Genomic DNA, 136,462 nt, shown 5'->3' with positions numbered 1-136,462 from the left:
GTGACAACTTACAAGGTAACTCCTGCCACATTCACATGATCGGGGTCAGAATTTGTCTTGAAGGGCTTGTCTCCTCGTTACAGATGGCAACTCTTACTGTGCCACGCTTCCCTGTATTTATCTTGAAGACTAGTTTATCTGATGTCTCAACAATCAGGATCCTTGCAGATTGTTGGTTGTGGGTTTTTTTACTTGTGGTTTTGAGGGAAACCATTCTGGAATTCAGTTTTACAGGGTCTGCACTACATTAGGTAGCCACCAGAAAACACCATTAAAATATTTCACGCTTTAGAATTGAGAAGACTGTAGATTGGCATCTGCGTAAGCCAAACATGACGTGCTTCTCTTACCTTCAGCCTCTCTAGGTTTAAGGAAAGCTGTCTGTATTAAAATTTTATACCCGTAGTTATAAGCCACTTTTCAGTTTTTGAAACTTGGAAGAAAGTTAATTTGTGCACTTCCACTTCTGTGGAAGTTGAGTGTTGCCGATTGTCTATTTCTAAAAAGCTTTGCATTAGAAGCAGCATTTTATCCTTTTAAGAAGAAATATATTTTAAAAATAGACACTTTAGCAGAAACTGGAATATAATAGTACTTTTGAAATCTAAATTGGAAGTATTTAGTGTGGGGGCTACCACTACCAATTTTCTTAGAAAAGTTTTATTTCTTTTTCATTTTGGACAGGGTTTAGTTTTAAGGAAAACACACTGATTTACTAGTCACGCTAAAATCTAATTTGCAAAGGGAAGGAGGAGTAGGCAGCAGAGGCTAATCAGGAATGAATTTTTTCTTTCCCAAGGCATGAACCGGTTCTATATACCTCCCTTATTATGCGCATGTGCATCTGTGCAGAGAGCCAACCTGTGTCCCTTCGTGTTATTTTGCTTCAGCTTTGTCAGAGCGGTACCTTGTGACAACAAAATGCTCCTTGCCTGATCACCAGGCAGCCACTGTCAGCTGGCGTGTCGCTTGCTCCTTCAGATCACCAGCAAGTACTGTAGCTTTAATGAAAACCTTCTCTCTGAGAAAACTCACCATCCTTAACCTGATTGGTTTGTTACAAGCTTGTCATTTGGAGGGAAGTGTAAGTACCAGATGATCATTATTAGCCAAGTCTAACAAGTAATAAAACTATATACAGGGTACACACTTACTGTGCATGTGTATATATTTTTGTACGTTTTTACAGTTATTTCCTACTCTTGATTTTATTATGTTCAGAAGAGATGCGTCTGAATCTGGTTAAAAACATGAAACTATGAAGAGAACCAAACCCTGTCACCTACTGTAGTTTCTACTAAGAACTGTGCCCAAATACACAGATTTACAGTGCTATGCAAATATTACTTTGTAAGTTGTCTCTCAAATTTTGCTTGAGTAGCTCACGCTGTTTTTACTGGGCTTTCAGAAAATGATTAATGCAAAAGACTCATCTTGTGAAATAAAATAGCTTTGGCTGTGTGACAGTACTGCATATTAGAATCTCATTCACACTTTCAGTTGCTTATTTAAACTGTGATTTTTGTACGTAATATGCTGGCGTATAGAGCTTTTTAACTGTGCTTGAATGAAAAAGGGTGAGTGCCCAGTATCTGGTTTTTTGCACTGTTACTAAGTAGCCGGTAATGTAACTGGGTAATGTGCATCCTTTTCCTATTTGCCAGTCTGTTTTTTGTAACTAAACCTGCACTAAGGGCTATTCTTGCTTTGGTTGGTTTTATTTCCATTTATGGTTTTTGGTCTCAGTTCTGCAAACTGATCCATGCGAGGGCAATGTGCCTGCAGCAATGGTCTGGGTGGATCGTTTTGGGGGGCTGGGAGTAAAGAACAAGCTGAATCTTATGGCCATTCCCTGCACTAAACCAGTTTTTGAGAGCTGTGGAGGGATGATGCATTACTGTAGCATTTATAGAAGCAATATATTAAGTTTTGCATGGCTCCTCCAAATGACCAGGATGGGTGGAAGGGATGTTCCTTTCCTGAAGAAGCCTCCAAAGTAAACCCAAAGCTACATGACCTGAGAAGTTGAGACTGCAGCGGGGTAAGATGGCTACATGGATAGATGCTGTAGATTACACCAATTTTTCAAGTCTGCCATCTTTTAAGTTTCTATTTTTACTGGAAGAGAAAGACCTTCCCCCTTCTGTAGCTGTACACCAACGTCATACACTCTCACCTGAAAGCAAACCAATACCCACTGGAAGATCACTTGGCATTTTTACTCCCTTCCCCAGGTTTTTATCAGAAGGCTGCCCAACAGAAAAGGATGTCTACAAGTTCTACTCTAGTGTATTCCTGACCTGCCTCTGTACCTGCTCAGCTCCCTAAGACATAAGCTCTTCTTTAGGATATTTGTGCCTCTAAGAAGTGACTGGCATGTGATAAAATCGTGTTCCTCTGTCACCTTTTCACTAGACTACAAGCACTGAGATCTTGGTTTCTCTTGTAGGTTTTCCCTTCCCTGATCCTTTGCTCCTTTAAATATTCCGGGTTGTGCTGAGCTGCCTTAAAATGACACAGCAGTTGCACCATGTCTCACCATATGGGCAGACTTTTTTTGTGGAGAGGATGGGTTCTGATTTTAAGAGTATGCAAGCAGAAACTTGTGTTACTTTTCTAGTTTGCACAAGTACAACTTTTCTTATCTCTGTGCCTCCATTGAATCTCCTCAGATGCATAATTAGTTTTTAAAGGCTGATGATTTTGATCTGGAACTTTTAAGGCTCTGTTCCAGGACTATTTTTTTCAGATTCAGGGTGAAAACTGTGGGTTGAAGTTTTTATCAGTACAATGTAATAAAGAATTAATTTGATTAAGAGGGTATGATTCTTAGTACAAGCACGCAAAAGCTAAGCCATGAAAAGCAAAGCCCATCTGATGGCAGAGGTCTGTTCCTTGATGTCTTTTGTATTCCCACATGCTACAGAAGAGACATCACCATTATTAATTATTGTCGTCAAAGGTACCTGTCTTCCCTCATTGCCTATCTGCCTGCCCTGCTGCAAGCCCTCTTTCCTGAGCTGCTTTCTCTTGTTGAACCAGCCAGTGTCAGAGATCACAACAACAGGTCCTGGAGAAGCAGCAGCAGTGGGGTGTATAGACAAGGATAGGTTAGGGGGGCTGTGTGTAACCACCGTGTTTGATACGCAGTGCTGTGTAAGGGAGCTGTGGAAATGGCAGAAAACATTTCGTCCTTGAAAGAAGGCGCAGGGGACATTGTTGGGTGGTTTGCTGTTTGCTTCTGTAGTAAGCAGTCCACATCACAGTGACGTTTAGGTTGTGGGAGCTTCTTACACATTCTCTATTTACATTGCAAACACAATAGTTTGTGCTGGTGGAACTTTCTGGGTGCAGCTCTTCTAGATTCCTTAATGTCACTTATTCTATCCTTTTTCTTCCAATACTGCATTAATATATTTGGAAAAACAGCCTGCAATTCCATAAAAGCAATGCTGTGTCAACACCAGACACTATCAGCGGCTGCATTGGGAGCGAGTTCCTGTTTCAGATGTGCTAATACACTCCTGATTGCAGCGACATGGGGCAGAGGAGGGCTTTTTGGGGGGAGGAACAGCTGAATGCGTTTTCTACATACTTCTAAAACTGGAATCTGTTCCTGAGAGGCTTGACAGACTGAGTGCATCTGTGAAACAAAACTTTATTTAAGTATAACAGATTTTATTGGGCAGATCTAAACTTAATAACTGTGGTATGGGTTAATGAAATATTCTTCTGCATTTTGCCACCTTATGGATTCACATCTATGAACCTATAATATACATATATGTCAGAGTTCAATACTCTCTGAGACCAGGTTCTTTTAGATATCCCACATATGGAGGGTGTAACGTTTAATATCAAATGTAGATGTTTGAAGATAGTTGCCGTTACATGGGATTTCTGATTTAGCTGTATGATACAAATTATACTGAAAACACAACACGATACAAATGTAAATTACGCTCAGCAAAATACAGCAATTGCAATACACAGTTCAAGCACAACGCCAACGTGATCTCCATTACCAGTCTTGTAATATGTTCACTGTCATGATGTTGGGCGTCTCCCCTAAAGAATATATGAGTTGAAGTTGTCTCAAGTGCATTGCTCTCTTTGAAATTCTTCTGTTGCTTATTTAGTTTTTATACTCTGTGTGGGGCTGAGCTACATACTCATTCCCCCTATGCTGCTCTGCCTAACTCAGGGAGATGTTTACACCACTAGCTGATCCACTCAACTGTTGATAACTCTCTACGTGAAACAAAGGCCACTGTCTGGTCCCTTTTGTGATGAGCTGAAGTCAACTTGCTTTGCAAGGGCTGTGGTTGGTCATATCCTGCATTATTGCCTGAGCTTCATGGGTAAATTGCCCTTGCCCATCTCCACTGAGCCTTCTTCCCTTCTAGGGGTTTATTGGTCAGCCAGAATAGTATCATGTATGATATTGGTATATCATGTGATAGATGGTTTGATATCAAGATGTTGTATCATAGATAGATCCCCTATAATGCCAATGTCATTGTGTGCCTGCTGTGATACAGGTATGTGCCAAAGGGGCAGAATCGTGGTGAGCTACATGGTGACCCTGCTGGGGCTTGAGCTGGGCCACCTGAGGTGGCCTGGCTGGAGCAGGCATTCCTGCTCGCTGCTGGAAAGGCAAATCATGTTGCTTCCCAAGACATTTGCTAGAAAGCAGACGCCACTTTGCCACCTGTGTGAAATGCCTCTGCACAGGCACGTAACTGACAGGGTATAAGGGGCAGGGACTTATTGCAATGCATGCAATAAACAGCACAGTTGACTCTGCTGACAGGTCGTTTTCCTTTGCTGTGACTTGTGATGTGAACTGCCTTTATTTTTTATTTTGCTGATATAGGACAACATTTGCAAAAGTCCAATTCAGCAGTGGCCAAGTTGTCTTGTGACATCTCTGTTATTTACTTGTCCAGAAATGTAGCACCTACGCACTAGTGTTTGCTCCACTTATGAGGATAATCAGTGGAAGAGGGAAATTAGGCACAGGGTTTAAAAACATGTATAAACCTCCTCCTGCTTCAGCTGCAATGAAGTGCAAACTCTACAAGTATTTTCAGGAAAATGCTGTTTCTTGTATGATTCCCATTAGCCCAAAGTTCCTTGTCAAGATTAGGGCTGGAAGCTGCATCTTTTAATTGTAAACCTCTACTATGATCATACCCTGAAGTGCACTGTTGCAGGCTGCTTTTTCCAGTCTATGGAGAGAAAGCTCTCATGGCAGTAGTTCTTGCTCTCCCCTGGCATTCGGGTTTCCCTCCCTCGCACTGAGGAAGTGCAAGTCCTTTCATGGTGGTTCTCACCAGGGAGGACAACACTGCACCTTATTCCATCTGGCCAAAACTTTCTACTTTATCATCCAGCCAGGCAGGATATGTGGAGCAGAATATGGTCTCCGCAGCTTGTTTGGCTACCAAACATTTCCATTTTCACGGTGATGCTTAAGATCATAGAACAGAATAGTCTGGGTAGGAAGGGACCTTTAAAGGTCATCTAGTCCAACCCCCATGCAGTGAGCAGGGACATCTTCAGCTAGATCAGGTTAATCTAATTGGTTGTTCTTGACTGATACTATTCAACTTCTTTGACCATGTCTGTCTGTGTCTTTGTCTCTGTCATTGGTGTTTACACCCTCTTTGCAAGGAGGCTGACCAATCTGGGCTTCACCCAATGTTGAGTTTGAGCTATATCCTCTTCAGACCATTGTGGTGATGGGGTTGCATATAATTGTCTCCTTGGGGATTAGCAGCCAGAAAATAGCCCTATAGAGCTGATACAGCTACTCTTACCACTTCATAGGCAAGAGAGGACAGTAGATGTAGGACTGTAGACCTAACAACCACTCTCTTCTGTGCTTTGCCTGCAAAGCAGGTTTTCTGTGCTCTGCTTCTGTACAGCACAGCAGGTTTGCAGGTTGTACAAGTGGGGTCCCCTGAGCCTTCCCAGGGGAAAATCCTTCCCACCACAGTTACCCCTCTCTTCACGCAACTGCATCAAGTGTCATATTTGAGCTAACGAGGAGAACTCATTTTACACACAAGTGGACTTTCTTCTAGCTGTAAGGTGTTGCTTAAAGCCATTGCACAAAAACAAGGCATAAGGAAAATGGAATTGATGCCAAATGGGTGGACTAGGCTCTCCCTCTTCGTTCGTCCTTTTTTCCTGTTTTTGATGCATTCTATCTCCCGTGTTACACCAAGCACATTATCATGTAATTGCCATCATTTACAAAGATTTATTGCAAATCTCTGGTATTTCAAAGGTCTATGTTAACTTTTTTTTTTTCCTTTTTTTTAAGAAGTTGAAGGTTTTCATTTATTTGGATTATAAGGACGACCATGAGTCAGCACTGTGCCCTTGCGGCCAAGAAAGCCAATAGCATCCTGGGGGTGTGGTTAGTAGGTCAAGAGAGGTTCTCCTTCCCCTCTACTCTGCCCTGGTGAGACCTCATCTGGAATATTGTGTCCAGTTCTGGGCCACTCAGTTCAAGAAGGACAAGGAGCTGCTTGAGAGAGTCCAGCGCAGGGCAACGAAGATGATTAAGGGAGTGGAGCATCTCCCTTATGAGGAAAGGCTGAGGGAGCTGGGTCTCTTTAGCTTGGAGAAGAGGAGACTGAGGGGTGACCTCATTCATGTTTATAAATACATAAAGGGTGAGTGTCACGAGGATGGAGCCAGGCTCTTCTCGGTGACAACCAACAGTAAGACAAGGGGTAATGGGTTCAAGCTGGAACACAAGAGGTTCCATTTAAATTTGAGAAGAAACTTCTTCTCAGTGAGGGTGACGGAACACTGGAACAGGCTGCCCAGGGAGGTTGTGGAGTCTCCTTCTCTGGAGACATTCAAACCCGCCTGGACGCCTTCCTGTGTAACCTCATCTAGGCGTTCCTGCTCTGGCAGGGGGATTGGACTAGATGATCTTTCGAGGTCCCTTCCAATCCCTAACATTCTGTGATTCTATGATAATAGCAGAATCTGCCTCTTCTGCAGTACAGAAGGATGGGCAATCATTGCTTCCTATCTCTGCCAGCAGGTAGATCCAGAGCAAGACTCACTAACTGCACATGATAAAAGAGTTTGCCTAGCAAATTCCATATTTCTTATCTGATGAATTTAACGTTAATGGCTCACTGAAGGATGGAAAATACCTTCTCCACCTGCTGAGAAATTATTGCATGAAAGGGCTTTTGAATATTCTGCAGCTGTGAGGTGCAGACAGGACATAACCTGTACTTTCCGGGAAGGAAACTTGCTTAGATCAGGATTAATTCCCTGTTAGGTGGGAGCAAACAAATGACATTGCCCCACCGCCCAGAACCACAGCAAAATCGGAAACCTGCAAACTTGTTATTTCCTGAGACTATGCACTCTCTTGCTGGCAACCGTACAAGAAGGCAGTTGGCCTATCTAAATTAAGTACCGCACATAATGGAACATAAATTATTCCTGTTAACTCCGATGCAATAACGTGGTTAGGGAGAACAAATTGCACTGAAGGAACATTTTTTTTTCTTACTCTCAGAGGGATCTCTCAGCAGAACAACCTCTGGAGCTAATATTAGGTCTGGGAATTTCACAGGCACTAATAGGATTAGGCACGTGACCTCCCTTTTTGGTTTGATAGGAATCAAGTGTTTAATTCCCTTGGGCTTCTCTGAGATATCAGCACAGATTCAGAAGTGGCACTCAAACTATCAGTACAGGCAGATTTGCCTCTTTGGCCATGTCCCAGGCAACGAGAGATTTGCTAATCCGCCCATCAGAAAGGTAAATGGCCTTTCCAAGGAGGAGCCCTTGGTGTGCAACCTGTGACAAGACACTACTCACACCTGCTCAAGATTTAAAACAAAATGACATCACTTTGTATAGTACCTCTGCAAAAATTAAATAATAGAATTGTGTTCTTCCACTTGCAAGAGGAAACCTGTTCTTATTTACCAACAAATCATTCGGCGAGGGGCTTGAACCTTAGTCTTACTCAGCTTCAGTTTGGTGCTTAGGTCAAGGTTCAGGGTGCCTTTCCATCTTCAGGCACAGCTGAAAAATACCAACATAGGCTGTTAAAAGTAGTGAATGGTTGTTTGCAGTGCTGCTAGAGGACTCTAGATGTATGTAGCATCATCCGTTAGAAACTTTTAACTGCCTTGTTATTGGGGGGGCAGCGGTGGTCAGAGCAAGAATCAGTGAGAGATCTCATTGTTCTTTCTCGCACATCAGTGATATATTTTGTTTTACAATTGTCTTAGTAGCTTCATCACTAAGAACACCAAAGTCTAATAGGATCAAACCCTGAAATAGAAACCCGTGGCGCAAAAAGCCCGTGCTGCCAAGCTGTCTTTGTGATCTCAAAACTTGCACTACTATCGTGTTTCTGGTTGCTTAGTCTTCTTCCTTCTCTGTGAAGTCACATATGCTCTGAAATTAAGAGGCGGCAACTGTCAGTTTAACCCTCTGTGAGAGGTACTGTTACGATAATTAGGGTATCAGGCCTTTTCTTCAAAAGTGCAGGCTAGCGCTGACAGACCACCTTACCATTTGACGGTTTTGTAAGAAAAAAATTATCCTCTTAATGGGACTCACTCCTGTGAATGATTCAGCTACCAAAACCACGCTCCATCCCTTCTCCCATGCATGGAAACTCCTGATGTGTTCATAACTATGTTGCAGTGCACACATAAAAGCTGTCCTCTCTCCAGCCAGGCTACAGATGACAAGATTGATTTTACCTGTCATGTGACTGCAGAAAACAGTTCTATTGATCAAGAACAGGGGAAATTTTTTAAAAAAAAAAAAAGGACTCTAAAGTGGAGGATTCTTATCTGAATACTTACTTCTAGGCTTATCGTGATGACTTTCTGGGCCTCTTCTTCAGACTTCGTTATTCTTTTAGTACTTCCATTTTGTCACCAAGGGAGGACGTGCCTAAGGTAATCTTGCAAGGGAATCTCATTTCTAATTAATACTGTATTTTAATTTAATAACTAATAGCTTTTGGCATGCTAATTTTGAAATGAGCCTTCCCTTGGTAAATTCAGAGAAGAGTATTTAAATAATGGTGTAACTCACTTCAAGATTCCCTCTTTCCATCAATTTTTAATTATACCTTGGATGTGTAAGCTGCTCCCCAGGCTGGTGCGATGGACAGAGATCCTTATTGCCTAGAAAAATCAAATTAAAAATTTCATGGTCTAGCTCTTACCGACTTCACTTGTACTCTTCAGAAGGTAGTTCTACGCAGGAAGACAAAGAGGAGTAACAACCTACAACTACTCTGTTATGGTATGTTTGTGCAAAACCATAGTTAATTTGTAAAGGTTTATTTTATTAATGTTTTCCTTTAATGTGTTTTCTAGAGTGACTTCTAGAAATGACCACTCATCTATGTTTCTATAACTGTATTAAGTGAAAATTAACAAAGATTATACACTGGAGGAAAGGGTTGTCTTTTCCTGGTCTATACAGCCCCCAGCTGAGGGTGTACCTGTGCATAGACTGCAGTGTATAGCTGCTAAAGCAACTTAAGTAACAGCGATTTACTTCCTGAGCTGTGAGCGGGGAGCTCTCTGGCTGTGACGCAGGTTAAAGAACTCATGGTCTCTCTAAAGCCTCATCATCACAGGTTGCTCAAATCTGGCAATGCAGTCACCTTGCTAGCAGGGGACCAAAGCTCCTGTACTTGCGTTGTGTGTGGAAGCAGCCCAGGGTGGCACCATCTCACCTCCCCCTTCTCCAAAGTTTGGCCAGTGTTTGAATTTTTATCTTTCTATGCTTGTAATCCTTATCTCAGGATAGTATAACTTTCCAGACAGATAACCAAGAAATTATCCCTTTTCTTCTAAGGTTTTCAGTATCAAGAGGAAGCCCAAAACTGCCTTGAGGTGTGACTGCCCTGGGACTCGCCATGGACTCTCTCCCACCCATAGTCTTGGCATAAATGAGAATGAATCTTGTCATACAAACTTTTTCTCAGTTTTCATGCAGCAATAGCAATAGCTGACTACCTTGTAATAGCTCCTGTGGCTTCCCACTCGGCAGGGCTGGATAACATGAAAAAGGGGGATCAGGTTCAGAGGCAGGTGACAGAGAGAAGTAGCATCCATGAAATGCCGCAGAGAGTGCTGGATGCTATGGGTTTGGATCTTGACATTCCAGACAAGCTATTTATCCCTAGTGCCTTCCTGCTGGCAGCCGAAGTGTTTCTGTTTTGCAGCTCGGGTCCAGGATTGACATCCTGACAACACTCCGGAGCTACCGGGACTCCTGGGGTTTGAGGGCCTGTGTTGGCACCTGACCTTGTTCCTGCCCATGCTGGAAGTGTGCTGCTTGAAAAGTTGTTTGGGCTTCAGCAGAGCTGTAAGAGGCTCTACGATCACTGCACTATTACTAATTAGTTTCTAAATAAGTTTGAGTGACTCAGGAAACAGATATAAGCGGCCTGCTATGGGAGAAGAAAGGAGACAAGTGACGGCTCAGCTGCAAACATGACCGAGTTGAATTCCTCTGGTCTTCGGGATCAGCTTGGAGTAAGAGCCGTCGTGTATACTTTTCCCTCCTCTTCTTTTTGTTTTGTTCATGTGGTATATGGAGAGAAAGTGCAGTTGTTTGCACCATTAGGCACCTAATGTTGTCATCCTGATAATGATGTTCATACTTCCATACTCTACGTTCATACTCAAAATTTCATTCTTTGAACTTGTTCTTCTTTACCAAGGTGGATAAGTGTACTTGTAACATATGCAGCATTTGATCTGTGCGTTAAAATGCCTTTTTCCTCATGCCTGCAAGGTGAAGCTGCCTCTGGTAACTCAAACATGCTGCCTTTTTGTAGCATCTTCCTTGGATGAGTAGGATTTTGTCGAGAGCTATTCAAAGCAAGCTGTTTGGGAGAAGGGGGAAGTCTGCCTTAAGAAGTGCTAGAAAGAAAGGCGTTGCCAGGAAAGGAGGTTTCTTTGACTCCCAGAAGACAAAGACTGGTGTTGAAAAGATCATGAAGATTATGTTGAAGAAATAGTGTGCTACTGATCCTCCCTTCCAGGCGAGGTAGCGTCTCCCCCTCCTTGCTCCAGCTGCTCTGTCTTGGCTTGCTGGCCAGTTTTTTTCTGTAGACTCTCCTTCCTTAAATGATTTCTTTCCTCTCCACTTCCTCAGGCTGTTAGCTTTTCCTGACCCTTTTTGAAGGCCTTTCATCCCACATTTCGACCTTGTCCCTCTGGTTTGTCTTGGTGGTCATTTAGAGGTTTCCAAGCAAGGACACATGCAGCTCTTTAGCGAAGTTACTATCGCTTCTTCTGCATTCCACATATTTTCATAGCTCGGGTGATGGGGGAAGTTCACACAACGCAGCATTTTCTGCTGCAGAAACACAGACACATTTATGGATGGAATGAAAATGGTCTTGAATAGAGCTGCTATGGAAATGGATTCCCCATGCTGCTTTTGTTGCTATTAAATAAATTTCAGGCAATGATTCTTTCACAATGATGGGAGATAAAAAGCCAAAATTCTGATTATTATGTATTGCTAATGATTTGATACACTAATTTAAAAAGACAAAGTGGCTTTTAAAGTGTTCGTTTTGGAAAAAAAAAATCACTTTACAATATCATGAAAGAATTTTCCCAAACGTAAAAATCGTACTAATTTTTTTTCTGTGTTTCTGCAGGTGGCTGTGAATTCATGAAATTAATTAATTAAAACCAGAATTTCCTCTGGAAAACTCAGTTAAAAATAATCAACTGACTGCATGAAGAAGTGTTTTATTTCTTATGACCCAGCAATGACAAAAAGTTAAGTATGCCTCAGGCATTAATTTTTATTTGCTTTCATGCACATATTCATTGAGGGAATCCACCATATTGTTTTCTCTTATAACAAAATAAGGTGAAAAGCCATGGCTAAGCTGATACCAAATGATATCAATTACTTCTGATTTCAGTGTTGGAATCACCTTAAAATCTCAAAGTCTAGGCACTTTTTTCTTTACCCTTAAAGTGTAGAGAAATTACTTCAATTAATTATTTAATGGGGCAAACACATTGCGTCTCATTTTTGCAGTAGTTTGATGAACAGAAACTATCAGAAAATACATATAAAAATAATGTCTGTTGACACAGGTTTGTGTCCATGTGCCAGAGCACTGTTTGCTGATGGGCCACAAGCTGGCGGCACTGGACTACACTGGTTGGTGCCAGTTTTGTGACTGCTTTCCACAAATTGAAATGAAAACATCAACTATACATCTGTTTCTGCATTTGACTCCTCAAGTGATTCTTCCTTTGGGGTAAGGTTTCCTTTAGTACTTGTATAAAATTTGGTTACAGTTAATAAATAGATTTTTCAATCCCAAACACTGTATAGAGTGAATTATTATAGAAGAAAAACTGCAAGCATCTCACTGGAACTCCATGGACTTCAATAGCCATTTCTCCCAAAATACTAACAGCTAAATCTATTGGAGGAAAAGGCAAGAAATCCCTACAAGCAAGGACTGCTGTTCTAACCTGATCATTGGTAGAATTTCTTTGAACTTTTCTCACAGGGAGAAATTGATGCTCATCTTGAAGAAGGAGGGTTTCTATAGAAATTCCTTCTGATTTTTTCTTTCCAAACGTTGCTACTGTCTAGATAATAATAAATTTGGACATTCTAACAGTTGTTCTGCCTATGAAACTTCTGTTTTGTAACCTATTTCAGGTCAGACCGGATCTGAACATTTTGGTAAAATACCAGATGTGCAAGCTATCTCCTACTGTTTCATGGAAGCTCAAGAATTGTTCATCTGCCTACAGGCTACAGGGTATCTTTTAAATAGCGGTGATAATATATCAAAGTCAGAATATTGTTTCATGACTGTCTCTGCTGTAATCCTGCACCAAGCCATCTCAAGAAAACCAACCCAACCTGTTAAACCTCTGGTTGTTGTAACAAGAAAAGTCAGGCACAGTTTATCAGGTACCAATTTTTGTGCCTAAACTGAAAAGCTCTGGGAAGACATCTTTGAGACCCTGAAAGTTAGCATAATGATGATCTAAATGATTTAGATATTGCGCTGGGTCTGGGATGGAGTTAACTTTCTTCATAGGGGCTCATATGTCACTGTGTTTTGAGTTTGTGGCTACAACGGTGTTGCTAATACACTGAAGTTTTGGCTGTTGCTGAAGAGAGCTTGCACAGCATCAAAGCTTTCTCTTCTTCCCACTCCTCTCCTCCAGTGAGTAGGTTGGAGTGAAGAAGAGACTGGAAAGGGACATACCTAGGAAAGCTGACCCCAATTGGCCAAAGGGCTTTTCTGTACCATATAGTGCCATAACGTCACACTCAGCAGTAAAATCTGGAGTAGAGCAAGAAGGGAGATTTTTGGCTTCCAAGGGGGCTGCTGTTCGGAGACCAGCTGGGCACTGGGGATGGTGCTTGTGTGGCTGCCTGTCCAGGGTCATCCCACCACTTGAAACAGAAAGAGATGTTAAGAGTGTGGTTAGATGTAGAGAATAAAGGTAAGTTTTTTCTTGAAAAATCTTTATTTGAAGGTCACCAAATGGGAGCAGTGGGATATGTGGATTAGAGGGAACAAGGAATTGCACATTCATGACTGTTACTGCTAGCAAATCCTGGGGTTCTAGGAGCTACCATGATACTCCTGGGCCCTTGTTATTGTAAAGGACATCAGGGAATCAAATTACACTGTGGTCACTGCTGGTTTTGCTTCATCCCGATCAAAACCTACCATAGGCATTTTATTTTCCTCCTATCACTCTCTTGCCGGCTGGGGACCATTTCCTTTCCTCAACAGCATCATCTTTCTGTTTGTCTTCTGTTCTCTCTCTGCTCCCCCAAAATAGGACAGTTGATACAATCTTCAAATTCAGCAAGATTATCAAATGTGGATTTCCCCCTGTAATGGCCTTTCCATCAAAACTTAAGGCAATTAAGGATATAATTTAACTGCTTTCTTTCATTTTTCCTGCTTCTTAAATATTTGAAAGAATTTCAACAAGGGCTGTTCCAGTAGGAACATGAAGACTGACATCATATTTTAGGATTTAGTGTTATAACAATGAGCCAGGTTTTAATTAACCTTCTAGCCCTTTGGGAGACCTGAGACAGAGGATCCAGTCCCTCACAAAACCACTGCTGCTTCTCTTGCAGTTATTGAGCTCATTAATCTCTCTGATATTGTACTTAGGACTACAGCTATATTTTATTTTGGTCGAGGTAAAGTGCTAAATATTTTACAGATAAAATGAAATTCCTTGTCCTGCCTTGCAGAGAATATAATTTAAACAAACTGGTAACAGAATCGGTGAGGGAAAAAGGAGGACATGGAAATTCAGGAGCAGAAAAAGGTGTAGGATATGCTGACTTGTCCTGTTTGCCTGACACCTGTGCCATGTGTGTTTGTGCTTCAAAACATATATGATAGAAGGGGACGAGAAATTTAACCCTTTAATTGTCTACATGAACCACTGTACAATATACATGTATGGTACATCTGAAACCAGTTTCTTTCTCTGAAACAGTCCAAACATTTCAAGTCAGACTTCATTCCTCCACCAGGAGGGAGAGTTCCCAAAAGCCACAGAAACTGCCCATGAAACCAGCCAAACTCAAAACAAGCCATGTAATGTGATTCACATTACACTGATGGCACTGCCCCATGACAGTGACTAGTGGGTTATAAATCTCTAAGTTATCAATAAGAACAAACATTACAGCACAACATTAACAGCTGCAACCATGCAAAATTTTAATGGGAGAAAATTTCAAATTCTCTATGACACCTTATAAATCCTATTGTAGAGGTTAGTTGTGAAATGAGGGGAAAGTGGCCTGGCTGCAAGATCAGACTGCATATCCAACGTAAAAGCAGGAAGACTAAACACCAGCTATTGCTATTGAAATAGTTAACAAAGTGCAGTCAAATAAAAGTTATCACGAAAAGCCAAGCCTGCATTTCCAAAAGGAATGAGTGAGTTTGTGTGTCTTGTTTTGGGAGGGAGATAATCCATTTTTTTCCCAAGGTTGTTTTTCCTGCCAGTGTGTTCTCATGCACCCAGAGTGCTGTTCCAGGAGCTGACAGTGTGCACAGGAACCAGGCTGTGCAGTGAGGAGGAAAGGAGGAGCTGGTGCATGCTTCTGTCCACACCAATCTGAAATTTGGAGTAAGCTGAGGTGCGCACAGACTTGGAAACCAAAAATCTCCTCTTGCCCTAGTAACATACATGCAGTCTTTCCATCCAGTCACATGGATGCCTTCCCAGGTTAATCTGCTCCTTTATTCTACACCTCAAAGTCAAGATGCACCCCAGCGGTGACCTCCTTGGGCATGGAGTCTGTTGCTGTAACAGCAATGACGCCGCTGACACTGAGAAACATCCGCACAGGCTCTGGCCAGCTATAAACTGCCTCAAGTTCAGCTGCTTCCCTTTCACCGATTCCTCATCTAAAGTGCTCTGCTAATGTGACTACGGAAAAGTTTCAGGTACCTGATACCCAACAAACTGAAATGGCAAAGAGAATTTGCTAAATGCTTTGCTAAAGAGAATGTTTTGTACATGTGAATATAATCTTAAGGTTGGAAAATTGGAGAGAACTTTCACATCATGATGGCCTGGCATCCATAATATGATTGGGTTTTGTGGATACAAAATTAATGTTCACTTAAGACATGTATGATTTCCAGTATAGACAGATAGTATTTGAGACATTTCTCTATATAAAGAGGAAAAAGAAAATTCTAATTGTAATTCAAGTGATCCCTTTTTCCCCAAAAAAGAAAATTTCATCCATTCATTTCAAAATGCAAAGTAAAAGCACAATGTTGTCAAACTCTCAATTTCCAAATGCTTTAATTTTTCTCTGTGTACTTTGCTATAAAAGATCTACTTTTTCCATCAGAGACCAGTCAGCCAATTCACCTTCAAGCATTTTTTTGGCAATTAAACACCTGAAGAGCACAGTGAAAAGTTGTCTTCTTTAGTCTTCTAAATCTTCTTGCCTGTATTAATGTGTGTGCCTCTTTTGTCTGATTTTTTTTTTTGTAAGGGTGGAAGGTGGCACAGGAATAAACCACAAGCATGGGTGAATTTGCTTCACTTGATACGAAAAACAGGTAGCAAGGCTAGGACAGTGTTTCTTGTTTAATGGAAACAGCTATACTGCACCTACAAATAGTAGAGAGAGGAAGTTGAATATATATGACGTTCTGTGGCAATTAAAACTTTAATCCTAACAAACTATTGACCTCTGCTCTAATCTCTGAGAAAAAAGGACAAGCACTCTACGGTAGGGAGAGACTGTTGGAAGAGATTCCTTCTTATTTGACCTGGGTTTCCCTCTTTTCCTACCTCTGTTGTTTAGGACTGTGCAGGATGGACTATTTGACTGACGCATGAAGTAAGTTGTTTGGAGCCTACTAGAAGGAATTTATAATTTTTTCGACATGCATTTAACAGTGTTTTTATTTTCTGTTTCAGTAAATCACATACTTGTCACATACTTATTAAGGATACTGTAAAATGTCTTATTTTAAATACAATTGTGCCATGACACATATTGACTCTTGCAGCACACAAACGCAAAAAAATGAAAAAAAATGTTAGTGTCCAGCTGTTAACCTAAACCTGAGGATCAGATATAACATTTTATTGTGCTATGTAAGATTCTTAAAGTTCTGGCCTTGTAAAAATTTTTTCTGTTTGACTGTGCCAAGGAAACAAGTCTTGTTACAACTAAGGTGAAAGATGAGTTCTTGGTTAATGCTGATGAAAATATTCAAAGAATTGGAAACAACAATTAATCCCGGAGCAAAACAGCAAAGATAAAACTGGGAATATTCATCTGCAGTATGGGATGAAACATGTTGCAAGGACATTGTAATTATTTTTGGAACAACATTATAAGCCCAGGAAATAGGATTAAGGTTTTGCTTCTGAAAGAGAATCCTATACAAATTGACTTCTGGAAATACTTGCACAGAACACCCAAACCACCTTAGCACAACATCACTGTGCAATAAACAGTTATGATTAATACACAGATATTTATAGTCCTACCTTAGGTTACATTTGGTTTTACACGTGTATAGAGTGTTTTTCATTTTTGACCCTTTATGGTAGGCTACTCTGAGTACCCTCTTCTGTATTGTAATTACTTCTAATTCAGATAGTAAAGTCTAAATCCTGTAAGTTTAGGATTCTTGATTCTGAAGATATTTCACATGACCAAGATGAACAGCAGATTTATTAAAAACAAAATAAAAGGATCTCAGTCTACAGTAAAACAAGAACTGATTTTATGAGTATTGAAGGCTCATACAAACTAATCAGACCCAACAAAAGTATAATAGCATATTGTCGTAGTTGAGACGGATAAACGACATAGACCAAGTTCTTCTAGGATGAAAGTAGTAGATACCATTTATTGCCACAAGTGCATTTTTATACAGTTTTACCAATTCATGTGTCTCTTTGCTATTGGTTACAAGTTACAAGAGTAACATCTCATTGGCTAATTTTGCCACCATCAATATTACTCTTCTACTCCCTTCTCTCTCACGGGTACACCTTAATATTTCCGGATACTCCTTTACTCCCATCTTTCTCACGGGTAGGCCTTAATATCTTCAAGGCTGATCTCTGTTCCCATGCCCTCTGTCCGGGAATCCACGGACTCACCGTAGTCCCCCACAGCATATCATTTCCATGCACTTAAAAAGCTATGGTATAAATCCTTAAGTGCTAAGGGCCACATTCACTGATATACTCTAGCTGCTACAGAGTGCTCTGGAACTGAAAAATACTTTTGAGTGTGCCTATGTATGAGCCAGTTTTGCATGTGCATCTCTTTCACCTCCACTCACTCACCTGCCCACGCTGTGTACTCTTCTCTGTTCCCTATAACCCTCCCTCTGAGCTCACACTCCATACACACAAGCCCTACTCCTTTCTTCTGTGTGGTTTCCACACTCAAAGAATGCAACTAGTGAATTACAAGGCCAGCCATCTGTTGCCTGATTCACTAAGATCTGTAAAGCACATCTTCAAGATGGCCTGCAACAAAACTACTTAAAATAATTGAGGCCAGTGGGAAATATGATCCCTAATGCCCTTATTCCCATTGAACTAGCTGAGCTGTAGGCTCTAACAGCCATGGGAATGACCCTAGCTCTGAAGCATGTAACAAGTGACAGGACGTGAGGAGATGGCCTCAAGTTGCTCCAGAGAAGGTTCAGATTGGATATTGGGAAAAATTTCTCCCCAGAAAGGGTTGTTGGGCATTGGAACAGGCTGCCAAGGGCAGTGGTGGAGTCACCGCCCCTGGAAGGGTTGAACAGACGTGTAGATGAGGTTCTTAGGTACATGGTTTAGTGCCAGTGTTAGGTTATGGTTGGACTCAATGATCTTGAGAGTCTCTTCCAGCCGGAATGAATGATTCCATGTGCTACAGAGTCCTGTGAGTATCATCCTTTTCTTTTCTCTACCTGGGCACAAAAGAAGGCACAGTAGCTGCTCACGCTGCCACGGGGGATTATTCAAAGGTGGTGAGCAAAGCCTTAAATCCACTTGCGAAAATTGGCAATGCATCTGTCACACAGACCCCTGTTTCTTCCAGGCCCAGAGCCACCAGCCCTACCTGTCTGCCCTCGGGCGCAGGGACAGCCCAGCCGTGGCACTGCCTGGCAGGCCCCTCTCCCTGCCCAGCAGCCTTACAAAAGTCCTGGAGCAATATTTAAACAAAAGATTCGTGTCGCTCACGCCGGGTGTGAGTGAAGCGCGCAGGCCGAGGGGTTCCTTCCCACAGCCGCCTCAGAGCACCGGCCAGCGGCAGCCTCTCCCCTGGGCCCCGCGGTGGGAGGACAGGCAGCCCGGGGACGGCCGGGTAACCACCCCCCTCCTCCCCCGGCCACCTGTAGCTCGGGGCAGCGCAGGCCGGCCCGAGCGATCCCGCCCGCCAACGGCTGCCGCGACCCGCAGCGCGACACCGGCAGAGAAACCAGACCGGCCGCCCCTCCGCCGGCGCTCCCGGCCCCGCGCTTCCCCTTCATTTCACCCGTTTTCCGGGTGAGCCCCCGTGCAGCCGCGCTGGGCCCGGGCGGCGGCCGCCCCTCGCCGGCGGGCCGCGGCGCTCCCCGGAAGCGGTAATGCTCCGCCGGTGATCCAGGAAGCGGATGAGCTTCCCCCGCCTTCCCCTCCGGAGCGGCGCTGCGGGGACGCGGGGAAGGGGGTGGGGGGAGGCGGGGGGGAAGCACCAGCGAGGCCCCGAGGCGGAGCGGCACCGTCGCAGCCTCCCGGCGTGGTGGGGGGGGGGAGCGGCGGCGTTTCCATGGCGCCGAGCGGGCGGGGGAGCCGGGGCTGAGGACCCCGCCCGCTCATGGACCCCGCCGCGGCGGCGGCCGCCGAGGAGGAGGAGGGCAGGGAGAAGCCCCCGGTGATCTACACCATGGAGAACAAGCCCATCGTCACCTGTGAGTGCGCCTCGCGGCCCCGGACGGGCGTTAACGGTCGCCGCCGGGGCGGGGCAGCAATGGCCGTCCGGAGCGGTGCGGGGGGCCCCGGCCGGTGCCCCGCTCCGGGCTCGGGTGAAGGGCGGCCCGGGGCGGGGTCCGGCGGCGGCGGCGCTGGCGGCGGGCGGGCCCGCGGCGCTGGAGCCCGGGGGCTGTGCGGGCTCTGGTACGGTGGGGAGAGCAGGAGGGGGGCGAGGTGGGGAGCGGCCGGTCTGGGCGGGGCGGCGGCGGAGGTGCCGGGCTGCCCCCGGCTCTGTGTGCCGAGGGGCACGACGCCCACAAGGGGCTCTAGTGGCGGGTTTTGCCCCTTTGATGTTTCCCCCCCACCCCGCTTTTAATGGCAGTGGGCAAACTTAGGCTTGTTTTTGTATGTTGCTATAGTAAATAGCAAACCCGAATGTCATGTTCGCAGGTGCTTAGGGGAAGAGATTCAAACATGACAATAAGTCTTAAACCTCAAACTTCTTGCCAGCGAGCCGTGTGTAGTTTTGCTCTGGGTAGGAGAAGTCACAAGAAGTAAGACATCCTCCGTGGTGAGGAGAGATTCCCACTGACAGATTCCCACTGACATTATAATTTAATCTTTAACTACTGTGCTTCGGTTTCATCTGTAACACAATTTATTTAACAAACCAGATTGCATGGTGCCAGCAATGAATTAGTTCTTTCAGGTGTCAGAGGCAGGTGGCCGAGACATGTGTACTCTGGTCCTGTGTAAAACGTGAGCTCCTATGCTCGTACAGGTATAGAGGGTTGCACGCAAAGTTCACTTAAAACAAGCACGTGAATTAGACTGAACATTAGGAAGCACTTCTTTACCAATAGGGTGGTCAAACACTGGAACAGGCTTTGTAGAGAGGTGGTGAGTGTTTAAGAGGCATTTGGGCAACGCCCTTAATGGCATGCTTTAGCTTTTGGTCAGCCATGAAGTGGTCAGTCAATTGGACTAGACAATTGTTGCGGGTTCCTTCCAACTGAAATAGTCTATTCTAACTACATCTGTAATGCTCTTAATAAAAAAGTGAGGTGAATGAGATCAGCGTAGATAATTCTGCCTCTTTTTTTGTAAGAAAAGGTAACCAGTGGCTGTTCATTCTTACAAAAGTGTCTCTATTGATGACATAACAAACTACATATTTGCACTTTATCAGTAAAACACTGGGAATGCTTTATGTGCATGTGAAATAGAAACTATTTCACAGGTGTGTGTTGTCTTATGAAGGAAGCATTTATTGATGATTAAGGTCTTAGACGGATATTAGTATTTAGAAAAAATACCCAACTGTAACCTCATAACTATATGGAACTCTGTATGTATATATATTTTCTTCAGATTATTTTATAAATGTGCTTTTTTTCTTTCTTAAACTTCTTATTTTTTTGGATGCAGTTCATAAACTGGAGTCAGTGGTTTCTGTATTGAATCTTCTGTACTCACCTGCTTCAGGAGTTTTGAAATCCATTTGACTTCAGGCTTAAAGTCAGAAAAATGTACACATCAGAAACATCTGAAGGATATTGTTGTCTGCCTTGTTCATGTTAGCTGCTGTTCAGGCAGTGGTGGATTGCTTTCTAGATTTTCTGGCTTTATCCTATATTCAGAATTAGAGACTCTGTGTGTGTATGTGGGGAGGAAGCGGGGTGGTGGTGCGTGTCAGTCCTTGCTGTTCCTGTATGATTTGAATAAGTAACATATCTTGCAGTCTGTTGAAATACATGCAGTTTTACCTCAGGCTTGCTTTTTTGTTGGTAAATGTAGAAGAGGACTCTGGCCTCTTTTTGCAAGGAAGTTCTCAGAATTCCAAACATCAAATTTTATCAGATTTCAGTCAAGCCAAATTATCACATATTGAAAGGAATATTAATTTCAAATAGTGAGTTAGTGTACTTTAGGGTTGCAAAATGTTTTGGACTTATCACCATACAGTATGGTACCAGCATACTTATAAATGAGATATAAGGTGAATGTTATCCTGGACTAAATGAATCATGTCTGGGGCTGTGAACAAGTATGACAGTAGAGTCTTTACTAGTATGGACTAGAATGGCTTGGTCTGAGACAACCTAACTCAGAAAATAGGCTAATTGAGCAAAAGTGCTCAGAGGTGACCTCTCTGGCGAATGTAGTAAGAGGGACTTGCTACCATTTTTAAATGAAAACATTTGCTTTTAATGGGGAACGTGTTTCACGTCAGCTGTTTTAGTTTCCTTTTTTTCTCTGTCCAGAGAAGTGGAGTACTTAGAGACTGTAGTATTTCAAACAAATGCATTCAACAAAAAATGACTTACTTGGAGGAAAGCTCTTCTGAGCATTATATTGCCAGTAAAGAGGTGAAGCTTGGTCTTACAGGGAAAGAACTGTTTTCTTGGTATTGGTTTGCTGGAAAACACATTCAAAGCCATTATATTAGCAGCTGTTCAACAAATACAGTTTATCTTTTGTTTTGTGGTTCTGATTTCAGGCAGTTGGAGATGTCTGGGCTAACTGCCGCACCTAACAGGTGCACATGAGGGAAAACAGACCTGCAAGGGGATGGCCAGTTTTTGATTATACGAAGAGTGAAGGTTAAGTGAGGTTGTGTCTCGGAACATAAGTATTTCCTTTTGCTACAAGATTTAGGGTAATCTCCGTCAGCTAGACAGTTGTATCATGAAATATTCCTGTTAACTCTTAGGGTTTATTCTTAATAAGGGAGAACCGAAGGGAGTTTTGTTTGGAATTAAACTTATTTTCAACACTGTGCATACCAGAGATGTTTTGTAAACAAATATTGTTATCTACTTGAAATAAATTTGACAGTGCTCTGAAAGGAATATTTCTTTGGTAAAGAGAGTTATGTTTTCAAATCTGTGAGTTAGTCTGCATTGTAACAGTAGTTATTTGCTATGTTGGTGCAATCCTGAATTCAGCACTCTATGTGTAATGCCCTGGCTTGGGCATATAGAACAAAAATGGAAGATTCCACTTGGCTTGTATATTTTATGCCAATTGCAAATGCAGTTTTTGTCATTATTCTTTTCATGTTAGTACTGTAACTTAATAATTTTGTCCTCAGGATTTGTCTGTAGATGCATTAGCCTTGTATTTATAGTATTTGTATTACTGGCAGAATCCCATAGTTTTAATAGAGAGTTTAAATTAATAGGATTCAGCTAGGCAAACTGTCTAACCAAAAACTTCTAAAGACATTTTCTCCAGGCAAACAGGCAACCATATTTTGTAAGCGTGGAAGAAGTAGTATAGTCACAGGAAGATGCTGTTCCTCTATATTTTTTCCCTTTTCTCAAGATGGCAGCATGCCATTTAGTATTAAAACATTCTTGTCAGTTAGGCCTGAGTGCCGTTCTTGTCAATTAGGACTGAGTGCCTTGATGACTCCTTTCCAAATCAGTTTGAATCATGTTTTCATATTGTTGGTCTTACTAGATTGTAAACCCACTGGGGAGTTTCACTGTCCCGCGATCATTATGCTCGCTCTGGCAAATTACCTTGCCTGTTCTCAGTTCAAGTTTGTAGCAACTTTTCTTCATTGCTACCAGACTTTGTATGTTTACAAAGCATTTGGAGTCAGATTCTAGCTTTCTCACTGCTGTAGAAACACTGTTTTTAGCGTCATTAATTGTTTTTTATTTGAAGAGGCAAGTTCAGTGTTTCCATCGGACAGCTTGAACTTGGGTAGTTTCTTTACAGTCTTGGTTTGGCATAATATTTAAAGCAATTCAGCCATAATCTTTAACACAACGCAAATTACTTTCCTAGGAAACGTAAACCATGCTGCTTCCTTCTCATGAGTCCTGTTTGAAACTTTAATTTGAGAAAGTCTTTGGAACTTGAATATAGTGTTCTTGTACATATATATTAGCCAAGTGTTCTGATGACAGAGCTCGTCCCTTTGTAGCTGATTTGCACTTAAATTATTAGCTCTGTCTATCCATATGAAGAGGAAGTTGAAGACTGAAGATAATCCTGCTAAATCAAGTAATTAACAGGTTTTTCAGAGCTTTCCTACCAAGCTGTTATTTTGTAATTATCTCCATGCAGTTGTTGAATATTCCTTATCAGCTTATAGTATCTGTTTATGTATTGTGCGTGTGCATATTTGTTCTGTCAATACTCTGTCTTAGTACAATGAACTTTATATAATCTTTGGAGAGAATGAGAAGCATCACTTTCATCTGGTCCATGTTCAGAATGTGCTGTGATACAGTCTTTTGTTTCAGTTTTTAGACCTCTTTGGAACATGAATCTGGGTTGAGGTGGAGGGGGACCTTTAAAAGAAACAAATACAAAAACCCCACAAGCCTTCTAAAACTTCAGGTGATCCACTTATAATAGGCTAGTGAATTATGAAAAAATATTCACAGCAGAACTTTTAACCAGTGGAAAAATAAGTGGGACCAGAAAGTTTAGCTGTGAGTGATATTTGAGCATAAGAACTAAATAAAACCACACCAAAGTGTAGTCTTGGTACTGAGCTCTTTTAAAGGTATTTGAAGCCTTTTATCTCAGTTGACTGAGTTTGTCATTGGTATTAAAGAAAAATATTTGTCTACTTTAGTCATCTGACCTCAGGAGTTTTCATTTTACACTGCCCGTGTAGTTAGTGGGTTGCGATAATTGTCTCTAGTGGAAAAAAAAATTGTGGGATATTCATATGCTGCAGTGACAAAGCCTATAAGCATCTTAGAAATTTGGAAAGTGTTAGAAAAAATAGATTATTGGTAATGATGGTGTTTTTTAGGCAGGCATCAAACTAAAAAATATCAATATTTTATGGTTCTTTTGTATCGGACAGCTGCCACGAAGAGTGCAGGTTCCTCTTGGAAGCCTTGGTAAGGTGGTCGTTCTGGTTCTCATATTGTTCCCATAGAACTTTGCAGCAGAACAGGTGTCCTAGACAAGGGTAAAAGGAAGAGAGGATGGCTATGTTGTCTTGATCTACCAAAATGTCAGGGAGAAAGACAAGGAGGAAAGAACAGAAAAAAGAAAAATATGGGACCAATAGCATAAAATTTTGAAAATGAGTAGTTTGAACATTCTTGTTTTCTTCTGGATCTGTATTGACGAAGATACTCAGTCACCTTTGCATTATGCTATAATCTGAGCAAAGGGTTCTTTGGCATTAGCTGTCCATTTCAGTTATTGGCTAATGCAATATTGAGAATTTTTCCCCAGGATTAGGTTTATGGTTCTGAGCTGCTATATAGAGATACAGCCTGTTCTTGAGCAAAAGATACAGACATTCTTTACTTAGTTTATGTAACAAATTTTTGCAGCCATGTTCAGAGGCAAAGAGCAATTGAGAAAATTTTGTTCCTCTCTTGCCTGACCTGGCCATCTTAATATTTTGGATGTCAAGTTGATGGATGTCAAGTCTTTGAAGTTCATAGAAATGTTTTTAACTTAGACTGTCTAATTAGGTGTTTGATTTAGGTGTATCGTAAAACCCTTTTAAGGTTCTTCTCCTTTATTTGCATTTGACATCTGGACAGATACCTCTTTGTCTTAATTTGTTTGTGAACTGTTTAAATAAGTAGGCAAAGGGCATGGCTTCTGGACTTTGTAATGTGGAAACAAAGGGAACATGTGCTTTCTCCTTTCTTCCCTCTCTCCAGAAGTATTTTTAAATGTATATCATTTGAATATTACTGCTTTCTATATTTGTTAGTTAAAATAAGTGCTACCGCTTCACATACAAAATTACTTCATACTTAAAGTGGTATCACTTAAAGAATTCCTTTGTTTTTTTCTATATTTAGTGTGTGTGTTAACATCCAGTAGGTTAATTCAGACTTACATGACATAAAACCTGATAGGTGCTCCAGAGGCTATGGATTGGCAGTTTTTTTTTTTTCTATTCTAAAAAATAACATCAAGTATTAAAATAAAACAATAAAAGACATTGATTAGATTTATTATATAAATTAGAGAAGTTGTAAAATATATTTTTAAAATAGTACAAATATATATATAAATTTGAAATATTGCAAATCTATTACATCTAATTAGATTAATGTTATTTATGAAATAATTATATTAGACAAACTTAATAAATCAAAATATGTACACTTCTTATTATGTTTTAAGTGGTAAAGGATGACTCTTTAAGGTTACTTCCTAGTTGTCAACTCTATTGAATATTTAGGTTTTATTTAATTCTGTCAATTCTAAAAGAAGAAAACCTTTCTCTAGAAGGCTGCTCGGTTTTAGTCATGATAGGATTCCAGAATTACTTTTCTTTCCCATATATGCACATCCTTCCTTTGCCTTTTCAGCTGTATCTCATCATCTTTTACATTTTGGCTAGGGGCCACTTTCCTTCATTACTGAGAATCCTTTGAGTGAGGGCTTAGTGTTGAGACCTATCACAATGGATTGAGAGCAGCCCTGTGGGGAAGCACTTGGGGATGTTGGTTGATGAGAAGCTCAACATGAGCTGGCAATGTGCACTTGCAGCCTAGAAAACCAACTGTATCCTGGGCTGCATCAAAAGGAGCATGGCCAGTGGGTCAAGGGAGGTGATTCTGCCCCTCTGCTCTGCTCTGATGAGACCCCACCTGGAGTTCTGTGTCCAGCTCTGGAGCCCCCAACATGAGAAAGGCACGGACTTGTTGGAGAGGGTCCAGAGGAGGGGCGTGAAGATGATGAGAGGGCTGCAGCACCTCTCCTATGAAGACAGGCTGACACAGCTGGAGTTGTTCAGTCTGGAGAAGAGACCTTATAGCAGTCTTCCAGTACCTAAAGGGCACCTACAAGAAAGCTGGAGAGGGCCTTTTAACAAGGGCATGTAGTGATAGGACAAGGGTTAATGGCTTTAAAGTGAAAGAGGGTAGATTTACATTAGACATAAGGAAGAAATTCTTCACCATGAGGGTGGTGAAGCACTGGAACAGGTTGCCCAGAGAAGCTGTGGATGCCCCATCATGGGAAGTGTTCAAGGCCAGGTTGGACGGGGCTCTGAGTGACCTTTTCTAGTTGAAGATGTCCCCTGCCCATGGCCGGGGGGTTGAACTAGATGATCTTTAAGGTCCCTTCCAACCCAAACTATGCTGTGATTCTATGATCCACTGAAATGAATTTGCTGTAAAACAGTTTTGCTTAGGTATCTGGCCACATTATTCTGTCTTTTTTTCTTTAAAAACAAGACAACAAACAACTAAACTCACGGAAACAAAACAGCAAAACCAACCAACAAACCAAAACACCCCCTTTCTTCTCCTCCCCAAAAACAAAATTAAAAAATCTCCACAAAAAACCTACAAGAAAACTGTTGAAGTAATTCTCAGACTTCTGTGCAGACTTCTGGGATTTGCTGTAAGTTTGACTTCCAGGCTTACTTATGTTTTTGAAATGTGTCATTCAAAATTCGTAGAATTCAGTCAGATACAAGCAAAAATTCCTGTAGTGGTGTTTGGGTTTGTTTTTTGTTTTTTGTTTTTTTTTTGTTGTTGTCGTTGTTTTTGTTGTTGTTTTTAAATAGTATTTTGGAAAGTACGTCATGGAGGCAGGAACTACTGATGCTTCAGAGGCATATATACACAACAGAATGAGACTGCCATGCTTAAGGTCTCTTGAGTCATAGGAATCTTGCACGTCATAATTTCAAAACTAGAGTGATCTTTCAGGTGTTTGTTTGTGGGTGTGGTTTTTGTTGTCGTTGTTTTGTTTTGTTTGTTATTTGGGAATATTGTGCTCTTACTGTTTAGTTTCTGAGAGTTGCTCCCCTCACTCCTTGCAGTCCCGTAGCAAGCGGTTCACAATTTAATGTGCCTCTTGCCAGTCTGATGGCCCTTACAAGTGCTTACTACCAATCATTCTTGGTGTTTGTCCTGTGTCAGTGCTGTGCAAGTTTGGACTGCTTATAACTTATTTTGTAATGTTCTTGACTTGAGCAGCTCAAATGTGCTTATTATAACAGATGCAGAGTCTAGTTGAGCAGAACCTGAGATGTGATTGTCCTTTGGGTGTTTGTAATACATGGTAGCAGTGTGTGGTCTGTATTCGAAACATAGCTGATGTATTTTGCATCAGATCTGTTCTCCTTTTTCTTCTAATCCTAGAGGACAGTCTTGCATTGGTCATAAAATACATATACCCTCAAAACCAATGCAGGAGTAAAAATTTTCTAGTTTTAGAGCAAATATACCATTCTTAAGCTGATAATGTGATGTGGTTGTCTGGAATAGCAGGGTGCTTAAACATTATCGTTTAGTAGTTCCTCTGTGTTTTGGAATAATCCTTTGGAATAATCCTTTTTACTCAAGATGCTGAATTCTGAAACTTTTTTGTGGCATATGTTGGATTTTTAGGTGCAGTACAGGAAGAGCACTTTGTTATGCTTCAGAGGTAAAATACATGGTTCGTTCTTTCAGGCTCCAGCTTGATGGGCTATCATTTTGATGTGGTCATCATGCTCTTGCTAAATCACTAAGCCATGTTTCACTTTCTGTGGGCAGTAATGAGTTGCAAATCAATAGACTGTTCTCCATGAGGTAGCTCAGAGAGATGATGTAACTTGGTATAAGACAGCATTAACAATATGACTAACATTTGCTTCGATATTAATTGTAGACATTTGTTTATAGTCTTAAATAAGATTTTGTGTGATACACTTAGTTCAGACAGAGTGAAGGTGAACTATCATGAATAAAGTGGTTATTTGCTTTCTGGAGACTTAAAGCTAAAGTTCGCCTTTTTGGCCACCTGGGCACGCTACTGGCTCGTGTTCAGCCAGCTGTCAATCAACACCCCCAGGTCCTTTTCCACCAGGCTACTTTCCAGCCACTCTTTCCTGGGCCCGTAGCGCTGCCTGGGGTTGTTAGGACACAAATGCAGGACCCAGCACTTGGCCTTGTTGAACCTCATACGGTTGGCCTTGGCCCGTTGACCCAGCCTGTCCAGATCCCTCTGTGTGGCTGTCCTGCCCTTGTCCAGATCATTGATAAAGAGATTAAACAGAACCGGCCCCAATACTGAGCCCTGGGGAACACCACTCCTGATTAGCAGCCAACTGGATTTGACTCCATTCACCACAACTCTTCAGGGCCGGCCAGCCAGCCAGTTTTTCACCAGCAAAGAGCGTGCCTATCAAAGCCATGAGCAGCCAGCTTCTCCAGGAGAATGCTATGGGAGACTGTGTCAAAGGCTTTACTGAAGTCCAGGCAGACAGCATCCACAACCTTTCCCTCATCCACTAAGCAGGAATGCAATTGTTCAAAGCCCCAGTGATTAAAGCCTAACCACAGGTCCCTGTGTCAGTGCAAGGGCAGCTCCAGGGGAGCTGCACTGTGTTAACAGACCTGATGTTTCTGATGGCAGCAAGGAGAGCATGGTGGGCAGGGAGATGCTTTGTGTTACAAAATCACAGAATGTTTGCGGTTGGAAGGGTCCTCTGGAGATCATCTAGTCCAACCCACCTGCTAAAGCAGGTTCGCCTGGAGTAGATTGCACAGGAATGTGTCCAGGCGGGTTCTGAATGTCTCCAGAGAAGGAGACTCCACAACCTCTTTGGGCAGCCCAGAATAATGGGGAGACAGGATTCAAACCTAGTAAAGCACAGAACATGTGCTAATGCTCATTTTCTCATAGTAGGCCCAGCTACAGAAGGGATGTGAACCACTGTCTAACCAGTCTTCTGGTTTGTGAAGGTTAAATTCTGAGGATTTTTAAATATGCTTTGTTTAGCCAATGACTCTGGCTAAGTACCTTGTTTAGTTTTCAGAGTTGGACAAGCTATATGGATGATACTCTCTTTGGTATATGGATTATGTAGCTATGTAGAAAATTGTCACAGGAAGTTGTAACAGCATATGTATTATGTGCCTTCTTAAAAGTGTTGTATTAGGTTGTGAGAACATGTGATTTAATACATTTACAAAAGTGCTAGACTATGGTGTCCACATAGCAGACAAGATTACATTTTTTTACTGAAAAAAACCCAAACCATTAATAGTATAGCTTATTAATGTTTTCTGTAATTTGCACATAATAATAAATTAATGCCTTTCACTTTTAGGTGCTGGAGATCAGAATTTATTTACTTCCTTATATCCTACACTTTCTCAGCAGCTTCCTAGAGAACCCATGGAATGGAGGAGGTAAACTTATATTTTATTCTGTCATACTGTTTCAGTGTGTGGTTTTAGACTTGGGAAAGTGTGAGGTTTTTTGGACTCTGAGAAGCTCTTACCATAACTTGAGTTGAATGTAGCAACTGATGTGACGAAAGGAGAACTTAGATAATCAAGGTAAATGCTGTGTGCTTCAGGATGATGATTTCCGTACTTCACCTGTTGAACTTCACCTAAAGAAAAATGGTAGTAATGCTATGTTTCTCTTTTTGGTTTTGTGGTTTGTGGCTTTATCTTTGTATGTGCTTTGATGTGCTTTGGCAGCAATGTTCTCGAAGTGACATGCTTTCTTCTTGATGAGAATATAAGTAGAATTTATGTGTAATTAGATGTATTTTCCTGCAAAAAGTTTGGTATCGCACACTGTTTTCTGACTGGAAAAAAACAATTTTGGGCATTGTCTTGTTTGGAATCTTTTACGAGGTCCTAAAGACACAGAAAATCTTTTAATGAAAGCTGAAAAGCTTCTATCTCCTGTTCTTGCAAAAAGGAGGAACTATTTCATTTCAAGTGATACGAAATTTTAGTTAACTTTATATGAACTGCAGTAAGTGTGGTTTGTGGGTTTTCTGTATCAGAGTATTTCTCCCCCAAAATACATGTTCATTTTTGTATTCTGCTATGTATGTCTTGTTGACTAATTTCAGTTTCTAAACTTTGTAGGTCTTATGGCCGTGCTCCGAAGATGATTCATCTAGAATCCAACTTTGTTCAGTTCAAAGAGGAGCTACTACCCAAAGAAGGGAATAAAGCCCTTTTGACTTTTCCCTTTCTCCATATTTATTGGACAGAATGTTGTGTAAGTATTAGGAAAACATCATGAAAAACTGAGTACTCAGATTTAAAAATGAAGTTGTTTTGACTTTCCGCTTGTCTTCTCTGTTATTTTTCTTTTGCTTTCCATGCTTATTTTTACAATAAGTCTGCGTTGCATAAGCATGCATACCCAATGTATTGGAAGTGAAACTTAGTCAGCTTGAGTACTTTTTACAAAGAAATATGGCTTATGGTGATGTTGCTTGACACTAAGAGGACAGGCTTTTGAATAACTTGGATTTGGTACTTTGTCACAAAAAAGTACCAACATCTAACAGTGTTACTGTAGTAGCACAGCACACTTGCTTCGTAATACAGGAATGTGGCCAGATTATTTCAGGGATGATCTAATTATTCACAAGGTTAAGTCTTAAGATGTGTATTTTTTCTTCAGTTCATCTTCCGTATGTGTCAGGTATTAGTATATGTCAGCAGTCTAAAGTGGGCAAGACTTGGAATGTCTCAGTCCTGTTTATCTGCAGTTCACTGCTTTTTGATTGGCCTCTTATGAATTAATTATCCAGTTGAAGGACAAAGGTGATATCTGATCTATGACCAATCAAAAAGTATCCAGAACAGCCTTAAGAGTTGTGTGAACTGATCTGTGTAAAACTATCCCAGAAGCCAGAAAAGTGCCAGACTTCTGTGGTTTTTTTTTTCTTTTTATGAAAAAGCTTTTAAGCAGTTTAAGATTTGAGCAGTGTCAGAAGGCACAGATGTTGCACTTCTGGTACTATGTGAGAATAAAACTGTTCGGCTTTGTAATTTCAAGCATGTTTTTGTCTCGTTTGATTTCTTTCAGTAAATGAATTTATTGTCACTAAGATATGCCTTTCTGTTTGTCTTCTCTTAGAAGAAAGTTTGCCTTTTGAAATTGTTCAGAATGTCTGTTTGATTTGATGATTCACTGCTTCTCATCCCAGGACACAGAAGTGTACAAAACTACAGTCAAGGATGACATCACCAAGTGGCAGAACGTTCTCAAAGCTCACAACTCAGTGGACTGGCTAATTGTGGTAGTTGAGAGTGATGCTAAGAAAAAGAACAAAACAAATATCCTTCCCCGAACCTCTATAGTAGATAAAATAAGAAATGACTTCTGTAACAAACAAAGTGACAGGTAAGCATTCTTTTACTTGCAAACATGTTCATCTTTGACTAGAGTGCTGATTTAAAAACTCATCTCCCTGTGTAATGCGTTCCTTGCCCATTTAAGGATTTTCCTTGATGTCTAGCATTCATACTGATGGTATTGTAAGACCTGTGCTTTGAAGAAGCCTGACACCAGCAATAAAGGGAGAAGTTAATTTTCAGTTCTTCTTGGGTTTGTGGTGGCTTTGAAATGTGTCTCGGAAAGCTTTCCAGTATCTCCTCCTGGCTAAGAGAGGTTTAAGGGGAACAGTGTGGTAATAATAAGTTTTTAGAACTTCAGGATTTTTTGTTTGCTTAGCTGCTTGCAAAAATGTTACTGGAATTCTAGGTAGTGGGAGTGAGGTGAGAGGGGAATATGAAGTCAATAGGGCTTATTTTTTATCATTGTATTTTTCTGCCTTTCACTTGATCACCTTTCCGCTATGAGATAATTGACTTAAAACTAGTTTCCTCAGATGTTTTTATTCTAAGGAAAATAAATGTGAATATATGAAACTGTTCCTGCTTTTATTAAACTCAAAACACTACACGAATCTTAATTTGAAACCAACATTAATAGATACTGTCTTCCTTATTCTGAAACATTGAACTGGATCTATATTATTGCCTTTTTTTCTGTTAACCTCAAGAGTTAACTTTAAATGGGAGATTTTCCCCTGAAGAATGAGTGACAGGGTAAACATTTGAAGTTGAAATGGGTGGATGGAAGCACTTGTACCTTGGTGTGAACTGATGTTGCCTGGCAGGTCAGCATGTTATGACACGCTGTACGTTGATAGCACTTCCTTTGTGCCTAGACAGCATTTGGTATTTTACAGGATTGCTTGGACAAATAGTTTCAACAGCTCTGATTCAGCTTGCTTTTGGTTTCTAACTGATGGATTTGCTTAGTTTAATTGTTTTGCCATAGGATAAAATGACTTTTCTAATAAAAAATTGTGTATTACTTGGATGAGAGATCTTCTTGCGTTTAGATATATCAGTAGTTTTTTGAATGTTACTAAATTGTGATAGAAAAACTGAGGAAAGAAGATGCTCTCAAAAAGGATCATTTATTTGTGAATTAATGGGATCTGTTTGTTTATTTATATTCCAAGAAAAGCAGTTTTACCACATAGAATGTACAAAACCAAATTGAGATACTGTAAGTATGAATTATGGAGGATTATTTTAAGTGACTTAGGAAAGGCTAACTGTATGTGATCTAATGGATCTTGATTTGTATTTTGCATAATCCTTGCCAGGAGTAACTATAATTACTGTTCTGCTGATTGTATTGTGAAGCAGACTTTTTTTCTTGGATAGATACAGCACTACTTATGTTTAAGTAATTGGAATAATGTATCCATTATTTGCTTCAGAAAAAGTAAAGCTTTACAGTACTCATTTTGTGGAAAACACTGAGTTCTTCTCCGTAAACTATATCACAGCCTTAAACATACATGGAGAAGTACTAAAAAAGCCACCAAAACCCAAACAAACAAAAAAATCCCCAAACCCCAACGTACCCTCCCTTCCCTAAACAAACATAGATAACCCTCAGTCTTGTTTTTTTCCACTGATTAGAGTTGAATGAAAAACCAGATTTTGTTATTTTGAATCTGTCAGGTGTGCACAATATTGAACTCTGCATTTGTATGTGAATTTTACATTTACCTCCTCAAAAATACATTTCATCAATCTCTTTACAGATGTGTGGTACTTTCTGACCCTTTGAAAGACTCTTCCCGTTCTCAGGAATCTTGGAATGCCTTCCTGACCAAACTCAGGACATTGCTTCTCATGTCTTTTACCAAAAACCTAGGCAAGTTTGAAGATGACATGAGAACTTTGAGAGAGAAAAGGACTGAGCCAGGGTGGAGCTTCTGCGAGTATTTCATGGTCCAGGTAAGAGTCTCTTTTTATTGACAAAAGTACTTGGGTCCTAGTTTTAGTAACGGATTTTTTTGTTGTCATTGACTTTCTGGTACTTTTAATGTTCTGCTTATTCTTTGAGGGTTAGGCAGGACATATGAAGACTGCTACAAAAGCAGCATTTTTAGATCTTGTTTGCAGCAGGTTTGTATTATGTTGTAGTACAGTGTTGTTACAGAAGCAGAATATTTTCAGGCTTGTCGGAGTTACAGGAACCTTGAACGAAGCAAACAGGTTGCATCTAGAAAGTGTTTTAGTAGTCGCTTTTGACTTTTGGGTGAATGTCCCATTACTGTGCCTGTGCAAAGGCACCCAAACTTGTAATTTATATTTAATGGGGGCAGGCCGTAACACCAGACATGACTAATACCAGTAATGTGCTCCCCTGTATTGCTTGTGTGTCAAAAGGAAGAACTGGCTTTCGTCTTTGAGATGCTGCAGCAATTTGAGGATGCACTAGTGCAGTACGATGAACTGGATGCCTTGTTTTCTCAATACGTTGTCAACTTTGGGGCTGGGGGTAAGTGTCTTAAAATGTTAAATAAATGTTAAGCATATTAATTTTTTCACTATACTTCTGTTAAAACAACCCAATGCTTTGAGTGCCAAATGTGTTCATGGGAGAAAAAGATGGTACATTGCAATGAAGATGCCCTGGGCAGTTTGTGCTCTTGTTTTATGCTGTATGCAAACTCAAGTGTACATCAGCTATTCTATTGAAGTTTTCTTTTTCATCTCTGAGAGTTAGATGCAACATTTAATGAAAACTTGCTTTTTGCTCTTGTTCAAGGATCGTTACAAACAGAGTCCTGAAATCTTTGTAATTACCTAAGTATCGATCTGACTGTGATACAGTTGCTGTTTTCAGAGCTCGCTGCTAAGTTATTCAGTAAAGAGCTTCCTGGAAAAATGCATTCAGTTTTGCCTCGGATTACACGAGACATTTGGTAATCACTACAAAACTGAATAGAAATATGTGTTTAATCTGCACTACAGAAGATTTAACTTTCTCTTCAAGAAAATTACTGTGCAAGAAGTATCAAATAACTTTAAACTGTTTTAATGAGCTAAAGCATGTGGTGTTATATAACAGTTTTAATTGGGTTTGTGTTATGAATCTGGTAAAAAAATACAGCGCAGGAGTAATTGCAGTGAAATGTTTGTCCTGACTGAACCTGATGCTATACCTGAAAGTGGGGGCACATCTATCAATTATGGCTGAGTAAGAAATATTTAAGAAGATAAGTTTTGTTTTGAGCTTCAGGTGGGCTTAATTGCTGAGGAATATGTTGCAAATTGGCTGCCACTATACTAATAACAAATACGCAATTAAGACAAAATGCCCACAGGGTTTGAATGTTCTGAAATTCAGTTATTGAGTTAGCCGTGGAAGTTCTGCTGGTTTTTTTTGTTTTGTTTTTGAAGTTAAGACATTAAGTCATTTATCTATATGATAGACTTTAGAAGGAATAAACCAGCTCACGACCTCTGGAGGGAGGAAGAAGAGGTTTTGATAGAAAGCAGTGGTTGATTCTTGGATATTAACTTTATTTACTTAGATGGTGCAAACTGGCTGACATTTTTTTGCCAGCCAGTGAGGAGCTGGAATGGTTTAATTCTCCGAAAACCAATAGACATGGAGAAGAGAGAGCTAATTCAGAATCAAGAAGCTACTCTACTGGACTTGCGTAGTTACCTATTTTCTCGCCAGTGCACGTTATTAATCTTCCTGCAGAGGCCATGGGAGGTTTCCCAGCGAGCATTGGAGCTTCTTCACAACTGTGTGCAAGAACTCAAGCTATTAGAAGTGAGTCAGTGTCATATATTCCATTATGTAAATGATTTTATCCAATTATGGTCTAACAAGATTTTTGAAGTTCAGATGTCGGGGACCAGAATACAGTAAGCACTGGCTGTGAGATGTCAAAATGCTGCTGTAATAACAGATTGTAACAATGCTACAGCTGAATGTTTCTTCATGAGGATGTCTTTGGAAAGACATTTGGAGACATCACATCTGAAAACCAAACCTGTATTTAGTTAAAGTATTCTAATCTTCACCTGGAAAGTTAACTTCGTAAGATGGTAGGTAATTTGTCTGCTTCTTTCCTGGATTTATTACCAGTCTGTTGAACTATAGTTCCCATAATTTCAATCTATAAGAGTGTTGCATTGTAGAAAATGAGGCAGAGTGGTTAATATGCTGATATGCAGGCTAGTGGTCTGTATCAAAAAGCAGTTTCGAACTAGAAACAGTATCTACAGTAGGGCTTCTTATTACCATGCAAGTTGTATGCTGCTTTGATTGCCTTTTGTGGTTCTTACTTTGCAATTCCTTTTGGTGTCCAGCAATGCTCTTTTGTGTTATATCTCTGTCTCTGGCTGTCTCATCCAGTGACAGAAGAGGAGACAGAAAAAAAGTGACAGCACTTGAAGCTTTTTGTCGTGTTGCATGCCTGCATGCTTTACCTCTCCTTCCTCCATACTTTAGTTTCTACTGGTGTTTTTTATTCCTCTAAAGAGGCTTTATCAGAGATGTTGTATACTAATCATCCTCTATGTATGACCACAGATATCTATGAATTGAAATACATCTTTAAGTACAGTGTAGTGTGCATGAGAATATTTCTGGGTTTCACCTTGTAACTCATACATGTCCTTAATCCTGTGAGTGTCTGGTTCTCTGTTAGTTTTATCTGTGCTATTATAGCAGTAGCTGCTAACTTTTGCCTGTCTGACATTGTGGTAGTAAGTTCCATAAGTTCCATCTGTTCATCTGCATTTAATAACAGAAAATCTACTTTGGAGGTATTGCCGACACCTTCATATGTTCTAAAACTAACATGCAATTCCCATATATGGTATGTTTTATGTGTGTTTTGAGGCAGGTGTGTGGTTGTTTTTTTTTTTCTTTCCAAAATAAATACATCCAACCTTTTAAGTTCCCCTCTTGCTCCATCCCAAGCATGTCCTGTGCCTCCAATGTTTGGGGCTCTTCTCTGCACCGTCTCTTATTTCTGCTGTTTCTGTCTTGATGTGGTGATCCAAACTGAATGCAGGTGTTCAGGCTGTGAGGCAGTAACACTTATTTGTGCATACCATGCAGTTATCCCTGTTGTGATTCTTCTTCTTAATACTTGGCAAACCTCTTAATGTGACTTGATGTCACTGAGCACACAGTGGAAATATAAACTATTCTGTTCTTGCGATCTTTCTTTTCCTGAAAATTCTTTCAGAATGCAGACTTTTTTTTTTTTATTTACAAATGCGTTGGGCTTGCAGGTTGAACTTTCCTATTACATTAGTCAATTACGTAGTTTATTACGGGTTTCAAGACTTACATGGTCTTTCTAAAAGGAAAACTTTTGCATTGTTTATGAACAGGATTTTGGGACACCATTATCATGATTATATTCCAGATCTTTAGTTATGCTCATCTTTATCTTGATTCTTGAAGTATTCTAGTATCAAAGTCTTTTTTCTTATTATGTCTGGACTGATAATCTCCTGTTGGTCGTTTTTTTTTTTTTTTTTTCATTGTGTGTTTCTTTTTGTTCATTCACTTGTTTTTATCACCATTCTTTAATTATTTGTCCATAATAGATTTCTTATCCTTTGATTAACAAACTTATTATCGTGAAAGAGACTTTCTTTTTTCAGGTTTCTGAATCTACTTCTTAGTGTACTTTTAATTTCAGTCTCAGTCAGATCTTATGTCTCCTTAGGAAAGTAGTAGTATATATGCAGAATTTTTTTCCACATTCTGCTTTCATTAGGCTTAGTTTCCCAGTTTGGGGATTTTTTCCAAGTACTGGTACCTATTAGTCCTCTCTTCCTTCACTTTCATCTTGGTGAATGTATCAAATGTAGTTAATATGATCACTTTTTAGTTGCTTAGCTGTCCTTGTTTCATGAGCTAATATATACAAATTATTCAGTGGTTAATGAGAGTTGGCCTGTTTTTTGTGTATTCTTAGAGTAACCTCTTCTAAGAGGCTCTGCTACATTGTATCAAGAAAAGTTTTTGCTGAAGTGTTGTCTCATGTGACAAATGTTTATTTCCCAGTTAATTTTATCTGTTCATCTTCAGGTGTCTGTTCCTTCTGGAGCTTTGGATTGTTGGGTATTTTTGAGTTGTTTGGAAGTCTTACAAAGAATAGAAGGCTGCTGTGATAGGGCTCAAATAGAAGCAAATGTTTCCCACACAGTTGGCTTGTGGAGCTATGCCACTGAGAAGGTGAGCAAATGATGTGTTGCAGTTGTGGTGTTACAAACCTGAAGTAGACCATTTGTTTCCATGGAACAGATTTTGCACTTGTTATTGTAGACTTTAATAAGGGGTTCTGTATATTGTCTTGAGTCTAGTCTAGATGAGACATCCAAGTTTATATCCACTTTTTCTACTGTTAGATGAGGCCTGGGAATAACTAGGGTGTGTTTGCCTCTTTGTCTCTCCCTCCCTCACCACTGGCTAATTAAATTCCAGAGTGAGTTCAGTCCATGTTGACTGAGAGAAGGAGCATGAATTTCAGTTATAGCAGGAAAAGCTGCCCAGATTTGGATGTATTTACTGTTATAATTAGAGATGACAGCAGTCTGTTTACATAGTTCATTATTATGGTAGTAATAGACCCCTAACTTCACTTAAGGTGTAACCCTTGGTGGTCTGTGGAAGAGACAGATAAGTAATAATTTGCAATTTTTCAGTTACTGCCCCTTACCATAAGTTGTAAAGTGGCCTTTTCAGTTTGGTTAAGCCACTTCCCTAATTATATGAGTGCCTTTTCAAGTTCCACTTAACTCCGTTTCTATGAAACAGTTGGTGTCTAAGGCTGCTACTGCTTTTCACTGCTGCAAAACAGTTTAGAAAGGTGACAAACTCCAGAAACTACTGAAATGGTGTACTGTGATCCTTGCGGATGTTTTTGGAGACCAGCATAAGCTCATCCTCTTGTTTGTATAACCTGTAGAATATTTTCTATTTCTTTTAATTCATAGTTTGTTCATATTTCAGTAGACTTAGAAATCCTCTAACTGGCACTAGGGGGTTCTTGTTTTATTACAAAAGCATAGAAAAACAATTTCACCTTGAAGAGTTTCTGCTGTAAAAAAAAAAAAAGGAAAAAAAAAAAAGGAGGGGGGGAGAAGATGAGAATAAAGGAAACAAAGGGTTGTTTAAAGTGGTGATGGGTGCATCAGATTCTTCTGATGCTCCTTACATATTTCTCTGGAACGTATATACCTGGGTTGGAAATGTTCCTCCCATTCATGGCTCTTCTGACACAAAGGGTAAAGGGAAAAATTTTAGGGTAAAGAGTAGCAGTAGGGTGGAACAGACTGAATGACAACTAGTGACAAAAGTGGAATAAAAAACCCAAAGTTTTTGGCCATCCCCATTTTATATGGTATAGAGTAATATGACAAGCTGAGGCCTTTTTTTTTTTTTTTTTTTTCCTTTTTTAACCAAATAACTAGCAGAACTGAACTTCTTTAAGGCAGTATCCTTTGACTTCTGGGGATCAAGTGTAGCAGCTGCTGTCTGGAAGGGGTTTTATGGTAGTTGTGTGACACTGTTTTAATCCTGTTAGCTGGGCTAATCATGTCTTTTTCAATGCGGTTTTCACCTGAATACAAATACTTTGGGTAAATTTGCAAGCTTGTCTAATCAGTGTGCTGGAGACAGCCTGCATTTCTTGATTATATAGTTTTCAAAAATACAGTCACAGTTATTAGAAATTATCTCTGGCGATAACCGCCAAACATTTCAAGTTTGTCCATGTTTATAAGGAAAGCCAGAAGGATTTATTCTGATTAAATATTACACACGTGGGGATGTGTGTGTATATGTTATTTGAGTCAGTAACTTTTACGCAATTTAATTCTTAATAAAATTAATTTATACTCTGAGAATAATAGTAACTTTTCAACGGTTCCCTACTTTCTTTCCATGAACTTTAATACAGATCTTGTAAGCATAATATGACAGCAGTGGAAATGTATTTTAGGAAGGATGTGTTAGAATAAAAGGAGTTTTATATTAATTTTGTAGCCTACTGAAAGCAAGCATTTGGTTTCTCTTACAGTTAAAATCTCTGGGTTATCTGTGTGGACTTGTGTCAGAGAAGGGACCCAATTCAGAAGACCTTAACAGAACTGTCGATCTTTTAGCAGGGTTGGGAGCAGAACGCCCTGAAACAGGTATTACCAGGAATGTACGCATTCTTTCTAATAAGTGACATTGTCTTAAATGTATAGCATATAAATACATCAGTAATAATAATTTCCAAGTATCCCTACATATATATAAGATTGGTAGAACTCTATTATCTCTCTTATGAGTTATTTTAATGTGTGTCTACTACTTTAAATTATCAATGCATCTGCTGTTGCAAGTGTAAGTTTTTCCATTAATGCTCCATTTATCAACATTTAGGTAAATAGTCTTGAACTTTACCTATTTTGAGTAAAGCTTATAATACTTTCAGACAAGTATTAAAAATAAAATTACTGGAAAAAGAAATGGAACATCCTTGATCTGATGCAAATAGATAACCTGCAACCGAAGCTACAAAGTGATATTGAGTTGAAGTGATGTTATTTGAGTGGCTGAGCAATCACATTTATTTACTCCTTGTGGATTTTCTCACTCACAAAGATATTTCTGAAAGGAAGAAGCTTTCATATGTTAAATATGCTCGAGCAATTACTATCTTTGAAGTATTAGCCAGCAGGCAGATGATTTACTTGCTCTTGCAGGTATGATGATGTGCGATTCTTAATTCAGTGCAATGGTGCCTTTTGTATTTATACAAAACAAGGGCTTTTTTCTTCTGGAAATATTGACACATATTTGGTCTGGCAAGAGCTCTTAAATTGAGCAAGCTACTTCAGGAAAAAACTTGGTCTTGCTAACCATTTTCCTTTGAAGTACATTGTTTAAGGTAGTAAAATGTCTTTAAATTACAGCATACTTCTTCGTGCTGATTTCTAAATCCAGTGGGACAAATCCCCCAGTGGGGAACTGTGAGAATATTACTCTTGGCACAATATGATATTTAAGTACAATTGCATGTGTTTCCGAATTGAATGAATGTTATGAAATATCGTGTGGAGAATTTAGTACGGGTACTATATTGCTGCTTACCTTTACACTGCTACGCTGAACATTGCTCACGTGTGCACGCACACACACAGAGTTGTGAAACAGCCTTTCTTGATCTTTTTTTATAGTCTGGGGAAAAAAGCTCATGATCTGTCCCTAAGTGTTAGTGACATTTCCCATGTAAAATTAGTTTTCTCTTTGTTTTCTACTGAAGGAAAAAGCGGGGAGATGGTGTTAAAATAGGAATGTGTTTGTGACACCTCCTGTTCTGATTTTTTTTCTAAAGCCAATGCATCACAGAGCCCTTATAAAAAACTTAAGGAGGCCTTGTCATCTGTAGAAGCTTTTGAAAAACACTACTTAGTAAGTATGATTTTTGGTTATTTATATGAGTTTTGGATGTTTACATTATAGACTGAATAGGGTCCAAATATTCAAACCTGAGAAGGTAACACTGATAATGTAAATCTGTATTTTGGTATCAAAGGTTGTTGCCTGCACACTGAACACAACAAGGCTGATTTGTTTTACAACTGGAACCCTATATTGGCCCCAAGTTTCAAATATTAGAATTAACTTTAATATTTACAGTTATGAGTTGGAGGTTGTTCTCTGTAAGTATGTATACTTAGTTATTAAAAAAGGTAATGTCATGGCTATTATGTTCTGCTATCCTGAATTCAGAATTAATTGAATCTTTCCCAGAAGAATATTGATACGTGAATTCAGTTTCCTTTTGAATCATTTAGATTTGCACCTTGCAATGGGTGTTACATGTTTTAAGTTATACTGTTGAATTTTTTATAGAAACTGCAGGGCACCTGTGGATAATAGGGTTGGACCTGGCACAAATTAAAGCAGTAGAATTCTCATTATGCTTTAATATGCATGTGTATTTCCTGACAGCTCCCTTATTGCCTTATTGGGGAGCCATTGTAATGATCTTCTGGACATTTTTATAAAAGATTATTAAATAAAACAAACAACCCATGACAGTCACAGAAGTGTGTTTTGTTTTGGTTTTCTTTTCTTCCCCCTTCATTTTCCTATGAAATTTCTTATATTTGCGGTACTGCCTTCGAAGTTTTCTGGGGAAAAGTTGGAGGAAAATTAATTGAGCATTTTTTGAAATCTAAAAACTAGGTGGTACTTATTTTTGCCAAGTTGTGGCTGAAACAAAAAGTCTCAAAAGATTTCCAACTTGTACCTGAAGATCTCTGCTAAATTCAGCAGTATCTTCCTAAATTTAAGAAACTAAGTGGGATCTGCAGAGTTTGCCAATGAAGGAGTTGCCATTTCTGTTTGTATTTTTGACTGCACTTTTACGCAACAGAAATTCAGTTATCAGATACACTGTAAAATATTGTTTTCTATGTAGTTGTCACATAAATATATACAGTTTGTATATACCTATATTTTATCCATCTATTCAATGCAGAACAACGTAGAATTAGTTAGAATTTCAAGCCACCACTAAGATAATGTATTTGCATTTAAAATTTTAATGAGTCTGGAAAGTAAAATGCAGCTTTTCAGACATGTTGAAAGCAAGAAGCGATGAGCTTTTATTACCAGAAAAGGGTCTGTTCTCATCTCCTGAAACAACTTCAGGATCTTTTGTAAGACTGTCAAATCTTCTACAAGTATGTTGGCTGATACCTGAATCTGGGGGTAATGTAGCTTTGAATTTGTATGTTCGGCTGGCGTTGAAGGCCTCTGGTTATACTGATGTGTTAAGGAGTGGTCACTTAATGTGTTGTAGGGTATTATGAGTTCTTAACTGAAGGAAGAGATGTTTTGGTTTTTTTTCGTTTTTTTTTTTTTTAGGCTCTCCATAAGAAACATCAAAAACTGCCTCAGAAGGGCTTTGGGAACTTGTTTTAGGTCATTTTTCTGACCCATAGGAATAGATGCTTTCTGACAGATTCTCTGGTTGGAAGCTCTTAAGCAATTTGTTTTGAAGGGTAGAGTAGTTCTTAATACACTATGTGAAGGAGAATGAGCTGCTGTGGAAGAGGCTGTGGGTTTGTAAATACAGTGTGAAGGGTTTTTGTATATCTCCCCAGAGATTATTACATACTTGAGAAAAAGTTTGGAGGTGGTATACAGTGTGTGTTGTAACTGATAATTTTGTGACAAAGATTTGTCGTTGTTATTACAAGCTTGGGGCAAAGTGAGGAGGGTGACATGTAGGCAGTGTGGCTGCATTGGAAGTTGAGCTTAAAGATGACTGAGAAACTTCAATTTGAGATTGCCTAGCTTCAAGCAAAATTTCCTCAAGGCACACTTGCCAAAATATTTATTCAGATTGTAATTTAGCATTTTGCGTTTAATTGTATGTTTATGTACTGCAAACTTTCATATACTTAATGGTATTATGTGCAGCTTTAGTGAAAGAATCATGTACCATGTTCTGTATGTAGTTGATTTGGTTTTGAAGTATTAGTTGTGAGTCTCGGGGGCAAGCTCTAATATTGCTCTAAATATGTTATGCTGTGGTGTATCCTGGCATGATGCACTGCACAATCCTGCAATGACAGTCTAATGGGATGTAGTCACTGAGAAACAGGTGCTTTCAAAAAAAGACAGGAGGATTGAAGTGTAAAGAAGTGCTTGAAACTGCATCTGATCTATTATTTTGGTGGTTTCAAGTTGCCTCATCTAATTTTTAATAGGCTTTTTTCTTCTGCTGTTTATAACAAAGGTATGGGATAATGACCAATTGTAGAAAAAGGGAAGATGACCTGTTACAAACTGCTCTATATTGTGTGCTGAGGGCAAGGGGAAAAAGTGTCTCATTCTGGTCATTTTGTTGTAGTAACTTAGTTACTGTCTATAAATTTGTGTGAAATACATATAGCTACTAAAAATATATAAAGCTTATAATAGTTTCTTTTTCTTTTAAACAGGATCTGTCCCATGCCACCATTGAAATGTACACAAATATTGGAAGAATTCGGTCAGCTAAGCTTGTGGGAAAGGACTTGGCAGAGTTTTATATGTAAATGAATGTTTAAAATGTGTTAAATGCGTTGGCTTTCTAAAATTTGAATATAGTACTTGAGAAAAATGTGCTGTGTTTAGAAATGTATTTCTAAAAGCTCTTTTTTTTTTTTCATAAACATACCCTAAGTTTCAGGCTGTATTTTGGGGGAGGAAAAAAAAAAAAGAACGAACACTGGCAGTCTCTTTGCTTCAAACTCTAATTCTTACTTCATGATTTCATACTCTCACTTTTAACTGTTCCATGTTCTTTAGCTGGATCCTTTGTTCTCCTAGGGAGAAAACAGTATGGGATTAGGGGAGGAAAGAGAGAGCTTTGCATTTGCTATAGCCTGCTTTGTAACATGGCTTCTGACTTGTTGCAAAGTTTATCATTACCTTTACAAATGTGTAGGCATATGTATACCTTAAGAAGAGCCAGAAAACATGTTATTGGAAGGGCAATCAGTTTCATATTTGAGATTATGATTGCAAAATGGTTTTTTTCCCCCACTGAGAAATTTACAGTGATTTTATTCCTAATTTCCAAATATATTTATTTGTGTTTATCCCTGCCATTAAATTCCACGAAAGGAACATCCTGCATTGATTTTCTGTTACATTTTATTTTTCTTCTTTAGAAGAATTTGGGCGTCCTAAGTGTTTTTTTGAGAACACATGTTTAGGCATGCTTCTCACCTATGTTCACTAAATCAGTCTGATCTTCTAGTTGCGAAAGATTCTCGTAAATTAGTTTAAATTTCTACCTGAGGTAACAACGTCACATTTAAAGATTAGCATGGAACTGCTGTGTAGTGATAAAATGCTATTTTCATTGAAGCATTGTCCTGCTTTAAAATCATTGAGTAAGCGTATTTTTAGTGAAGTGTCAGAAGCTTGAGATGGCTTTTGATGCATTTGTGGGAGGTAGCTTCGCCTCACTTGCTCTGAGCCGGGACAGATCTGTACGTTCTGTCTTTCATGGACACTTAATTGCAGTTCTGCTTGCTTAAGTGAATCACATAAAGGTAGGCCAATATGTTGATCTGTTACCAGCAAAATAAAGAGCATAATGATTCTCTGCATCTTGTTCTGTACTCGTATGCAACGATCCTCTCCCATCCTCACTTTTTGAAAATGTGTAGAGAGTTTCATGGCTTTGAAGATTCTTAAATCACACTGTACTAACTTCTTTATTTTTAAAGGAGGAAGAAAGGTCCACAGAAGGCAGAAATCTATCTTCAAGGAGCACTGAAAACTTACCTTGCTGAGGGCTGGGCGTTGCTTGTCACACATACGAGAAAGCAGTTAGTTGAATGTCAGAAACACCTTGGGCAAATAGAAAAGTATCCTCTGAAAGGTGGAGCCAGAAAAATCAAGACTGGAGAAAATGATACTTCTGATTATTTTTCTCACATCTCTAACTTTTATTTAACAGTAGAGACTGCCAAACATCAGACAGCTGAGTTATTTCTTGTTTCCATTGTTGCCGTTCAGTTGGGGAGGGTCGGGTTATTTATTCTTGAATTTTTATTTTTTTAACATCTGGTTCACTTAAACTTTTGCCTGTGGTTGCTGCTCTCCATCTTAAACATGTTGAGGCTCTAGAGAGTGGTGCCATGTGGGTAGTGTGAAGTTTGTCATTAGTTCAGTAGATACCATAGAGGTTTTTTATGATTCTGCTTGTACTTGATCATTATGGAAGATTTTTTTGTAGTATTGGTTTTTAGTTTGGTAAATATAGTGTCTTCCTATATTAAAGAGCTTAATTTCCGGGGTTGCTTTCTGTAACTGCTACCACCTTTTTCCTGTATCTGACCTGGTGAGGACTCTTCTGGTATTTGTAATGCTGACTTTCCAGAAGTTAAAACACAGGCTTGGAAGATGAAAATCTTGTGGCTTTGGTGTGGTGTGTGGTGTTGCAATATTTTTTACTATTGTTTATTACTTACTTCTGGCTTTGATTGCTTCAGAAGGGGAGTGGGAGTTGTTTGCTTTTGTGTTAAAGCCCAGTCTTCAACATGTGAATGAAATCTTCTCTGTAAATGCCACATAAATGCTAAGTAATACTTTGAGAGAATTTGGCCCAATCCTAATATCTGACAGGCTTCAAGTTCTTCACTTTGATACTCTACTTTATTTTTACACAGCAACTCTGTACTCTGCAACTGTATTTATTTAAATCTCTGTGTTGCTGTAGTATTGCTACTTTCAAGATAGGAGGTGGGCGTTTGGGGGAAAGTCTACAGACTGGCCTTGGGTGTTTTGTTCTGATCTTTTTGGCATTGGAGACAGCACAAATAGAATTTTGCTTTTCATTTTAGCCTCATATGTCGTTGCCTAAATTTGGTAGCTAAATTAAGTAACTTGGTTCTAATCTGTTGTGCTGCATGCAAGATGTTATGTACTATAGCGAAATGGCAGGTTTTCATTATTTTATGGTGTTTCGGGGGAAGGGTACTGCTTTCGTTGGTGCCATAGTTATAAATAGAATTCCTATAGGTGTTCTGAACTGGGGTAGTGAGTTGAACAGAGTACTTTCTGCAGGACAGTTCTTGTGGAAATTGCAAGGAAAGCCAACTTTTTGGAATGGTCCTAGCTTTTTTTAAAAGTTGTTGGAATTTTTGTTGTTTTGGTTTTTTTCATTTGCCTAAAAAGCTCATGTTTTAGTCTCTAAGTGACAGTAATAGGAATCTTATTGTAGCCGAAAATCAGTTGAGCTAAATTCAAGTTTGTAGTGTATTTTGGGTTTTGTTCTTTTAATTTTCCTGCTTCAGTGCAAATGCTTTTAAAGAATCTGAGCCAGTAATATTGCAGTCTTAGCTAAATACTTAAATGACCATTTGTATCCCCAGCACTCAAAAGTATGAAGGATGTCTTATGACTTACTTATATTAAGTGATGCTGTAACAGCTGGCAGATTCTCAGCCAAGTAAATTGGAATATAATCCAATCCTCAAGTTACTTATTTCTAAATGTTGGGCAGTGTAATTCAACACACCAGGTCTTTAACTAGCATGCTGCATTTATCTCTTGTCAAATAATGACTTTTCTGTGCTCACTGATTTTTTTAGGTGGGGGAAGATTGCTCAGGTTAATAATGGATCGTATTTTAGTAAGTCTGCAAAAAGTAGAGGTTCTGCAATATTCTCAGTTGATAGTAAATCTTCCATTACTTCTGTTCTGATGGAGGAGTGTGGTGATAAAAGCAGGTCTTGTATTAAAAGATTAGAAAAGGTGTACTTGAACTGTCTTGTTTTCAGTCAAATTTCTGAATGTTGCAGGTTTCTGCCTTGTGTTTCCTTAACTTTGTTAGTTATCTTCAAACAAGCAGCCTTTTAGCTGGTGATAATCACTTAACAGAAGATGAACGCAAAGACTTTTGCCAAGAAATACTAGATTTTGCCAATCAGCAAGTGGAGAACCAAGGTAAGTCTGGTTCTTAAATACTTAAAATTTAAGCTGCTCTAATCTGATCTTTCCCTAAAAGTACTTGGAAGGCTTTTTCTGATTGTTTTCATTACCTTGTGTATAACATAGTTATTTTCTTGTCACCTCCAGAATATTTATAAAACTGCAATAATTAGGAATAGTCAAAGATGAAAGGGTAATTAACATTTTCATCTTCAATGCCAGAAAGTCTTTGTTTTCCTTCACATATCTGTTTCACTGCTTTGACAGCTCATAATTTATCTTACGGAAGTTTTTCTTGACAAATGGATATACAATAAGTAATCTAGTTATTTAGTATGTTATTTTAGACTTATGTGGTGGGTTGACCCTGGCTGGACACCAGGTACCACTAAAGCTGCTCTATCACTCTACACATCAGCTGGATAGGAGAGAGAAAATAAAATTAAAATCTCATGGGTTAAGATAAGGATGGGGAGAGATCACTCGCCAATTACCATCATGGGAAAAACAGACTCGACTTGGGGAAAATCAATGTGATTTATTAGTAATCAAATCAGAGTAGGATCATGAGAAAATAAAAACTAAATCTTGAAACACCTTCCCCCCACCCTTTCCTTCTTCCTGGGCTTAACTTCACTCCCAATTTCTCTGCCTCCTCCCTCGCGGCAGTGCAGGGGGATGGGGAATGGGAGTTGCAGTCAGTTCATCACACGTTGTCTCTGATGCTCCTTTCTCCACATGGGAAAACTCACACTCTTCCCCTGCTCCAGCACGGGGTCCCTCCCACAGGAGACAGTTCTCCATTAACTTCTCCAGTGTGAGTCCTTGCCATGGGCTGCAGTTCTTCATGAACAGCTCCAGTGTGGGTCCCTTCCATGGGTTGTAGCCCTTCAGGAACAGACTGCTCCAGTGTGGGCCCCCCACAGAGTCACAGGTCCTACCAGCAAACCTGCTCCAGCGTGGGCTCCTCTCTCCATGGGGCCACAGATCCTGCTGGGAGCATGCTCCAGCATGGGCTTCCCATGGGGTCACATCCTCTTTTGGGCATCCACCTGCTCTGGCATGGGATCCTCCACGGGCTGCAGGTGGGTATCTACTCCACCGTGGACCTCTGTGGGCTGCAGGGGCACAGCTGGCCTCACCATGGTCCGCACCACGAGCTCTAGGGGAATCTCTGTTCCAGGGCCTGGAGCAGCTTGTGCCCTCCTTCTTCACTGACCTTGGTGTTTGCAGGGCTGTTTCTTCACATATTCTCACTCCTCTCTTCAGCTGCAATTGCGCAGTTTCCCCCCCTCCTTCTTAAATATGTTATCCCAGAGGCATTACCACCGTCGCTGATGTGCTCGGCCTTGGCCAGCTGCGGGTCCATCCATCAGGCATGGGGGAAGGCTCTAACAGCTTCTCGCAGAAGTCACCCCTGTAGCCCCCCCACTACCAAAACCTTGCCATGCAAACCCAATACGACTTGCTTCTTAATAAAGTTCTGGTACTGCCTCAGTGTTGGTTTTTGGAGTCTAGAGAAGAGAATGAAAAACCCTTGTGTGGTAAAGCTGATGGCTCAAGACAGCAATCCAATGATTAGTTAGTTAAACTTGTATTTGCTCTTAATTTATGCACTCTGGGAAGTCTGTCACTTTATGCTACTGTGTTCATCTAGAACGCTTTACGTATTAGTGAAAGGCTAAACTTCTGCTTAGACGCTATCTCTTAGTTTAGTTGCCTTTAATAGCCTGAGTACTAAACTTCTAGTGGATGTAACCGTTAGAAAACAAATCTCAGCATCTTTAAGTCTTATGTCTGTGCAAGATAAAACTAAAATACGGAAGTATCGATTTGTGAAAAGTTGTTGATTCGTTTAATTCTAGGGGTTACATTTTTAAGAGAAAAGATTTGCTGATTATAAAATCAGCAAATTACAAAATCCCTGGTTTTTATCTTTCCAGGTCAAAAGGTTATACTGCCTATGCACTCCTTTGCACAGTTGAAAACTCTACATTTTGACCCTCCAAATGCTGTTGTCCATGTGGGTGGAAAGTTGTCTATTGAGTTGACTTTGCTGAGCCAAATGCCCATTCCTGTCCGAGTGGATCAGATTGCCATCCATGTTCACTTCAGCGTTGAAAAAAATAGTTACAGAAAAACAGCTGAGTGGCTCACGAAGCACAAAACTTCCAATGGCGTTATCAGCTTTCCAAATGAAGTTGCAGGCTTTCCTTTCTCAAGAAACAACTTGCCAGCACTGGAACTGTATGAAATGTATGAACGGAGTCCCTCAGATAACTCTCTGAACACAGCAGGAATTATCTGCAAGAATGTGCACATGCTACTACGAAGGCAAGAGAGCAGCAGTTCGCTGGACATGCCCTCAGGAGTGACTTTAGAAGATGGGGCTCATGTGTTGAAATGCAACAACTTGATACTGGAACCAGGGGTCAACAAAATAACATTCAATACTCAGGTATGTTTTTATAGTTGAGTGAATGTAGCACTCGTGAAAGAAGAACTAAAAGCACTGGCTGAGGAAGAGCATGGTGCTGGCAAGTGGTACCCACATTGCTTCCTGTTACAGCTTGGGTGATGCCATTCCCCTTGTGGCTGTATTTTCATTCTTTTAAACCTTATTTTCCCTTGAAAGAAGGCTGTCGTGTTTCTGCTAAAATGTACAGGTGACTCTCCTATTTGCAATCATTTGAGTCAGCCTTTCCAGAACTTATTTTAGACATCTTGGTTATTGCTGCCAAAAATTAAACTGATAAATTCAGATACAAGATTATGTACTGCTCATGAAGTCTGCCTTCACTGTTGAGCTCATGCAGAATAATGCTTAAAAATTTTGATGGGGAATGCATTTTCTAGCCCTTAGTAAGTGACTGTGTGGTTAAATTTGGTTGGTAGCCTGTTCTTCACTGTGGAGGGTGTTAGAATATTTTTTTCACTTGGTGCATGTAGTAAATTTACCTGCAAGAAGTATGACAAAGTTAAGCTCAGCTTCAAATATTTGAATTTAGAAGATGTCAGCATTAAGATCGCCTGCATTATTCATCTTAACCACATAAGGCACGAAAGGACAAGAACTTAAGAATTCTCTGCTACAGAAAGACTGAATTTGCATGAGCAAGCACCTGTGAAAATAGTGTCACCATCTAAATGCCACCTTCAGGAAATGAATTACAGTCCTGCTTCTGACGTGTAGTGTTGTATATGAACCTACCTCAATTCCCCACATGTACTCTAAGCTTAATACTTGGAGTAATCCTTTTTTCCCCTCCACATCTTCCTCCAGGAAGCTCCCAGTAATTGCTGAAATATTTAAGGACAGTAGTGCTCATCACTTCTGTTTACATTGCATTACCACTAGATGCATAGTAATGGGAAATCAGCAGGCTTTGAGCACCAATCCTGTTGGGTTGTTGTGGTGATAGAGTTTGTGGGGTTTTTTTTGTGTATTGTGTTGGGTGTGTGTTTGTTTGTTGTTGCTTTTTTTGTTTTTGTTTGTTGTGGGGTTTTTTTAAACTACCACTCGTTCTGTGGCCTTGGACTTTGCTGATCTGCGGTTTGTTTGCTTGTTTTAATGAAATGGGGAAAGGCATTTACCTGCCGACTTAGTCCTAGGAAGCAACTTAGTCCTAGGAAGTGAAATGCCAAGCATTTTCAAAAGTGAGACTTCACTATCTGTTTGGCATTCCAGAAGTAGGAGCTTCTGGCCTCAATTACCGTGTTGTTCAGTTCTTTGGGTTTTCTTTAAATACTTTCTATCTCCCTCCCCACCTCTGTAACCCTTCATAGGGAAGCATTTAATAGAGTTGAATACTACAGTAATGAATGTCAGTGTAGGGAAAATTTGAGCGAGAAAATGCTGAGAAATTCAGTGCAGCATCTGAATGAATAACAAGAGATGGAGCAGCACAGTGAGGAATGCAACAGGTGTTTCATAGCTGCTTCATTTGCTGAGCATTATCCAGCCTGTGTATTGGGAAGGACATGGATGCTATGAAGAGAGAAAGTAATTTGCAGTCTCATGTGTTATATATGCCTGATAGCTCTGCCATTTTCTAATCGGTTTAAATTAGCTTTCATCCCCTTTTAAAACTAATTTTGAAATAAGAATCTACGTATCTGCTTTTGATAACTAAAAATTGATAGCTAGACAGAGCTGGCCAGGAGGTTTCTTTAGCATTCTTAGCATACGTTAAGTGCTCCACATTGAGATTTTAACTTTCTCTTTTTTTTTTTTTTAATTATTGACTTCTTTCTTGTCATAGAACTTTGTTTAGCCTGAAGCTTTCTGTAGGCTTACATACTCTGCCTTTCTGTTCCTCCAGTGCTGGGGCAGAAGTCACTAGAAATGTGCTTGGTACACATGCACAGGTGTGGATAGCAGGTATCTCAAGGTAGAAGCTGAGTTGAAGTCCTTGATGATACAATGGAAATGGCAATAATGTCATTTGAACTACCTACTGACCTGATTTTTTAGTTTTCTCATTCTTTTAAAGGATTGGGACAAGTTAATTGGATTTGGAGATGTCAGAGGTCTTGGTGGTGTGGGTGTAGTTTTCCGTAAATTAACATGTATGTAGAACTGGTTTTCAGGTGGAGAAGCCTTAGTAGAAGAAAGCTGTTAGAGACTGTTCTGAGCAGGCATTTTGGCTTTAGTGGGATCAAGAAGCCGTCTGAAACCATGGAAGAAGAGATATGGATAAAAGCTCGATGTAGCTCTGCTTTAAATTTGCCTTGTTCTGCATGTTTCTGGTGGCTATTGGATAATGGACAGCCTCACGCTTATAACTTTCCTATTTTCCCAACCTTTCATTCTTGAAAGATCTTTGCATGAGAAGACTGCTCAGTGTGAATCCTACTTATCTTTAGATAGTTGTTCAAAGCATGACTTATCTGTCCTTAAAGGGAAAAATCTGAATATATAATGATTTTTGACAGTGTATTACTATGATAAAAACTTCCCTAGATTTGAGGTGCAGTATTTACAGTTGCAGTATTATAATATAGTGTGTCACTCCTACTGGATTACATAGCTGGCCAGAGGATCTAACCTGCTGACAACTTGTTTTCTGAATTTTCTTATAGTAATCTTTAATTGCACTACTTTCACAGAAAGAGTAATGGCTGTGTTTCTAAGATAGACAGGGAGTTTGATTCTCTCTTTAGACTGATGATTAGCATTATTTATGCTGATAGCAATCTTTCAGTGTATTTTTTTCAAGTTTTAAAAGAGATCAGAAAGCATTATCTCAATTCTTCAGACCAGTATTCCCATCCTATGGTGAGGTTTAAAGTACGTACGTATTATGAAAGACTTCACTCTTGCTTTTCTGTTTATAAAGTATTCAAGGGATTAAATTTAGTGACTTTAATGTCAAAATGTAGAATACTAAATTTCGGTCAGGATTTGCTTTGTAAATAACTGTGGCAGTGAAGTTTGAATCTTAAGTAATTACAGCTTTTCTCCATAACTTCTAATCTTATTCTTTAGATTTAATTATAGTCAGCATCAATATTTATGTATTACACTTGGTAAGATGGCACATAGAAAAATAAAACATTTCCTATTCCCTAGCAGCAGTAGCTAAGAGCAGACAGAACCAAGAATAAATATACTAGCAGATGTTACAGATTTGCTTTTTATGATGTTATCGAAAAAACATCTAGAATCCCATTATTCAGGGTAAAGGAAGAATTTGAAATTAAATATGTATGTACTAGTTTTTTGTAAGCATTCACACAGGGTGTGAGGTGTGGAAAGTGTGAAATCAATAGCTTGAGCTGAAAGCTGTGCCTTACATAATGTTGTAGGATTTTATGAATGTAAGCCAAATAAGCACTTTGCTTGCTAAATATCATTTCAGTACTTAAAAAATATAATGATGTTTTAGTGTATGTGGTGCTTGGTGGGGGTGGGAACAACTGACCAACAAGACAAAAAGCCCCCAGAATATCGATTTGTCACTTCTGGCTTAATGGGGCAAAAGGTGCTCCTTTGTGAAAATCTTGTCACTTACTCAGAGAATGAGTCTCAATTTACAAATGCAAAGTATCTGATAAAAATGAGCTGAAAACACACTGTTCTTTAGTAGAGGGTTTGTTCTAGAAGTATTTTCTAGAGTGAAAAATCCATTTAATGTTTTCTTCAAAGGCCAAAGAACCTGGGACATACACACTCAGGCAACTGTGCACTTCAATTGGAAAAGTACAGTTTGTCCTTCTTCATATTTACCCAATTGTGCAGTATGATGTATATTCTCAGGAGCCCCAGCTAAAAGTGGAACCAATGACTGGTAAGTACAGTTGCTGTGCTGAAGTTATTTTGATTATTTCTGTGGTACTCTTGTGGGACTAGATAAAGCATTTTCTGGCTTGAATATTACTCTGAATTTTTTTGTTTTAATTTTGAGTCTAAAATAAACTCTCACTTTTCAAATTATCCGTCAAGCATGCTCTGTCAACAACGGCTAGTTTTCAGCAAACAATTCCAGTGCTTGGCTCTGAGACTCGTAGTATCACTTTTGAGCGTGGATTTGAACATGTAGTGTCACTTTAATATTGGGTATGATTTGAGCTGCCACACAGATCAAGAAAAGTGAATAATTACATTTGTAATTGACTGAGCTCTTTGTTGGTTAGTTCAGTGATGCTGCAGTCTCTTTGGTATTTGCAAGAAATGTGTAAGTACTGGGATTCTCTACTAGAGGTGATAATATAAACTTAATAAAATTTAATACTGAATGCATCCATTGGTTTTATGGACAGCTGAGCATTAGTTGTTGTAGCGTTTATTAAAGTTTATAAATGGAAGTTAATAGTGATTTTGTTTTCAGGCTATTAGTTGAAGCAGTTGAGGAGTTAATATGCATTTTGTGCCATCATTCCAATTGCAGGGGTTGCAGTGTGTGGCAATGGAAGGACAAGTATATTGGGCATGAATCAAATTAGCTACCCGTATGAAACTGATGGTTGTGATTCAGATATTTGAGAGTCTTTGTGCCATACTGGCATTCTTGTTATCTTGATTATGTAAATATAGCATGTGGATATGACTGGTATCATAAGTTAAAAAAAAAAAAAAAGCCGTCTACAACCTGGAGAACTTAAGAAAAAGCTTGGTGAATTCCTTGGGATTACTATATTTCACTGAATTCAGTGCTGCCTGAGCTACACAGTATTTGAGCCAGCTTATCTAAGCCATCCAAGAAACAGTGATTTTGGTTACTCAAGTTGAAACAAGCAGTTCCTCCACACTGGTGTATCTGAGCTGAGTTTAATGTGTTGCGTAACACCAAAACCCTACATGCTTAAGTTACCCTAACGTGTGACACGTGGCCTGGGAATATTGCTCACAGGCCTTAGCAGTGCATTGTAACCAGCTACCGATGAGTACTGGAATCTGTTAACAATTTCTGATTTCTTCTTCAGATAGCCTTTTGGCTGGCATTCCCCAGAAGGTGAAATTCACAGTGACAACTGGTCACTACACACTGAAGAGCGGGGATACTTTGCAGCTCAGTAATGCGGATGCCATGCCTATTCTATACCATCCAGAGAGCAAGGCAGTGATCTATTCCAACACCAGAGGTAAGCAACAAAGTAAAAATTAATAATCTTGAAGTGGCTGAAAATTCAGTAATCCTGAAGTAAACCTGTACTTACAGTATTAAGAACACTTTTTCAGTAGTCGTTATTATGAACACTTCTAGGGACTTGCAGCTGAGTACTTCAGTGCAAGAAAGATCTTAAAACTTTTACCCTCAACATAGTAGTATGAATTCTTCAGCAAACGTAGCTGGACAACTTTTACTTTCATGGATGAAATTCAGTAGGCAGGGTGAAACTGCTGCTGAGGTGAGCATCTGTCATGAATTCCAAGTGAATCGTGGTGTTCTTTTATTACTATGTGGGCTCTGTTTTAACTAGACCATTTTTATTGTGAGGTAGTTGTGAGTAGGCTTTCACATAGTGCTCTTGTAAATGGAGCATTCCCTTTGTCCTGTGTTTCATTTAAGCAGATGACAGTCCCTTTTTTTTTCTGAGCATAAATACTGTATAGTGGCCTTGGTTGTTCAAATACAAGCAACTTTTACGTACATGGGAAGGACAGTCTTGACAGGCTTGATGAAATTAAGATAGACTATAAGATAGACTGAATTAAAATAGACTATACAGAGGTACCCCATGTGTAATATTTTGAAGACAGATGATGACTGATAACCAAGAAAACTGACTCGTGTTCAATAAGTTGTAAGATTGCTTAAAGTTAAATTATGAGACTAAGGAGGTGCAGGACATGGTAAAAACTTCAATAGGTGTCATATGGTGGACTAAAGTAGCTCCTTAGCTAGTTTGAAACTTGTTATCAAGTTGTCCTCTTAGTTCTTTCTTGAACATTAGAAGGGACTACTACACAGAATGTAGCGGTTACCTTCCTGCGGTTTAAGAAAGATAGAGCATTGCTCTTGGAATTTGTGAAAGGCAGTGGTACGCAAGATGTGCAGATTATAGCTCATTTGAAGAGGTTACTGTGGAGTTAAATAACGTGGTTTCTCACTGCTGTTTTTGCAAACGTGGTGGCCTTGCTAGGAAATGGTTATGGCATCACATATTTTTCTATGACACTTAGCTTTTTAGGCTAGTTTCATTACTTAGTTACAGATTAAAATGAAAATTGGGAAAGGATGAACATGTGTTAAAACTATTTTTTTTCCCCATTCTACACAACTGTAGAAAAGATCTCGGAATCATCATTAAGGATTCAGTCTTCTGAAAAGATCACAAGCATCAGTTTGCCAGTAGCTCCTGCGTATCATGTGATTGAATTTGAACTAGAAGTCATGTATTTGCCATCAGCCACAGAATCTGCAGTGGAGAAAGAAAATACTACAAATAAAGAAGTTCACAGAAAAAACAAAGAGAAGCAGAAACAGGACAACTGCATGGCTACAGTTGACCAAAAAGTAAGATGTTAATTTAATGTTTTTATTATGAAATCTGTTTGGTCACAGGGGCATACACTTCACAAAACAGAAGTGGTGGTGATGTGCGGTGGGAAACTTCTTGCACTGAATGAATTTTTCCTTAAATGTGTGCATACAAAAATCACAGCAAATATTACAAATGTAAAGAAAACATAAATATAAGCAGAAATATACACTATGTTTACTATATTGCCAACTGTTCCATGGGCTAGTCGTTTGAGTTTTAATATTCTAACACTTGCAGTTTATATAGAATGAGGGACACTCATGTCTCTGTAAAAGGTGGCCCGGTGGTCTTTAAATTCTTCATTCTGACTCATGGGGAAGATATTTCTTCCACTTGCAAAGAATCTGTGTGCTGTGTTGAGCTGTTTCAAGCTGTCACATTATTTAGTTGGAGGTAACTTTTCTTGTTAATTATGAAGGGCGACTTAAATAAGTGGTATGGAAAGAAGCTCTTCAGCTGAGGGCAAAATGCTCTTTAAACCATCACCTTTCACAGTGTTGTTCCTTGTTAAAATTGACCAAGTGTGCTGCCACATGTCCTTGTATGTGAAGAGTCAGGTAAAAAGGAATAGCTATAGACTAGCATTGCTAAAATGTGATGTGACGATAGATTTTTTTTTTTTTCTCTGCATATAAAAATATGCTGTTAAATATATGTGCTTTGCAATTGGAAGAATGGCAGCATTCACTTCAGAAGTTCTTCAGTTAAATGTGCTGCTTCAAGTTAAATATACATTAAATATGGTTTTTAATATTTTAGCTTTTATTTGATATATTAAAGTATTACAAAAAATTTCAGTAATAGATCTTATAGCAATTTATTTGGTATTGACCTTTTACCAGATTATTGTATTAAGATGCTATTGGTATTGTTAGTGTCTTTTTATATTTTCTTCTATTTTCCTTCCTTTATTTGTAGTTTTCGGAACTGGGTATGGCAATTTCCACAGGAAAAACTTGTTCAAGATTTCATATTCTGCTCAGAGAAAAACAAAAACCTAACATTTTGTCAGATTAGTTTTGACATACTGATTTTTTTTCTTTTTTCCCCCTTTCCAGATGCATTAGATGTAGACACTTGCTGAGAAAAGTTTTGCTTAGAAATGAGAAGAAAAGCAAAGTTGTTATGCCAAAGACCATTACAAATAAGAACTTTGTTCTCTTTTTCCTTTAGGTAACCATTGATTGTCCTTGGTCGATTTACTCCACTATTATTGCATTAACGTTCTGCATACCTTTTAATGCCAAGCATTCCTTATTGTCAGCTGGCAAACGGTAATGTACTCATTAAGTATTTATCATTTCTGTCGTCTTAAAAAATACAGAGCTGGAGTTTCATAAGTAATATTTATAGCAGCCTTTTTTTTTTTTCAATTGGGCTTTTGTTATCTTACACAGCTTCCCATTGGAAGCTTGTGCATTTCCTCTAGTATTCTCTCATAACAATAAAACAAATTTGTGGTTTTAGCTATTTTGGAACTAAGACCACAAGATAAACCAAGCTAGCCTATTTCCGTGTAGTTACTTGTTTTCATTTAATATGAAAGAGCATGTTCTACAGCGTTGTTGCTACAGACCCAGAAGTATTGAGGAGAAGATTGAAAGAAACAAATATATCTGCCATTCTGGTTTTGCTTGAGCTGTGCACTTTGAAAACAGTTTTACGGACATGCATGCTTTCAATGTAACTATTCAACTTTTGTTGAACAAACTGTGTTGTGTTTTTCAGGAAGTATGTGCAAGTCTGTGTACAGAATTTGTCAGATCTCTGTTTCCAGCTTTCAGACAACAGCCTAAAAAATTCTGCCGACTGTACAGATTTGCAGCTGGTACCTCTGAACCCTGAATCTCAACAGGTAAAGGTTCACTTGGTGGTTCATGAGCTTGTTGGCAGGACAGGTAGATGAAAGGTCTTAGTGAAATTATTAGCATTTCTGCACATAGATTTTGTAGTAAGTAAGGCTGATAGCTGATGTTAGGTCAGACCTTTGTCAACCTCTGAGTAACTTTGCTTCTTAAAGATGCTTTAGAAGGCATTTACACCTGTAGATCTCAGATTAAATTCTAAAACTTGAAAAGATTATTAGACGAGTTTTCAAACTTATCCATTTGTTTCATGCAAAGCACTACATACCTGCTTGAAAAACAGCTATGCAAATGTAATATCACTAATATCACTGTTAACATTTAATTTGTTCATCTTACAACTGCAGTTTGGCATTAGGTTTTAGCAAAAAAATCAGGTAGAGACTTTTCCAATTAAATGCAGCTGTAAACTAGTTAAGTTGCAAAACGGTCTCCTTGAAGTTTCTTTCAGCTTTGTCTGAACACCATATTAAATTGGTCATTCTTGGTGCCTAGGAATAGTCTATACAAACATTATTAATATCTATATTAAATTTGACTTTTGAGTAAAATATTTTTCACACGTACTTGAATGTGTTCTTTTTTGAAACACTGATTCTGACAGTGAAATGTATCCCTCCTTTTAATTAGATGTGCATTGTTAAAAAAAAAAAGATCACTATTAGTTATTTTGGTTGCATATTTTCCCTAATGATTTATTTGACACTAAACAGGTAATTTGTTTTTATAAACTATATTAATACCAGAACAAACAAACGTATGTGCATTTCCACTTCTTTCTGAGAGGAAGTAAGGAGCTAATACTATAAACATTCTCTTTCAGGTCATATACAGTAAGCAATCAATATTCTTTGTATGGGAATTGAAGTGGACAAAAGAGCTTCCTCTCTCCTTGCAGTGCCTGTTTTCAGTCAGCTTTTGTCCAGCTACCTCTGAAGAACAGTCTCTTACCCTGAAGCCGTTCACTTATGAATTCCAAGTGGAAAATTTTTTTGTAAGTACTCTTCTAAATATAGCATATGCTAACTGAATATGGTTTACTCATATATTGAAAGGTAAAGTCAAGAAATATATTGGAAAACTTCTGTTTACATAATGAGATTGATAACAACTTAGAATCATTGGAAAGCTAGTTTGCTGGATGATAAGACTGAAGCCTGATATGATGTCTCCCATGGAGACACTCCTCAGATTACTGCACTGCTTTTTCCCCCTCTCCAAAGCAAATTGCAATTTCCAAAAAATCTTTGCTATTGAAAGCATTTGAGTTGTTTTTTGTAGTGCTTGAGATAAGCTCCTCTAATGAAATATTTAGGGTTCTCTAGGCCATTATCTTAAATGTTTCTTCTTTCCCTTTATGGACAATCTTTTTATTCCTTTGATCAGCTAGGAGGCTTATAGGCTAGATATAACTTCTTATTAAAGGAATTCTGTGAACGTTATTTAATCTCATCTCTAAATTCAGTCTTGTGTTACCCTTTTTGATGCTTGGGTAAAAAGTAGGAACGTGAGAAGACTCTAATTTGGTTAAGTCCTTTTGTATGTTGTCAGTGTTGCTGTGTTTTCTGCCTGCTATTACAAACTGGCACTGAGCAATATTTTGTGTATTTGTTTACCTACTGGCATGTAACTAGCATTTGTTGGCACTTGTGTCAACATCTTTCTGAAGTTTTTAAGGAGAACTAATTGCATTAAAGAGTGGAATTTTTTTTTGGTAGAAACTGAGTTTTGCAATAATTTATATGTAATAATAATTTTGTAAAAATTAGCTCTCTGATAATGTGAGCATTGTTGTTCTGGGGACTATGATGGTAAGAGCGGTGAAGGAGTTCTCCCGTATTACTCAGATTCTGAGTGATGTGTCTGGAAAGTGAGGAGCCAAGAAATTAGTAAGTTTTGTTTAAATAGTAAGAAGATTGGTGTCCATTTAGGAACATTGAAAGGCTGAGTTAAAGCACAGAAGTGGAGGTAAAAGTGATGTGTTCGCTTCTGGTATCAAAATCAGACTGAATCAAATTTGATTTCTCTATTTTCTCAAACTGAGCAAGATAATGAAGTGAACATTACTTATAACTGAATCTTGCATTAAAAATATTTAATGGATGTTAAACTGAAGTTTGTACTGCATCAATTGTCCAGTTCAGTTTAAACACAAGTAAAATGCCTCTTTTTTCTTGATAACAGCACTGTTTTCTTCCTGACAGACATTGTATCGTGTGAAAACTGAAATTTTTCCACCATTGGGGGCAGAGTATTGTAGAACAGGCTCACTCTGCTCTTTAGAGGTGTCTATCACCCGACTTGTTGAACTCTCAGAGGTTGACAGAGATGAAGCATTAACAGAATCAGATGGCTATTGCACAACAAAACTTATGTATGAGGGTAAGAATATTTTTCTCAAGCATATTGACAAAATTCCCCAGTTTTGTCTTGATAAAGAAAGTCTGGCAGACTTTCTACGGCATATATTCTTGTATTTTGAGTATGGCTGCTCAGTAAAGCAGTAGACTGATAATATTTTTTTTCCTCATGAATGTGTCTTCAAGTGGAATATAAATGCTGTTCAGACTGGATGGATACATGCTTGAGGCCTAGCTATGGTCCCTTTTGCACAGGGCTGTTTACCTTGCACAGCTCTTCACCGATAGAAGGTGGTGGGCTTTTAGATGTTGCAAAAATACTGATTTTAAGTGTTCTGAAACTATAGTGAGGGTTCTCCATTTTTCAGAAAAGATCTTTATAGTGTTTGCTCTTTATTCTTGCAGTTGTTGACAACAGTAGTAACTGGGCAGTCTGTGGAAAAAGTTCTGGAGTGATATCTATGCCTGTAGCAGCTCGAGCAACTCACAAAGTCCACATGGAAGTGATGCCGCTGTTTGCTGGATATCTACCTTTCCCTGATGTCAGATTGTTTAAATACCTCCCTCACCATTCCGCTCACTCCATGCAACTTGATGCTGGTAAAGCTATCTTTACATGGCTACTTACAGAAATGATTCTGCTTCTTCTATGTTCTTTTGTAAAGAGAAAAGCAAAGCAAGGAAGTACATTGACTGTTAGGTGTCTTTGTCACTTACCTTCACGCATAATTCTGATTTGAAACCTTTAAAATGATGCTCTAACAGGAACTTTGGATTCAGGTTGCAAACTTAATCTGTGAGGAGGAATAATAAATGCTTTGTTTTCTTAGATTTCCTTTAAAGATTATTGTGCAAATTAGTTGTCACTGGATTTATAATCAAGTCAAAACTACTTGATAACCCTCTAATACTGCGGTTTCATTGTCTGTAAACTGCAAATCTACTGTCTCTCCATTAGCTTTGATTTTTTTTTTTCAGTTTTGAAAAGATTAAATATAAAATAAAAGAACTGCTGCAAATTTGTGGCACATAAACCAGATTAGGTGAAGAGTTTAAATTACCACAGTCACCTAGAGTATTTATCTGCAGAGTGGTCCCAGCACTGTGGTGAGAATTCTCTTGTGCAAGCAACTTAAGGTTTCTCAGCAGAGATTCAGGAACTGCCAGAGTGCATCCTTCTAGCCTGTGACAAATGTGAGGTAATGCTACTTATATTGGTTTCTAAGGAAAATTTAAGTCGCTCTGTTACATCTGCTGGTGGCCAAAAGCGTACACAGACTGTAACTGTTAACATGTGATAAGTTGACTGCACGTCTGAGCTCTGAGATAATTTTGAAGTTCTTTAATCACTCCACAGAATAAAACTGTGGGTTTATGTTTTAAACAGATAGCTGGATCGAAAATGATAACCTGTCTGTGGACAAGACTGTAGATGATCAAGCCGACAGCAGCAGCACGAGGAGCAGAGGCAGCTCGCATTCTGCAGCCAGCGGGGAACACAAAGGTTTGCCAATGCCCCGGCTGCAATCCTTCTCATCAGGGCAGGTCTTCAACTGCAGCGCAGGTATGCAAATTCTTGTCATTCCCAGCAAGGACGACCACGTTCTGGAAGTCAACATCACGTGACAACTCGGTGTGAAAGCAAGGAAAACAAACCCCATTAGAAACTGGATACGAAAGCACTTTAAAGGATTATGACCTGATTCATCTTTGTTGTACCATTCTAACTCTAAGGAGACCTATGGCGCTCGACACGTACTGGCCATGGAAGCACCAGACAATTGTATCAATTTAAATGTACAGTGAAGCTTGTGTCAGCTAGTTTATATTGCCACTTTAGTATGTTTTGTGTAAGCTATTGGGTTTTCTCCTGTCAGTCACATCCTGCATCACAACACAGGGCAACAAAAACAAAAAAAATCCAAATATTTGGACCACTACTTTTTTTTTTTTTTTTTTTTTTTTGGTCTGGCAGCTGATGAAATTTGTTTCATGCTTCCTACATATTTTAGAATTTAGAGTTGATGATATAATTATCCAAATATTGGATTTTTGTGTAATAATTTACAGGCTTTCCACACGTGCCAGAAACACAAGAAAACATACAACAGGACATTCACTGGTGTAACAGTTGCTTTTCTGTTTTTTTTAATCATTATTAATTCCTGTCATTGCAATTTTATATTAAACTTCCATTGTTTCCATACTTAGATGCATGGAAGAGCTACTGCTATAAACAACTGAACAAAATTCCTTAATTTTTTGAGGCTTTTTCCTTCACAGAGTAGACACTGTGATGTCACATATTATATGTTTTGTTTTGTTTTGTTTTTTTTGTGGCAAGGGTTGGGTCATCCTCTTGCATAGTTCTTACCAAAGAAAGATATTGATAGAATTTAATAATAAATTATTTGGTGTACCGAGTTCCCAGATTGATTTCTTTTATTACCATTTCTAAGTGGCTTGGTTTGCTGTCCCAATTTTTAAATTGGGGCAAAAATTTCAGTATGATATGATACTTGAACAGTAAACCTTTCATCTTAAAGGCTTAATGTAATTATTACTGATTAGAGGCCAGACTTCCTCATTCATGATGGAAGAAAGAGGTTGGTTTGATATAGGAAAGCTTGCAGATGTAGAATAATTGTGAAGCAAAGTTAAAACATGTAACTTAAAGAATTTCATTATTTATATCTGAAATGTAAATACAAAAAATGTAAAAAAAAAAAAAAGTGTAATTTTTGTGAATGTTGCAAATCCACCTGTGACTGGAAAAATTACAACTCCTCCTGATGTCCTGCTTCTGATATTGAAACTTGTGCATTTAATGTGAGAATGACCTTTTCTACGTGCAGATCTATAATGGTGTGTTGTCAACAGACTCCACAGAGGAAGACTGTCCCATATCAAATACTGTCAGTAAAGCTGAAGTGAGGAGCTGCTCATTAGATAAATTCATTGGTGTTATTTTTTTCTAAACTCAGGTTTTGCTAAATTACGAAGCTGAAGAAAAGCAAACCCTCTTTCCAAAAAGAATCACAATTACATTGAAAAATGAATAGGCACCCTGTGCTGGTCTAAATTTTTTTTAATTATTATTTTTTATTTTTAAAGAATGTCTAAATAGATGTATAAAGTAGACCTGCTAGCTGAAAATGTTCTTGTTATGCATCTTCTTTCTGTGAAGGAATGCCCATTCTCTGTGCAAATCATACCATTTTATTCTGGATAAAACCCAAAGCATCATTAAGTGTGAATGACTGCTGGGATTCTTTGACTGGAAAAGGTAACAAGTTAGTGACTTTGACACTGCAGGTATTATAAATTAATTCCATTTTCATGGTTTGCTATAATATAAATCATTTTTCACATTGTTCTGTAATATACTGTTAGATTAAACACGCTGTACTAAGATTGTTTAATGAAATTGTAAGCGTTACAGTTCTAAATATACATGTTTTAAAAAGAAATTCAACTTCTCTGCTGCCGTGACTGCTCCTGTTTTCCTTTTCTTTGAAGTGACTGTTTTACCTATTCTAGCCAAAGTTATTTTAATGGAAAAATACTTTCTAAACTTAAATGAGGGCACGTATTTAGAAGAGCAGTCTCCAGCGTGCTCTTGGGGTATCAGGGTTGCCCTTTTCTGGCCGCAGGGGAGCCGCCCAGGGCTGCTGCCGCCAGCCAAGCGCAAGGACGGGCACGGTCCGTGTTCGTACTCCCACTTCGGCCCCCGCAGAGCCCGTCACGGGCAGGAGGCGACGGCCCGACGGCGCTGTCCTGGGTAGAGACGCGAACGGCGGGATAGGCGAACGCGGCCCCGGCTGCGGGGGCCGGGTGACCGCACGGCCTGTGCCAAGGGCCGTATGCGGAGCAGAGGAGACTAAGAACTCGGAACGGGCTCAGTCGTGGACTCCGTCTGTTCTGACAGCACTTTCCCGTCTCCACCTCGGAGCGCCGGCCGCACCACCACACTGGCCTTGTGCCGTGGCACCAGTGGCCACGCCCCCACCCCCGGCTCGGCCACGCCCCCACCCCGGCTCGGCCACGCCCCCACCCCCGGCTCGGCCACGCCCCCACCCCCGGCTCGGCCACGCCCCCACCCCCGGCTCGGCCACGCCCCCACCCCCGGCTCGGCCACGCCCCCACCCCCCGGCTCGGCCACGCCCCCACCCCCCGGCTCGGCCACGCCCCCACCCCCGGCTCGGCCACGCCCCCACCCCCCGGCTCGGCCACGCCCCCATCCCCGGCCCGGCCACGCCCCCATCCCCGGCCCGGCCACGCCCCCATCCCCGGCCCGGCCACGCCCCCATCCCCGGCCCGGCCACGCCCCCATCCCCGGCCCGGCCACGCCCCCGGCGGGAGGCTGCCACTGCCTCCTTCCTCCCCGGGCGCATGCGCGGAGCGCTGTGCGCCCGCCCCCGCCCTGCCGCTGTTTCGGGGCGACGCGCGGCGGTAGCGGCTCCACGCGCTCCTCACGTGGGCCAGCCGCCGGTGCCGCCGCCATGAAGTTCGCGTACCGGGTGAGTCCCCGGCGGCGGCCGCCCGCGTGGGGCCGTGTCCCCCGCCTGCCTCTCCCCGCTCCTCTAACCGCTCCCTCCCTCCTCCCCTCGCAGTTCTCCGGCCTGCTGGGCACCGTGTACCGCCGCGGGAACCTCAGCTTCACCCGCGATGGCAGCTCCCTCATCAGCCCCGTCGGGAACAGGATCTCCGTCTTCGACCTGAAGAAGTAAGCGGGCCCCGGCCTCTGCCTCCTCCTTGCCCGCTCCGTGCCCCGCAGGCCCGCCGGCCTAGCGCTCCGCCGACCCTGGCCCAAGCCGGCAGGGGTGAGGGGGAAGGGCCTGGTACTGCCAGCACTTTTTTAGGGAGGGAGGAGTAGAGCTCGCGAGAGGTTGTGGAGCCCGACCCGGGGGCGGCGGCCGAGGCCGCGTTGCCCGTCGCGTGTGGGGGGAACGGCGCTCCCCGCGCGCCGGCCCCCGCGGTCCTGCGCGAACGGGCGAGCGCCCTGCGGGGGTGCAGCTGGCGGCGGCTGGGGCTCCCGAGGGTGGTTTGCCTTCCCAAAATGGCCCGAGGAGCTTCCGGCTTAGCGTTAAAAGGTAGAAGCCTGCCTAGTAAAGTAACGCTTGAGGTGTTGCACAGTGCAGATTTTGTGTACAGCGGTCCGTGGGGGAGAATAGCATAAGAAGTATGTAAAGGGTTTTTTTAGAAACGAATAGAGAAGGGGGAAAAAAATGTCTTGCCTTTGATTTAGTCATGTGGTTTCTTTGTGTGCTGCTGTCTTGTACTGTCTCTCCTATACGGCGAAGCCTGGACTGTCATCTGCCTTTTACTGTGGCCCAGAGTTGTGATTGATGCTGGTTATGCCAGGATGCTGGTCAGGAGCCCATGTCTGATATAGCTGGTGTTTGTGTGATTGTGGCAGTTGAAGAAGGTCATAGGGGTTCTACATCTACGTTGATTCAATGGCTTTAACGTAGATTTCAAACTATATTGCATTGATACCAAAGATTACTGTTATTTCTGCATCCTAGTATCCGATTTATTGGTTTTTGGTTCTGTTTGTTTTTCTTGCAGTAATAAATGTGAAACATTGCCATTGGCTACACGGCTTAATATTGTGTGCGTGGGGCTTTCTCCAGATGGAAGGCTTGCAATACTAATTGACGAAGGTACTTTCACATAGGAGGCATTTATTTTATAGAACAATGAAATGCAGCCTGAAGAGGAAAGTGTCTATTGCTGGGTATTCAACCTTAACACAAGTTTGAACTGCTCTGCTTTGAAAATTATTCTAGAATTTCAAGGGAAGGTGTCTTTATTTACAGAACTTAAAAAGAACTTATTTACAGAATTTAGAAAGTGACTTGTAATTTTGATTGTATTTTTCTTCTTAACAATATTAAGCACACTGTACTGAAAAGTTTCTGAGGAGGTACTTCCCCCCAACCCCTGTTTTACGGAAAGAAACTAAACTTGCTGGGGTTTTTGGATTATTTCTGTGATCCATCCTTCTTTTTCTGCTCTTACAGAGGGAGCTGCCTTGCTTGTCAGTTTGATTGGTAAATGTGTGATACATCGTTTTTATTTTCACAAGCCAGTTCACAGTATCAGCTTTTCCCCTGATGGCAAGTAAGTAAAACGTGCATGCTTTAGAACAAAACAAAATAAAGTACCACACAAATTAGCTGTAATTATTAAGACATTCTGACCAATCTTGGGATGATACCTATTGATTAACATAGGGGAGATTTTGATCTGATCAGTCACTTTATAGATAAAGTTGAGAGGGGAAGTAAAGAGGAAAGCAAAGCCTTGGAAACAAATACTGTCTGGAAAGTTGCCTTTCACAGATGTTGTCTGTCTGTGGTGGATCTCTTAGAAACACAGATTTGCTGTAAGGCTTAATGTTCTTATGTATTGTAGGTAAGGTAAAAGAGCCCAAGGAGGTTACAATCAGTGCTGCAAAGTTGCGTGATGGCACTCATGGCAGTGCAGTTTCACTGCTGACTTGGATTAGTCTAAGACAGCTATGCTACTGAAAGAGGCAGTTCTCTGGATCAAATGTTTCCTTTTGTGTCCTTTATATTTTAACTGTGTGGTTACAAATCCACAATGTGGCGACTTAAATTTTAGAAGCATCAGAAAAGAGGAAAAATTACAGAGCTCCTCTTTTGGCAGCATTTCTCAGTTGGATTGACTTAAAGTGATCATGAATGAGTTTTTGTTTGAAAGTTGGAGTCACAGTTATGTGTTAGGGAATTATACTGGCAACAGAACCAGATTAGAGGATACGTGTAACAGCAATGCAGATGCTTTTTGTTTGAGAAAGTGGCCAATATATGGAGGTGAAGAGAGGTTGTAATAGAATATCTTGTTTTGAATGTTTGAACTCTTCCTTCCTTTGTGAGAATTAGAGAATAAATATTTCAGTATTCAACTTAAGTTATTTTTCTGACTTATAATGTGTAATGTATAGCTGCATTCATGAAATCAGGAGATAATATCAATCTGCAAATGATTTTTTTGTTTTTAATTCAAAACCAGATCATATTTATCACTTAAGTAACACAGAGACCTTTTTAACCTTGTTTTGTTTTGTTGTACTGCAGACTGTACTGAACAATTGTTTAACAACTTTGTATGCACTTATGCTTTTTTCCCTCCATATGACAGGAAATTTGTAATTACAAAAGACAATGTTGCTCTTATGTACCATGCTCCTGGGAAGAAACGAGAATTTAATGCATTTGTTCTAGACAAAACTTACTATGGTCCGTATGATGAAACAACTTGTATCGACTGGACTGATGATTCCAAGTGAGTCGTTAAACTAAAGCACTGTCTACCTGCTCACGTTGTTAATATTTGTATGCATGTTATAGTCTGTTTTCTTTGCTCTAAAGTGTTGTACTCGCTTTAAAAATTCATTTTGGCTCTTCTGTTTCTCATTCTGTTTTGAATTGAAAAATATTATCATTAGGCAGACCAGAAAGTAAAAACGTGTGCGTGTTTTAGGGGTCAACAGTGTATTCTTGCTTGAAAATACCTAGTTATCCGTAAAAGGAACATAGCGTAGGAACGTGAACAATGATTGACCTTTTGGATGTATTTAATCCCATCTACCTTTGCTGGAGTTGCCGGCCTCAGTTTACAACTCTGTTGTGTGTAAAATTACTTTTAGAGTGGTGACTGGCATCTTCCTATTCAGAATGTTCTACACCCTGTGAAGAGTTTTGCAAACCAGTGTTCTAATTCAAATTACCTTTTGTTTTGTAGATGTTTTGCGGTAGGGAGCAAGGACACGTCTACGTGGGTGTTTGGAGCAGAACGCTGGGCAAACTTGATCTACTACTCACTTGGAGGGCATAAGGATATAATAGTAGCATGCTTTTTTGAAGAGAACAGTCTAGATGTATGTATAATCACATAACATTTTTGAATTTTAATATTAAATTAGTTGAAGCAGAATCTTATCTGTAGGTAGCGATGCTGACTATTTTGATAATATCTCAGAGTTTAGAAAATAGGTAAGTGGTATGTCTCTCGACTCCTCTGCTGTGATCGGGAGTTTAGTATTCTGTGAACATTTGAAGAAGTAAACATTAGAGGGATAGCAAATTATTTAAAATTGCTCCACGAAAAAAGTTATAATTTTAAAGATGAAAAATGATTAACTGTAGTTCCAAATGATAATCGGATTGCCTTCGGTCTTTTTTAAAAATTATCTGAGGGCAGGTAAATTACCAGTTCTCAGACTAAGTAATATATTATTCTAATGATAGAGTGCAGACTTACTTAAACCCTATGCAATTCTGTATTCATAACAAGACAGCAGAGTACATAACATAGGTATTTCACAATAATCCTACATTTGTGTGTTTGTGTTCTAGCTGTACACAATTAGCCAGGATGCAGCGCTCTGCGTGTGGCAGTGTGATACAGAGCTTGATGGTTTGAAGCCCATGCCCCCTAAAGATGCAGCTAGGGAAAAGAATGCAGAAGAAAATGATGAAGAGTTTCTTGAAGAGCCGAAGAGTGAAGAAATTCATGGAAAAGCCAATCCAAATGAACAAGAGACTAGATGTAAGGTCAAATATTCACGTGTTGCAAAGTAAGTGATTTTTCAGTTTTCCAAATATGGCAGTATAATAAGGATTTTTTTATATTTGGCTTCCTTCACCCTTTATCACTCATTCAAAAGCAACACAAAACCGCCCAGGATTTAGTAATTTACTATAGATCCCATTTTAAATAGTTTCAGTAGAACACCTGTTTGCCTTATCTTGACTATGTGAAGGGCAATACCCTTCAGCTTCAGAACAAGAAGTCAGTGTAATTATAATAATGTAAGAAATACTGACTTACAATGTATGTTTTAGTGTTTGAAACTCAAAAAAGTGTAAGGAGATCTTTAGTACAGTACCCTCGGAGCATAGAGGCTTTGAGTTCTTGCAAGAAGAGACTGGTTGACTTGAAGAGGTGACAACATTTGATAAAGATAGTTTGTCAGCCTTTTTGGTAAACTGCTTGGAGATGGTTTCCTGAATGATCTCCCTATATCTGTCCACATCAAAAGAGACATGGCTTATGAAGAATAATCCAGTTTTCAGATAGTCACAGCATTTGGCTTTTCTTGAAGAAAGATAAAGTTCATAGGCAATCTCTTGGGTCAGTAAAGTGAGGGAGAGACAAGATGCATGCAGAGGCCAGCTGGGAACGCCTGACATCAGTCTTCTATTCTCAGTCTCTCTGACTGTAAAGGAAGTATAAAGTAAGTGCCATACCCCAGCCCAGGTTGGAATTAGTCTCAGGGAACATCACTTCCAGACTGAAGGCATTTGGAGTGTACAACTGTTGGATAATGTTCAGATGCTCTTTTGTTTGGCCATCATGTGGTGCTTATCTGTTTAATTCCAGTAAGAGAGAGAGCTCCAAAGAAACTGAGAACCTTCTTCACCAGGTGTATAGTATTTATGAAGTCCTCTGTAAGAGGACTCATGTATGAAAGGATAATCAGTGAATTCATGAGTCCTCTTATTGGCATCAGATGATTAAAAAAGAAATGCACAGTGCAGTTCCTCTGAGGTTAACTTTCAGTCCCTTTCATTGCATGTGATCAGGTGTTACTTCTGATGATGAGATCACTGTAACAGCTGTAAACATTGAGGAAAAGAAGATAATTGGCTTTCACTAGCTATGTAAATTACATGTATTTAGCAATTCCTGGAACTTTCTAGTTTTATCGTGGGATACCTTGATCAGAGTATTTCGCCTGCCTATATTGAAATGCAAATATAACAGCATACTTTTCTTTCACATTGTTTGCTTTTTTCTTATTTCTTTGCCAGGTATTTTTTCAATAAAGAGGGAGATTTTAACAACCTAACATCTGCAGCTTATCACAAGAAAACTCACCTTTTAGTCACTGGTTTTGCCTCTGGAATCTTTCACCTCCATGAGCTTCCAGATTTCAATCTGATCCACTCCTTGAGGTGAAGTATGGGATTGTTGTTGTTTTTTTGGTTTGTTTGGGGGATGGGAGGGTATGTGGTGTGTTTGTTGGTGTTTTGTGTTGGTGGGGTTTTTTCATTTGTTTTTTTGTTTGTTTGTTTTAATTTATTTGTCTAGAGAAAACACCACGTTTAGTAGTGAAGGATGAATATTCAGAGCACAAAAATCTTAAACATGAGTTTCTATGTAGTATTGTGATTTCTGGAAAGGCAGAATCAAAGACTTAAAATACCATACAACTCTGTTCCATAGCTTACTATGGAAAAGTGAGGTCTGAATGAGTAACTCCGGAGTTGTTGGCTATAGATTTCTTCAATGCTTTCGACTTAACCTTGTCAGTTTCTTTGTAGAAAATAACAATAGTATCTGAAAAAAAAAGTTCTGCATGTGTAAATTTATTTGTAAATTGCCACTAAGTTGAAAAATTAAACCATCATTCTTTTCCATTGCTATATGATGCTATCTAAAGAATGCATCATTTCCCTGTACAAAAAAAGAAAAAAGAATTATTTCTTGAATGTGGTAAGTTTTACTCTGTGCTGGCAAATATATCTTTGGGATGTAGATACTCTGTCTTCATTCCAAATAAGGCAGAATTGTCTGTTTGACATTTTTGACTACAATAAAGGAAAGAACACATATGCTGCTCTTGATGTTACAGTGATACAGAAATTCAGTAAAGTAATTGAACTTGCTTGAACAGAGACAATAAACCTTAGATTTGAAGTTCTATCACACAGGGCATGAAAATATGTTTATTGGATAATTCTATTATTTCAGTATTTCAGACCAAAGGATAGCTTCTATTTCTATCAACTGTACTGGTGACTGGATTGCCTTTGGATGTTCAGGTTTGTAAAATTTTTGGTCTGCATGTGTTTTGTGGCTGGCATTTGCGGGGTCTTGTCATTGTATTTGTAATTCTGGTTAATTCTTCTCCTGTGTTCATAGGCTTGGGTCAGCTCCTGGTGTGGGAATGGCAAAGTGAGTCCTATGTGCTGAAGCAGCAGGGACATTTCAACAGCATGGTTTCATTAGCATATTCTCCAGATGGACAGTACATAGTAACTGGAGGGGAGGATGGAAAAGTAAGTGAAGCAGTATCACTGAAATGTGAACTTGAGTCTTAATAACATAGTAAGCAGCTCGAATTTCCATTTTATGTTGAAAGCTCTGTTACTGTAACTAACGTATTTTTCTTAATATTTTTTCCTAACTTTTTGGCCTCACATAATTTTTTTTTCTCTAGAGCATGTATGTACTTTGATTTACTGTTATTTGTATTGCCTGCAAATTGTTTAACTTATGCTTTTTAGCAGATGATTTTTTAATTATTAATAATTACAGTCACCATAAACACAAAAAAATTTAATTGATCAAGTGTTAATTTATGTATGCTTGTAATGGTTCCATGATACTTTGGAATGAATGTCAGCAAACTCCTGCCCTTTTAATAACTGTTTTTGATGTAAAATGAATTTCAAAGGATTTATAAAAGTGCAATTCCTAAAGAGATTTTTCTGAAATGTACCATTGCAGAAGCTTGCTATTTAAAACAAAAATTAGCTTCTCATGGTTGGCTTGTGTTGAATTGGTAAGCTAGATGTACATATACTTTTTTTTTAAACACTTTTGTAGACTAATCCCACAATCTTTTGGCACATAAATAGTACAAAGATAGTATCTTGTTTATTATCAAAACTTCTGAATGTCAGAAAGACCTGCCAATTCATGGTTTCTGCCATTCAGATTTAAAATTGGCCAAACCCCAAAAGTCTCAAACTGCAGATAGCTAAATGCATAATGTTTTTGAAAAAAGGTTGAAGTAGAATCTCAATTATAACTTCTAGAATGGCTTCACAGTTGGTTTTGAATTTTACACTGATCAGTGGACAGTCCAAAGTTTGGAAGCCTGAGATACTCAGACAAGTGCTATAGCTTTTCTTGAAAATTAGCTTTGCTTTTTTTTTTTTTTTTTGTCTGTCTCCACTTAGATTTTCATGTTGTATATGTGTCTGTAGGGACTGAATGATAAACTGTGGCCCTGTTTGTCTTCCTTGCACAGAGTTCCTTACTGATGGTACTGAAACTCCTTTATGCTATTGCAGAATTTTAGGACTAACTTTTCTTTACCCTTCTGCTGCCTTACCCTTTCTCTCTGAACGGATGATGGAGATTCTAAGAAGATTTTCTTGTCTCTCTTGCAGGTGAAAGTGTGGAACACTTCTAGCAGCTTTTGTTTTGTCACTTTTACAGAACATACCAGTGGTGTAACTGCTGTAACTTTTACTTCCAATGGTTATGTTGTATTGAGTGCTTCCCAAGATGGAACCGTGCGTGCCTTTGATCTACACAGGTAACTCTTTATGAAGCTTTTGTGTCTCATTTAGTCTTCAGCTTTTACCCCTCAAAATACAGTGAACTGCTGATTGCTTGTTTCAGGTTTAAGTTGCATAGATGTGAGTACTGCTTTATTGAATTTTGGTTCAGCCTTTGATTCAAATTTAGATAGTCATTAGGAATCATGTCACTCCATCCAGTTTCTGTGAAGAAAATTCAGGAAGAATGTAGAGAAGGTGGAAATACAGAAAGGTCATTGTCTGTCTCTATTACTCAAATGGGGAGAAGGTGTCTTACTAACAGAATGATTGTCATCGTTTTAGTGATCAAGCCATTATAGTATAACTGTGTACTGAACTGGATGTGGAAATAAGCCTTTGTTCTCTAAGGAATGGACATAGGCCATATAACACAAGACTCTTCTGTTTGAGTATTTTTGGCTGTTGTTTCTGCAGAGTTACTAATACCTTTTTTGAATCTTGGAATCATGTTGGGGCATTGCATCTAATTTTATACCAAGAATAATTTTTCTGTAGATAACTTGAAAGACTTTACAAGTAAAATGAAATCCTTTTAAAATATGTCCGTAAACCACATGTTTAAATCTACCTAAAATCTTCTCATAATTTATTTTCACATTTACAACAGATACCGCAATTTCCGTACCTTCACATCTCCACGACCAACTCAGTTCTCTTGTTTAGCTGTAGACTCCAGTGGTGAGATTGTGTCGGCTGGTTCCCAGGATTCCTTTGAAATATTCATCTGGTCAATGCAGAGTGGGAGGCTCCTAGATGTAAGGATCTACAATGTTGGAGAGCTTGAATTTCATCACAATCTATATTATGTGTTATACCAAGTAACTTGGGCATTGGTTGGAAGGCTTTAATACAAGCTGACATGTTTTGTTATATTCAATAACTGGAGCTACACGATGTTACTCAGCAATTTTTGATTTATTGCATGGAGGCTATCCTGGCTTTGTGTGGAAAATAGTTTTTAGAATTTTTGAGTAGTGAGCTCTTTCTAGCTGATAAAGTAATACCAGTATTGCTCAGCTAACTCTGGGCTTGAGAGTCTTTCCTCCAGTAGTTGTTCAGAGATGTTATTTTCTATGTATTTTCTGCAAGTAATGAAGAAATTGTAGGTGCTGTCCTAAGATTGTTATAGGTTTTGTGGACACTTTGGCTGGAGCAGAGCAGGGACACAATTTCCTGTGTAGAAGGTTTTTATTGTCTAGAGTGAGAAAACTATTAAGTGAAATCGTCCTCACTGTCTTGCTGCTAGTTTGACATGCATTCTCTTCAGAGTAGGTGTAATAAAGGAGGGACATGGTACTTCTGAACAAAACAAACTGGTTTGCTGTTTTCAGTTCTTAAGCATTATTTTACATCTTGGACAAGTAGATGGACACAGTATTTAATTTGGTGTAGCTGTTGAATGCAGATCACTATAGTAACTCAGCATATACTTGAGTGAATATCCAGACTTTGAAGTTCAGTTTCTTGCCTTGTTTTCTTTTAAGAAGAGTAGAAGCTCCGTGCTATAAAAATCTGTACTGTTCTTATTCACAGTTTTTATTAGTTTTTTTTCTTAAATGTTTTCAGCTGCAGGATGCACTGAATTCTCAGAACAATGACTTGCTTTTTCGCAGTTGGTCTGATTGTTCTGATAAGAGGAGGAAAAACAAGCACACCTTATTCCTAAGTCGTGGTCTCTAAAGAGACTATGTGCGTGCATAAAAGTGATTATAGATGTCTGTGCAGTGGTAGCACTTCAGTGAATTTTTTTTAAAGCTTCCGAAAATAAAAAGTTGAGAGTCACTGGAATGTAGCATGCCACATGTTCAAAAGTCACCACAAGCATCTGTTGACAAGTTAGGTGTGATTTCACTGCTATATTTAGAGTTTACTGAATGCAGACTACATGAATTTCAGTTCTTTCACCTAATTCGATGTTACCTTTTTTTCTTCTATTAGGTCTTATCAGGTCATGAGGGTCCCATCAGCAGTTTGTCCTTCAACCCAATGAAGTGTGTTCTAGCTAGTGCCTCTTGGGATAAAACTGTCAAGTTATGGGATATGTTAGACAGCTGGAGAACTAAGGAGACACTAATATTGAACTCAGATGGTAACCTTTATTTAATCTTATATAAATATAAGAATACTATCAAAAGTAGAACATATCAAGTACAGACAGACTTATTCTTGGTAATGAAACCCAAAAGTTGAGGTAGTTCTCTGTAGTATGTAGTTAACAGTGCAAGAAATCTTTTTGATTTAATACTAACTCTAGCTTTATAATTAGCTATGTTGTCCAGAGGAAAAGTACAGTCATACTTGTTTCTCTTTTTCTGGTAGTTGAGATAAGCTCCTAGAAAAATACAGAGTATTTTCTTAGAAAAAATCCGACTTCATTTTTAACTGTTAATTAAATTATTTGCAGTTCTTGTTGTTGCTTTCCGTCCTGATGGCAAGGAGCTTGCAGTTGCTGCTTTGAATGGACAGATAACATTTTGGGATCATGAAAATGCAGTGCAAACTGGCTCAATTGAGGGAAGGCACGACCTTCAGATGGGAAGGAAGGAGCTTGATAAAATAACGGCCAAGCAATCAGCTAAGGGAAAGTAAGTAAACAAGACTGCAGTGAAAAGAGGGTGCCACACTGGCTTCTGCTTTTGAATTGTTTCTTTCTATTTGATATGTGCGTGAAGATTTTGGGAGTGCATCTGCTGTTCAAATATTTTGATTCTGATGTTGGATCTTAAAAGACTACCCTTCAGACTTAGCATCTGGATGGATCGTTTTTGTCTTTTGCTGTGTTCACCTACTGGTCAGCATCATTCTAAGCATCTGTTCTTTTTCATCAGTTATAAACTTGGGTTGCCAGCATAATATTAAGCTTCTCATGACAAGTTACTAATTGGCAAATGTGATAGGCTTTAAGTGGATATCTTGTTATGTAGGTACTACTATGTAACTATTAATGTGTAGAAACTTACTTTTTTAAAATGTAAATATGCAGTGGGTTTTATTACATGTTACTACGCATGTTAAGTAATGTTTAAAGGCAACTTGAATTTCTGTGCTGTCAGTGTAATATAGAAGTCATGTGTTTCATTCTTCTCTTTTTCCCTTGAGCCCCTCTCTTTTTTTTTTCCCTCCATATTGCTCCCCCTCAAAACAAAATCAAAAAAGGAAACAATGCCTTTTTTGAGGAAAAAAAAAAATAGTACTTTTTTGGTGATGATCTCTCAGCCATTTCTTTAAAACATGCCATGACACTTTTTTTTCCTCTCACTCTTCTGACCCTACTTAGTGTTATGTAGGGCATAGTCGAGAGCTCATTCATTGAGCTGTGACTCAGAATCAGAACTATGAAAGTACTTCAAAAAGCTGTTCAAGTTCTAAATTGTGATTCATTTTGAAGCACCAAGTACTTGTGTGTGATAAATGATTTTGTCTGTTAAGTACGTATTGTGCAAATGAAGTTTTCCACAGAATGGTTATTCTTCTATGTCTTCATATGGTACTTGACTCTTTTGGCTTGGATGTGGCAGTGAAATTAACTGCTTTCTCTCTTTCTTTGCTAGATCCTTTACTACTCTGTGTTACTCAGCAGATGGTCAGTCTATTCTGGCAGGTGGATTGTCAAAGTTTGTTTGTATATATAACGTCAAGGAACAGATTCTTATGAAAAAATTTGAGATCTCATGCAACTTTTCTTTAGATGCAATGGAGGTATGTGACCACGGGAGTCAGATTTTTTCATTTCCCCCACCCTGCCCCTCCCACATGACTTTTGGTTTTGGTGTAATATCTCATTAAATGTGATTTTTGAATGTTGTGTTAAGCACAGATTTATTTTCTTGGGTTCATGCAGGAGAATATTCAGGAAATATTTCTCAGAAAAGAAAATTAATTCACGACAGCTTACTAAAGTCTTACTGGATTGCGGAGTGTCTGTATTGAATGAGCAGAACTCTTAAGCATCGTTAAGTCAGTTGGCACTTAACATAAAATTGAAAAGAAAATATGAAAATTAAAATCACCCATATTTTATACTAAGGTACCTTTCTCCAGATATCAGTTGCTTGTGTTAGCAAAGAAACTAAGGATTTTATAGTGGACACAGAACAACATCACTGAACTTTACCAACTCAGTCTCTGAATAATGCCAAACACAAAATTAAATTCCTTTGAAAGTGAACTATGGAAAACATCAAAAGGAAAAAATTCCAGTAACCCTTCTTAACATTTCCAGTGAAATTATGGAATGTGGAGGCAAGAGTAGGGCTACGTCTGAGGAAATGGTACATCTCTTAAGTAGAACAACATTATTATAATGTGAAACCTCAGTCCAAACTGATTTGTGCTGTTCTGAGGCCTTAAGACTAAAGCGGCCTGGTTCTCATCTGCAGTTGGATGCTGTTTCCTGCTGTTGTGAAATTGTCAGTTTTCTCCACGACTTTGGAGAAACTTTTGGAAGAAAGTGCAAAGAAGTAATCACTAAACTCCTCAATGTTATGGAGAATTTTCAATCAATACAGGTGTTTGAGAGGAGATTCAGTGCAGTGAATGGAACTTACATGTTTTTCTAGGAATACTTAGATCGGAGAAAAATGACTGAATTTGGCAGCATGGCCCTGATTGATGAAGGGGCTGGAGGTGAAGATGGTGTTGCTATTCCTCTTCCTGGAGTAAAAAGAGGTACGGCTTTTGGCTTTGCTGTTATGTTACTAATTTTGTGGATCAAAACCTTTGACATAGAGTTGATATCAGGTGATAAGAGTTTGAATTTTTAAGCTCAGTTTTAAAGTTAAAATTACCTGAATCTTCTGCAGCTGCAGGTATCTGTTACACAAGTGTTCAGCTGATGTGTGGTGGTCCTTTTGCACAGCAGAAGCAACAGGAAACAGGAGTTACTGTGGTCTCCTGGATAGGGAGCCCAGCAGTCCTGATTTCATTTTCAAAGAGCAAAATTCAGTCCCACCACTTGTTTTGGCTGTAAGACCTCTTGAACATGGACTGTGCCTTACTTACCCTGTCTCTAACTCTGCTGGGTTTTGGAATGTTTCACATTATTTTTCAGCATTATGATAACAGCATAATTAGAATTGATAGCTAGGCTGTGAACTTTTGGTAAATATGTTAAATCACTTCTTAACTTCTCTTTTAGGTGACATGAGTTATCGACATTTTAAACCAGAAATAAGAGTGACTTGCCTGCGATTCTCTCCCACAGGTGAGTATTGACAACTAATGCAGGATTTTTTTAATTCCATGTAAAACAAGTGAAAGAGTAGAGCATTGGAGGAGTAATAAGTACAATGCCTTGAAAATGGTCTCTCCAGATTGTCATGCAATGCTGCTGGCTTTGTAGTCTAGTTTCCTGTGCACGGCATATTTAGGAAGCTTAAGTGTATATTGCTTACAGCTGGTATTTTTTAGAAGCATTGTCATTGCTGATAGGTCCATCAATGATGCATGGTTTTCAGTCTTACCCACTTCTTGTAACAATGAAGTCATCTTTTTATTGTTACTCTTCTGTTTCCATCCTAGAAAACCCAGCTTTGTTCTTAAATATTGTTATTCTCTTCTAGGACGAAGCTGGGCAGCCACCACCACAGAGGGTCTTCTTATTTATTCACTGGACTCTGGGCTAATTTTTGATCCTTTTGAGCTGGATGTGGATATCACACCTGGTAATATACACAAAACACTGCATCAGAAGGAGTACACGATGGCTATCATCATGGCTTTCAAGCTGAATGAAAAGAAATTAATTCAGGAGGTCATAGAGGCTGTACCTAGCAATGAAAGTGAGTGGATCTTCTGTGAAATTTGACTGAGCTAGCTGAAGCAGAGATTTGTAAGCTGAATAAGTTGAAGCATAAAGGGCAGAGTTTCCTCTGGGGTGGGAGGTGGGGAGGAGGAAGGTAGGAGAAAAAGGTAGACTTTTTTGTGCTAACTTACATTTTAATTTTGCTGCATACTTATCTAGTGACATTTGAACATGGAATTTGATCAGGTCTGGATATGCAGGTAAAGTTTTTGGGTGTCGGTTCTCAGAAGCAGCTGATGTTAGAGGGGCACAGCAAGTTTAACTGAGTTAGCAGTGGGCCTGTGTGATGAAGGCCATCAACTGGACACTGAGCTGCACTGTCAAGGATGTAGACAGCAGTTGAGGAAAGTGATTAGTCTTCTCTGTTGAGCATTCAGGAGTACTGTGCCTGGTTTTGGGCTTGCCAGTACAGGATGGACATTGATACTCTGGAGCAGCTGGTGGAGAGCTTGAAAAATTATAGGAGGGCCAGAGTGCATGACAGCTGAGGAGAGGCTTAAGAGACATGAGTTTGTTCAGTCTTCAGAAGAGAAGGAGAATGTTTTTTACTGTCTCCAAGTACCTAACAGGATGTTAGAAGGCAGAACCAGACTTGGAGTTGCCCAATGATGTGACAAGAAGCAGCAGCCCTCTTTTAGCATAGGAAATTCCAACTAGATATTAAACCTGATAATTTTGTGTTGAGGGTAGTCAAATACTGCAGCAGGTTGACATGGGAGTGGAGCCTCCATCCTTGGAAGTGTTCAGCACTCAACTGGATAAAGCTCTGTGCCAGCCACTCTAAATTAGTCTTATTTTGGACTGCAAAAATTTGGAGCAACTCTGCAACTGTCAATCCTTTGAAATTCTGATGATTTTTGTTTCTCTAGTTATAGCGTTTATGAAATTCATCCCTCTAAACAAATGTAAATATGGTCCTTACACAGGGCTGTGTTCACACAAACCAAACATTATTAGTTAAGTGCCAAGCTTTTTCTAACAAGAGACAGATACTTTCATAATTGTAACATGTTAGAAACAAACGGAACAGATATGATGTCACTCAGCTTTGGAGGACATTCTCTGAAGTTATTCTTTAGGACCCTTTTTGTCATTTTGATAAGAAATGTGCCATTCATTAGATATATATGGTAGACACGGCCTTAAAAATAAACTTCCAGTACTGTATTCTACTTAATGTCTTAATTTCATTACCAGTTCCGTCATAGTAACTCTAAAGTATATTTTCTTAGCTTTACCTCAGTGTTATTACCCCAGTGAAAGGTATTTATTTCCTTCCAGTATTTCATGTGTAACAAATAAAATTCCCTTTAATCTAGTCAAAACGGGCTCAAGTCTGAAATCGGATGTGTTGCAAGCCAGCTACTTGTAGGATTTTCTTACATCATTCCCTAGGTAGCAAGCTTTATAATTCTGCATGTCAGGGTAAATCATCTTTTGCATACCTACATTGGCATAATGATGCTTGCCTCTCTCTGGCAAAATTTAGTTCTCTTTTACTGAAGTTAACCAAAACTCCACGTACACAAGCCAGACTGGGTAAGTAGGCAGGTGCCAAAACCTCAGGAGCAGAGGATGAGGCATGGAAATTTCAGGCATTGTAATCCCCTGTTAACAGAATGAATGTGTGCCTGTTCCTTTAAAAGGGGAAACCTTCACAGTTGAATGTTACATGGGCCAGTTGAGGTGGCTGCAGAGAATAGGAGCTGGTGATTTTTGAGAGTGGATTATAAGTAATGAGATCATTATAGTTACAGGTGAGAGTATTTTGAATGCTTATAAATCATGCTGCTTTGTGCTGTGCAATTGCTAACAGCATTTGGACGCTTCTTCTGTGAGCAGGTGTCTTTGCTGTCTTTTCATTTATTGCCTCTGATTATTATGCCTAACTGGTTCTACAGAATACAGAAAGTTGTATGAAGTCAGAAGCAACAAGACTCCAATAAAGTCTAGTTACACAGAAAGAGGAGGAAAGGGTGGAGGTAAAAGTTCTGAAGGACTTGTGGTGGGGAGAGTATTCTGATAGGAGGAAGAACTTGGGGAGTGGGGTACTTGAGTTCTTGCTTTTAAATACAGTAGTGACTGGAAGGCTCAAAGAGGAAAGACACTCTCCTGAGAGACTGTGGTACTGTACCCTGAAATACAATATTAAATATCAAATAGTTGCCAAGATGGTGCTTTGTTCTCCTTCCCTATATGCTTTCCTGTGGTGTCTCTCATGTTATTCCAAACAGTAATGCAACTCTAACGTCTATGGGCTTTTTTCCTTTTTTTGTGCAGTTGATGTTATCTGCTCGTCACTCCCAGAGCTGTACGTGGAGAAACTATTGGAGTTCCTGGCCTCTGCATTTGAGATATCTTGTCATTTAGAGTTCTATCTTATTTGGGCTCATAAGTTGCTGATGCTGCATGGACAAAAACTGAAAACAAGGTGAGATCTTTTGAAGGTCAAGAAGCTGACAAGCATTGTAAAATACCTGTCAGTTTGAGATTTTTGAAGTAACAGTTACTGGCATTCTAGACAGATGCCTATACAGCTATTAAAGCTACGTAATTTACATTTATTGCATGTACATTTATTAAATGTTATTTACATCTTTATGTTTACTTATAAAATTTACATTTTAATTTGATACAAGTTCTTTGTTTAACAAGTGTATATGATAGAATTTGAATGCATAATACAATTTGTGAGGATAAGTTGCAAAACATTTTTCAGATGTTACAGATGAAACTGCATAGCTTGCTTACCCTATAAATGCATAAAGATTTCAAGAGTGACAGGATTTTGGCAATTGTGTTTTAAAAAAATTATGCATAGTAAACATAACTAAAAGATAATGTTGCAGGTACTGACTGCACTTTGTAGACTTAGCTTGTGATTACAGCATGCGCATCTAGCTTGTTAGTATTCTGCTTTCCTGCGTAGTTCTTTACAACTACTCGTGCCTGCCATATGAATTATATTCAGCCCACCCATAGTATTAAGTTGATAGACTTTTGTGAATAAAACCAGGCAAATTTACAAATTTTAAAATGAGCTGAGAGGTAATCCGAGTGCATTGTGTAACTCTTTCCTTCCTTCAACATGGGTATTAATGTTTAGGTACTGAAATGACTGGAACAAGTTTTCTCCTTTGCTTGCTGATAGAGAAGACAATGATTTAAGAGAAACTATTCCTTGTTCAGAAAGTCTTGTAGTACCTGGAAAGAACTGTCATCACTACAGCAAGCATAATTATCTCTTGAAGCTGCAGTTTGACATTAGAAAAAAAAATTCAGGCAAGAGTATTAATTGTATTAAGTATAATCATTGAGGATGAAGCCACAAGCAAAAAGGTTTTGTTTATTTAGTATTATCTTTAAATGTTCATGTTTAAAAATTAATATGTATGCTTGTTAAAATTTTGAGAATATAGAGAAGTTCTAGATTTCCATATGTAAATATAAATTGCACTGCAAGCTGCATGTTTTCTTCATTTAAGGTCAGTGAAACTGCTCCCTGTGATTCAGTTCCTTCAGAAAAGCATCCAACGTCATTTTGAAGATGTTTCCAAACTGTATGTATTGTTATAAACATAACTTTAAATCAAAACCCTGTACAAAAATGTGGAGTAAAGTGGGGGATGATAGTGTGGTATTAGAACTTTCAAGAGTGTCTTTTAGAGATGTTTTTATTTTAGGAGAAAAATGGAATCTTGTTTCTAACGTGTTGCTATTTATTTTTACAGCTGTGAATGGAATATCTACAATATTAAATATGCATTGGCCATTTCACAGCAGCGGGGCATGAAACGTCTGGCAGAAGAAACATCAGCAGATGAAGATGACTTGGATTCTGACAGTGATTATCTTATGCAAGAAGTTCATAAAGACAGTCTCAGTTCCTAGTTACTCTTCATGGGAGGGAGAAAACATAAGACATAATTTTATGCAGTGGTATTCACTGAGAATGAGTGGCCCTCATAGTGGCATATTTTAACTCTCTTTAAAAATAGTGTGGATTGAGTTACGTGTGAGTTACAGAAGTGGAGGGAAATGTAGACAGAGTGCCATCCATGATGTATTTGGTGTTCCCCTTGGCTGTAACAGCTTGACAGCATTGATTTCTTGGTTCGTTGATTTCTTTTTTTTTATTCTTCCTGATTTCAAGTAAGACAAAAATGTATTATATCAATGAAGTTAGAACTGTGACTGGAGGAAATGCATTCTTTATTAAAAATGCATTGTATATACTCTAAGTATTGTGAGTTATTTGTAATGCAGTCTTGTCATACTTTGGACATTTTTTTATACCTTTTTAAATGATTCATAATTTAAGGTCTACATATTGCTCTCAACTTGTTTTAAATGTTTTAATTGGTTTTAATGTGTACATATCACTGGAACACTGTTATGAATAAGTGGACCCATTTTTCTTAGCTCTATAGCTTCCAAACCTGATGAAGTTTCAATAATGACCATAAATGATATACCCAAAACAATTGAATATGGAAAAAAATACTTCTGCAGAGGTTTAATTAATCTGAGATGACATAGTAAATATCTGTTTGGAAATTGCCAACTCAATAATGTAACTTAAACTGTAAGAGAACATATTACAAATGTTTTTCTCATGAAAGCCCTTTCTTGTCTTGTTTGTTTTGTTAACATGTGAAAATTGGAATTTTTGTTTCCTTGCTTTTGTGAATTGGCATGAGAATTGGCTAACAACAGCAGTGGGGACCGGAGCACAAAGAACTGTATCTGTGCTTGTGATGCTTTCAAGCCATATGTTGAAAGGGCCTTGTTAATGATGATACTGCAAATATAATGAGCCAGAATTGATTTTTTTTTTTCAGTGTATTCTGTTCTTTTGATCTCTTTCCACTATTGGAAGAGAGGAGAGGTATGAATATTAAAAACTGCTGAAGAAAAAACAAAGTGCAAAATACACAAGCAGATACATACAGTCAGTTTGTAGAATTACAGTATATAAAATAAAGATGCACTTGCTACTTGAATAAAATAAGTGCTTAGTTTTGTTTTTCTTATGGTAAAATGTTGTAAAATATCTCCAGTTGCTGGTGCCTCCTTGCTGCTTAACAGTTTCATGGTGGTGCCATGTTTCAGGGTCTCAGAGAGGTGAAGGAGTAGCTGGGTGGGCTGGAGCGATGCTTGCAGAAGGTGCTCTCTGTGATGTCATGTTGGGATTTGGAATTGCTCATCATTTTCCACCCCTCTGCCACCTCCTCCTGCCACATTAAAAAGTCAGCTTTCTGCCCCAGGTAGACAGCAGGCACAGGTGGATAGGGAAAAGCAGCTCAGGAGGAAGAGGAAAATCCCTCTTGGGATCCTTGTAAAACATATGTAAATCATATGTAGATGCCTCTGTATTTCAACAGTACTGCCTGGGGAGAGGAGAGGAGGAGGAAAAAAAAAAAAAAGGCTTTTTAGCAGGGAAAGAAATTTACCAGTGATGGAGCTTGTTGCTGATGAATGTGTCTTTTCTCCTCCTCTTTGAAAAATGATATATTATTTCACAAGATCCTGCAAAGAAAAAAATAAAGCTGTCCCTGTATGTTGGTTTGTTTATCCTATTTTTATTAACAGCTCAGTAGCCTCTTGCTGCCCTTGTACGGGTGTGATCCCCCTGCCGCGCTCGCTTGTGGCTCCCCCCTTTCCCTTGCAAAAGGAACCTGCCGCTGCTAGGCTAGTGTTCAAAACAAGTTCCAGGGATTTATTTCCACGCACGTTTTACTTATTTTATGACTACCCTGATCATTGCCAAACGAGGCGAGGGAAGGGACCGAGGGCCTGCCCTCCCCGCCTCCAGGGGGCGCCCTCCTCCCCCGGCGCTGCCAAGGGCGCAGCGGCCTGCCGGCGCGGCCCGGCCCGCCCCCTCCCTTCGCGGCCTTGCCCGGCTTCCCGCACCGCCGCCGCTCCGCCGCCCGCTCCCACCGCCCACGGCCATGCTGGCCTCCCGGGGGCCGGCCCTCTGCACCGCGCTGCGGCGGGCAGCGCCCGGCGGCCTCGCCTCCTTCCACTGCTCCGCCGGGCGCCGCCGCAACGCGCGCGTCGCTGTGGTGAGTAACGGGGGAGGAGGCCCCGGCGGCCGCGGGCCGGGGCAGCGCGGCCCCTCCGGCGGGGAAGGTTTTTTCACTGCCCGGCTGCCTCCGTCCGCCCTCAGCCCGGTGCCGCGGGCTTCGCTCCGGTGGCGGGGCTGGTGGTGGCGGTGGGAGGGTTTGGGGTGGCCTGGGGCCCAGGAGAGGCCCGCCTGGTGGCCGCGGCGGCTGGGAAGCCTCGGGAGAAGCTGAAGTGAGAAGATAAAGCTGTTTAGGATTGAGTAACTTGGAGGAAGCCAGGCCAGGAGTGGGAAACGCGTAAAAATTGGCTTCTGGAGAGTTGTCGTTGGTCTGGAGCTGAGTTTCAAAGAGCTGAGCTTCAGGTAATTTATAGCGTAATTGAGGGAGGTACTGGCAGGACACAGGAAAATATTTAAGCTCGGTTATGTCCTTCTGTAGGAAGGAGGTAGAGCATGTTAAAAATACATGAGAAAGTGGAGGAGCTACAGGTTGCCAAAGGAAAAGTTAAGCTGTAGATGGCATCCCAAATGGATGCAGTTTTGGAGCTCAGTGGACAGTCTTTGAAGCTCCAGTTTTGCATAGTCTTGAGAGCATAAAATGTTAAGAAGTTATAAGGTGTTACCTGCATGAAGAAATCTGTTTGGGGCAGAGTTGGCTCAGGCATGGGCAGAATCCTGTTCTGAGTGTCTAAAAGGTAACTTACCAGGAATGCTGCCATTATAGCAAACCACAGCTTTTAAAATAAAGATTAACAAGTATTACTGTTGACATTAGTGGTGTAAATTCCTTGACTGTTGTAGAAGACAGATTTGTCAGCAAGCAGGTACTGAAATAACAGAAGACAGTGTTTTAGTACTTCCAGGGAGTTTCAAAAACATTTTAAAAGTGTTGCTTACAGAAAATAACTAAAGTTGCTTGTGTATTTATTCAGTCTCGCTTAAATGAAAGATAAAAAGTTGGAAAGCAGAAGGTGGCTCTTAAATATCTGAGCAGCAGAATTGTTGTTATGATTAGCACAGACAGAAGAAATTTGGTGAAGTGATGGTAGGATGCTGTGCCTGTGAGAGCAGAGGACAGGGTGTTGTGATCTGAAAGCCCCTTCGAGTCCAACATTTCTAAGACAGTTTCAGTTGTGAGTTTCTGTTCATGTGTCTGTGATTAAAAGCTTTCAAGCTTCTAAAAAACTGAGATGAAATCAGGAGGGAGGAGAGTAAAGTCAATAATTGGACTCTAACTGGATGTTTTTCTTTCAAGGTAAACAACCAAAAAAAAAAAACCCACAAGAGTTCACACCTATACTTTAAGGAACTAGATAATCCCTTGGATTTTTGTTTTGTTGTTATAATCACTTTTTTTTCTGGATTTTTAATTTTTTTTTTCCTCCACCCACACAAGGATAGCTGATTGCTTTGTGCTTTTTATTCTCTGGATTAAAAGTGATTTAGCTATTGATCTCTGATGAGTATCGTCAGACAAAATACAGCAGCAGGTAAAATAGTTTATCTGAAGTGTCACCTTGAAGTGTACTTCTGTCCCACATCTGTTTCATGTGCATCTGGATGAGACAGTATTTCACATGGGTATGGACACTTCATAAATGCACGTATGAAACTCAGAATAACCCATTGTGTGCAGGATAAAAACATACTTAAGGATATCATGTCAGTTTAATTCTGAGGAATAAATGCACAAGCTGATAAATAAACGTTAGTTGTTTCTGAGGCCTGTCTGTGATGGGTAGCTATAAATAGGAAATGCCAGTTCTGCAGCATGTCAGATGGCAACACCAGTGCTAATAGCAGGATGTGGACTGGCTTAGTAAAGAGCTTGTTGCTAAGTTGTTTTTTTAGGGGGGTGGAGGGAGATTTGTTGTTGTTTTCTTTTAAATCTTACAAGGCTTGTGAAAGGTCTGGTTGGAAGTTTTATATCACCTCTAATAATCTCATTATTTTCTTACTTCAGGTCCTATCTGGTTGCGGTGTCTATGATGGCACAGAAATCCATGAGGCCTCAGCGTAAGTTGCTTTATGAAATTGTAAGCTCTAAAAAAGTCTCCTTTACATTACAGCAGTCTGAATTCAGTTTTGCTCTCTCTGGCCATCAAAATTGTCCTGAAAGATGTATGATGAAGCTTCACTGTTTTCTCACAGCATAATTGGGAGCTCAGGCCATGTTCTTGCAGTGCTCAGTGATTGCCCAAAGATGCAGCACAATGCATGTGATGCCAGAGCAAGGAGTGCGAGAGAGACTGACTTAGCTTCAGAAACAGAAATTCAGAGTTCCAGAATCGATCTCAAGAGCATTAAGTAAAGACTTCATTTCATAGTCACTTTGAGTTGCTGTTCCTGGGGCTGAATCTAACACTAGAATTGTTAATACTCAAGTTGAATTATTAACTCTTAGTGTTAATTGCTAAACGTACACATAGGTATGTTAATCTTGAGACTCTTCCGTAACAGCTGGGAACTTGCAATGAGAAAGGAAGTTTTCGTTCTTCCTGGTTGCCTGCCGTAAGAGCACTGAACGAAGAAACTTCTCTTTAGCATACCTGACACTGCTTCCAAACTGTTCTGTTCTGCTTTGCACTTTGGCATTACATACAGGGATTTTGTTGCTACATGCTCAGTATGCTTTGGTAGCGTGTGTGTTTTTCCTCTTCTTTCAAAATCAGGTGGTGGAATATTTGTAGCAAGACTTAGGAGTCAGATAAAACTTCTCTTATAAGGTTTTCAGCATGTTTTATCTCTGTTTTCGTAGCATACTGGTACACCTGAGTCGTGGGGGAGCTGAGGTGCAGATGTATGCTCCAGATGTTCCTCAGATGCATGTCATTGACCACAGTAAAGGGCAACCAGCTGAAGCTGAGTCCAGGTACAGTCTGTGTTCAATGTGTTTTCCATGACTGCTGAGCCTCCGTCTCTTAGGCATTCTTCAGATGTAGCAGCCTGGAACTGAACCTGTAGCACTTAGCTGACTGGCTTTAGTAGCTTTATGCAAGCTGGTGGTTTGACTGGAGAGAAAATATTAAATGAGTTTTCTGGACTTGGTTATATACAGTCTCTTAAAGCCTGTGTTTCCCAGTGGCAGTATTTCAGGAGCATCGGTAGCTTCAGTTATTGAGTACCATGGTTCTTCTCGCTTCCTCCTCTTCCTCCACCAAAACTTTTGTTATGCTCTTCTGTGCGCAAATGCTTAATTGATCTAATTGTTTTATTTCTGGTTCTTCAAGGAACGTTTTAGTGGAATCTGCAAGGATTGCTCGTGGTAAAATTGCAAGCCTGGCTAAACTCACGACAGCAGATCATGATGCTGTGATATTTCCTGGTGGATTTGGAGCTGCTAAAAACTTGTGAGTGCCAACTACACATTAAACTCCTCAACTAAATATTCATGATCATTTATTCATAATAAACTATGATTCACACAATAAAATCAGGAAGCTATAAATGGCCTTATTTACTACATATGTAACCTCTACTTAATAAGGAAAACTCCTTTCAAAGTGTTGGAGTTAAGTTGTGCTGTTCATTATGGTTTCTAGTCATTATTCTTATTGGCATTGTCACGTCTTAAATTTTCCAGACAATGTTGGTGAGAATTCTGGAGTTTAGATAACGCACAAGAAGTCCTTTTTCCCCCATCCTTGTGGTGATTCGTTTTGGGCCAGGCTGAGGGAAGTGAAGGTAACACTAGGAACACTGAAACAATTTGTAATTCTGTTTCTTCATGTCTGCCTACCAAAAATTCCTCTCTTGCTTTAGTAACAATAGAACAACAGCTAGCTCGGGGGAAAAAAAAAAGGGAAAGAAAAGCGTTAGCCATGTGAAATAAAGATAATCTTGTTATTTATCTGCAGTTTTTTTGGCTTTGAGAAACCTGAATGTTATTTCCCTTTTCTTCTTACGAATTTTTCTTCTTTGAAAACGTTTCTATTCCACTTCTCAGTAATCCTAGTAAGCTGATTTGATAATTCTTATTTCTGATGTTTATATCAAGTAAGGGACTTTCTGACATGCCAAAGCCTTAGAAGTGAGTCATTTTGGTTAAAGCATTGATGGTCAACTACAGGCTTTTTCAGCCACCTTTTAGAAGCTGCTAAATTTGTGATGACCCTTGGGAGCCAGTCTCAGGGCGGATAGGCATCTCCATTTGTAGGTTTGTACTCAGTTGTGTGTGAAGTTTCTTGTTGTGGCAGATCCACCTTTGCTGTAGATGGGAAAGATTGCAAGGTGAACAGAGAAGTTGAACGTGTCTTGAAAGACTTCCACAAAGCAGGCAAACCTATTGGGTACGTATGTTAGTTGGAGGGGTGTGTGTTTGATAGTGTGGGAATGGAGACAACGTATGTTTGGGTGTTGTGTGCAGCTGTTATTGTTGGAACTAGAAAAAACATCTTCCATTTCGTATCAGTTGTAGCTTATTTTTTTAAAATGTTTTTTTTGAAATATGTGTGTGTGTAGGTGCTTGTCAAAGAAGAAGCTAAGAAAATGCTGAGTGGAAGTTGCCTTGTGATGGCTTTCAGATTTTTAAGACTCTGTCCATTTTAATCTTTTCCATTATGACCAAGTTTTGAAAGGATGCTGTTGTAAAACCGCTCTTATAATTCCTTTTGTTGCAGTCTTTGCTGCATTTCACCAGTGTTGGCAGCAAAGGTTCTCTCTGGTGCTGAAGTAACTGTGGGCCACGAAGAAGAGGAAGGTGGCAAGTGGCCTTATGCGGGAACTGCAGGAGCCATTAAAGAGCTGGGAGGAAAGCATTGTGTGAAAGAAGTAACTATATCCTTTCCTGCTAATTTCCATGTTGAGAGACTGTTTAGTCGTGTGTCATTACAGTAAGGAACACATGCAGGGTCTGTGTTTTTCCTCTTATGATTTAGTGGGGCTATACAACGTACAGCAGAGAGCATGTAATACAGTGCATGATTATAAACATCGTCTTTGTACACAGCTGTGTAGTTAGAAGTCGTTCTCAGTCGTTGCCCTAGAACTTCCTTGGACACGTGGTAATGCAGTAAATGCTGAGTAAATTTGCACATGAAACTGACATGAGTTACAATTTGTCAGTTCTCTTTGAGGTGTTTTTTTCTTTTCCTGAAGGCTAGTGCTGTAATCAAATTGTACTCAGAGACATTTTCATTACAGTCAGTAAATTTTGTAAGTTTTCTTCTGTTTCTGAGCGTTCCCAGAGATTGCTCTTGAAGTGTTTGTATTTCTGGCAAAAACAGCTTCTAGTATCTTGGATTATAGGTTGCAGCTGTCTTTCCAGCTGGAAAGTAAAATATATTTAGAGGTACTTTTTAATAGGATAGTGGAGTTATGAGGTTTTGTCAATGATGCTTTATTTTGCAGACAGCATCTACAAGTGAGACATAGGCTGTGTTTTCCTTAACTCCCTTTTACGAAGCTCATGTGGATACAAAGAACAAGGTGGTTACTACGCCAGCATTTATGTGTGAAACAGAATTACATAAGATCTTTGATGGCATTGGGGCCATGGTAAAGAATGTGCTACAATTAACTGGCAAATAAAAAAACCCCAGAAATGTTTAAATTTCAGATGTAGTATCAAATGCAATATGGACCAATGGAAACATTTTCACCTGCTTGTCCTGTGCGCACACTAATGAATGTTGATAGGAAGCTGATTGATTCCCAGCTGCAGGATTTTCCATGCCCTTTCTGAGCAAGGGGCCTGCAGAAGAGCTTACAGAGCACAAGGAGCCTGGCCTGAGGCACAGAGCATTTTCTTGAGCTTTTTCAGCTGGAGGCTGCTGCGCAGATGTGTTCTGAAACTGATCCTCCCGATTCACCGGTGTCAAATCATTTCTATGGGGGCAAAAACAGGCTAAAGGCCCTGTCGGAAGCTGAGGGCAGGTGTGTTGCAGAGACGTGGCAGATGCAGTCGCAGTAGATCTAGTGAACAAAGGATGGGAGTAGAGAGGAATTGGTTCATCATTCAAGGTGTATGTGCTCAGGCCTATATCTGTGAACTAAAACCTACGATCAGCTGTCAAGGGAATGGACATCTTCTACATCTTAATTTTAGCTTGGTATTAATCAAAAGATTAATGTTTTGTTTATCAATTTCAAAGAATCCTGTTTTCACAAAAAGCCATTCTGAATATCAATCAGCAGCAGGATACGTCTTAACTGCCACAACACTAGCACTCTGAAAAATACATCCATTGGCCCATTATAGCTAAAAAGGTCTTGAAGAAGAAAATATCTGCTGATATGACGCACAATTTTTGAGGATAACATCCATGCTGAAGTAGTTGCATGACTAGCAGTGGATGGAAAAAACAATCCCAAATTATCCTCACTTTGTCTGCTTTAGGGTAATAAAGCTTTCTCCAAAGAAATATTATTGAATGTCTGGAATAATTATGTATAAATAAATTAAATTTTGCCTTTATTCCTTGTGCCTTCATTTTTCTTTGACAAGTGACTCTCGTAACATATGCTGGTTGATACATTCTAGCACTTTTTCTGCTCTTCAGTTCTCTTCAGGTGTGTGAGACATTTTTTCCATACAGAATCCAACCGAGCCTCCTTCCCCCTTTCCAAGTTATATGTCATCTTTGTATTTAGCAGGAAGCAACATTTCTTGAATTCAAACTAACGGAATGACACTCCTTACCTCGTATTAAAATTCCTTTTACGTGACAGACATGTCCTTATTTTTAAGGCAATATTGTGTGTTCCATAAATTAAATTTACCAGCCTTAGACTGGGTTGGAGTATGGTAAATACTCTTTGTGGCTGAAGACTTGTGAGGGACGTGGAATTACATTTTTTGTTGGGGGGTGGGCAAAGAGTATGAATGAAGCTTAAATATGAGTGTTGGATATGCTCAGCTGTCTCAGTGAGTGTTCGTGGAATAAGTGGGTTTTGCTTCTGAAGCCTCTTAGTATGTAATTTATTTTTTGTCTCTAAAATAATCACGGTAGGATTTAGAAGATCCGAATTCGCACTTCAAAGATGTGGCACTGTTTTCTTAGGGGTTTTCGTAGAGATCTCTTTTGCAAATCACGGACTCCAGTGTGGTTACAAAGAAATCCTACACAGAAACCATCATGGTAGCAGGCATGGTTCATAAAGTGGATTTTGGACATATTCTGAAACTTTTTTGCTTGTGCGTCAGATTCTGTAGGAAATTTTCAGTATCAAGTTGGTAAGAAAAGGAATATAGAACTGTCTCTGTGTGATTCAGTGCATGTACTTTTCTCCATAAGCTTTGCTTGTACATAAGTGGGTGCTTTTAATGCAGATTTTATATGCAGAGGCTTAGCAGGCTATGGGAGGTCATTGTTCATGTAAAATGTCATGACATTTAAAAATGTGTATCTTTCTTACATCTGCAGCAGTTTTAAAAGAAATTTGGTGACAAAAAGTATGACAAAACAGAGATGGTATTGAAATCCCTGCAGTAGAGGGAGAGGAGAACAACAGCTGCCTGTGTTAATGGTACCATCATCTGATATGAGTGATCTAAATTGAGGTCACCTGTAGTACGGTGTCCAACACGAGCCCTCAGTACAGGACAGACATGGGCCTGTTGGAGAGGGGCCAGAGGAGGCCACCAAGACGATCAGAGGGCTGGAACAGCTCTGCTGTGAGGACAGGCTGAGAGAGCTGGGGCTGTTCAGCCTGGAGAAGAGAAGGCTCTGGGGAGACCTTGTTGCTGCCTTTCAGTACTTAAATTAGGCCTATGAGGAGGATGGGGACAGACCTTTTAGCAGGGCCTGTTGTGACAGGACAAGGGGTAACGGTTTTAAACTAAAGGAGGGGAGATTCAGGTTAGATGTGAGGAAGACATTTTTTACAGTGAGGGTAGTGAAACACTGGCCCAGGTTGCCCAGAGAGCTGGTAGATGCCCCATCCCTGGAGACATTCCAGGCCAGGCTGGACGGGGCTCTGAGCAACCTGATCTAGTTGAAGATGTCCCTGCTCATGGCAGGGGGGTTGGACTAGATGAGCTTTGAAGGTCCCTTCCAACTCAAACTATTCTGTGATTCTGTGACTGTGAGTTGAATATTTTCATTAGCTCCCCTCACCATAGCAGGGCTGAGTGTGTCTGTATTTAGGGTTTCTCATATCTGCAGTTCCTAGTAAGTGCAGCTGTGGTGGCATAAAGCTCTCTTTTCTCTTGCTTAGATTTAGGTCTGCTGAGGAAAAAGATGCCTTATTGAATTTTTTTAAAGAAATTGCTAATATGCAGTGACCAGCTGTTGTAAGTTGCTTGCTAGATGATCCAGATGGTGCCTCTTTTTACAGTCCTCTGACATTCTTTCTTGAATCCAGATACCAAATAATGAAGACTACTAGTAATGTGCTGCTTCCCTTTCTAAGCAGATGCAGTGTTGGTCATGTTCATCCCTGTCTTTGTGACTTCCAGGTTGGATTATCACAGTAGCACATGCCAACAACTGAATATGCAAATTGAAAAGCTTACCTAAATTTGACAGGACATCTGATCTGCTGAAATAACAGCAATATTTTAAAATGATGGCCTCAGTATTGGTGACTGTTTGAGACCAGGGCTCTGCATTGTAACAAATACTTAAGGAACCAGTTCCTCCTCAGCGCCCGAAATGTTTTTTCGAGGTAGTTACAAAAAGTGAGGTGCCCATACGGTGTTGTCAGTGCTGAAGGCTTGGACATTTGGTGGGGATGGGTCAAACAGATATACACTGGGGAAATCAAGGACAACATTTTATTTTCAGAAAAAAAATCGCATTTTAGAGCATCTTCTTACTCTTCTTTTTTTCCATCATTCAGAGATAATGTTTTCTAAGGGAGAAAGTATTGTGCACCAGCATTGCCTTTCATTTTTTAATTCTTTCTAATTTCACAGTAATGTGGAGAGTACAGATCTTTGACATCTTTTTTTTTTTATTGATAGAAGGTCATTTGACTTTGGTGGAAGATGTAAGACTGTAATTTTGGCTTTCAGCCAGTGTAAATTTGGAGGGAAATTCCATATGCATTTAGGGATTAATAAAGACGTTTGTCTGCCAAGTTGGGTTTTTCCTTCCCTAGGGCTGTTTGGAGCTGCTGAGGGGCTTGTTGGTCTCAGCCGAGTGGACAGAAGTTTATGATGAATATATTTTGTTAAATGCTGTCAGAAATAAGAAGTGGAAGAAGGTGTTTTCTTCAAGCCTCCACAAGGAGGCATGTGATATCTGGCTGATGGATCCTGGCATTTTTCATCTGCGGAAAGCATTTAAGAACTGTGTCTCACTGAAACGCGGTGGTAATAAATACCCTGGTTGGTGTCCTTGTGGAGCGGTGGGGTTAACTTGTGGGGTGTATGTGGGGGTTGGTACTTCTCAGCTGGGTCTCTGCCTGCCCTACTTCGCCCTGGTTGCTCCATTTTGCCTCGTTTTGCCCTCGTTGACACTTAAGCGCAAAAACCACTTCACAAAATGTTTCCCTGCAGATTGTTGCAGCGCTCACGAATTTGTCAGCATTGCTTGGTGGGTTTTTTGTTTGTTTGTTTTGTTTTTGTTTGATTGTTTTTCCCTCTTTTAAAAGCAGAAATGAGAGTTAGAGACCGAGATGCGCTTTTTGGTTTTACCCTTCGGCTGGTGGCTCCGGCAGAGCCGGGGGCGCTGTGCGCTCACCCAGGCACGAGGTCCCAGTTGTTGCCTTCTCAGTGAAGTAGTTGGCTTATGACGTGTTTGGGTTATGGCGTGTGTGTGGGGGCATTTTGGACGCATAGAGGGAACCAAACAAATGCAGCTTCCGACTTGTTTAAGGGAAGTAAATAGCAAATCCAATCGCATCCTTAATGAACGCCTTTGCCCTGCTGTCCTGTTAAGACTCATTTCTTCCCCACAGTGACTAATTAGTGTAGTATCCCATATTAAGCTCTAAAGCCTTCCTGTGCTACTAATTACGGAAAAACGAGGAAAAGTGTAGTATAAAGTCATAAAAGTACACAGTGAGGGTTTTTTTGTTGGTGGTGGTTTTGGGGGTTTGATTTTAAATAATAATGCTATTATAGCCAAGGTGACCTAAACCCAAGGTTCATAGGGAGGGACTTTCGTCAGGCCAAGAAATACTCCTGGAAGGAAACACTGTTTCTTCAAGAGTCCGTGCATTTGCAAGCTATGAGTATCTTATATGTATGTGTATACATATATAGTGTTTTTATTTTTTCAGAGTGGGAGCTTAGATAATCCTCCATCTGCAAATAATTGAGAGTTGCCTGCATTCCAGGGCTTGAGTAACTTGTTTGAGCTGTTTTAATTCCTCCTTCCTGTGGCTCGCAGTGGCCGAGGGGAAGCTTGCTTGTTGCATGGGTCAGCCTTAGCCCTCAGAGGAATTAAGGAACTGATATTACGTTATCTTTCCCAAGGTGATTTCAGTGGTGGTCAGAATCTCTGCAGAAAGAGGGGAAGAGAAGGGGCTGAACTTAGACAATCCCAGAAGCTGAAACAGTTGAAACGCAATTTCCTGCTGCATATTTAAAAATAATCACCTTCCATGCTTATTTTCAGTATTTTTCAGAGCCCTCTGAAACTGCTGAGTATCATGCCATGTGAATGACTGCCCTCAGACTTAGCTGAAATAATGGTGAAAATTCTGCATTGAATGTGTTACATTCATTTATTGCTGATGATCTATATGGGCCATTTCTCCCACATTGCGTGGAACCGAAAGGAGCTCAGCAAAAAGTGTTAACCAGTTAAACCGACCTCACTGTATAAACCTGGATAAACTGCAACATGAGGAAAATAACTCTTTCTTGTCTCTTACCAGTGTTGCTGTCAAACTTGAAAATATGAACTTGCTTTTACACTTGTTCTTTTGTAAGAATAATGCTCAAGGGTTTCTTAATTTCTTTAATGTGGCAGATTATCAGTCTATGATCTTGCAATATGAAATATGTAGGTGTGGCCCACAAAGATACTACAGGCGAGAGAAGTGGAGATTCCTCCTTCTTAAATGTGCGAATTGTTTTTGTGCTCCTCCATTTTCAAAGCTGTCCCTCTCATAAGTGATGAAACTCTGGAAAACACGACAAGTGTGCGCTGCTCACGTTCCACACTTTGAGTGAACTTAAAGACAGAGGCTTGCTGTGTCACCACCCAGGCAAGGAAGGCCAAATCAAGGTCTGCTAGTCATTCAAACCTTCCCTTGCAGTCTCCCAGGAATTCAGAATGGTGGCCGTATATTACTACTGGGAGTGGCATTAACTACTGCGCTGGGAGAATATAATAAACAGGAACATTTAACGTCCCAAGCGCTGCTGCAAATCTGAGTCATAAAAAAGTAGGGTTGTGAGCAACATTTAGAGGTCATCCAGTCTTCTTCCCCCCACCTTTCATTCCTCCTACTTCATCTGCTCGCGTCCTTGCTGTGATTCGTGCCAGCTTGCACAGGCGGGGGGAATCGCTTCTGAGGGTGAATGAGGCAGAGGATGGAGGGAATTGAGCATCCTTGTAGGCACCAGCCAGCACAGTGGCTGCTCTTAAATGTATGACTGGGCTGTCCCTCTCTGCAACAGCGAGGCTCTATTCTAGCCCTGCCAGCCTAAATAAAGGTATTGAAATAATTAATCATTTGCTTGCCTGAGAAATGCAGCTATATAGTCACACAGCTTGTACTTGTGAGTGGAGCTGCTCATGTTGTTTGTGTGCCTCAACACCTCTTGAAAAGTGGAGGGCTGCTTAAGTGGCTGTTAGATTTTACAAGTTATATGGTCCTTGAGATGAGGGTATGCAGTTCAGACTTTAGGGACCAATGGACCTGAACAGATGCCACCTTTTTGACTCTCTGATTGCACAGAGAGCCTAGCTAACTGTAGGAACAACTGGAATACAAATAAAGAGCTCTTAGAGACCAAGCAATTGCCCTCATCAGGGTTTTGTTTTGTTTTGTTTTTTTCCTTTTTAGGTTTTTATTTTTAATCAATTTTTGTTTTGAATACACGGAATCTGAGACAAATATTTGGAGTGTAGGACACAAAAGACAATCACAGTATGTACAGTTCTTCTATTCAAATCTCTCTGTGAAGTGGGACCCCAGCTGCTACGCTAAGCTGCTCTGTACCCAGGGCAGCTGAAGTACCAACTGAGCTTCACTGCAGCTGCAGCAGCACAGGCTGCGCACCGGGTTTTGTCTCTCTTCCCCACCATGGGGAAAGGGCCCTTTGTTAAGAAAGTCCTTTACCTCAATGGATACCATTTTAAGCTCTATTTTAATTCCGTTCCCTTCTTTGCAAAAACAATCCTGTCTTTCCTTTGGAAAGAGGGTGGAACTGTTCCAAATCAAAACGACTTTATGTGTGCGTTCTTATGAGTCACTTCCCTCTGCCTGATGGCTCAGCCAGGAGGAGTGGGGGGCAGTCACTGCTGTTCCCCAGCCCGGGTCAGTAGTTCTCCAGATGCTTCTTGGTTCTGTAACAGGGCAATTGCAGCAGCTCTGGCCGGAAACAAAACTTCTGCATTTTCTTCAGGCTAGATGTGAGGAAGAAATTTTTTACAATGAGGGTGGTGAAACACTGGCCCAGGTTGCCCAGAGAGGTGGTGGATGCCCCATCCCTGGAGACATCCCAGGCCAGGCTGGACGGGGCTCTGAGCAACCTGATCTAGTTGAAGATGTCCCTGCTACAATTAGTCTTACTAGCTTTTAATTCTTTTTTTTCTTCCAAAGGTACCATTTTTCAAGAAGTAACATTGTCACAGTAACAACTTCTTATTGCACAGTTCTAGCTTAAGAATACAGCTTTTGCGTGATGATAACATTTACCCTTCCGTGTTTCATGACAAAAGAAAAAATACTGAATTCAACCTCCTAAAGCTTTTGGCTTATTTAGAAGTGGATTTTGTAATAATACATCACTTCCTTCCTCTATGTTGATATTTCATGAATGTCCTTCATTTTCCTAGGTCAGCTTCAGCCTTCCGATGAAGAAACACATTTCTTGTGGAAAAAACGTTACTGATAGCCCATGACGCTTCAGGGTAAAAGTAGAAGCTAAAGTTCCACAGGCTCAAGTTTCACAAGGTTTCCATCCTTACGTTTCACAAAATGCGAGTATCTTCCGACTTCCAGTTTTTATCTGACACAGAGGGTAATCACTCCTCATGCTCCTTTCAATTCTCTTGAAGGACAGCAGATGAGATCTTAGGCAAAAGATCTCACTGAGGTCAGTTATAATGTGACCTTGTAGTTTTGTGAGTCTCTTATCCTGTCATTAAAGCAAAACCACAAAATCCAAAATAAAATATACTGGCAGCACTAAAACTGGGCTACGGGAGACAAATGAAAAATCAGATTTGCCACCTCTGAGTTTTGCTGCCTTCGGTTTTGTGGAACACCAAAATGCAGGACATACACACCTAGTGCTAGGCTTGTTTTCAGCTGTTGGTGCTTCTTCCACATGGAACAGTTGTCACACTAACCCTGCAGAGCTGTCCTGCCCAGTGAGGTCCTCTGGTGAGGAGAACTCCCCAAAGAGAAGGTTGGCTTCCCCAGCTACAAGTGACAAACCCCCAGCATGACCAGGAGGTAGAAGAAGATGGGAAGCACAGCCAGACATGGTGCATCAGCAGGGCTTCTGGAGGAAACCTGACTGTGTCCTGAAAAATTAAAAAAGAGAAAGTCAGCATGTAACTAGCGGCTTGACAAGAAGTGTATTTGAATTTTGTGTGATATATTGTTTGTGAATGCATTGATGAAAGACTGTATCATGTGGATTTTGGCTCATTTTCAAAGTTCCCCTTTGTGGGTGTGTGTACCATCCAGAAAAAATAGTCGCAAGGTGTGGTGACAAATCATTTTTTTCTCCGTCATAGAACAGGCACAGACACTCAGCAACAATGAACACAATTTCCTTTTCTGGATGACTGAGAATACTTGTTTAAAATCCCGATAGAGCAACAACAAGAACAACTAAAAGCGTATATAATACATTATCATTCTACCTACTCAGGACCTGAGGTAGGCATTGTAATTAAGAGTCCGTAAATAACGGTAATAATTTACACATTTACATGTTTACACCGTGAGTGTGCAACTCTTGGTACGTGAGCCACAATGTGGACACAGGGCACAGATTATCCTTGGCACAGATGGTGGCTGCGACCCGTGCTGGATGTAATACACCAGTAAAAAAAAAAAAAAAAAGATTTTGAACCCCTGACTTCATGTGTAGAGAAATTTTTCCTCTAAGTGTTTAGGTCCAAGTCCTTCTCTGGGAAGATCAGGCTGTATATTGTTTTCTGTACCTATTCTTAAGCTGCTCCTGTTGCTATGGTAGCAGCTTTCACTACATTGCTGCAGTTAACTTATCGCTAGCAGGGGGGCTTCCTCCCCCTCTTCCTAGAAGTAGTTTGTGGTATTAAAGTGTAAAAAGCAAGGAAACATCGGGTAGTCCTCTGTAATGCTTTGAAATAAATGTAGGATTGTAGCAAGTCTCCTGGCCTCTTGTGACCTCTTCCAGGCCTAGGCACTTTCATTTTTCCCAGAAAAAAATTAAAACAAGATTTGATCGACCCAGAGGAGTCTCACAAGAAACCCAGAGTGACAGTAAAATTAGGCTCTTTAAAATCATTAGGAAAACTAATCAATCCAGCAAATAAATAAACAGAAGTGAAGCAGAAGTGAAACAAATCAAAACTGTTTCTGTTTTATTTAAAAATAATAAATATCTGCTGATCTGGTTATGATGACTTCAAAGTCTGAGAACTATTTCTGCGTACTATGTCTTTGTTCTCAGTAGGTCATTTAACTTTTCTAAGCCCCTTCCAAAGGAACAACTAATACAAAACAGATTCTCTTCCTTTCTTAAGAAATTGCTGAAAATTAAAAAAAAAATGGGAGTTGTAGCTTTATAAAAAGTTGACAACAGGAAATATTTTTTCCTTTTTACAAAAAAATACGTTTCAAAAGTTAGACTTTTGTTTCTTCCTTCCCCAAAATCCAGCAGTACAGGAACCTTCAAGTGTGCAAAGGATGTGATTTGGTTTGTTCTCCTATAGCAAAGCTGAAGCATTCCTCCTTGTTCTAATCGGGCTTTCTTTGTTTGTGCATTTTGTTTGTGTTGTTTTAGGTTTTGTTTGTTTGGTTTTTTTCAATGAAAATAACTTTTCACTGTAAGAAATAGCTTACATTGAGGAAAAGCTGTCAGAAAGTTTTCAGCTCAGTCAAACATACAACCATCTCCTTTAAATACAGCCTACTTAACCTTTTGGTTTTGAGAAACTTCCACTGCTACTGCATGAAAAAGTTTGACTCCTGATAATTTGTTATTTCTTGTGGAAGGTAACAGCTAGAGATATTCTAGCTCCTGTTTTGTTTGCTTTTATAGTGTTATAATGTGCTGTTTCACTGAAGGCACACGATACTGTCTTGAATTTAACTTCATGATTTTTAAAGACCTTTAAGCCAGCTTGGGGAGCTATCTTAGGTCTAAAAAGGATATTTCCTGTGATTTTTCAAGTTATTTATTGCTCATGAAGTACAGAGCTGGTTTTTTTCTGTGTGATCATGAGATAAAACACCGGAACATTTCTCTTCCTTAGTTTCTATTTGAGCTTATTGCAGCTTAATCTGGCTGTAATGTCGTATTGTGGCTGAACTTAATACGTTAACTGTAATGTAGTTATTGTTCTGTAATGAATTGCTGTGGAAACAGCAGGATGTGCAGTTCCAGCTAAAGGGGCCTTGGACAGATTATACAGAAGTACGTTTTTTATGAGTGTAAGGAGTGATAGCCCAGGCCAGTGAGAATGATACCCCATATGTATGATGTGTGAATGGTGTGTGAATGAGTGGGTTGGAACGCTGCCCACAAGATATGCATGGGAACGTGACTGAAAACAGTCACGACATGAGTGTGGTGTGTTTGGGATAACATTTTTTTGATAAAAACGTCCAGGCCTATATCTGTAAACCTATAAATTGAGAACTGTTAATAAAAGTGAGCTCAGCCTGCCTGGCTCTGCTCTTGCTGCTAACAAGAACTCTGTGCCTGTGCATCTCTCTCTGCGTCTGTACGAATCGTTCCTCATCGCCGCAGATTGTATCTTTCAGCTACAGCGAGGAAAATACAACACGCAGCTATTGATTTTTATATGACAAAATGTTACAGGTTTGATACCAATTTAAGATTTTGTAGAGCTAATAAGAATAATTTGGCTTACAAGCAGGATTTTTACAGGAGAATTTGCTGATGACGGCATGTCAGAGCTGGACAGCCCTTCTGTATTGCGTTCACTCCAGAAGTGTTTACAAATGACCCTAATGTAGTTACTTCTCCATCATTATTAAACCTAGACGTTAGCATCTGCACTATACTTCAGACTTGCCTTTGGGTGAGATCTACTTTAATTTTCCCAGAAAAACTTACGTAGAGCCATTAATCCTGTATTTTTAGAATATTTATTACTTTATCTACCCAAAAGGGCCTTCCAAATCTCTTGATCTGGTAGTTCATTCATAGTAAGGTAATTTACAAAGGCCTTAACTCCCAGAACCGAATGGCTTCCATGTTACTTGGTTTTTATTGCTTTTTATGATGCCCATTATGCTGAGTAGCTTTATGGACTAGTGACTGCTGGCACTTCAGTATTTTTCTTTCTATGGTCTAAGTCTGTCTTAGTGAAGATATTTTTTCCTGTCTGGGACAGCTAGATTTTGCTAGACTTAGAGAGAACAAGCACCATAAGTCCGTTGGACTTTCTCTGTTCAGTATGTTTTACCAATCTTGCAAATTCAAATTAAAACACTGGATGATCACTTAGACATTTAGCAGGTTAAGGAGTGTTGCCTTACCAGAAGGGGAAGGTGCCTCCTCAGTGCTAGGCGGAGCTGGAAGAAAACACAATAACCAAAGTTATTTATTTAAGCCTAGAACAGAAAAAAGTACTGATAATTGCTCTAAGGGTTAGTGGTTTTTTTCTGAGAAAGAATACATTTGTCAAACAAAATAAAAGTTTAAATATCATCACAGAATTAAAGATGCTTTGCTGCTCCCAAAAATGAGATGGTGAAAAGATTTTGATTCTGCATTTTCAAAACTTTTTTTTTTTTTCATTTTGAAAGCTGCAGAACAGTTCAATTTGAAGTTTTCTGGACAAAAGTGTTTCACTTCACATTTCAAAAATGTTTTTCTCTTGAGAATGACCTGCATTAAAACAAAGATATTAATGGGTTTATATTACTAGAAAATAACTTTTTTCTATTTTAAGCTGAATAAAATGTGTGTGGTGTGGCCATAATGAAAGTTTCCAGATGATTTATTCAAGCAAGACATCTTACAAATATTATTTGTTTGGACTTGTATCCCCTTTTTTTAATTTGCTTTTTTAGTTGGTCAGCCGTGCAAGCCCAATGCCCCATCATTCTACTGGCCATGCTTGTAGGTAATTCAAACATGTTAGCTCAGCTGCTTGACATTATTCAAGCATGTGTTATGGTCTCACTCATTTTCCTGAGGAAGAAAACTAATAATTCTTGTTGCATGTGTCCAGCCTTGCCACCAGATCCAGATCTTCCAGCTGCCAGTACAAAGGTAATTAGCAACTGCCTTTCATCCGAAAGGGTATATGGCCTGGACTTTGGATCCAATTGCCAGAGATGAAACAGATCTTGCTTCACCGACCAAAGTGCAAATAGTGAAATAAAGTCTCCTGTTCCTCTGGGACAAGGTGGGTCTAGGACAAAACAAACCCGTAAATAACTAAATGCTTAAAAGCTGGGGAGTCCACATTATTCATTAATGTCTTCTGCTACTTCTGTGGATATGCTGTGCTGAAGCTTAACAAAGATGTTGGGGTTTTTTTTCCTTCTAATTTATTCTTCCAAGAAAAGCAAGGATCAGAGTGGAACTAAGTGAAGATTTGCTTTAAAAATTGAAGTCATCTCAGTCGATGGTCTATATGGCTTGTCAACGAGAAATACTGCCCTCAACTCCCTCCCTCTGAACCAAAAAAAATCTTACCTGATACAATGAGATTAATTTTAGATTTCTGTGTTTCATTGGGATGGTCCCCAGTCTGTTTGTAGATGCAAGTATATACAGCTGTGTCCAATAACTGCACATCGGAGAGCTTTAAGGAAAAGTTGCCATGCTTCATCTGGTCCAAAAAAAGACTAGTTCTGCCGTGGTAACGTGTGTCCTGGTACCTCAGTGAATCTTGCCCATTGTGGAAAAAGTGCACTAAGACTGAGTCAATCTGCCAGTAGAGCATTGATTTGGAAAGGATCAGCTCTCCAGGAGAGGTAGTGGTGCACGGCAAAACGACAGTTTCTCCAACAAATGCATAGCACGTTGTGTCTGCTTGACCTGGAATTAAGAAAACAGACAACTTCGTCAGTGCTCAGGAGAGCTAGGGACACCAGGTTTCCTATAATATGGCTTCATTGTGTCATTCTTGCCTCTCTTCCTTCTCCTTCTTCTGCCCGTGTCCTCCTGCTCGCAGCCAGGCAGGAGGCAGCATGTGCCATGCCAGGGCTGAGATCTCTGGGTGCTCAGTGCCCAGCCAGCTGTGCAGCAGGACAGATGTTGCTGTCTGCAAGTTGCCTTCACTTTGTCAGTGTGGGTGCTGCTTGAGCTTGTCTCCTTAGCCGGTGATTTTTTTCCCAGCTTCTGAGGTTCTTAGTCTTTGAGACCAGGTGTCAGATTTGATTTTAATTAATCGGCCAGTTCACAAATGGAGAAGGGGATGCAGGGAAGTGAAGACAGGCAGACAGGATTAAGCAAGTTGAAGTCTGGCTGAAAAAAGTAGAAATGTGAAAAAGGTGTTATATCAGCAAGAGAGAAGTCCTGGATGAGTCTGGTCTCTCTCAACTCAGGTTCAGGTGAAGATGTTCTTTCTCCCTCTTTTGCTCAATAAGTAAATGCTTATTTCCCATTATTCTGAATAGACCTACAAGTTTTGTTGATTTCAGGAATATCTTTCCTTCACCCACGTGCAACAGCATACATTGCAAACACTCTCGCTCCTAATGACATCCTGTGGACAGGACTCATCCCACCAGAAAGCTCTTCCAGAGGTTCACGTCTTCACCTGAACCTGAGCAACCTGATCTAGTTGAAGATGTCCCTGCTCATGGCAGGGGGGTTGGACTAGATGAGCTTTGAAGGCCCCTTCCAACCCAAACTATTCTATGATCCCATGAACTCCCATCAGAGTGGTTCCTGATTTCTAAAAATTGTGCTAGAGCCCCGTCTCCCTTCCACTGCGACATCTTGCAAAAGGTCTGACAAAACAGAGCCTTTTTCTGCAGGTCTGTCTAGCTGCACTCAGGGGTCTTGCCAACCCTTGTCCCTGGGTTTCTCATACTCTTTGGTATAGTTATTCTCCCAGTACGCCAGAAAGAAGGTCTGTCATTCCCACTTTAGGTAAATGACTTTTCCGAGGCCTTGAGGTGACAGATACTTTGTACGGGTGACCTGGACATGGGGCAGAGATGCTATCAACCAGTTCGAGGACGTGCAAGAAGCAGGGTGCGGGTAGCCTGCTGGTGAACAGTCAGACAGAGCAGGAAGCCAGAATCATCTCACGCACACTGTTACTTTAATAACTTTGATACTAATTATTTTTATAAATTTTTACAAGTTAGTTGAAAGTATACTTAAACTTGCACAAATGGGGGAATCTGACACTATCATGTAAGACAACTCTTACTGGATTGTGGTGTTATATTTTCTAGGGGAAGACTGGGGTATGGTAGAAGGTTTCTGTGCATTTCTAAAGCATAGAAAACTAGATATTTCCAGAACAGAATGTGGACTTAAATTAGAACTTTGACTGAACCTGTTTCATAAAATGATTTTATAAAGAAAATGCAGATGAATCAATTTGGATGGAAAAATTTCATCCCCAGCAGGGAGCAGAACAAAAGCAGCATTAGTTTGCAATTGAGCCAGGAAGAAAAGCTAAAATTTGCTGTGAAACAACTCAATCTGTTTTCATGGCCAAAGTTCTGTGAAGCATAAGGGGTAAGTAATCAGACTAAATATGGAAATAAAAGTTTTTGGTTACAGTGTGGTCATTCCTGTGTTGTAGGTCTGTCACTAGCTCTGTGCATATACTGGGCTAAAGACTGAAGAGAGTCTCAGTTCCCCTTGAAGTCACTGACACCAACCAGGGCTCTGCTCATTATGTGCTCAAGCCTCTGTTTCTATATTTATCAGTGTCTCTTTTGAGGCTGTTTGGAGTCACATTGTGTCCATCCAGACAGACATAAAAGCAGAAGGAAAAGTACAATTCAGAGAGCTAAATCGCAGAGCCAAGCAAGTGTCTTGAATTACAACTCTTTTAACCAATATCAGCTTTCCTTAGTTTTTCAGATTTTTCAGCTGAAAATCCGGGTCTACTTTTGCCTGACAATGTAAACTTTTGCACACATATCCCCAGTGCTATTTCTAGTTGTCAGTGGAACGAGACTCCACTTACTGTGCTGAGAACTCAACCGTTTTCACTCTGTATCAGTCACTGAACAGGTTTTGCTTCTCAAGGGGAACCTGAATTACAACAGTATCCAAACAATGGTCTTACCTACAATAAAGCTCAGCTCCGCTGCACTGTACCATTACTGCCACAGCATACATGACCCTACACTCCCCAAGGAGGCTGCCTGAGTCCTGCAATTAGTGACATACCCAGGCAGGGCCATCACCAGCTGAAGAAGGGCAGGAAAGGGACAGAGCAGCCTGAGACCCATCCCTGAGCTGTTTAGGCCAGGGAAGCCCAGTAAGGCCGTGCTCAGCAGAGTCTCTCTAAGGCAAGGCCATGTCTGAAAGCAGACTGCAGTTATGGTGGCCATGGTTAGCTAAGCACAGCGGGGAGATGAGCATGCCTGAGGCTGCTGCAGGTGTTTTGGAAACCCTGGAAGAATCGTAGAATAGTTTGGGTTGGAAGACACTTTCAAAGCTCATCTAGTCCAACCCCCTGCCATGAGCAGGGACATCTTCAACTAGATCAGGTTGCTCAGGTTCAGGTGAAGACGTGAACCTCTGGAAGAGCTTTCTGGTGGGATGAGTCCTGTCCACAGGATGCCATTAGGAGCGAGAGTGTTTGCAATGTATGCTGTTGCACGCGGGTGAAGGAAAGATAATCCTGAAAACAACAAAACTGGCAGCTCTATTCAGAAAAATGGACAATAAGAATTTGCTTAATGAGCAGAAGAGGGACAAAGGGTGTTGATCCTACCTCCTGATTGTGGTCACTTCTAAATTTGATGGTGCTCTTGGGAGTGCATCTGTTTCCTTTTTGTCTTTTAATTCTTTTTCTGAAGATGGAAGACAGCAGTGCCTAGAATACCTGAGCCTAGCATAACAGTTCCTTTCCTACATAATCTGGTGTGTAAACCTTGTAACATTTGTGGTGACTCTACACACTCATGGTGTTCAACCCACCCCACCCTACTCTGCGTCCACCTGGTAAAAGAAGGGCAGCAGGAGGCAAAAGAGCAGGCTTTGCTGCAGTTGCCTGAGACAAGAACAGGTGACTGAAATCTGTCTATAATTAGTTATTTAACAGATCCTACAGCTGCATGAGAGCTTCTTAAGATGGGAAGAAGAGACTTCTGGGTACAAGTCAAATAAGTGCTATTAGGAAAGCCAGTTTTCAGAAGAAGATGGAAGTCATGCTGGAGGTTGGTGATGTTGTGCTAAGCTTCTTGCTGATGCTGTTGAGGTACCAAGAGGTGTGGAAGCAGAGGGCTGCCTGGCCAGCAGACTGAAGCTGCTGCTGGGGTGTGTGAATCAGGGTGGGTAGTGCTCATCAGATCTACCTGGTAAACTTTGTGTGTGGAAGGTGCAGTTCTCTACTTTGGAAGAAATGTGTATTGGAATGTAGCTTTCCCTTGTAGCTGTAAGACTCAAAATATAAAGTGAGATGAGTTTATTTTGTGGGGGGTTTTTTTGTGTGCATTTTAAATGTTACCCAAATGTTTCAGGTTATTAAGGTGAAGTTGAGTGTGCAAATTTAACCAATCTCTAAGATTTCTACAGTGAGAAAACACTGCTGCTTCAGTATCCAAAGTGTGGTGCAGAGAAGATCACAAAGATTGGGCTTTTTTGTTCCTTCCTCCTGAAGATGATCTACGGTAATTATCTTTGTTAATTAATTATACATTGTTTGTACCGGAGGAATCTGGGATGTCAGTAGGTGATCTAGAGTTTATGCCTTGCGGAAAAGGGCTTGGAAGTGGAAAGGTCTTGAGTGTATCTCTTAAATTTGCTCTGGTGATATCAGCTCAGTTCTGACAGTAGATAAAGTAGTTTAATAGTGGAAGTAGCGGGTTAAGCAGAAAAGTGTTTCAGTGTTAGAAACAAGGCAACAGGGAATTTCTTGTGTTTCTGAGTACTTACAAGCTGAAACTCAAATGTGTTATCCTGACGAGGTAGTGTTGCACGACTCCTTACAAGCTCGTGTCTTGCCTATGTGCAAAAGTATTTTGGGGAGGGTAGGGGGCTGTTTGCAATCCCTGTTGCTTGCCCAGAAACACTGAATTGAATTCCTTTATTTTAGGAAGGAAAAGAGTCAAAGGATGGTCACTCAGACAGCCCTGCATGCTTGCAGGTGCACTCACACTACTCTGAGATGATGTGAAAATTTTCCTTAAAAATGTCAGTTGTGCTTAGAAGAGAGAGGGAGACTAGTTCTAGATAAAGTGTAACCTCCTGAACCACCGTAGCGCTTGGTAAAACTGAGGCACTTTTGGGTGAAGAGAGAAGTCTTGACCACATGCAGAGGTTTTAATATTGCTGAATTTAAGTGTCAGATAAGGACATTACAGGGAGCTGCCCCTGCAGCTTGTACAAAAACTCCCTCGCTGGCACATATTAGTGTATCTTTTGTATAGGGAAGACTCTGTCTAATCTATACATAATGTCAGAAACCCAACTCTGCTAGAACTTGGCAGACCCATGTGCAAAGATTCAGGGAGAGACACTGCTGCTGGGCTCCAGTCCTTTCACTTGCCTGGTTACACCTCTAGCAAGCGCAGCAGCTTAATGAGTTTAAATACAAAAAGAGATGCAAGGCATTTGGGGGTTTGTAAAGGAAGAGATTCCAAGTCATCCTTAGTATTACAGGAATAGTAGGGTATTTTTAAGGATATGGGCAGGATAAACTTTATAGGTAGAGATTTGTGGGCCTGAAACACCTTAATCTTGAAACCACTTCTTTCAGATACAGAGGTTTATCTGAAGGTTATTACAGATACTTGCAAAATTTGGGCTGTGATGACAGACATTCAAAGCAAAGCACGTATCTGTTCTGTTTCGCTTCAAGATTATCAGTTTGCAGTTTGTGCATTCACATATAAACACTTCCACAAATTCCTAGATGTATATTATAGTATATTTACCTCTGGGTAGAGACGCAAACAGTAAACAGGCAACCATCCAGAGAGGAGTCTCCCTAATAAAGTGAGAGAGAGAAATGCCGAATGCTTTGTTAGAACACTAGAGCAAGGATCAAAGACCTTTTCTCTAGCATAATTTATGCCCTGTTTTGCAACTCCCTCATCTGCAAAAAGAATCTGGATACAGAGTTGGATGGGTTAGAATCCCTGTTTTGTTTGGGTGTGGATCATATCTCCTGCCTGTAGATCTGAGGTTTCTCAGTGGTCGTAATGGGATGGGTCTTCAGTCGCAAACACCAGACCCATACTTCCCCTTGCATTCTCATGTGGACAAAATTAATTGCATATACATAGCCATAGTTTGCTCTTGAGATTTTTCTATTGGCAATTAAACACAATTCGCTCGGCTCCTCAACTTCAGCTGCTTTGCAGAACAAGAAAAGTGTAGCTTACCACTTCATTTCTGTGTCTTCCTAGCCCTTAGGAATACCTCACTGTTGTGTGCTTCACCAGATGCTCCAGCTGCTACTTCTGTCTCTGCAAAAGAGTGGAAGGCTCTTAATTTTTGTTGCCATAAGCATTTCTCCAGAAGTGGATAGGTTATTTACTAGTAGTTGGTTTACTGTGGTTCAGTCTGTTTTCTTTCATTCTCTGTGTATAATACAGTGTCTTATTATGTACACTTGTTGTATACACTCTCTGTATTATATACACAAGTATGTATTTACACTCTTACAATACGCATAGTTATTTTCACAGGTAGACTGGATGTGAGTCACAAACTGTGCACTGAGGAACCCTGAGCTTTCAACCCAGTGAAGGGATTCTTGCTCTGTAGTCAGCTGAGATCAAAGAAGGTGTTGAAACATAATGGGTATTATATTTATCAAGAGGTGTAGACACCATCCCTCAGAATGCCAATATTTTACTACCCGAGCTGCATATCTACCAACAAAATACAAACACAGCTAATAAGCCTATAAGGAAAATGCTGCTTAGAAGAACTTATTTGAGGAGGTTGTTAAATCATGTACTTTCTCAAAGCTGGGCGGGGAAAGAAACAGAGTCGGGGAGGAGGGAAGAATGTGGTATGTTGGACTTCCTCTCCCTGTCCTCGTAGCATCTCGTAGCTTAAGAAGTAAAAATATCTGAGTGACTGTTCTTCACCAGTGTGCCCCAGAGATAATGCTGACAGTGGAAGTGGTGGTTTAGCCAAGGTCCTCTTCCCTTCCTGTTGAGGCAGGTCTGTCTGGGGAAGATGCTGGTGGTGTTCTCCTGCCCATTGCTTCTGCTGCAATGGTGCTTCCCGAGGTTAGCAAGGTCCAAGAGCTGTATTTCTGTGTTTCTTCTTTTCTCCTGTGGGCCAAGCCTTGGTTATGCTTCATTTGCCAGCCCCTTCCTGATACTCAGTGCAAGCCATCTGCCATCTCTGGCTTCTTTGACATTAAAACCAGTGTGTTCAGCATGTTTTTGATGAACTTCTCCTGTGGTTGCCTTCCTCCCCATTGTAATGGTTATTGTTTCAAGCAAGGGTATAAATTTATGCTAAGTGAGCTTGTTCCACATTTCCTGCCTGTCTTTTGTAAATGAAACTGAGATGCTGATGGGGCCACTCTTATCTGCCTGACTAGTTCTCCCTGGCACCCCATGGAGTTTATCCTCCCAGATTTGTACAGATCTTCCACTCCACATAAGGCTTCTCTGCAAAAAGATCAGGAGCAAATTCATCCTGTGGTCTGGCCTGGCTCTAGGACAAGAACAAAGTGCATCTGGAGGGACCTGGGCTCCACAGCAGCTTGCTGTGAGGCAGCAGGGAGGTGGAGGGCAGCCTGGTGGCTGGTGCTCTGCAGCTGGGCTCTCTAGCAGTACCATGGCCACTCCATCTGTAGGTGAAGGGTGTCCTTATGGTATCTTCCTATGCAGAAAGAACCAAAAATTTGGCAGGTGTGGCCAGCTAACAGGACTGTGTAAAGGTAATAATGGTAGAGAGGAATGACCCAAAAGTCAGAGCTCCTAGAAGTGATGTCATTCTCTGAGGAGTTGGTTGTTTTCCAACAGTTTTAATACTGACTCAAGAGCCACACTCAAGTGGTTGTTCCAGCCCAGCTGGCTTGTTTGCATCTCCAGCTTTACTTGTTTAATCCCACAGGGCTCCTGTCAGGTTTCTGGTCCTCACAAATGCCTGTACAAGTTTCGGACTGGGGTGGGGGGGGAAGTGGGATCAGACCTGAAATAACAAGTTGCACGTGAGTGTTGAGCTCTCATTCATGTGCTTTTGTTACTTCCCTACTGAAGTTTAAGTTTGTGCATAAAGGAGGAGCAAAGTCTTTGTTTTAGGAAGCATTATCTAGCAGCAGGAATGCTTCAGACAGGTCCAGCTGTAGCACTTGACCTTCAATTTAGCTTAATCCAGTGCTGTTTAGTTGAAATATTTCTGAATTGAGCTGACTCTACTTGAAACAAAAATGTTTACACTGAGCCTCCAGAAGGATTGTTCTTGGTGCACTAAAGGGGACATCTGTTCCTGGCTGTGCAGTTCAGCTGGTGTAAGATATTGAGCCGTGTGGTGACTGAAACATTTAAAAGAATTAGTTTCTATTTGATATTGCACATCTGTATATTTTTTTCTTATCTCTCCTCCTTTAAGTGCTGGCTTAAATTAAATGGAGTTTTGGGAAACTAAGATTTTTTTTTTTTTCAAATTTGAAAGTTGATCCATTTACTACTCATTTTAATCTGACAAAGGAATTATTTAGGACTTTTGTCAGAGGTTAAAACAACTAACTGAGTAAGGCTTTGCAATGAAGAATCACTTCCTGAAGAATTAAACCACTAATTAGTAACTCTTTAGCACACTAGCTTACCTGAAATAACTAAGGCATGTGATGTGCTTAAAGTATATGATTAAATTGTAAAACTCATAGCTTCTTGGCAGTGTCTCTGCCATCCAACTTCTGTGTCGTGTGTGAGGCCATCTACCGAACATATTAGCTCAGCCTGCAATAAAATTAAATCAATCAAGTGGGCAAGTAACCAAATGGTTCCCAGGGCCTGTAGAATAGCAGGACTTTGTGTCCCAAAGTAAATTTATTCAAGTTGTCTCTTTCCAGGGTAGGAGGGTTGAGGGTGAGAAAAGGTTTAAATGCTACTGTTGAAGGCTTTATGCTCTTGGAGCACTCAAATGCTCCTTTGAAAATACATTAAGAAAACGGCATTTTCTGAGAGTGCTCTGTTAACCCTGGAAAGAATAGCGGCGTGGTATATTAAGGACATTCCTTTGTGAACAGCCCTGCAGGTCAGGACAGCTGGGACTGCAGGATGGAGTAAAATGCCTTGGACAGAGATGCTGTGCGTGAGCCAGGGGACCATATTGTGTGCAGATGTGTTTGTGGTGTTGTGGTTTTGGTTGTGGGGTGGGGGTGTGTTTGTTTTTTCTGTCTCCCCTATTGCTTTAAACTTTGCTCCGAATTCTGTGGGCAGCTGTTCGGTCATCAGTGATGGTGCAGCTGGAGTGTGACCTACCTGGGATCGTACATCAGGCAGCAGTTCTGGTGGCTGAGCAGCCAGGTTATGGTACCAGAAAAACAATTGGTTTGAGTGGTCAGCTCAGCTTTGGCTTGTAGCCACAGTGCACCTGTGTACTGTCACTGCAAAGAATGATCAGTTTGGGATCTAGATCAGAAGGGACTCAGCAACTGAACATCTAGCGAAGGGTCCTGAGAGGCTGTTATGGGATGATGAGTTGAAGTAGGGTGCTGGGCAGGGAAGGAAATGCTGAGCTGGAACCCTTTTGACATGAAGGATGTACCTCTGTGTAGTGACCACCAAATGTGACACTGATTTAAAAGCTGCTGTGAACTAAGTGGATGTGACTATTTGGATATTGTATTGAAGGGACTGATTTGCTTGCCAGTTCTTCCACCTCATTTGTCAGCCTCCGGTACTGGCTGAGTAACACAGGTAATGCAGCTGGGCACTGAATGAATGGTAATACAAGTTGGAACAGGCACCAGCTGGAGAATTACAGCAGTAATTCTCAAAGGGTTAGCCAAAATCACCTAGCAGATGAATGAAGGCGGCTGCCAAGAAAGAAACTGCTGATTTTCCACCTGGCAAGGCTTTGACACTTAGTCATTTCTGGTTTCTTGGAGTGATTCTCCCCTGCCTTTGTATACCTTTGGCTTTTGGGAACAGATTTATGCTAGTTGACTGTTACTGATCCTTGTAGGAAGATGAGAGGACCTTTCTCTCTTAGTGGAATCCTGAGAGCACCCTAAGCAGAGGCATGTCACCTTACTATTTCTTATCCACACCAAGGCAATTGTCATTTCTTTAAATGTTTTCTGCTCACGTCACCACACAGTCCTTTTACCTTTAGGTTAAAGATAATAGCTAGTAGAAAGCTAATGTGTGAGCTTGCAAGCAGGAATTACGGTCTGGCTTCTCAGAGAAAGTTTTTTATGATGCAACAGCCTACACCGAAACTTGGTGATTGCTTCTGATCTTATCTGAAAGCAACCCATAAACAAAATGACGTGTCACTTAGAGACCTGTTCTATAATTAGTTCAAGGAAAGGTACGTAAGAGATTTCAGTGAGGAACATGCTGGCATGCATCCAAAAATGACAGTGGCTTTCTCTTTTAGGGTTTTAGCTTTTGAAATAAATGAACCTAATTAGAAAACAATCTTCTGGGGATTTGTGGGCAGTGTCAGGCAGTGTTTCTGTAGCTAACTGTTCTGTGATTCAACCTCTTGGCTTAAGGCAGCTGGAAGAAATGCCCTTTGCCTCCTGGGGGAATGTCTGAAGCTTCAGGCTGCAAAATGTGCTGAGTCTTGGACTGGGATCCTTATCTTCAGGTGCACTGTAGCAAGCTTGATGCACTTGTGAGGGCAGCTGGTCTGGCTTTCGTGTTTGTTTTAGCACAGTTTATAGCTGTTTAAAACTCCCTGAATTTGTCCTTATCTGCTGTGCACTGGAGTGTTGTGTACTCTGTCCACGCTCCCTCCCTTCCCTCTCTGTGCTCCAGTCACAGCACCTGAGCTGTGGAGGTGGTGTGGGGTGGGTGGGGTGCGGGCTTCGGGCTTGCTTTGATTTCCCCATGCTGCTGGAATTACCTGCTGCCCATTTGAGGCTTATCATGGGACACAGTTGGGCTCTGGGCATTGAAAGTTTGTTATCAAAGGCATATCTAATCAGAAAAGTTATTCCTTTTCAGGCATAAAGAATGAATGAGCGATGGTACATGACTTGCTCCCAGTGGAAAGCTGTACTCCATGCAGAGTACTGCAGCAAGAACTTACACACCTTCCCCTGGCTTTGAATAAATAATTTAGGTAAGGAGGAATGTATCCATGCATATAGAAATAAATAATGTGGGAGAAACAGAAATTACAGTTCATGTTTGATTAGAGTTTCCAGGATTCAAACACACAAACACCTTCCTAAAGGTTTCAAAGAAAACAGCAAAACTCTGGATGTGTTTGGACAAACAGGGAGTTTGTACAAGCTAGCACACTTGATAAACTGGAATGCTGAGGAAACTGGACTTTATTCTTGACTTCAAAATAACCTTTCTAATATCTCTCAGACTAGACTGAAGTTGTTTGTGGCTTTGCAAAATGGGAAGGATTTGAGTGGCTCAGGGGACTGATGCTAAATATGGTACGTTTCATTTCGAGTTTCAGAAGGAAGCACACTCTTGGTACAGAAGTGAGCAGAATTCAAAACTGATCAAATGATGCTCCAGTCTTGTGGGTATTTGGTGGTTTCATGCTATGTTTGGTCTGAATTCTCAGGAAATCAAGATCCATGCCATCTATATTTCCAGTTGTCATTTCTGAAGGAATTTCATATCTGTCATCTGTTTGGGTCCCTTGGGTGAAGGTCAATTCAATGACTTAGAAGGATGCCTGTACACAGGTCAGAGAGGGATGCTGTGTCACTGGGGTCTGCATTAGGCAGTTTTGCTCGGCAACTGTCTGACTTGTAGTAGTGGGCTCTCATCCTGCTCTCTTAAAACATGCTTTGTCGTCTGTGTAACATAATCACTAAACTAGCACGAAAGTTATGTTTTTCAAGAGAATGCCACTGCTGTGTAGAATGGGAAAGCTTCTTGACTTGGAGAGTGATTTCTGCCCTTTAAATCGCTAGCAAGTGTTCTGAGTCCCACATATCCCTGTCCTGTGCACCAGTAGGTCCTGGCTTTCCAGGTGCTGCAGATTTGATGTTGTCTGAGTGGAAGCTCAGGAAGCACAGCCCAAGGAGCGTATGGTGTATCCCACCCTTTGCCTGGCCTTGTGGTTATTGGGTGAGACTTATTCCTTGTGACTAGTGGTGTGCGGTGGTCTCATGCCCTTTTATGAAACTTCTGAAGAGAAACCAAAAAGTAATTGTTCCTTTTTGTGATGTCTTTCTGACAGCTCCCCCAGAAGTTGTTCTTTTTCTCAATTCCTTTTTATTCTTCTGAGAGTTTCCACTGCTCTTTATCTGCCAGCTCAAAAAAAAATTTCTCTTTTGATGAAGAAATTCTTCTCAAGAATAAACAGCTGATACACAGGAGATTGCAGTTAATGAAAAAGGCACAGAGCTCTGTGTGTGCTGTTTTGCCTTCGAGAAGACTGCAGCCTTTAAGAAGCAGATCACAGGTGACAACTCAGAAAAAGGCAAGGGTTCCTTTAGCTGAATCAATATTGTATTTTTTTTTCTGATTTTTGGTTCTAGTACTCTCTGTTTTGTTTTACTGTTGTTTAACCCCTGAAGACAGAGGTAGATTAAAATGTTAACATGGAAATAAGGACTAAAATTTTTCATTTTTCACTGTGGGCTTTTTCCTCTGGCATCTGCTCAAACTGAGACTTAAATCAGTGTCATTACCTGATTCTGCAGCACTCTACTCAACAACCAAACAGCTCAGCTGATGCTTAGATTTTTGTTTTAGACACGATTGGGTTAACTGATGTCAGTAAAAATGTTTGTTGGATTAATACTATACTGATCAATACTAACATTTCTGAAGTGGATAACCTGAAGCTATTTGTGAAAAATGAGACCTGGGTTTGAAGACAGATGATCCAGCTTGGATTACTATTACCACTTTGGAGCTGAGACCTCAACATCTGTGAAAGTGGCTCTCAGTGGGTGCCTACTTATGGCTATAAGTTCTAAAAAGTTTAGTCAAGGTTTCAAGTTCTTGCTGGCCATAAGGCGAGGAGAAACTTTTGTAGGCTGTGTTGGGGTAGGAGAGAAGATGGATGAAATAAAGTTCTCTCTCCATCATTCTTCCAGCTCTCTCAAGTACCTCATTTTTTTTTGTCTTTAGCCCATATGTGAAATGATATGAATCCCTGTACATAACACCTCATAAACCAGATATAGGCAAGAAGAACCAAAATAGATTGAAATATATGGGAAGTTCTTGCATATTATGGGTGGTGTTGTCAGGGGTTTCTCCTTGCTCTTCTATGTCTGTCTCATGGTCTTTCCCTCCCACTGTAGTTATAATTTGGTTTAAAGGGTTTTGTGCAATCTGGATTAGAGATTCTCTATGTGAAATCTTTCTCATTGAAGGACTGCATCATTGAATGCTGATGTTAAATCTGTTACTTGTAGAAACATCCCTATGCTGAAATATTTCCACATAGATTAAGCTTCTGCAAAGAGTTTGCAGCTCCATCATTCAGCATGCTAAGCTCCACAACTTGCATCCACATTGGAAATACCATGATTATCTGAATTCTTCCTTTGTTATTAAGCCCCAGCAGAAGGACAAGGACTCCCCAGTACATGCACAGTAACACATGTACAGAGCTGGTTCGGGCTTCTTGGAAAAGCAGGTTAAAGCAGGCTAAAGAGGGTATTGCTGCCAGGAATCATGGAAAGGATGGAGCAGGGCTAGTGGCTGGCAAAGAGATGGGTGACATGGGGTGCTGCCTCCTGCTACCAAGGGATGGCCATCGCAGGAGCAGCCACTGCCTCCTGCTTCCTAGCTCCAGCCAGCCACCAGCCGTCTAGTTCAGCAGGGATCTTTGTGATTTAAGTGTTTTGCCTGATCCTCAAGCTGGGCCTGCTGTCCTGCAAAAGCTGCGGCAGGCATATGGTCTGACCTCTACTCTCTGCCTGGCACCTGGGGTATCTCAGCAGCCTTTAACTTCTTCTTCAGTGACTTGCAACTGATAAATCTCTAAAAGCTCATGAATGTGATTCCTTTAAAATTTGTCTTCTGTTCTATCTGTACAATGACAAATGACAAACTGTCAGAATCTAGTGTAATAATTTTATAAATATTTGTGGCGATGGCTTTAGTTGTGTCTTGCTTGATATCTTATCTACTTTACAAGTGTGCACTTTTTTTTTCTCTGCAGTTGGTAGTTAACTTTCACACTAAGCCAGGATTATAAAACCCCCTTAGTAAATGTCATCAGTCCAAAGAAGGAAAGAGGAAAGCTCCCTCCCTTTGAACTTTCAAATTTTTATAGTGGATAAAGCCTGGTCACAAGGGAGAGGGAGAAAGGGAAATTCTGGGGGACTTTCCTAGGAAGCAGAAGGCTCAAGAGACTGCTTTGAGCTTGTGGGATAGTCAATAAAATGTCTTTACTTTGGGTCAATGCCTTATCTAGGAGGAAGTATAACACTAATGCCAGAGAATTTCCATTCTCCAAAAATACTTTCCAGTTCAATACTGTGACAGCAGGGAAAATCCTGGCTTGCAGATGCTTATTTTTGTTGGCAACTGTTGCCAGCAACAGGCTCAGGGACTACCAGTTGCTTTTCTGGATTGTGATTCCTTTCCCCTTTTAGCTATTTTTAATTTGCATATTGTGGAAACAGCCTTTCTTCAAGACAAGGTGATGTTAGTGATACATACATGTAATTCCACTAAGATACAATTTTTTACTCTATAAGACCTGTTACTAGACAATACATCTCCCTGACTTGTGACCCTACAATCGGTTGGATTCCTATTTCCTGACAAGTGAGAAAAGAAAGTTTGAAGGATGAAGTTCAGAAAATATTTATTATTGTCCTCCAGGAAGGTGTTAAGTATTCATCAAGAAAGTGGTGAGCTTCACAGTTAAATGGGGCTAATTAGTAGCCAATGCTGTTGTAGTTGCTGCATTGTACATGGAAACACTGGGAATGGTGGGTCTGAAAATAGAAGCTTGGGATGCCAGGGCGAGAGGAAAAAAAAAAGAAACTGAGGTTAACCAAGGCTCGTGTAACTTGTCTTGGCTCTTCTCCAGAGAATGATGTTAACTTGTGACTTGAACTGACCAAGCCCCATGCTGAGCACCTCACTGAGGGTTTGTATGCCTAGAAGACAAGCTGTATGGCAATGGCTCCTCTGAGCAAGAGGAACCAACTGAATTACATCCTGGGTTTTTCTACTAAGCTACAAAATGCAGTCTGAACATGCTTATAAGCAACTCTTCCTCAACGTTTTTACAGATATGGAACAAGTCCTGGGGCCAATCAACAGTATTAATTTACTCCCTGCTGTCAGAGCTACTGAACCGAAAGGAGCTAGTCTGTGCCTGAGCTGGTCTCTCTAGAAGCATTACTCTGTCAAAGCAAAACTGAAGGTGTCTGGGGTTTATCTGTGGTTTGTTTTATTTTAATTGTTACAAACAGACCTGCAGCTGCAGTTTGTGAGAACTTTTGAGGAGGGAGGAATGGTTTATAGAACAACTTCCCCTGAGAGTAATTCACAGCATGCCACCAGTACCACCTGTGTCCTAACAAAGTATCTCTGTTCCTACATGTTCTGATGGCACCTTTCCTTATGCAAGGAAGAACAGGTAGCTGTAGTGAATGTAAATAACTAAGAAGAGTTATTCCCTCCTCCAGGAGCCCATCTCAGCTTTCTCCACAGTTACCCACTGAAAAGCACAAAGTCCTTGTGGAGTACTTGGTACTAGTAAAAAGATTAAGTCCTAGTGGTTCTCTTGAACTCTTGACTCTTGAACCAGTGACAAAAATAAGGCTGACATTTGCCAAATATTGCAGATTTAAACCTGCATCCCTCCTCCCAATGGAGTTGCCTTCCCAACCCCTGCTTTTTGAAAATGTTTACAAAGCTGAAGCTGACACAGCCTTTTAAACCTAGATGCTCTATTATCAGAGCAGAAAGTTTCTAGTTGTATGGCTGGGTTACAAGGACAGGAATGTTAATGTCCAGGTAACTTCTGTCCAACAGAGACAGACACAAATAAGATCCTAAACAGGGGCCCCTAAAAGCACCTGTAAGCAATTCATGCTTGTTTTGCTAAGCTGTAAATAGTTGTTCCCATGAGATGTACAAATGATGCAGAGCTAATGTGATGTACATATGATATAAAACATAGAATTGTGTCCAGATGCCCAAGTTACTCTGCCCAGGTATTGGAGGACTCTAGACTTGATAGCTGAGGTAGACGTCTGAAGGACAAGTCTGCCTTGTCTGAAGGAAATAATTTGAACAATTAATTTGTGTAAGTAGGAAAGAGTGGGGATCATAAGCATTTCCTGCAGACCCTCTACTCTGGAATGTTTCTCAATCTTAAAGCTTTCAGATTTTTCATTAATGCTTGGTTCAGATCTAGTTCAGCCAAATCATTCTACAATCTGAAGTGCTCATCCCTTTAGCATTGTAAGCATGATCAGGTCTTGCCTCATTCTTGTCGCATCAGAAAAAGTGGGTTTTTTTCTGTTATCAGTGCAATAGCATTGCATTTTTTACCCCTGTCTGTAATCATGAGCACATAGGGAGGTGCTGGGTTCTTTTCAAAATTCCAGGCTTGGGGTCTGGAAGCAAATAAAGCAACTCCTTTTCTTCAAAGCTCTCTGAAAGACCACTTGTGTTTGCTGCCTGTAGGTGTGTTTCTGTTCAGAACTGTGGCACAAGAAAGAAGTGGCATCTTCTTCCTTACTGTTTTCTGATGACAGTACCCTATTCTTCCTACAGCCCTGTGTGTGTACAACTAATTTTTACCCATTGCCTGGTCTCTCTTTTAGGTGTGTGTGTGTGGGGTACCTACTGCAAATTGTTTCATAATCATTAACTGTGCACGTGTTTTGGTGTGGGAGGTGTGTATGTGTTTTCCTTTTTCTGTGGTGGTTCAGTGTCTCAGCTTTCACGTTGAAAATTGCAGGACTTCAGCAGAGTTTCTTGTGAGTGATTTCTAGATGAGGGCTGCGCTTGGTTAAAGCACTGCTCTTATAGAATTGGAAGATGACTCTCAGCTCTATTTGGGGTGTGTTTGTGGGGGTTTTTTTGTTTGTTTTTAAAAATCCAAACACACCTCCTCCAATTCCTTCTCTCCCCCTTTCTCCAGTGGACTAACTTGTAGTAGAAGTGTCTGTTCCCAGAAGAAAGCAGAGGAACAGTGTAAGGTGGAAGACCCAATTTTGTATACTCTCATATTTCTTACTGCAATGTCTCTTGTGACTTAATTTTTCTATTGCAAATCAGCACCGGCAGTCTTGCAGGCCCTCATCTTCACAGGGCACAACTGATCTGATCTTTTTTTTCCCCCTTTTTCTCCTTGAATATTCTGCTCCATAAGGTATCTGGCTCCTGGCTTATGCACTAACATGTTTTGAATTGATAACGGGTTAGACTTCATTAACTTCTCAACAGTGACTCTAGCAGCTCTACCACAGCTGAGATAGTGAGAAAACAAGCTGAAGTTTTTGGACCCAAACTCTGTTGGATCGAATTTCTGTTCTGAAGCAATAACTTCCAGTGTGCTTGAGGCAGTAATGTTGCCTCAGACAAGTTTGGAGCTGTTAGAGGCAAAACCAGAAACCACTGTCCCAAGCCTAGGAAAATTGTGAGAAACCACTTCTCCATTGTTAGACTAGACCACGTAGTTTCTTTTCTCTCCTATAGCACAAAGGTGACTGTAGTGCCAGAGATGGTGCAATTTAGCCATGCAATGTAGTGATGGAGTTGAGGCAATGCAACAAGACAAAGGACTCCAGGACGACACGAGATATAGCTAAGGATGACCTGGGCTAGCGTGCAGTGGCAACCCAGTACTAGGAAAGGCCTCAGGTGGAGCTTTAGGAGGTGAAAAACATGTACATTTAACTTATGTACTATTCACACCTCTGATTCTTAAAGTTAGCAAATGCTAATTGCTATTCTGACTTGGGCAATGTTTGCGTTCCTGCTCTGGCTTTTCTCCTAATTAGCTAATGTAGGCAGTTATAGTTTACTTTGTGCAAGACTACATGAATTGTGGATGCTGTGGGAAGCAATGTAAGCTTGGCCGGTATTTGAGATACCCATGCTATCCCTCAGTAGTTTTTCCTGTTGTTACTGCTGGAGATGAAGAACTAGGTTGGACTTGTATGATCCAGTGGGGCACTTCTTATTTGGGCAAGAGCTGCAGAGTCTAATTATCATATTTGTCTTAAACACAGGGAAAGAAATAACCAGGACAGAGAGACTAGGAAGTCCAACTGATGTTACTACAACAGTGATACAGGTTATAATACAAAGGATGCCTGAAGAACAGAAAGTTAACAGCAGTCAAGTTGGAAATGCTTTGCCTTGGATGTTGTATTCCCTAGTAGAATGGCTATGTCAAGGGAAGACAAACTGTTGTTCCCTAACTGCTGGAAGAAAACTGCACAAAAGTATGTGGAATGGGCAAATAAATTCTGGAATGGATTATCGGTCTCTTGCTGTTTAATGCTTTTGCTCTCTAACACAAATTCTCTGGACTCTTACAGGAGTTGACTTTACAAGGCTGTCTTGGTTTTGCCTTGAACAGTGCTAGCAGAATTTTTTTTTTTTCCCTCCTCTCCTTACTTTGGAAAGACTTGTCAAAGTGCTACAAGGGATGCTGAGGAGAAGAGGCAGGAATTAGACAGGTGTTTTGCTTGATCACATAAGCCTTTTCTTAAGAAACCAGGTTATGAACTGCTAATTTCATCTTCATACAATTGACTGATAGTAATCTTTCTGGACTGTGAGAGATCAGAAAAGATAAGCCAGTCTTTAACCTTAATAAATAAAGATGACAACCCAATATGGAAACTGGTTATAGCTTCCAAGAACTATGTGAAGGATATAAGTCTGGATCAACTTTATACAACTCTGCTGTAAAGGCAACTTGTTCGGTAGGTAAGGCAGGCTATGCCTACACTAGGACAGCAGTATACAGGTAGCTGCTATCATCTCTTTTCTGTAATCAAAAGTCCACCAAACTTAACTTTATCAGTGTCAGAGATGCTGAACAGAACTTTGAATGTTTATGCTGGTTTAAGTGTGTTGGTAAGTAATGACTTGAGAAGAAAGAGGAGCAGCTTGTGCAAAACCACAAGCTTTCATGTTGTGAAAGATCAGCCTGACTTCTCTGTGGTTCTGCACTTTTAGTGCAGGAAACCCCCTGTGAAAGTTTAGGTAAACTTAGTTTACAGTATATTTTCAACTGGCCCCGACCTGGAAGTTGAGGGTGTGAAATGCACACCCCAAATAAGGCTTGTAAATTCAGCAGTGCATTGCACCGACCTACAGTTTGGTCTCTAGCCCTCACTTCTGCCACTGAGGTAAGCTTTGTGAATGGATTAGATTATCAGCCTCAGGAATCATAGGTGCAGTCAACATCTTCGCAATCAATGAACTAAAGCAAAATATTCTGAAGTTTTCTAGGTATTTAGTCCTGCACAATGGGTCTCTTCACTGAACCCCTGGTTCTGCAAACAGCAGCCTCCTTCAAGGCACAGGAGGCAGCTGCCTAGGGCAGTGGTGTGCAAGGAGCAGCTGGAGACACCAAGGTGCAAGAAACAGTAGCTGCTGTTTGAGGAAAGTGTAGTAGAAGATGGAGATGGCTTCTCTGCAATCTTACTTTACCCCTTTACATCCCTTCCTCCTCTCCTTTGCTATATAGTGGCAGGAGTGACCAAGCCCTTTCCTATCCAAAAGAGCAACATTTAGTTTCACTAGTGCTATTAAGTCTTGACAGTGCTCTAGCTGAAGCACCTCTCTTGTGACATCTCCATGCTCCCACCACACACATGTATGTCCCTTGAATGCCTGCTCTTTCACAGAATCACAGAATGTTAGGGATTGGAAGGGACCTCAAAAGATCATCCAGTCCAATCCCTCTGCCGGAGCAGGAACACTTAGATGAGGTTACGCAGGAAGGCGTCCAGGCGGGTTTTGAATTCCCTTCCATTGACTAGCATGCTGTGAAATACCTTCTGATGGCATCTCGTGTTAGTGTGTTTTCCATAGGATGATCCAGGCCCAGCAGGGCTGAACAGGCTGCAGCTCCACTAGCTGTGATCTAGTAGCTCTGGGCAGCTGGAGGAGCTGGTTCAGTCTCTACAGTGCCATAACAAAGGTACAGGCTCTTCTGCACAGTAGCAGATGCCAGTGGCATGCCTGTTTGCCACCCTTCAGGCTCTTGCCTGGAGCTATGCGCAAGTGATGAGGCTTTGCGTCACCTAGTTAATAACTGTGTTTTGGAAATCTAGGAATACGTGGGTTGGAGCATTAGAGTGATTAGGTCTGTGCCACTGTTTTTGGAAACGTTATTAAGTATGTATGGTGTACAGCAGCAAACTGCTAGTTGGGCATACAGTGTGCCTTGGGGTGTAAAAGGCACAAAGATGTGCCATGTTGCTACAGTGATATAAAAAGTCAAGAAGTGCATGAGTGGAAATATCTGCCATCTCAGAACTCTGCATCCCTGGATTTTCCAAGACTGTCAGAGAACCAATAAAATTTGAGGCCACCTGTAAATGAGCAGATGGTTATGATTATGTATTTGCAGGGCTGGTCTTCTCAAATGCTGCTTTGTCTGCATGTCCTAGAGCTATGACAGAAACATTGGACATCTTAATTGGGATAATTCTTAAAAACTGTTTACTCTCAAGCTCTTCTGATAGTCTGTGCTTTAGTGATCTTTTAAGGTGTATATTTTACCTAAATCAGAGGCAAGATCTTGGCTTTCTGTCATATCGTACACACTCTGAGAACTGTGGACAACCTGCTTTCTGTAAGTAAGAGCAAGACATGTAAAATGTCACTTGAAGGCATTGTGTTTCTGTATATGTGAGATATCATTTTCTTGTCTTTGGGTTTCTCTAACTAAAAATTCCTGTTACACTCCTTTTAAAAAAAGTCTCTTTATTCATTTCTTGCAGGAGATCCATTTAAAATCATAGGCCAAATACTTTAAAGTAATATTTATCCATGTAAAGACTGAAGAAGTAGGGCTATATCTGGCTAGGTTCTCTGGCACCTTGTATTAATAGTATGCTGTGCATATTCTGTTGGGATTTAGGGGTTGTCCAGTCTTGTATGTCTCAAAGTACTTAGTGTGTTTCTGATATAGTTAAACCCTCCTAAAACACAATATAATTCAATACACAACTGTTACCGCTAGAGTAAATGATTGAATTTTCTGCTTTGCCGTCAGATTCTAGGGAAGTAGACACTTCTGGGGAGATGTCTAACAAACCTGTAGCCAGGAGGATTTTTGTCACTATAATATGCCACTTGCTTTTAGATTTGACAGATGTAGCAATTAAGCAAGTCTTCCTATTGCTGCTGGCAAGAGATGTGCTCCCTGGGCCACCCCTATTTCCCACAGCTGGGCTGCCTGAATCCACATCCTCTCTTGCCACTAACACTTCATGAAAACCCATCTTTTGGAGTGGCCCAAACCTGAGTTCCAAGTATTTGTGGTAACGTGTGACAAGACTTGAGGCCTCAGAAATGACTAAGCTTAGAGTCAAAAGTGTATAGAAACTTTGATTTTTTTTGGAAAGACAAGATTCCTTCTGCTATTTATATTTGTGTACTAGTAAAAGGAGCTGATGCATTCAATGAGAACTTAGGTTGATTGGTGTCTGGTGGGAATGTGGAGATTACCTGCTGCTTACTCAAACTGCATTCTGTAATTTCAGTTGGCGAACTGGGAAGAAGAGTGTTTAATATGGCTTGCTGTGTAACCTGCTGTGTACTGAACTCTCACTGAAAATGGGATGTGATGTCCTCGGATAGGAAAGGACAAAGTGCTAATTGGTTAGATATGGTATTGCACATAGTTTACTGGCAGCTGCCAAACATCTTGAGGACTCATTATAATGCAGGCAAACAATATTTTGTTTGGATCTTTAGAGTACCATTAAATGGCATTAAACATTACAGCTGATCTTTTTGTAGACACAAAAGTCTGTTACTCGTGAGAATGTGTAATGGAACAAGCTCCTTTTTTTTTTTTTTTCCTCTCCCCTTGCTGACACATTTGTGGAGAGTTAACTAGCAATTGTTAGGTATGACTGGTATTGTGCTTTAACTGAAAACTGCTAAACAAAGTAGAATCTTATGGGTTGAACACAAGGGAGAAATAATTTGTAGAAAGCACTCAAGCTATGTAAACTTTAAACAGTCTGGTTTTGAAGCACTTCCTCTGAGCAGCCATGGAAACCTCTGGAAGTTAATGTGTTGATCTCATGCCTGCAGTTTGAAGTCCTTGCATCCCTGTCCTACTACCAGATAGGATTTGGAGACCCTAATTTTTTATGTATCTTAAAATGTCTCAGGTTTTGAGGACCTCAAAGCTGACCTTGGCACGTCTAGAATGTCTAGATTTAGGGGATCAAACTAGGAGTGATACATGTTGGTCTTTCATAATCCTTCATTTAAGCTATAAACAGTTATTTGGGAGATGAATTTGAGGTGGCAGCTGGAGAAGGACAGTGAACTTCTTAGAGCAGGTCTGAAGTGGAACACTGAGGTTTTAAGGGCTGAATGAACCCTATTTCTAAGCTGTCATTCAGGGGAGGCAAAACATCTGAGGATTAACTTCGTAGCCTTGCAGTCCTCCAGGCTCTGGAGCCACATGAGATTAAATTCTTGCTCTGGCCTAAACAGGGTAAGTCATGGGGTGCCTCTGATGTGCACCTTGTTGGTAGTGAGCTGATGGTGGCCTTAGCCATGACTTGTGTTACCTCAGGTGTACTCTATTTCTTACAGCTGCTCCACCCCAAAATCTCCTGTGTCATGGGCTACAAATGCAATGAGTATTAGAGCTGAAGTAGCACTTTTACACCCCCGGAGATGACCCTTGATACAAGGACTATTTCTGGGTAGAAACTTGTTTGTGCCTCACTCAACACAGAAGAAAAAAAAAAAAAGGGGGAAATGGGAATCAAGGCAATAAACCTGAATTTTATTCAAGGCTATACTAAGTTAAATTCCTCTCTCCCTTCTTCTGAGGGAACAGATCTGTAGTTGGGTTGAGGGAAGGACACACTGCAAACCATGTCAAGCAAGCAGAGTTGCCCTGACTTACATCAGTTTGTGCATGTCACTTTGCATCTGAATCAAGATGTTCAACCTCAGCTGTGAAAAACATTCATAACATACCTGTAAATTAGTATAGTGACTTCATACCATGACCACCATGAAACTTGCAGCTATAGTGAAGTAGTCAAAGTGTGAAATTAATTGTGTGGTGCATAATCTTTCAGGACAGAAGTTTCCTATGAGGAAATTCAAAGATTCCCCTGGCCACACTTGTTATAGAACTCAGCTAGCTATATAATTAGGTATTTTGCTTTTGGTTTGACTATATTAAGGCTTCATCCAGACTGTAATGCAGCCACATCCTGCTGCCATAAAGGAGTCTGTGCTCAGCAAGGCATTGCTGTTCTCCTTGGCCTTAGTGTACTTGAATGGTGGGCTCAAGAGCTGTTTATGGAGTTAGGTTTCCCTAGAGTATACTTATTGAGTGGATGACAACGCTCTAGTACAACTGAACACATTCTTTTCTGCTTGGTTCCTCCACAAGGAAGGAAGAAATGGGAGAGGATGTAATTTAAAAAGAAGTATTATGGTATAGGGACTTGCATGAGTTTTAGTCACAGATGAAACGCTGACCCCTGACTCTCTATCTTGGCACAACTATTTCCTAGCCTGTCTTGCAGAGGAAACCTTGCCAGGTATGCTGGTTTGACTGAAATAAAGTTAATTTTCCATGCAGTGAAAACATTTTGTCCTCTGTAGCTAGCACAGTCCTTCATTTTGGATTTAATATAAGAAAAATGAGAACTCCGCCCCAGATAAAAGCAATGTTAATTTTTTTCTTCCAGTAGCTTTCTAGTGTTTGGGATTTGGTATGAAAGTAATGTAGAACTTGCTGATGTCTTTGTCAGGGAAACCAAGAACTTTTTCAGCTGTCCCACCTGCAGGTGCAAATTGGTACGACAGGGCCACAGGCATGGCAGCACCTTGATTGATCAATGAAATATTGCCTACCATTAGTGTCATGGTTGGTATATAATTGGAGTTGGCTTTTCTAGCTAGTCAGTTCCATTTGGGTTTTCCAGGTTGTTAGTTCATTGAGTTCTGTTCCATTGGGAGTTTAGTTTTTAGTTCAGCTTTTTGCCATTCTGCGATTTTTTGCAGTTGGCCTTTGGGCCTTTCTGCCTTTTGCTTTTTCTATACTCTCCCTGGGACCAGCTGTTTGGGACCAGGGTGTTCTCTTTCCTGTTCTCTTTCAGTGTGGCTGGAGTTTTGTGAGGGATTGCATTGAGTATCACTTATTTTATGTATTTATTATTACTATTTTGTCTTATTAAATGGTTCTTACCTCAACTCTTGAGTTTTCTCCCTTCCCTTTCAGTTCTCTCACCTACTTGAGGGAGTGGGGGGAGAGTGAATGGCCATCATGATCTTGATTGCTAGCTGTGTTAAACCATGATACCAGGGAAAGCTTTTAGCCTTTCTCTCTCTCCCCCTCCCCTACTTCCTTCATTCTGTCCCAGTAGAGGACTTGGAAAATACAAGAGATGCAGCACAGCACGGGTACCCCAGGAAGCTCTCATTCCTATCCTCTCAACTGCATGTTATTGCAATCTTTCTTGTCAGGAGAGACTCTTTCCTCATCTCAAACAAACAAACAAAAAAATCACTTGTAAAAGAATATAAATTTTGCTATAGGAGACAGCAGAGCTCTAAGTTCTACTCTATATATCCTGGCAAAAAAGGACTTCAAATTCCTATAGGGTCGTGCTCTGCTTTCAAAAAATCTCTTGGAAATATAACTCCAATGCAGTTGCTGCAGGATATGCAGGTGTCTGAGCCAGCTTTTAAGCTGCTGCTGTGCATTTTGCTAATAGATGAGCAGTGTGTGGCAGCGTGGAAGTTGGAGTAGGCAGCAATTACTGTGTGGGTGAGCTTGTGCCAAATGCTGTGCTACCTCAGGCAGCAGGCTACAGCACTGCTAAATAGCTGTAATTCTGCCAGCTGCGTGGAAAACTTGGCTTGCAGCCTGAGTAGACAGAAGCATTGCTATGGGTGATTGAGCGAGGAGTGCGTGGGAGTGAATTAACCACGGAATGGCCCTTGCTGGATATGTGGCAGAGCTGGAAAAGTGGTGACACTCCCTGTTGCCATTTTCTTTTGCCTCTTGAGACTCCTAGATTTCACAAATGCTTCTGGGCATCTACTTCTCCCCTGCCCCCATCCTTCCTTAGGAAGTCCTAAATATGTATTTCTGGTGGGTGGACAAAGAGTAATACGACTATCAGGCAGGTTCCTTCACTATAGCTATTTAAGAGATACGTACTTCTCTGGATAGTGAAGTGCATTTGGGTAAGAGGAAACTGTCCCCTTTCAGGAGGTAGGAGTTCATGATAAGTACAAGAGACAGAAACTGCAACATCACTGTGTTTTGGGTGCAGCTCAGTGTTGTTTGCACTATCTGTTTGCAGTAATGGGGAAAAAAAAGACAATGCCAGCTCCTCCAAAGCTGGGTAGTGAGAACATGCTGGGTCTGCAGATGGTCAATTTGCATGCATGCAAGAATGTAGATGGCAAAGTTCAGTAACTCTCTATGGATGCCATAAATCTACTTTTTAAAAAGAACAACCAAGTTCAAGCTGGGCTGCCTCGCCAAGGGAAATGTAGGGAGTTCTGGATGCTCTTCCCTTTCCTGATGTCAAAATAATTCTCTTTTCAGAAATGATGGCAAGGATCTGCTTGGCTCTAGCCCCAATAGCTCCATAACTGAGGTGACTGCTGATGTTGCTCTGGCAAAGCTACTGAAAAAAAGGAGCTGAAAGCAAGTGTGCTTTTACAAAAAACTTCTGGTCCAGAAATAAAGCACATGGCAATGCAGAACACAAGGAAACTAAGATGTTGGGAAATGACATCTGGGAAGCCAGAGGTGAAGAGATTATACTTCAAATGCACTTAATAGATAAATATATTTGGACTCTACAACTAACTTCATTCATAAACTGAGGAGAAAAAGAAGTCAAGCAAATAGCAGTCTCCTTCATCTTATTGGATCTAGTCTTTCCAGCATCCTTGCAGTGAAATTGTAAGCGAAAGAAAATATAGAAAACTGCACAATATATGCAAAAGGAGGTGTGAGAGGAAAATACCTGCATGCAAAACTAAGTTGTAGAAATAATTTTAACAATTAAAAAACCTAGAGTTACTTGATCAAATAATTTGCCTGTTTTCTCCATCCTCCCTGCTCTCCATTAAAATTCTATTCTTCAACTACATGAAGCAATAGCTGGATTACACCACTCACCAGCACTCTTTATTTACAGAACAAAAGCGGATTCAGAGTGAAACTTGGTAAACTGCAGTAACTGAAACCAAAAATACTTGAACCCTTGCAAATGACACTAAGTCCTGTAGTTTCATCCACTGCAGGTGCTCTCTTTCAGGATGATACTGAGTGCTATTACTGTTATGATACCTTAATGCCTGCTTTGCTCAGGGTGGGTTGAATAATTCTGCTTTCCAGGGATATATTGCTATATGGATGCTGTAGTTGTAGGTTTTGGTGTTAGCTCTTGATGCCTTCACAGATCTGTGAAAAGGGCATTTTACTCCTCTCAAAGTCTTGCTTACACATGGTCCTGTCTGCTAACAAAGCAAGTATCTTGCTGAAAGCATGTATCATATAATAGAATGGTTTGTTTTGGAAGGGACCTTCAAAAGTCATGTAGTCCAACCCCTCTGCAATGAACAGAGACATTTTCAACTAGATCAGGTTGCTCAGAGCCCCGTCCAGCCTGGCCTGGAATGTCTCCAGGGATGAGGCATCCACCACCTCTCTGGGCAACCTGTGCCAGTGTTTCAACAACTTCATTGTAAAGAAATATCTTCCTTGACATGTCCGAGTGCTGGAATGAGTTCAGAGGAGGGCAATGAAGCTGGTGAGGGGTCTGGAGCACAAGTCTGATGAGGAGCGGCTGAGGGAACTGGGGCTGTTCAGCCTGGAGAAAAGGAGGCTGAGGGGAGACCTGATCGCTGTCTACAACTACCTGAAAGAAGGTTGTAGCATGGAGGGGGTTGGTCTCTTCTTCCAGGTAATGAGTGATAGGACAAGAGGAAATGGCCTCAAGTTGCACCAGGGAAGGTTCAGATTGGATAATAGGAAAAAATTTCTTCACAGAAAGGGTTGCCAGGCATTGGAACAGGCTGCCCAGGGAAGTGGTGGTGTCACCATCCCTGGAGGTGTTTAAAAGGCATTTAGACAAGGTTCTTAGGGACATGGTTTAGTGCCAGAGGTAGGTTAATGGTTGGACTTGATTATCTTGAGGGTCTCTTCTAACCAAAATTATTATATGATTCATGTCTAGCCTGAATCTCCCCTTTTTTAGTTTAAAACCGTCACCCCTTGTCCTATTGCATCAGGCCCTGCTAGGAAGTCTGTCCCTGTCTTTCTTATAGGTGCCTTTGAAGTACTGAAATGTCGCTGTAAGGTGTCCTGGTGGTCGTCTTCTCCAGCCTGAACAACCACAGCGCTCTCAGCCTGTCCTCACAGGAGAGGTCTTCTAGCCCTCTGATCAAGCCATCTTCACTTACACTAAAGGGTCTAGAGGATGTTTTAAGGCAAATCGTATACAGGCAATATTTGCTGGAGTTCATGCACAAAGCTCAGCAAGGCAGGAGGCTGATAACATGAGCTCAAGGCCTTCCCTCCCACACATACCTGCAAGGAGGTGGACTCTCTGAGACAGCGGTTGAACTGAAGTGGCGTCTGTTGCCAAAGGTGCTGTTATGTTGTAACTAGAAAAGCTGTGGTGGGTTGAGCTGTTCTGGTGTGCACCAGGGAGTTTTTTTCCTGTGGTTGCTTTAAAAGCAAAACCAAAAAGTGGTAACCCACAGATGGAGGGTTATTAACAACAACAAAAAAAGTGTAGCTATAAGACAGTTGGCTCTGCGATGTTAGGAAACTTAACTAAACTTGGAGTGCGCTCACATCCCTTGTAAGAATTTGCATAATTTAATATGCATAAACTCAAAGCAAGTCTTTCACACCTTGGAATTGTCTAGCTTGGAGTCCTTGAGCTAGCTGTGTATTTATTGTTATTAAACTGTTTGTGTTGGAGAAGCAGAGTTGTTCTGAGCCATCTGTATTCCTAGGGGCTGACAGGCACATGGGACACATCAGCAGTTCAGGACTTGTATCTATTATAATCTACTCTAGAAGAACTGGATTTTCTCCAATTTGTATTTTTTTTCTTTAACTTTCTTTACCCCTTCTCCCTTACTCAACAGGCATCTTGAAACAGAGGACTAAGGGAGACACACTTTCTTCATTCAGTCTTATTTGGCATCTCCCTGAAGATGCTATCCTAGTACCAGTAATTTATTTTTTTTCTGTTACAGATGAATTTACCAGCTAGCATAGGGAAGGACCTAGTAGTTGGAGTTTAGATAAAAGAAAATCCAGAGACAGTAGAGGGAAAGGCAGCTGAGAGAACAACCAAATCTGGAGTTAGCTACAGCCACAAAATGGAGATGTCTTTTAGTGATGCTGAAGGTGGCTGTAGTTTTACTTGTTCAGTGCTCTATGTTGAGCAGGAAGGAAAACATGGAGAAAAATACCCCAACAACAACAAAAAAAAAAACCCACCAAAATAAAAACCCCACCATGACAACCAACCTCTCCTTTCTTCCTTTACCAGCAATAAATCAAATTAAAAACCCAAGCCTGTGTGAGTTCTGGTATGTCTCTTCTATACAGCATAGGCAGTGTGGATGCTTTGGCCAGGGCTGAGCAGCTGAGGGTGCCCACGCAGCCCTGTGCCGGGCTGACCTGAGCTCCTCTCCCAGGCCACGAGAACCAGAGCTCTGTGAGCTGGTGGGGAGCTGCAATTAGTAACTCCCTATCAGCACAGGATATTCATGCTGGTGCAAAACTACGTGGAGGCAGCGGCACTTCTCTAGACCCTGTTAGCACAGGCACCTCTGCACGATACCTTGCTGTGAGGTTAAGGTGTGCTTGAAGGTGCTGAGGTGCTGTTTTAAAGATATATCAGCAGAAATGAACTGAAATCAATGGCTCGAAGTTTGAGAAATCTGGCTGCTGGCACATCTGCAATGTATATTATATGCACACGTGCCTCTGAAAATTGTCAGTGTTCAATAAGATGTTTCACTGACAATATATTTGTATTCAGTACATATATGTATATTTAAGGGACTATGGCAGAAAATTATCTCATTGTTGAGAGGATTATTTTTTTTCCTCTCCTCGTTTCTCTCACCTGTTGAAACAAAGCTCTGTCTGTCGACACGTGCCCGTAGTGTCCTGTCACCTGGACTGGACTGCCACCTTCTGTGTAAGTTCAGGAATGCTCAGCTTCCATAGGGGGTGATTGGCTCTGTAAGCTCCTTGTTGTAGGAGAGAAAGCTGTAACACATTTCAGAAAAGGAATGTAACTGGGGGTGTGAGAGACAGAAACCAGCTTGACTTTTGAGAAAGACTCTTAGACATTAATAATAGAAATATAGAATGGGCTGGAAGGGACCCTTAAAAGTTGTCTAGTCCAACCCCCCCACCATGGGCAGGGACACCTTCCACTAGATAAGGTTGTTCAAAACTCTATCCAACTTGGCCTTAAACACTTCCCATGATGTGGCATCCACAATTTCTTTGGGCAACCTGTTCTGGTATCTCACCACCCTCAACATAAAGAATATCTTTCTTAGGTCCAATCTAAATCTACATTTTTTCGGTTTGAAATCATTGTCTCTTGTCACTACAGGCCCTGGTAATAAGTGTCTTTTCAACTTTCTCATAAGCCCCTTTAAGTATTGAGAGACTGTGGCAAGGTCTTGCGAGAGCCTTCTTTTCTCCAAGCTGAACAACCTCAACTCTCAACTCTTCTTCAGAGGAGAGGTGTTCCATCCATCTGATCATTTCTGTGTCTCTCCTCTGGACCTGCTCCAACAGGTCCATGTTTGTAATGCTCATCTTGGTAAACATTTCAGTAGCCTGGTCTGTATTACAAGATGAGGGCTTGGAGATGAAAACTTCCTACTACTTCCTCTCCCTTTCTAGAAGTATGTAATTAATTTCTCTAGAAGGAAAAAATCTGTCCTGATGTCTGCCTTTACATTGTCTACACTTGTATTATCAAGTTAAAGCAATAGCAAACTTCTTGATTCCATGAGAAATGAAATCTATAGCTGCATGACTTCACTGCTCACTCAGGATTCCGTTTTAGCCAACTGGGGAGATAAGTCTGTCAATTTAGTATTCAAAAAGAAAAAAACTGTTTGTCATGAGCTGGCTTGTGAGGGGCCTGAGTTCCAAGCTCACACAAAGGTAAGAGAAATTTGGCTTTGTGACATCAGTTGCTTTGTACTTTTCCAAGGTGCCTCTCCTCTCTCCCTGCGTTACCTTGGTGGGTACAGTTCCTTCTGAAGAAGAGACAAGTTCTCAAGAATAAAAAGATTTTAAAATGGAAAAGTTGTTTTAAATGCCCTGCTAGAAGGACTGGTATGTACATCTGTGGTTGTGGGTTTTTTTAATTAATATAAACCTTGCATCAAAAGTCAAAGGCAACAAGTTTGTCTAAAGCCTTCTCGTGCAATGGTATCTTGTTATTTTCTTTTCCAAAGCCCACAAACACTTCTACCAGAAACTATGGTGACTCATGACTTCGGTAAATCCTCCGATGCAGTTGGTTGCCCGCTTTCGTGGCTTTTCAGTCTTGCACTTGATTTCTTTACTAGCTGCAAACTGAGACCTCAGGTTTTATGCAGAACTAACTTTGTGACTGTGTGCGCTCCTCAGCACAGCGGGACTCCTCACCTGCCTTGCACCGGGTATTTTAGCTGCTGTTACACACTGTCAGTCTGTAAACAGTAACCATTCAGAACTTGAAAAGTTATGCAGGGTTTCATTTTTGGTGTGACTATGCTGAATGTCTTGTCTGAGCCTTTTTTTCTTACTCAGCTGACACTTTGAGGCAGTAAGTGTGATTGTTTATTTTTAGCCTAGATTCATTCTCTGAACTTCACTAAACTGAAACTCCCTGTTTGGTCACTTCCGTCAGTGTGCCAGTTTATCTTTTGGCTTTTCTTTAGTCACTAAGCAGAAATAAAGGGAAAACTGTACTCTGTGAGTAAATTAGTTGGAGATGCCTTTTGCGGTGTCAGGTGAAAGCTGCCTTTTGTTGTACTCGCAGCCTCACTTTTCATTTTGCAGTCTAAGTGCACCCCAGCTCGCAGTCAGGAGAGGAATGGAGTTACAGAGCTGAAACATTTTAACTGGGGAAAACCCTTAATCCCTATTTTCATCTCCAGCAAGCTGCCACTTCTGACAAATTAAAAAAAAAAACCAACAGGGTAAACCAAACCCCAGATTGTTTCTTTTTCATTTTTTCCCACGTCCACCTCATCTGAAGCAATTGTAAAAATTGTAAAAGCCCTAAGCCAAAAAGGCATAGCCAAGATACTGCGGTTCTAGCACTTTCTAGTACAATTTGATCTCTTACTTACCTACATGGAACTTCTCAGTATCCCATCCAAACGTGCAGAGATTCAAACGTGCTGCTGCGAGGAGCCTCTGCCTTGAATGAGGAAGTGTCGGGGCAGGGCAGGATGTGGAGCCGTGACTCAGATATCGAGGGCTGCGCTTCTTGACCAGCTGAGGAATAAAAGCAATTCTTGACGGCGTTAGCTACAGCGTGTTTGGCTGATGTAAGGACTTGCTGGCTACCATACAACCAATAGTGAAAGCTCAGGAACATTCAGTATTTCACCTTACATCTTTTGCCAAACTTTAGCTGCTTATGCTAATGCAGCATTCTCATATTGCAGTCCTTTCTAGGAGTACTATCTACATTTTGTCTGACAAAACATATGTCCCTGTCAATAAACATTTATTTGCATCAATATGCTACTTGAAGATGTTCAGAATAGGGATTTTGGTAATGCTTTTGAAACAACTCTTGCCTCTTAGCTCAAGCAGGCAATTGAGACTTTGCTTGGTTTCCTCTATTAGGAAAATAAAATTATTAAAACCAAAATGAACAAAAAACCAAACCAACAAAAAAAGCATGAAACACTCCACCACACATCTCTTTTTACAATTAGTTTTAAATGGCATTCATGTATTTAGTGTCCTATACACCTGAACACAGAGGCTACCACTTGCAGTATCTAAGCGTGCATTTCCAAACTCTTCAGTGTCAAAAAAAATCTGTCTTTTTTATTTGCTCTGCAATCAAACACTGTTGTTTCACTGGCTCTCTGTATTTCATGCACAGGTACCAAGCAATGTTTAGCCCTCATATTTTCAGCCAGCCGTTGGGGAAGCTTTTTTCTTTCCTCTTGAGAGAGCTCTTGCTTGCATCTTGCTGAGCTGTTGACTTGGATGTGGGTGCCTGGTGTGCTCTGCTATGTTATTTCATAAAGGAATTAAAGTTTTCTATAGGCATTTACTAGTGTGGCTGTCGCTTCACTGAAATTTTGTTGCACATAGTTGCATAATTGTACAGTTCAAGCACTTGCAGATCAGAAATAGAAAAATATATTAGGTTGATTCTGGTCAACAGTTGTCTTTAAACTACCAGTTTCTGGGTAGTCTCTCTTGCATTGAATTGAATCCTTCTGACATCTCCCTTCATATATTTTAAGAAGTATGTTTGTGTTGAGCACTTGTTAGTGTTGAACTTCTCATTTTATAGACATGCCATAAAAGGCATACCAATTGATTTAAATATTTACTATTCCAAACACTGTTCTCATTCACTTCAACCTCTTCTCTGCTTGAGTGAAGCAGAGAGCTAGCTATTTAATCGTGCTGGATGAATTTAAGTATTGGTATGTAACACTAATATACAAAAGAAACTGCTTGAACTTTAGAGTAAATCTGGATTTTTTAATATTGTCAGAAATTAAATAATTGAAGAAACTCTAGGAAATCGTGTTTTATTATGCTAGAAAACAAAAAAACCCCCTATACTCTAATTAATGGTTTGAGAAGTAACACTTCATAAATTAGTCAGCTTCATGGTAGTATTTCAGCAATACACAACTTCCATTACCACATCATTTGAGTGAGAATTGCTCATTCTCTCCCGTGACAGTGATGATCCTGAGTATTTCCTGAGGCATTTCACTTTTGGAAGGCTTTGAATGCCTGATGCAACTCAGATGAGTGGTAAGACAGCATACAGGAAAATATTTCTGACTTTGTACAAGTTATTATCTGTCTGGCACTGAAGCACTTAAGTGGAAGACTTCCAAGACTAAAATTCCTGATGAAGTACAAAATATCTATGGCCATATTAATGTCATGAGAAATATGTATTGGGTTTTTTTCCCCGTGCTATTCTGAAAGCTTATTTCTTGATAGGATACTACTCAGAGATCTCCTCTAACATTAAAGCAGAAGTATTGTCCAAGTTAACACAACTGTTGGAATCTGACTCACAGATGCTATGTCCAACTCCAAGTAAAAGAAAAATCCATGACCAGGTTTGAGTCTTTGAAGGTGTATCCGTAACGCTTCATATGCTAATTCCTCAGTGTCTTCAGTGATTTTTAAATAGCCTTTTTCAGTAAGTACCCTTGAAAGTCCTATGTCACTGAAGTGCACTGACATAGTGATTAAGTACCATCTAGAAAAAAAAACCAAACAAACCACCAACATGAGAATGGAAAGGCTGTTGCACTCCAGCTTTGCCTAGGAATCCTCTGTGTCTTCCCTTCCATCCTTTTCTTACCTTATTGCTATCATCTCATCTTGCAGGAGGAGGAAGTGGAGCTGGATTACTAATGCAGTCTCCCAAAACCACTTGGTGCACAAAAATACAGGATTCATAGACATGTGTCTCCTAATGATCTGAGGCTGATCTGTGATGAGTGCACACCAGGATAAACACACCAGTATGTACAGGCTGTGGGGTTGTATTTGGGTTTGCTTCTTGTTTCCAAGCTTACTGGTTGCTCATGTGACAGAAGCGAGGTACTGTGACTACTTGGTGTTGCACTGCACTACACTGAGTGTAGCTAAATAGGAAACAAAATGGGAACCTGGCAGCAGTGCAATACTGGCTTATGATTGTTTATTCTGACCTGCCAAAAGCATTTTTTTTTTTAACCAAAACGAGATTGCTGTTGTTATGGCTATATTTGTTCATGTTCTCTCAAAATCCAGCCATAACTTTCCCAGAATCACAGAGTAGTTGAGGTTGGAAGGGTCTTCTGGAGGTATTCTGGCCCAAACCTTCTGCTGAAGCAGGGCCAACAGCTTGATGTTCGGATAGAGCCTCCTGTGTTTGTGCCCATTGCCTCTGATTCAGTCACTGGGCATCACTGAGAAGAGCCTGGCTCAGTCCTCCTTGC

The 136,462-nt window shown here is 40.4% G+C and overlaps 4 protein-coding genes across 5 annotated transcripts; 3 read left to right on the top strand and 1 right to left on the bottom strand.

The window, feature by feature from the left end:
- Positions 1–19,301: 19,301 nt before the first annotated feature.
- TRAPPC10 (trafficking protein particle complex subunit 10) lies at positions 19,302–63,703 on the top strand. The gene is made up of 23 exons (XM_065652588.1): positions 19,302–19,495; positions 29,551–29,632; positions 30,329–30,464; positions 31,405–31,601; positions 33,325–33,520; positions 33,956–34,067; positions 35,107–35,354; positions 37,638–37,784; positions 39,631–39,745; positions 40,936–41,012; positions 43,559–43,650; positions 44,837–44,977; positions 46,948–47,060; positions 48,989–49,503; positions 53,194–53,335; positions 54,471–54,629; positions 55,776–56,005; positions 57,207–57,307; positions 57,762–57,888; positions 58,722–58,892; positions 60,103–60,280; positions 60,664–60,858; positions 61,646–63,703. The coding sequence occupies exons 1-23, from the start codon at positions 19,402–19,404 to the stop codon at positions 61,882–61,884; spliced, it is 3,807 nt and encodes a 1,268-aa protein (XP_065508660.1). The 5' UTR covers positions 19,302–19,401; the 3' UTR covers positions 61,885–63,703.
- Positions 63,704–64,685: 982 nt separating this feature from the next.
- Positions 64,686–83,836, top strand: PWP2 (PWP2 small subunit processome component). Its single transcript, XM_065636675.1, has 21 exons — positions 64,686–64,778; positions 64,872–64,984; positions 65,830–65,924; positions 66,285–66,384; positions 67,429–67,572; positions 68,032–68,167; positions 68,646–68,866; positions 70,104–70,247; positions 71,047–71,117; positions 71,218–71,354; positions 72,474–72,622; positions 73,255–73,402; positions 74,586–74,736; positions 75,052–75,232; positions 76,199–76,346; positions 77,207–77,315; positions 77,785–77,850; positions 78,209–78,427; positions 80,731–80,881; positions 81,936–82,010; positions 82,182–83,836. Exons 1-21 carry the CDS (start codon positions 64,761–64,763, stop codon positions 82,339–82,341), a joined length of 2,736 nt encoding a protein of 911 aa, XP_065492747.1. The 5' UTR covers positions 64,686–64,760; the 3' UTR covers positions 82,342–83,836.
- A 520-nt stretch (positions 83,837–84,356) lies between these two features.
- On the top strand, positions 84,357–90,929 carry GATD3 (glutamine amidotransferase class 1 domain containing 3). The gene is made up of 7 exons (XM_065632880.1): positions 84,357–84,515; positions 86,478–86,530; positions 87,273–87,386; positions 87,745–87,864; positions 88,711–88,803; positions 89,134–89,290; positions 89,915–90,929. The coding sequence occupies exons 1-7, from the start codon at positions 84,402–84,404 to the stop codon at positions 90,041–90,043; spliced, it is 780 nt and encodes a 259-aa protein (XP_065488952.1). The 5' UTR covers positions 84,357–84,401; the 3' UTR covers positions 90,044–90,929.
- A 6,853-nt stretch (positions 90,930–97,782) lies between these two features.
- Positions 97,783–133,677, bottom strand: LOC136003203 (V-set domain containing T-cell activation inhibitor 1-like). Of its 2 annotated transcripts, none has more exons than XM_065658584.1 (7): positions 133,610–133,677; positions 131,368–131,513; positions 108,302–108,385; positions 107,852–107,904; positions 102,471–102,815; positions 101,303–101,338; positions 97,783–98,106 (listed from the first exon to the last, which is right to left on the bottom strand). In XM_065658584.1, the coding sequence occupies exons 3-7, from the start codon at positions 108,307–108,309 to the stop codon at positions 98,003–98,005; spliced, it is 546 nt and encodes a 181-aa protein (XP_065514656.1). In that variant the 5' UTR covers positions 108,310–108,385; positions 131,368–131,513; positions 133,610–133,677; the 3' UTR covers positions 97,783–98,002. The 2 variants fall into 2 exon arrangements, with proteins under 2 accessions (XP_065514656.1, XP_065514657.1); XM_065658585.1 differs by having other exon boundaries at positions 108,302–108,379.
- Positions 133,678–136,462: the final 2,785 nt, after the last annotated feature.

This window comes from Caloenas nicobarica, chromosome 1 (genome assembly GCF_036013445.1).
Source record: "Caloenas nicobarica isolate bCalNic1 chromosome 1, bCalNic1.hap1, whole genome shotgun sequence".
Classification (NCBI taxonomy): domain Eukaryota; kingdom Metazoa; phylum Chordata; class Aves; order Columbiformes; family Columbidae; genus Caloenas; species Caloenas nicobarica.
This window is presented reverse-complemented; position numbering and strand designations above follow the sequence as displayed.

What these genes read in the sequence shown, in the direction of transcription:
- TRAPPC10 (XM_065652588.1), top strand. Translation starts at nt 19,402, where the DNA reads ATGGACCCCGCCGCGGCGGCGGCCGCCGAGGAGGAGGAGGGCAGGGAG. An exon ending in TGTCAACTTTGGGGCTGGGG is followed by an intron (nt 34,068 to 35,106) that starts GTAAGTGTCTTA and finishes TTATTTACTTAG; the next exon opens with ATGGTGCAAACTGGCTGACA. An exon ending in CTTTTGAAAAACACTACTTA is followed by an intron (nt 41,013 to 43,558) that starts GTAAGTATGATT and finishes TCTTTTAAACAG; the next exon opens with GATCTGTCCCATGCCACCAT.
- GATD3 (XM_065632880.1), top strand. Translation starts at nt 84,402, where the DNA reads ATGCTGGCCTCCCGGGGGCCGGCCCTCTGCACCGCGCTGCGGCGGGCA. An exon ending in GAAATCCATGAGGCCTCAGC is followed by an intron (nt 86,531 to 87,272) that starts GTAAGTTGCTTT and finishes CTGTTTTCGTAG; the next exon opens with CATACTGGTACACCTGAGTC. An exon ending in ATTGTGTGAAAGAAGTAACT is followed by an intron (nt 89,291 to 89,914) that starts ATATCCTTTCCT and finishes ACTCCCTTTTAC; the next exon opens with GAAGCTCATGTGGATACAAA.
- LOC136003203 (XM_065658584.1), bottom strand. An exon ending in GTTTGCGTCTCTACCCAGAG is followed by an intron (nt 102,816 to 107,851) that starts GTAAATATACTA and finishes TCTTAATTCCAG; the next exon opens with GTCAAGCAGACACAACGTGC. An exon ending in GGAGGCACCTTCCCCTTCTG is followed by an intron (nt 98,107 to 101,302) that starts GTAAGGCAACAC and finishes TTAATTTTTCAG; the next exon opens with GACACAGTCAGGTTTCCTCC.
- PWP2 (XM_065636675.1), top strand. An exon ending in AATCTGATCCACTCCTTGAG is followed by an intron (nt 70,248 to 71,046) that starts GTGAAGTATGGG and finishes CTATTATTTCAG; the next exon opens with TATTTCAGACCAAAGGATAG. An exon ending in GATTGCCTTTGGATGTTCAG is followed by an intron (nt 71,118 to 71,217) that starts GTTTGTAAAATT and finishes CTGTGTTCATAG; the next exon opens with GCTTGGGTCAGCTCCTGGTG.